Below are 144,179 nucleotides of genomic sequence, written 5' to 3' on the forward strand. Positions count from 1 at the left end.
CATTAGTATGTAGATTGCAACTTTTATCCTCAATTGCATCATTTGAAGATACGGTGTCCCCATTTCCATCGTTACAGACAATGGGCTTCCCTTCAAAAATAAGATGTTTGTGAGATTTGTGACCAATTCCATATCCATCATCGCTTTTCTACTCCATATTATCCCCAAGGTAATGGTCAACCTAGGACATCAAACAAAACTATTCTCAGAATCCTTAAAAATATAGTCCATGACGTTGGTCGTAATTGGCAAATTCAACTTAAACTTGCACTTGGGACTATTGCACAAGTGTTATCACACCTATTAGAGATACTCCTTGTTCACTTTTCTAGATATAGCTTTTCAGATAATCCTATTAAAAAAATATTAAAAAATTTTTAAAAAAAGAAGGAAAAATCATCACTTTGGCGAAAACCTGGGAAACAGGTGCCTTGTGACAAAAAATAAAACAATTGAAAAAAGTAAGGAGAAATAAACTTGTCCAATAGTGAAAACCACTTTGGTGGTGCCTTGGGCGAGTACCATGGTGAAAATCGGGTTACCAACGCCACGCATAAGGACTTTTGCTCCTCCCTTCTTCAGGACTCAACATCATCCCTTCACTTTGCACACACTCATATCCTATTGTTCCATAATAAACTTGTCCATCCCCATCTCGGCTTGTTATTTTCCCACCTAAGATTGGTTAGCGCTCTATAATAAATTCTCTTTGCTTTTCTCTTCACCCACAATAAATCAGGTCATATCTATAACTGGGGGCATATCCTAGACCTAGTGATGGAAGTGGATCCTTGGCATTACACGTTGTGAGGAGCATTGCCTTTTCATTCCTTCTTTCCATGCACAATTCACAATAAAATATCACTTGCATCGTCAATCCACAATAAATTTTTCACTCTTCTCTACAGTAAAATATCAATTTCAAATGAGACATAAGAAGCAATGGGCTTTCAAAAAATCAAATTTTTGGTAGAATTTGACTATAAAAAGTTTCTTCAATGCTATCTATCCTTTATCAGGATGACAACATTATGATTGGATCAAAATATGTTAACATGTGGTAAGTGTTATGCCCTGCATACCTAACCCCATTAGTTTTCTTGTTTTGAAAACATGGGTCCCTCTTTTGCTTTCTGTAGCTTTGTTTTTTTTTAGTTTTTGCCTGGACACCTCGGAACCCTGGAGTGCCGAGAGGTCCTTTGTTTGTTTTTGTTGGTCCTACCCCGGAGTCCTGAAGTAGGTGTTTGTTTGTTTGTTCACAACTTCGGAACCCTGGTTCCCCGGAGTCCCGAATTCATGCCTTGTCCTTTTTCGTTGAAGCCTTGAAACTTCGAAGTCTCGAAGTCCCGAGTTCTTCATGTTTTGTTGTTAACAACCTCAGAACCTCGAAGTCCTGAAGTTGTTTTGTACCTTCAACCCCAGAGTCCTGAGGTTGTTTTGTCCCTTTCACCTTGGAACCCTGGAGTCCCGAGGTCTTTTGCTTGTTTTTCTTGTTTTGCAATTCGCCCTGGAACCTCGGAGTCTCGAGGTGAATTTTGTTGTCTTTTTGTTTGTCACCTTGGAAGTCCAAAACCCTGGACTCTTGAGGTTTTGTTTAAGGCAATCGTACATATGAAGTTAGGGGGGGTATAAATAAGAGGAATGAACTTTTCTAAGTTCATTTGTGCACTCAAGTTTCTCAGAGCTTCTAGTTGTGACCTCCCGACTTCATGCCCCTATGTTGTCGAGTGTTTTGCATGTTTTTTCTCACCAAGTTGGTAGATTTTTTCTCCCTCCTTGTGTTTTCGTGTTTAGATCTTTTTGTTTCTTTTATTTTTTAGTTTATATTTTCCCGCGTGCCCTAGTTTTCTTCACCCCAAGACCCCGGACCCTCAAAGTTCCGAGCTAGGTCATTTGCTAACCTCGGAACCCCAGTTCCTTTGGTCATGCCTTTACCTCGGAACCCCATAATTTTGGATCATCTTGTAATTTTCAAATTGAACTACCCCAGACCTCGGAACCCCAAAACCCCGGAGTCCCAAGGTCCTTTCTTATTTGGCCACTGCTTTAACCCCGGAACCCCAAATCCCCAGAGTTCTAAAACATTTTTTTTTTTTATGCCATATTGATCTACCCCGGAACCCCGAGGTCTTGAAGTCAACCTTTCCTATCCACCCCGAAACCCTGGAGTTCCGAACTCTATTCAAGTTATCTACCTCGGAACCCCAAAGTTCAAGAGTTTGTTTTTCAAACCCATGCTAACCCCGAAACCCTGGAGTTCCGAGGTCAGTTGTCTTAAAAGGAAGTTATCCACCCCAGAGTCCCGAGGTGGATGATGTTATTGATATTTTTATGTATGCAATGGATTAATTCTTGATTCTTTCTTGCAGATCAGAGTGTTTAGATGGACCCAACTTCCAGCAAGAGAGGCAAAGAGTTAGAAAAACTTCTCGTAACCATGAAATATCAATATCAAGGATAGGTTCATGTTTCAAAGATGGATGACTAGATTAAATGGGTGACAGACATAGAGGTGGGACACATCAAGTTGGAGGATATCAAGGCACAATTAGACCAACCAAGGCTAGATGCCCCATTGAGAAGGATTAAGAGATTAGGCCTAGTAGAGGCATCCATTTTCCCACAATCAGTCCAAGCTCCTGAATTCATCATGAGGGTTGCATAGTTCTATAATGTAGATACAAGAAAGTGCACAGATGGTTAGGGTAGAACGATAATTGACTTGTTAGCAGATATGTTGGGATTTGTGTTCGGCATCCTGCGAGGGATGAAGTACTCCTAACGACTGAAGAAGAAGCCCTTGGACTATGAAATAACAATATTGCCTCAAACAAGAGGCACATGAATGAGAACTAGTTGGGGGAGGAGAGAAAGACAACGCTAAAAGCCACAAATGTTTTGAGGGCAAACTTTAAGGAGCTACAGCGACATTTGATCATCATGCTAAGTAAGGCCTTTGGCAAGCCAGATTGTCAACACTTCCATCCTTGGATGTTCCATTTCATGACAACTATCCTTATAGGGAAGCAATAATTTGACTGGGCTGAAATCCTCTCCGATAACATCCATAAGTAGATGAAGGAAGTACATCAAATGAAGAGATTATTTTTCACTTCCTATGTTATCTAGGTGGCTGCGCGAGCAGGTAAATACCTGGGACTACAGGTAGAGGGCCAACTGGGAGATGAGGAAGGGAAAAAAAAAGGTGTGGGAGTATTACTCACAACTCCCTCTAAACAATGCAAAGGCACACTTTAAAAGAATCACCAATGCCTTCCTCTTCCCTGTTATAATCAAACTCACAGGTGATATAGGTTATAGGATAAGCCTTGAAACAATGGCAATCATCAGAGAATGGGCATGCTGGTTCATTCAGAACCAGTGCTCTACATATATCAGGGTCAGTGGATTCACAGGGAACCCTATTCTATTGCTGCAATATTGCAATGATCGCATCATTTTGTTAGAATATGTTAGGCAAATGCTCGACCTCCTATCCCTTTTGTCCTTGAAACACAGGGTGGGAATAGATTTCTCAGTTTCCATTGGTTATTTCTCTTGTTCAAAAATTCAGGTAGCAAAGATGACAGAGCAAGAGCTCTAGGATCTAAATCTTAAGGAATTTAATTATGCAAGGGAGTATTATGATCCCTGTGGAAAGCTCAAACAAACCATGCCAAAAACATAAGAGGGGCACAAGCCTAAATTGGAGGACTTTTGGAAAAACCTCCAAGACAGTTTTGAGGTTAGAGAAAAGAATTATTATAGGCTGTCAGTACCTCAGATTAGGAGTTTTGGAATATAAACCAATCTCCCCAAAGAGTAGAGGGATGATGGAGAATTATTAGATTCTGTATATAAAGAACAAGAAATTGACAAGAAGCCTCTCTCTCCCATAAGGTGGTATGCACATGAAGGTATAGATATAGACCGAATAACTCAAACAATTATAAATAGAACTAGACAGTGGCTCAGTTTGAGGGTTAGGCCAAGCACTTCAAAAGGGAAGCATAAGGAATCTACCTCGGGTGTGCCCCAATCAAGGGGTTATAAGAAGTATGCCCGTAAAATGAGGTCTAGTTCCCGAAAGAACATGTCCACTGACCCAGATGAAGCTGCTGAGCCTGAAGAGAGTACTGAGGAATTGATGAAGAAGGTTAAGGAACAAATGAGAAAATTTGAACTCTTGAAAAAGGCTGCAGACTTTGGAGTGAGAGAAGGGCTGGGTGTTGTGCCACTAGAAGAGGTACTTCTTGTGAGGACAACAATTGGACAAACTCTAGGAGAAGGCACTCAGGAGGAAGAAGAACAAATGAAAGCGCACAACCTCCTCTTGATACGACAAGTGCACCCACTCAATCTCCATCTACCGCCACAACACAAGCTCTATTTACTACTCCCCCTATGCCACCACTAGCTGATACAACAATAGTGCCTCCTAGGACACAGGCATTTAGACCTACCACAAAAACTATAAGTGTCCATAATATTGAAATAGACTCTGACCAAGACGAGGAACAACCTATGGGATAGCAACCACATGGAGGAGAGAAAGAATGAAATGAGGTTGAAGATTTGTTGAACAAAAGATTGATCTTAACCCCACAGGACCAAGAAGATCTTCTGAAAGAGATAGCTACTGGGCAAGGTATGGGAGAAGTGGATAAGGATGGCAGGATATTTGGGGAAGAGGTCAGTGATAGGCTAGGAGAGTTGCACAAGCAACAACAGTTGAACGTTGATATTGCTCTCCAAACTAGTTTGGCCCGCCAAATTGCTTCACCTCAAGGCCCTGAGCACATAGAGGAAGAAGAGAAAGATGAAGCAGAGGAACAATTAGATGTGCACATTGTGACTATCGACATCGTACCTCACAAAGGTGATAAAGATAAGGATGTGCCACAATGGTTAGAATTCACCTCTGACAAAAAGAAAAGGAAATTAGTGTTACCAAAAGTTACACTACAACAAGTAATCATCGAGGAACCAAGGAAAGTTAAGAAAGCCAAGACTGTGCATCATTTGTCAAGAACAGGTTCTGGTGAGGTGGTTGCGGATGTAGTAGTTTCTCTATAAGTAGAAGGTCAAAGCTCCCCAAAGTGCCAAGTGTCTCAGGTAAAACTAGGTAAGCAAACGAAGTGGTGGGAATTGGATACCTTGGAACTGGATACCAGTGTTGTCAGGGGGTGAATGGAGAAGGAATACACTTCCCATGTAGAGGTCAAAGCACAGCTGGAGCAGTAGAAGCAGCTGTTGCAAGAAATGGGCAGGCCTTTAGATACTTGTAAAAATGATAATTTACCTTCAACCTCATCACTCCTAGAGGGAGATGTAAAGGCATTGCTTGAGGTAAGACAAGTGGTCGCCACAACAAAATCATGGGCACAAATAAATGCATCCAAAATTAGATTATTTTTACAGAATACCATGAGGGAATACAAGGAGGCGATGTAGGTAGGAGGAGCATTAGCTTCTTGCTCTCAGCAATGGGAGCAGAAGCTCAACATGTTTAGCAAGCAGTTTCAGGTATTGAATAAGGTTTTGCGCTTAGGAGAAGAAGTAATCATAGAGGAGGACCTCCTAGGTGGAGACAGTTGTAAGAATTTGCAATCTTACACATACATTTTGGAGTTGAAGATGAAAATGCTTCAGCAATATTTGAAGGATGTAACAGACATTCAAGTTTTCCTCCTCGAGATGGTAGAAAAGTATGAAGATTTTGTAAGACAGTTACTCAGAGTTTTTGGGCTAGGGATAACCAATGCGAGAGCTATGGACGAAAAGAAGATACTCAGCCAGTGGGATGCATACGAGGTCTAGCTTTTAGGACCTCCGGCTCAGTTTACTGTTACATTGATGGACAAATATACATATTTGATAACACGATGTCAACAAGCTGCAGAGACAGTAGGGGAGTTAGAGGAGGAAAGAGATAATGCAGAGGAAGTTTTGAAAAAGTATAAATTCATAATCAAGCATGTTGTTGATTCTCTTGTCAAGGTAGTTGCATGTATCATCAACATTTATAAGCCCTATAAAAAGAAGTAGAAGATAAATGTATAGTTACTAAATATAGCATGACTTTTGAGAGGAGTATTTGCATGACTTACCCACTAGTACTCCAACTACATCTCCAACTCATGTTCCAGTTTTGAGCAAAATTTTGCATCACTACGAAAGCTTGGCTCATATAGCATGGTCTTCGTAGTGCTCACATAACCTCCATTTCGTAGTAGTAAACTGGAGTATAGAAGCAGAAACTTAAAAGTTAACTGCGACTCCTAGCTTTTGAGTTCTTAATTTAGATTAGGTTTATTTCCTAGAAAGTAGGGCAGAAAACTCTACAAATTGAGGAGTTTGATTCATTTGTAGGGGTCCACAAATTAATGATTTGAGGCCCACTTAAAAATTTTAGATTATTTTTTGCAGATTGTTATGAACTTGAGTTATTTTTGTTACCCATTCTTTGAAATTAATACAAGAACCAGCTTATAGATTGCATGATCTATGCATATGTTCTACGAGTTTGTTCTTTGTAATCCGATAATGTCTATTGTTTGAAATCATAAACGTGTTCTGATCTTTTGTTTATTGCTTTATGACTCATGCTACGTGCGTAAGTGGTGTATGAGGAATACTGGGATAGACAATATTGTGGTGATATTCTTTAGATGAGTCTGTAAGGTTGTTGATTTTGCAGGTTTACTGGAGGTTCGTTATTGAATGCTGATTTGGATAATATTTGATGATTTTTGGATTGCAGGGTACTAATTAAGTAGTTCATTAAGTTGTCATTGAATTGGTTTCACCGTTATTTTCTTTTTCCCTTGTCTCTTACAATTTATTTCTAGAAGAATTTTAAATCATAAAAAATACAAAAAAAAGGAAGTTAAATTATTAACGATTATTGGGATTTAGTTTTAACTAGCAGGCCCCTTAACAGGTACAACCACATCAACCATTGGGTTGCCCATCACCGTCGAGACCCGACTATAGAGACCTTGGAGTGATTAGTTTCCCAAAACTTATTGCTTTTCAGGAGAGGTGGTGAGTGTTCACATTGGCTACCTAACTGTTGGCAAGTGTGTCAAAACAATCGTCAATAGTAAGATACACTTATAACTTGAGGATTTAAGGATCTGTTGGTGTCAAGTCTTTTGAATTTCTTTTTGATTTGATTTTTTATGGTGTCATATTTTATATGCTTCTCAAAGATGTCTATGGACTAGAGTGGTCAGGATGGGCATGATTATCTATTTTACTATTTGTGGATTGTCTTCTAGTAATACTATGACTTGTCCAAGGATATGAGGGCACTATGGGTCTAGTGTAAACATCTCCATGCAAATGATACAATGACTATCTAGGTTGAACCTATATTTGGATGGTCACAAGACATTTGCCATAATAAAATCAATGATGATAAACACACAAGAAGCTCATTTCACCTCCATATCTTCTACATTTTGTTGTCTGATTTCTTCATCTCCCTTTGTTTCGTGCAGTCACACATCATTTGAATGAGTATAATGACACACCAAAAATAAAGTCATGCATTCTTCTTGCATCACCGCATAGTTAGTCCTGCATATCATAATAATATTATTGTTACGTGCATACATCTTGCATCTGTTACATAAGTATGTAAGCATCATAAATGCACACATCCATCGCATAATAATGTCATAGCATCATCATTATTTAAGACATACATCATAATCATGCTAGGGGCATATAAATCATCATATCATAAGTAAATGCATTACATAAACATCATCACATGGTTCATAATTACATCATGCATCTATAAGCATACATCATAGTTGCATCATAGAAATCATAGCAAGTACATGCAACACGATCATTTAAAAAGCATATAAACATCATATAGAATCATAACATGCATAGCATAAACATCACAATTAAACATTTTAATCATCATACATTATCATATAAGCATATAGTTGCTAGGAATGAGTCTCATCTCATATATATAGATCAAAAAATAATTAGTGTCATGATACAAGGTGTCATATCTCAAAATGGCTACAAAATCACCTGTAGGTGTCAGCATCATCATACAAAATTCGGTATTGGGACGAAAAATGGATTTGGAAAGGGGATATGATGAATTACCACCCTCTGACCTTGATGGTTTGTGTGGCCTTTGAGCTCCTAAAGGACTTGCCGCAACTGAACTTGCAATTGTCCCTGCTTTAGGAGGTCTCGTCACCCCTACACTATCTAATCTCTATTTTCATCCTCAACTCCTAGCCTCAGACATCATCACAAAATTGTTGTATATTGCTTCTGCTAGGATATGTTGTTGTCATTGATGTCAAAATATTCTCGTCTCTTGGTATTGCAAAGAATTGGTTTCAGTGATTTGGAAGTCTTCTTGACCATATCACTTGATCTGGTGATTGCATTTGAGGTTTTGGTCTTTCTGTTCAGTGGTTGGCAGAATCTAGTTTTTGATCTAGTGAGCTCCAGTATGATTATATCCCATGTTGTGGATTTGGGAGAATATTTTTGATGTTCATGTGTATCTTCATTTCAAGTGGTTCATGATTTGGTGCTCTAAAATCTATCTTTCTTATCCGAGTTGCTGCTATTGAGTGTTCTTGAATGTTAGTGTGTTGATCGATGGAGATTTGCATAAGTGGTGTTGGTGCAGCTATTGCAGATGGTTCTAATATACTTGTTGGTGTTTCTTAATCATGTCCCATTTGTCTTGGTGTTTTGTGTTGATTATTGTGCGAGTTTTTGATGATTTTCATGATTCGGTGACATTATTTGTGTTATACGGTATTTTGATGGTGTAACGTGTTGCGGTTGGTCTTGGTGAGATTTCCAGTGGTGACGAGCATTTGGAGTTTTTATTTAGGTCCATGTTATGCTATCTATGTCATTATATTAGTCTGGTGGTTGATTTATGTATCATGTGTTGTAATTTTGTAATTAGGTGTTATGGGTTTGGCCGACCTTGTAGTCAAGGTTGATGATCTATATAAATGGGTGTAATATTCATGTAATTTGGGTTATGGTGCGAAGTCTGCATTATCAGAGAGTGGTGTATGTGCGAACAAGTGAATTCATCTTTCGGTGTGGTGTGTAGAGAAAATATTGGTGAAGAGAAGACATTTGACCTTAACCGGAACTGTCATCAGGCATTAGCAAATGCTATTTTTGCAGTTCACTCTTTCTGGATTGTAGTCCAAATTATTTTGTAAGGTAGTGAACATTCCCTAAGGTTTGGAGCCTTCAGGGTCATTGTAATTTTAGCAGTGAGCTCTAGGCAGTGTGCCTGAATGCATGTGCATTCCCCATTATAATATTTACACATACTACCGTAGAGTATTACCTCTTTGTGGGTAGGTTCCCACCATGTTTTTTTCCCTTAATCGGATTTTTCACATAAAAAATATTGGTGTTATGTGTGTTGCCATTATTGTTGTTATATTTCTTTTTGCTGCAGTTGATCAAATCTGAGATTGTGCCTAATTGTTTTAATCTGGTGAAAACTAATTCACCCCCCTCTCAAATTTCCTTCTTGTTGTTGCCAACAAGTGGTGTCAGAGCTAGATTCTCTGGAAGAAGCTTAAACGCTTGAGGAGATCCGAGATGGAAACCTATGTGTTTAAGAAGGAGAGTCCTAGATTTGATGGAAGTAATTATACTATTTGGAAGGACCGGATGGAAGTTCATCTGAAGTGTCTTGGTGAAGATTATTGGAAGATTACAAAGAATGGTTACAATGTTCCTAAGAATAGACCGATTACTGCTGATGAGATCAAGGAAGTTGAACATAACATAAGGGCTAAGGAAGCGTTGTTGAGTGCTTTGACTAATTTAGAGATGACTAATGTGATGGAACTTTAGACTGCACATGAGATATGGAAGAAGCTTGAGGTCTTGTATGAAGGAGATGCACAAGTTAAAGTTGCTAAGTTCCATAGTTTGAAGGGAAAATATGAAACACTATAAATGGGAGAAGATGATAACATAAATTCCTTTATGGCTAAGGTGAATGAGCTTGTTATGAACATCAGATGTGCTGGTGGAACTTTTGAGGAAGATGAGATTGTTGATAAGGTATTGAGATCTTTGTCTTCTGCTTATAAAGCTAAGGTTGCTGCTATTGATGAGATCTGAAGTGTGATTAATTTGACAAGAGATATGTTGGTTGGTAAGATTGTTGCATTTGAGTTAAGCGAATTTGGAGAATCACATGATAAATTTGAGACTGCATTTAAAGTCTATGTATCCAAGAAGTAGCTGTATGATTTGGGAGAAAGTTCTTCTAGGGTTTCAAGATATGAAAGAGTGATAAGAGAGATGGAAGAGCAGGAGAGAGAGTTGGATGAGCTTGAAGCACTAAATGCTCGGAGATTGCCTAAGGGAGCCAGTAAGTATGATGGAAAGTTACCTTTGAAATGTTTTTCTTGTAATAAGATAGGACATTTTGCCTCTAGGTGTCCAAAAAGAATGTCTAGGTATGATAAGCATGAAAGACATGAGATTTGACAAGCATGATAGATATGAGAAGCATGATAAGCCCTACAAGTCCTACCAGAAGCACATAAATCAAAAGAGATGTTATTATGTTGTTGATGAAGGTGTGACAAATGAAGAATCAGACAATGGGAATTCAGGAGATGAGTTTGTGTTTGTTGCTATCAAAGAAGATGATCTAGTACTAGTGAATCCTACAAACTACATCATTGAGGAGAAATCTTTGGCTGCTAAGATTGAAGAGAAAGATGAATGGGTAATTGACAATGGTTGTTCACATCATATGATAGGTGATAAAAGTAAATTTCTAAGTATGGAAAGGTATGATGGTGGTATAGTGAGATTTGGAGATGATAAAGCTTGTGTGATTCGTGGTAGAGGTTCTATATCTTTTGATAATAAGAATAACATTGATGATGTCTTATATGTTGAAGGATTAAAGCGTAATATTCTGAGTGTTGGACATATGGTTGACAAGGGATATGATTTGCAATTTAAGCTCAGTAAATGCAAGATTTTGAATGACTCCGGTGTAGAGATTGCAACAAGGACCAAGACTAAAGGTAATATTTTTCACTTGAATGTTGGTGAGAAAAGTTGTTTGATTGCTCAGATAGATGAAAGTTGGTTGTGGCATAGGAGGATGTGTCATGTTAACTTTGACTGCATGATAAGGATAAGCTCTACTCAAGCTATTAGAGATTTGCCTAAGATTGTGAAGCCCTCTAATCTGATATGTAAAGAATGTTAGTTAGGGAAGCAAATAAGAACATCATTTAAAAGAAAACTGTATACATCAAATGGACTGTTAGATCTTGTGCATATTGACTTGTGTGGTCCTACTAAAGTGAGAATCATGTTGGGTGATAGGTATTTCATGTTGCTAATTGATTATTATTCTAGAATGATGTGGGTGACTTTTCTGAGGGAGAAATCAAAAGCATTGGAGAAATTCAAGATATTTAAAGAAAAGGTGGAGACTGAGACAGGATTGAAGTTGAAGTGTCTGAGATTTGACAGAGGAGGAGATTTCATGTCTGGTGAGTTTGATACATTCTGTGAGAAGAATAGAATTAGAAGACAATTATCTACTCCTAGAACCCCTCAACAAAATGGAGTTGTTGAAAGGAAGAATAAAACAATCTTGGATGCTGCTATAATGATGCTGATTGAAGGAAATGTTGCACAAACCTTTTGGAAGGAAGTTGTTAGTATTGTTGTTTACACATTCAACTGGGTGCATATAAAAGGTGATTCTAGTAAGACTTTTTATGAGCTATGGTTTGGTCATGTTCCTACTATTAGATATTTAAGAGTTTTTGGAAGCAAATGTTATATAAAAAGAGATGAGGATATAAGAAACTTTGATGCAAGATGTGATGAAGGAATCTTCTTGGGATATTCTACTAAGAGAAAGGCCTACCAGTGTTACAATAAGAGGTTGAAAAAGATAGTAGAAAGTGCAAATGAAAAAGTTGATGAATGTTTCGGTAAGCATATTAGAGCATGTGGATATGATATTGATGAACGAGGTATTGTCTCTAAGCTTGCACATAATGAAATCCTAAAGTAGATTAATCTGGTAGAGACAATTGATCCAGATATTGTTGCTGCTAGTGAAGGACTTCAAGAGCTTGAGAATCAGAATAATCTGAAGACTTCGAGGTATGTGAAATTGAATCACTCTGAGAATCAAAATATTAGTGGTAAGAACAAGGGTGTGATGAATAGGAGAAGACTTGTTGCTGAAAAGATATGTTTGATTTCTAAAATTGAACCTAAAGATGTTGTTGAAGCATGTAAGGATGAGAATTGGATAAAATTCATGGAGGAGGAGCTGAATCAGATTGAAAATAATAATACTTGGTGTAAAAAGGAAAATTGGGAACCTTAGCCAATTCTCGACATAGAGGAAAATGGGAAACTTAACTAAGGGAGATGAATCTACTAGATCCAATTCCAAACGATGCAAGGATTGAATACTAAGTAGATTGGAAGGGATTTAACCCTCTTTTGTAAGTTGATTGATTGAATTAAGACAAAGTGTTGAAAATGGAGACAAAGTATGCAAAAACAATGATCTATAGATTCGAGATTCAGCCGTGCACCTGGATCTGAGAAGTTTGAGATGATTCGGAGCTGCTCTGCGAAATCTAGCAAAAGTTGCAGGGACCGTGTGTCTGGATAGGGGCGCCCTCCTATTGGTCCTTCAAACTCTGCGCACGTCGAAAAGGGTTTTTCCATCTCTGCGAATAAATCTTAATTCCAGAAGTATAGTTGCGCACATTTTTCTTGCACACATAAAGAAAGGGAAATGTGTTACAAATAGGGGTTTGTCTTCAAATCAAACCCTGATTTTAGAGTTAACCAACTGGTTGAAATAATGTGAATGAAATGACTGAAAGTAGAAATTCACCTTTTTGAGTGGATGTTGAATTGAATAAAATTGAAGTGCTTATACCTCCTTGTGAAGTTTTGGTTGCCTCCACATGAAATTAGGGTTTTGTGAAGTAGAATGTTGATCTCCTCTTCAATGCTTGAAATCTGGTCTCTATTGTTGCTCCAAAGCTTGAAGGAAGACTAAAAATGCTCAATTGCTCTTGAATGCTTGATCTCTTGAATGCTCAAATGCTGGATTGAATTTTGTTAGATGTCAAATGAGAGGGGGAATCCCTCTTATATACTTGCCAGTGGATTAAATTGACTTATTTTTTGACTTAGGCCGACATAGGGGGGATTTCCCCGCTTTGATTTGAGATTACCACAAAGGAGGGGCCTCAAAATAGGTCCCAAATAGGGGATCCCAGGGTGCCATGCCCTGGTCCTACCCTATTTTGGGGGTAGGATTAAGGTGTAGGCAGAGTGCAGGGTTGAATTGCAATGTGTTTTTGATGTGCATGAGCATATTCAGGTCTCTGATCAGGCCGAGGGGCGCAAACACTAAGGCGAAGACCCAAATGTTATCAAAAATTGCAAGGGGTGCAATTTTAGGATATTACACTTGGGAGCTTGTTCCGAGATCTAAGGACAAAAATGTGATTGGGACTGGTGTTTCAGAATAAATTGAATGAAGCCGGTGAAGTGGTGAGAAACAAAGCAAGATTGGTATGTAAGGGATGCTATCAGATGGAAGGTATTGATTATAAAGAAACTTTTGCTCCTGTAGCTAGAATTAAAGTTGTTAGATTGCTTCTTATAAAAATTTAAAGGTTTAACAGATGAATGTCAAGTGAGCCTTTTTGAATGGTGATCTTGAGGATGAAGTCTACATTAAGCAACCAGAAGGATTTTCTTTATCAAATGAAGGAGGCATGATATGCAGATTGAAGAAAGAACTGTATGGATTGAAGCAAGACCCTAGAGCCTGGTATGCAAGATTAGATAAGTATTTGATGAAGTTAGGATTTTGTAAAGGTACTGCTGACAGTAACTTATACTTTGAGGTTGAGAACGATAACATTTTGATTGTTGAAGTATTTGTGGATGACATTATTTTTGGAGGAGATGATGATTTGAGTATGAAGTTTGCTGATGATATGCAAAAGGAATTTGAGATGTCTATGATAGGTGAGATGAAATTCTTCTTAGGATTGCAAATTACTTAGACCGGTAAAGGTATTTTCATTTCTCAATCTAAGTATGTGAAGGAACTATTAAATAAATTTGTGTTAGATGATTCTAAACCTTTTGGAACTCCTATGGTGATTTGATGCAAATTATCTAAGAATGATGAATCTAAGAAAGTGAATCAAACCTTCTATAGATCTATGGTTGGTGGATTGTTGTACCTAACTCATACTAGACCAAATATTATGCATGTTGCGTGTCTTTGTACCAGATTTCAAGTTGATCCTAAAGAAATTCGTGTTACCACTATTAAAAGAATTTTTAGATACTTGAAGGGAACTGCTGACTATGGGCTATGGTATCCAAAGAATCATGATTTTATGCTTTGTGCCTATACTGATGTTGATTGGGTAGGTGATGTAGATGACTAGAAGAGCACTATCGATGGAGCTTTCTTTTTGGGGAAGAAGTTGGTTTCATGGGTGAGCTTAAAACAAGATGGAATATCTCTATCTACTACTGAAGCTGAATACATTGTTGCTACTACAAATTGCACTTAGGTAGTTTGGATGAAACAGATGCTGAGAGATATTAGTGTTGTGTATGATGAACCTACTGTTATTTACTGTGACAATTCAAGTGCTATTAATATTTCCAAGAATCTGATACTGCGTTCTAAAACTAAGCATATATCAATTAAGTATCATTTCTTGAGGAGAAAGTTAGTGATGAAGAAGTAAAACTGGAGTATGTATCTACAAAAGATCAGATTGTAGATATTTTCACTAAGCCTTTGACTGAAGATACATTTGTGCATTTGAGAGACAAGTTAGGGGTCTCTGCCCCTCCCGATGAAAACTAGGTGCATTGAGATGGATGAATCTGGTGGATTTTAAAGTGTTATTTTTTTGTCCGGGTTGATGAGTTGATGTTGCTACTTTGTTGGAGTAGTTAGTGAGTTGTTTCAAAGTTGTGACTATGTTGTTTGGAGGAGAGAAGCTTAATCAATTTTTTTCTTTGGCATTGTTGTCAAAGGGGGAGAGAAGCATGTGAAAAACCATTTTATATTCGAAGCTTTGTGTGCATGATCTTAGGGGGAGCCTGTTGAATTTTGGTGATGTTGATTCATTCATTTGCATTGATTGTTTTTCACATTCATATGTTGCCATCAATGCCAAAGGGGGAGATTGTTGGATATTTTTGTTGCTAGGATATGTTGTTGTCATTGATGCCAACATATTCCCGTGTCTTGGTATTGCAGAGAATTGGTTTCAATGATCTGAAAGTCTTCTTGATCATATCACTTGATTCGGTGATTGCATTTGAGGTTTTGGTCTTTCTGTTCAGTGGCTGGCAAAGTTTGGTTTTTGATCCGGTGAGCTCCAATATGATTATATCCTATGTTGTGGATTTGGGAGAATATTTTTGATGTTCATATGTATCTTCATTTCAAGTGGTTCGTGATTTGGTGCTCCAAAAGCTATCTTTCTTATTCGAGTTGATGTTGTTGAGTGTTCTTGAACATTAGCATGTTGATCGATGGAGATTTGCATAAGTGGTGCTGGTGCAGCTATTGCAGATGGTTCTAATGTGCTTGTTGGTGTTTCCTAATCATGTCCTATTTGTCTTGGTGTTTTGCATTGATTATTGTGCAAGTTTTTGATGATTTTCATGATCTGGTGACATTCTTCGTGTTATGCAATATTTTGGTGGTGTAACGTGTTGCGGTTGGTTTCGGCGAGATTTTTGATGGTGATGAGCATTTGGAGATTTGATTTAGGTTCATGTTATGCTATCTATGTCATTATATTGGTCTGGTGGTTGATTTATGTATCGTTTGATGTAATTTTGTAATTAGGTGTTATGGGTTTGGCCGACCTTGTAGTCAAGGTTGATGATCTATATAAATGGGTGTCATATTCATATAATTTGGGTTATGGTGCTAAGTTTGCATTATCAGAGAGTGGTGTATGTGCGAACAAGTGAATTCATCTTTCGGTGTGGTGTGTAGAGTAGAGATTGGTGAAGAGCAAACATTTGAGATTAACTAGAACTGTCATTAGGCATTAGCAGATGCTATTTTTGAATTTCACTCTTTCCGGATTGTAGTCCAAATCATTTTGTAAGGTAGTGAACATTCCACGAGGTTTGGAGCCTTCTGGGTCATTGTAATTTTAGCAGTGATCTCTAGGCAGTGTGCCTGAATGCATGTGCCCCATTATAATATTTACACATACTACTGCAAAGTATTATTTCATTGTGGGTAGGTTCCCACTATGGTTTTTCTCTTAACCGACTTTTCCGCATAAAAAATATTGGTGTTATGTGTGTTGTTGTTATTGCTGTTATCTTTCTTTTTGCTGCAGTTGATCAGATATGAGAATGTGCTTAATTGTTTTAATCCAGTGAAAACTAATTCACCCCCCTCTCAGTTTTCCTTCTTGTTGTTGCCAACAAAAACTACTTGTCCTCTAGCTTGATGGCACGACATAATCATATAGGTTCTGCTAGTATGCTATCTCTTGTGTGGATTGAAAGATGCAATCCATACCAGAGGCAATATCGCCTCAACCAATAACTTGAGCACTCTCTATAGCAATCTTTTCTCTCTTGTATCTCTCTATAGCTACGTCTCTCTCAACTGTCACCATCTGAACCTGCTCCCAAAGTGATGCAATCTTCCCTGCTTAGAATTGTAATTGGTCCTCCAAAATCCACAACTGGGATCTCATGGCTCCAAAATGAGCTGGCTCATCCCAACCACCTCCTCCTTCAGGTTGCTCATATCTACCCTCCCACTCCCATCCCTCTCCTCCTACCTATCCTCCCTTTCCCTCAACTTAGAGAGGGACATCCTATCCCTATGGTTGTATAGGTGGCATTTGTATCCCAAGAATCTGTATCTTGCCCCCTCTCCCCTGTGGTGGCCAGGTGGTCATCCACCCCTCCCTCCATCTCCTTCATCATCTCCCTCTAAGCCATTGCCTTTCCATCTCCTCCTCTGTTGGTGGGCTGGTCTCTCTCCATCTATATCATCCTTGATCCTAAGCATCGACTCGCCAATACCTGTCAACTGTGGGAAGGGATTCACTTAGAAGTAGGCCTCATAATCTAGTGTCATCTGAACATCCACAACATCTAACCTCAGGTGCCATGCCACAAGAGTCAATGTCTGAAACTTGGCCACAACAACCTCATAGGATAAACACGATCCCCATTGAGGAATCTCCCATCTAGTATGCTCAAACTCTGTAGATCCAATAGGCCGATCTTGTACCCAACCAAACTGTCAAGACACCCTGTCTAGTAGATGGCTCTTAATGATATATGTTGTTCTGCCAATAAGAGACTTGGTTTGAAAATGGTACGGGAGCTCTGTATTGTCCTCTTCCCAAGGTTCACAATCCAAATAAGGCCACTAAATGATTGTGTCAATATCACCTATCACCCACCTCCAGTAGTCCATCTTCCCACGTCAAGGCTAGGATATGATCATGCTATACATATGTACATAGGGTTGGCTAGGCCCACGTCCTCTGTAACTTATTGGCATAGTCATTGCAATATGCTTTTAAGCCCATTTCTAAAGTAATGTCACACCTATAGATATCCCACAACCACCCAAGTGGACAAACTGGTGGAAATCATTATACAAATGAGCCAACATGCATGGTCCCCAATCAAATTGAGTCTCATGAGAGAGCATCATGTCCATCGCCCGACCCCAACCAATAGACATCCTGTGCGTCATGCAGTTTGGATAGATGTAACTGAGCTAATCACCCTATCGACAACTGCTGCCCAAGATAACCTAACCAATCCCACCTCATACATCTTATCCTTGCTAATATAACTGTCGCAGACCTCCATATCCTAATAGTCAAACACACAATGCATAGCCTTCATATCTCCTTCTTCTTGGTCGTAGACCACTATCTCCTCCTAGATGAGAATGTGTAGAATGTAGTAGACATCCTCTAGTGTCATAGACATCTCCCCGATAGGCAAGCGAAAAGTGCAGTGCTCACTATACCACCGGCCAACCAGCACAAATAGCAAACTGAGATTCTTCGAAATCTCGGGCATAAAGGTAGCATGCCACAATCCTAGTACTCTCAGCGTCGCATGGTCACTCTCAGCATCACATGGTCACTCTCAGCATCACATGGTCACGCTCATCTAGTTGTAGCCTCAGTCAATATGTCTGCGAAAACCTCTCTTGCGAATCTAGAGGGGCTAAGTCAACGTGCAATCACAAGTGCATCTGTGTTAGCGTCAAAATCTTGTTAGTTTTTCTTGAGCTTTATCAACTTCATCAGCCGCTTTGCAACCTACCTTGCTAGGTCACTCACTGGATTTCATAAATTCGATGACTTATCCTATTGGTTGTTCCTATTTATCACAGTGACAATGTATTTTGCCTTTATCGGGACCACAAATGCGCTTATGTTTATCATAGATGTGCTAATAATCCCTATACATAGTTTTACAGTGTAAAAACACACTTCTACCCTATAAGCGCTTATGTTTGTCACAGATATGCTAAGAAATCACAGATGCATTTATAACTGCCATATACACACTTTGACCATATATGCGCTATTGTTCATCATAGACACGCCGACATTGACTCTAAACACTTTTATCACAAATGCACTTTTGCAAACCATAGATGCAGTTTCTTGGACCATGGACATGCTAATACCCTATACGCACTAAGATGCAACCTAGACGTGCTAATATGCAACGTATACACGATTTTGAAAATTTCCTAACTACCACGTTTTTGGCACATGCAATCTAGCCCTATTAATGATGCTTTAAAAGATGAAATTAAAAGTATGATAGGGTATATTGACTCGTCATACTCCTCACGCCACTTGTGTTGTCGAACGTGCTTGAATCTGTGGAATCTCTCTATCATAGTTTCTTTACTGTGCTCTTAAGCTCTCCTTTGCTCTGCGAGCTGTCAATAATGAAAGTGATGGATGCAAATGAGGTGATCCCTCTTCCTAACTTCTATTTATAGGGACTGTGCTAGTCCTAGTTGCTCGTGGTGACTCTTTGTGGTTGCCTTGATCTCTCGAGACCCCATTTTCACCTGTCTTTAGCCCTTTTAACCTTCATTTTCATCCAATCTCTCAAGGGGGCATGCCATCTTGCTTATCGGGGGTAACTTATTCTACCAATGCTTTTTTTTTTCTTTGAAACAACATGATAAATTGCACTGTCTCAAAGAGGGGTAAAATGTAGACACCTAAAATTGTCCTAACCTAATTAAATAAATATTTTATTTATTTAATTATTTATCTTAATCCTTTTATTAATTAAATAGATATTTATTTATTTAATTAATTCACCAACCCTCTTCTTATCTTTCCCAATTTAAATCAATATATTTTTTATTTAAATTATCCTTTCCTTAAATTAAATAAATATTTTATTTATTTAATTGGCCCCACCTCTTCTATTAATTAAATAATTTTTTATCTATTTATTTTTTTGTTAGCTTTTTCCCTCCACGACACTTGTCATTCATATCTTAATTTACCTCTAACCACCTCTCTAATATTTTCTTATTTCCTATACCTATCCTCTAATTTGAGCCGACTATTTATCCTTTCACCTCTTAATCTCAATCCTTCATTTTTAGGGTGCTCTCTATAAAAGAGGATCCTTTTTCCTTATCCATCTCTAATGAATGAATTAATGAAATAGAATTCAATCAATGAATCAAGCGTCTACACAACCACAATCTATTCTTTATTGAGCTCTTGTGCACACATAAAATATGAGAGCAACCATAATATCAAGCATGGTCAATGGAGATAGGAAATGATGAAGATCGAACCTTAATGAGCACGTGAATGGTATACTCTTTCATATTTGTTGGTTTGCATGTTCTTAGGTTATTCATTAGTGTATGGTGTATTTCATTGTAGAACTAGGGTTATACGTGGTTGAATCTTATTTGGTTTTACAATATTTGAAATCCCAATTCCATTGTATACACATCCTACCACATAATATTTTACTTAGGTTTTGTCGAATTTCACTGAATCTCAAGGATCATTTATCATTACGAAGGAGACCAAAAATTTATTGTCGTTTTGGATGGTTGTAAATAATATTGGCTATTTAACTAAGGCAAATACATTTTTTGCAATGATTGTTTGTAGAATAGACCAATAAGAAAAGAGATACATAATATTATTCAAATTGTAAAGAAATATACCAAAATTGGAACTATAGAAGTGTAAACAAATATTTTAAAATTTAGTTTCATATGATTGGCTAGCTTGAAAAATAGAATGCATCAAATGAATGCATTAGTAATCCTCTATCGACAGGAACTAAAAATATAGAAGAAAGCAACAAGAAGATAATAAAATTCACAAATTACACAATAGAATTACAAAGGAGGAAGCCATAAAAATCAAAATAATAAATATGAATTTAAGAAAAATATTGGAATCCAACTTTTGAATTTAAAATGATTAGAAATGTATAATGTAAAATTAAGGTTGTGTTAGGGTTTGGGTTGTAGATGGAGATAGAATTACAATTAGGGTTAGGGTTTGGGTTAAGGTTAGAGTTTAGATTAGGAATAGGATTATAATTAGAGTTAGGGTTGGGGGTATGGTCAGGGTTAGGATTAGGATTATGATTAGGGTTAGGGTTATACATAGAGATAGGGCTAGGGTTATGTTTAGGGTTAGCAATAGGGTTATGGTTATGGTTAGAGTTAGGGATGGTGTAAGGGCTTGACTTATGATTATTGATAATATTAGGGCTAGGTTCAAGGTGAGAGTCAAGGTTAAAATCAGAGTTAGGGTTAGAAATATGATTAGGATTGGGATTACGAGTAGGATTAGGATTAGGATTATGGTTAGGGGTAGAGATAGAAATAGTGCTAAGGTTAGGGTTAAGGTTAGAATTAAAGTTAGCGTTGGGTAAACGTTAAGGTTAAGGTTAAGATTAAGATTAAGGTTAGGGCTAGGGTTAGAGATTGAATATGGGTTAGAGTTATAGTTAAAAATAGGATTACAACTAGGTTAGTGATAAAATTAGAGTTATGGTTAAGGTTACAAATAGAGTTAGGGTTGGGGATAAGGTTAGGGTTAGAGATAAGATTAGGGTTCGATTATAATTAGAGATAGAATAGGGGTTAGGATTATAATTAGAGTTAGAGTTGGAGATAAGGTTAGGATTAAGGTTAGGGTTAGAGTTAGAGTAAGTGTTAGGCTTAGAATTAGAGATATAATTAAGGTTAGGAGTAGGGTTAGGATTACAATTAGGATTAGGGTTAAGGCTAGGGTAGATTAGGTTAATAGTTAGGATTAGATCTATATAAATAGGATTAGGCTTAGGAATACAATTAGAGATAGAATTGGGGTTAGGGTAAGTGTTAATATTAAGGCTAGTATTAGTAATAGGGTTAGAGATATAATTAAGGTTAGGATTAGAGTTAGAGATATAATTAGGGTTAAGGTTAGTTTTAGTGCTAGTGGAAATTAGGGTATAATTATTGTTATGCTATAATTATGGTTAGGGTAGGGTTATGATTCAATCATGGTTTAATTGAGATTTTGATTCAAATTAAGATAAATGTTATGGTTATGGTTAGGGTTAGGATTCAATTAGGAATATGGCTAGCATTAGGGTTACGTTAAGGTTAAGGTTTAATTAGGGTTAGGGTTCAATTATTATAAAGGTTGGGGTTAATATTAGCATTAGAGGTGTTGTTAGAATTAAATTACAGTTAGATTACAATTAGGCTTAGGGTTAGAGTTCAGTTAGGGTTTGTGACTAGTATTAGGGTTTGAATTAGTATTAAGGATTGGTTAAGGTTCAATTAGGGTTAGGGTTAGGATTAGCATTAGAGTTAGGTTATTATTGAGGTTATTAGGGTTATGGTTTAAGTAGGATTAAGATTATAACCAAAATTAGTATTAGAGTTAAGGTTTAGATTCCGTTAAGATTACATTTCAATTAAAGTAATGATTATGATTCAATTAAGATAATGATTATGGTTAATTAAGATTATAATTAATATGAGGATTCTCAAAGATAAAGTTTTATGATAAATTAGATTTTAATTAGATTTATATGGTTAGTGCTATTTTAAGAAGAGCACAAGCCATTTTAATTTATATTTTTTTTAATTCCATAAGATTCGTAAATTTGAAGCCTTACATAATGATAAGGTGACCTTTTACAATGCTCTATCTTTCTTTGGGAAGGATTCTGTTTAGAATCTTTAGATATTCTTTCACAGTTTGGGAGGTATTCTGTTTAGAATCTTTAGATATTCTGTTTAGAATCTTTAGATATTCTTTCACAATTTGGGAGGTATTCTGTTTAGAATCTTTAGATATTATTCTGTTTAGAATATCTGGAATATCTACTTGTACTGAATAATTTTGAATATCTACCTGTAACTTCCAAGGTTCTCCATTAAATATTTTTGAATTTTCGATGATAGAAATCAGATTATGTCGTTCTCTCTGAGGCCATGAAAAAATTCGTGAAAATAATGGAGGATGTTGCCCAGGGTTTATAGAAAAAGAAAATTTTGTGGTCTCGTTAGAGAACGGAATTTTGGGCTCTGTTGCTGTTTTTAAAGATTTTTATCAGAAAATTGAAGAATTGTTTACCAAACAGTATCAGCAAGGGCAGACCATAATTAGTCTGCAATTTGTCAGGAACGAAGAAACAAGCTAAGCACCTTCTTTTAACATTTTGCTTTCCATTCCTATTAGTAGCTTAAACTCTTCTCTGTGAAAAGTAGTCGCTCTAAGGCAATGCCGGGTGCTGCTCAGGAAATTGTGGAGCTATTTGTAGACAAACAGTGAATCCCAGGCAATGAAAATCTTTAATCCCTAAAATTGAAGTTTTTAGGATGATATACATATATAGGGGTGCTGCAAATTTTTAGGCAGACCCCTTGGCATTTTGTGTAGGGCATTTATGCCGTCTGTGTTTCATATTCTGAAACTTTTCATTGGATTACTCCCCAGGATAAATAGAAAATGTAGCTCCCTTCATGGGGTTTGATTTATTAAAAGGACTCTTAAATTTACAGTTACAATTTTTTTCTGTTTTATGCGCAACTTGAGTGGGAGCAGTAGCCGACTCCATGGAACCCATTTTCAATGAAGAGACCTCAAATGCGATTTTTCTGTTGTCCTTACAATTAAGTTACTACTAATTTCTAATTTATCTCACTGGGCGCTATAATCCTTCAGCCCCACTCTTAAAAGCTTGGATGCAGGATTTTAATCTTTTATGGAGCACCTGCACATTAAAATAGGAGCAGCAGCCTCCTGAATGAGACTGCATCTTATCTCTAATATAATACTTTATTATATGGCTACATTCACAAGATTTGCCGTCAGGTCGTTGCCTCTGGTACTTTATCTTTTTATAGGTATTCTTCTATTTTGCGAGGCCGTTGTTTTGGGTTTAAAAACTTGCGAACATGGCTACAAATCATACTTTTCAAACTTGGCGACTTCTCGCCAAACTCACGAACCTGGCTAGTAACTCATGAGCCAATTCCTGCAGAGAAACTCGCGAATTTCTTGGCGAGACTTGCTTGAAACTCACGAGATTTCTCTGCAGACTTGTCTACCAAGACAGTTTGCTCACTATTGATAAAAACACTGACTTTTTTGTCATTTTAGGGTCTCAGCCGCATGAGTTGATTGCCGAGTGATTGAAAGGAATTATTAATGGTTAGTTAAAAGCAAATTAGAGAAAACGTCATATTTGATGAAATTAAAGATAATAAATTTTTATAGTTCATGTTATTGAATTTCATAACTTCTGGATTTGACCACACGAACAATTTTTTATCAATGTTTTGGATAGATTCTATGATCCATCATCAAAATAATCTGAATTAGAGAAGAGAATGAATTATGAAAATTCGTATGGCTTTGAAGACCAAAATTTGAAGTTGGTCGCAGGGGCTTCACCCTTGGACCCTGCCCTATATTGTGACAGGATACACATTTCTGGTACTTCCCCTGGTACCTGTCCCTTGACAGTGCAGGGGGCTGCCACCCCATATCTCCACTCCACTTTTTAAAAGTAAAACATAGATATTGTTTTAGGCTGCACCAAATGTATTCAAATAACATAAACAGTGTTTTTCCCCCCTATTTTTATGAAATTTTCAGTGGTTTTCTGAGAGTAAATTAATTATGGTCAAATAGATTTATGTAAATTCTAAATAGGAAATCTGTTCTTTATGCATCATTTGCATTATTTAAGTTTAGTTTGTGTATTTATTTTGCTGAGTCCCGAATCTAAGTCCAAATGTTAGGCTGCCAACTTTTTACCGAGTCTGAGTTTTTGAACTATGTTACAAATAAAAGGCAGTGGCATAAGATTTTCTATAAGGAAGTTGCTTTTGGCTTCTCTTGTTTTGAATAGATTATTTCAATTTTATGACTATTATTTCATAAGGCAAGGTTGTTGCCTTGGTTTCTGCTGTATGTAAAATCACCACCAGCTGGATTGAAGTTAAGAGCTGTTGCTCTGCATTTCTTAACGAATTTCTTACTCTGTAATTTGAAATACTAAAAGGAAAAGGCCAGTTTTTGGTCATGGCCAAGCCAATCTCCATATGGGAATTGAAAGCCCCAATCCCCTTGTGGGGCTTTCAATTCCTTATATTGTTCGAATTTGACACTTCAGGCTTTCGATCTCAAGAACATGCTCAAAAGTAAATAAACATTACCAATCCATCTAACAATATATGGCTGGAAGCTAAGCAACAAAGCCTATATTTTCTGCGCTGTAAACTGCTTCAGTCTATAAAGAACTCGAACAGAGATACAAACCTCATTAGATGCGTCGTGCTTAGTAGAAAATTTCTTGCCTAGTAGATGCTATGTGAATTCAGTTGTAGCCTATTTTGCAAAGATGAATTGTTCGGTAATTATACACTTATATAGCTTGTTTTAATATTATCGGAAGTAAATTTTTTGTGTGATAGTCCCTATCAATTTATTTTAAGGATAGTTGATCTTTAATCTAGCAAGTTCATAGGATGACTATTCGATAATACATACTTTTGCTTTCCAATCGGCATCTCCATCCAGTTTATATGTATGGGGAATCATGATATGCTAATGGTAAAGTGAAATCGAGTGAGTTGTGTGTTGGTAACTAAGATCTCTATAGTTTCTCTTACTTGTGAATGCCATAGTCTGTTCCAATTTCTTCCAGATAGTATGAAAAAGTTATAATGAATGTTCTTGACACCTGTCTAGGGCGTTAGTTTTTTAGATGAAACACAACCTAAATGATTGAGAAAGTATCTTGATTTGTGTTATAGTTTGCGAAGACTTATTGCTGGAAATAGATGCTAATTTTGGAACAATCAAAATGTTTCAATTGTTTATGCATTAGAAGTGTAGACTGGATTTAATTGTACATATTTCACCTTATATTTTCACATTCTTTTGTGAGTCTTAGTTCATTAGAAAGGGGGATCATACATCTGCATTTGTGGCCTAAAGAGCCATTTTATGAGTGATGTTTGTAATAACAAATTCTGACATATTTTCAACAATAATTCTGTAGACAACCATGTACACAAATTGGTGTTCGAGATTCAAACAGGATTGGTTAGATGCACCTTGTAACTCGATTTATGGCTGTTTGAATCTTAGGCCTTATTAATTGACTTTAGCTTTTCTGCTTGTCGTGATGCAATTAGGGGCTTTAGAAATGGTGGCAGACAAAAGAAAAGTTATGAAATTTGTCATGCTAGTAAGGCCTCACAAATTTAAACCCTAAATTCTTACCAATTGACTTGTCTAAACTTGATTCCAATGAAAAGGAAACCTTTCTGAGATTTTTTGTTTACCTCACGATTTTAAATGAAAAGAAAACATTTGTCTTAGTCTCAAAGAGTGCCTTAACAAGCTTAGCTGCTTTTTCAGCTGCATTACATGTTGAAATGAGACTTTCCATATAGATTTTAAAAATTGTTAAAAACAGTTGAATTTACATCAGTATTCTAGACACATGAAGATATATTTTTGTTTGATGTAGGTTTGGAGCGGTGGATGCTATCATGATAGAGTATGGACAACTTGCTTTTTAAGCTAAGATAGTGTTTAGACTGGATGCACTTTCCATTGTGGAGGAGATCAGCAGCTGCAGCAATGAGAGTGCTCTTACGGAATGCTACTGCATTCCTGATGGCACCACCTTTTCTTCCTACAGCAACACTCAAGCAGATTTTACCCTCTCATTCTCCTATCAGCAGGGTCAGATGGGGAAGCAGAGGAACAGCTACAACTTCTGAGAAAACAGGTTGTGCACCCTTTCTGGAATGGAATAGTCCTGATATGTGAGTCCACAGCTTCCTCCTGTCTTGCATGCAAACAGTAGCTAACTGTATTTACCTTTATTGTCCCCTTCTTATGTAGACAAGGGTTTGGTACCATATTTTTTTCTGAGCTTGAAATATTAACTCTCTTTCTATATACAGACACATACATATACTGATATACATACACACACATACATAGATATGTATATTTGTATATACATAGACATATATATATGCATTCATGCATACATATAACATTAGAAGGCAACAGTTTTTTAAGGTTAGAGTGTAGACCACAGGGAACTTTACAGCCCTTTTAAACAATTTTGTATCCCTTAAATTTTTATCGCCTAAGAGCCTTTTCAACCCATCTACACCCTCAAGCTGATTTACCAACATCCTCAAGATAGATGGATTGGATTTGGTGTGGTTTGATAAGGATGGATGTGAACAAGAAGATAGCGGATGAAGGAAAAAGCTATGGTGCCTCTTTAAAAGCATTCCAATACTCCATTCCAATGGTGTATTAGGTATGGATAAATTCAACCCTTTTATCTCAGGTTTTGGAATTAGGGATCCATGCAGTAGCATCCTCCCCCTCTCATTTCGCTACCATGTCTTTTGATTCATCTTTTGCCTATGGTTGTTATCTATGTGATGTCTGTTAATTTTGCTATTTTTCTGAGTTTCCAGGATGGGTGGATGTGGGGATGCGTTATATGAAACAATCTGAATTGCTCTGGGTGTAGATTGTTTCAATTAATAATTTGGATACACAATACAAATGACAACAGTCTAAATTGATTTGGGTGGGGATAATTTCAAATTTCAATTAATAATTTGGATATAACAATACAAATGACAGCAATTCTAAATTGCTTGAACTCGAATGGCAACAATATAACAATTCTAAGTTGTAACAACCTAAATTGCTCCGGTTATATTCAATCACTTATGTCAGGATTTATATCCAATGAAGGAGCTGTATTCTTGGGCAGGTCAATCCACTAGGAATTTAGGTTAAGGGATTTTTTTCCTATATTTACACTTCCATTCACCTGGCTTTATGGTGAAAGTCAGAGATCGTGTGTTTTGTGTTTGTAGGAATAATATTATGTTCTGTCAACATTGGATCCTCAATACTTTTATGGACAAATTTGTGTCTAGTGACTGTTGTATTTGGTTAGTGTTTTCTCATATGACCTTTAGTGTATGGATACCTTGCAAGCTTACATGTGCCCGTAGTTCTTCTAATTTACAAGGAGATAATGCCACATGTTACCCCTTCACTTTATTGAAGATCTAATGGAAACGTGAAGGTCAAAAACTCTTTAAATATTGCTATAAACATAAATTGCCAAAAATGTTTTGATATCATCTTATGAACTCAAAACGCAAATAGATTGAAAAACAACATAGATCTGATAATACCTTAGCCCATAGAAAAAATATACAAGCACGATAGAAGAATAGAAGATAATTGTCAAGTGATCTACTATGAGAGATGAAAGGTGAAATAGTAATGTCACCCTTGGGTAAGGTTTCACCATTCAACCATCTTTGAGGGATTAACTCCATGATTACCATTAGGGAAATACAAGCGCTCCACAAAATGATTATGTATGACATGAGACCCTCAGAAATAGTTCTATCCTAGTAAGACTTTGCTAGAGCAAGCCTCTTACAAACATACCAAAAATGTAACTCAATTGACCCAGTTAAGTTAGTGTTATGTGCACAAAGTTTCTAATGTTCTATGGTTTAAGATATAATAACATGAATAATGGATAGGAAGTACAACAAGAGACTTTCCCTACCAATCAATAAGTAATATTGTCCCTTACAATGAACCACACTAAGATTGAATGCAAAATATGACATTGTGATATGATGAATGTAGACAGAAGTAGCATGGCAACTTCCTCTAGTAAGAAGTGGTTTATTAAATATTTCATTGTACCAAATGCTGGTTGCAGCATCGTGTTCTTGAAAAGAAGGCTCCCAATATTGAACTGGTTGTTCCAAAACCCCAAAAGATATCGTTGAAGCATTGAGTGGGAGGCAAAGCAAAAGCAATTTGAAATGAGCTAGTAGACGGTGCTTGTACATCTATTTCCCATGAAACTAATGAAGTAAAACATAGTGGTTAAACTGCAACAGTAATAGTAGTTGTGATGGCCACCAAGAAAATTTGATGTTGGTAAGAATTTTGAAATTAATGTTGGAAAATTAGTTTGTGAACCCAAATGTCTACCTACATTTCTAATAGACTTAAAAATTAAAAAAGTGTTTGCATTAGAGTAGAAGCAGATATATAATTGGAAAATGTGATCCTGATCCTAGGAGATATTCAACTGGAAACAATCTAAATTGCTTGAACTCAGAAGTTATATATGGAGAAGCAAAATCTATATGAGAAACCAGAAATTAAAGCAACTGCTAAAAGTGATGCATAGGAAAAACAGAATTGTAAATATGTTTTGTTTCTTGCGGTCCTCTCTCAAAAGAGGTGAATAACTGTCTATCCTTCTCTATCTTCATCTATCTCTTGATATGTAACAGCTTACATATGTACACACATTCATACAACGTTGCAAAAAGGAAAGAACTGCTATAGAAGACAAAATGCTTGCTCACCACTAATGACTTTTCACCTTCTGTAGATTATTGGTGAACAGCTTTGAAATGGAAAGGTTGATTCTACTCCGCAGGTCATATAGGGGCTCTGCCCCATAATGAACAGGAACATGGATGTTGTTGGTGCTTAGTGGTATTACGTATGGAGAATTAAAATATAGGTGAGATCATGGCAAATCCAAGGATGTGCCACATGAGATTTGATGCACTCTCAATAAAGTGCAGTGAAGTAAAGCTTCCAAGATTCTTTTGTGCACTAGGAACTGTTGGGTTGCTATCAAGTGAAGGTAGAATATTGATCTTGGTGGCACCAAAAAACATTGATATGGTGTTTTCTGAGGCTACCAAGAACCTTTGGCATTGGTATGCATTATGTCATGTTCCCTTTTGTAAATGCCCTAGTTTATGGCCTAAAATCGCAATCCCAAGTAAGAAATAGAATAGAGATATCATTTACCAATTAGATCCTGATTGAGACCCCTTAAGATACGAAAACTTGAAATGATAATCTTCTTCACATGCAATGTTAAAGGATCGCAAATGGTTATCATTGATAGGACATAAGAATATTAACAGTAACACTTGAGATGAATTGAACACACATCCAAAACATTTCTCTATTGCTTTCTTGCTTGAATAGTACTATTTGAATCCTTCGTACAATGCATTGCGAAAAAGTGGAACCCCTTTGATTGGATTTCAATGAGGTATATTTTGTGACCTAATCACACATCACCCCATCCCAGATAGGGACCCCCTACCTTTTAGGCTCTTTTTGGTTATTTGGTCTTTGTTTTTGTGGGTTTTGGTGGCAATCTCGTTAGTCTCTCCACTTTGCAAGTGTTCGAGGGTCATTTTTATTTAGTCTACTTTTCGTTTGAGCGAATTTGGTAAAGTCTAGGGCCTGTTTTGTCAATTTTAGGGTTTCTGCCCTTAATCCTAGATTTTAGGGGTTTCTATTAGAGCTTTGAAGAAACTAAACATACAATTGGACCCTTCAAGGAACCTCCCGGTAAAATTTGAGCCAAAACGGAGCAACTTTCTATTTTTTAGGGATTTTACTGAGTCCCGGAATGTCATCATTTTGCCAAAAATTAAACTTACTATTTTTAGTAATTTCTATTTTTAGTAAGTTTCTATTTATAGTAAGTCATTCCCGTGTCCTGTCTAGGGATCTAACGCTGACATTTTAAAGGTTTCTATTTTTGGAAAGTTTGTTCTGACAGGACCATTCGGGCAAGGTGACAAAGATCAAGCATTTGCGACTACTTCTAATTTCGGAAAGTCAGAAAGCAGACAGGGGAGTCAGAAAATTGTTAAGTGCTGGAAGCCATTCCTGAAATGGAAAGCTTGAGAAATTTGTCTAAGTCTGGGAAATTGCCCCAAGTTCTTATATGGTGGCCCGATCCGAAAGAGGCTCAAAATCCATCCAAGCCCGGAAGAAGCATGAAAAGATGGATTCCTCCTTCACAGTAAAAATCCACCCCAGGCCAAGGACAGGTGCCAAAATGAAGCATGCAGGGAGAGGTTGAAAATTGCAAGAATCCATGGAAGTGAAGAAATAGTACCATGAAATGGGAACTGGGTGCTAAAGTTGATATGCCCTGGAATTCACAAAGAACTCATAAATTTTTCCTCTAAGGCAAAATTCCGCCCAAACATTCAGCAGGGCGCCAAAATGGAGGGGTCATGGAGGATTCAACATTCAATGAAATTCCTCCACAAGCAAGAATTCCACCCAAACACTCTGTAGGGCACCAAAATGGAGGGGTCATGAAGGATTCAACATTCAATGAAATTTCTCCACAAGCAAGAATTCCGCCCAAACACTCAACAGGGCGCCAAAATGGAGGGGTCATGGAAAGATCAAAATGCATTGAATTCCAAGCCTAAGTCAAAATTCCGCCCTAGAAAGTAATAGGGTGCCAAAACCACCCTGCTATGGAATTCATGAAAAGTCAAGAAATCCTTGCCTTGGTCAAAATAGTGCCCAAGAAAGTCATTGGGCGCTAAAGTTGATGTGTCACGGAACGATCAAAAACTCATAAATTCCTCCTCCAAGGCAAAATCCCGCCCTACTCCTCAGGAAGGCGCCAAAAGTGAAGTATCATGGAAAGTGGACAAAGTTGTGAATTCCGCCCAAGGCATGGTAAAGGTGCCAAACCTAGGGAGTGATGGAAGATTCCAAACAAAGTGAGAATTCCTCTGCACATGGAAATAGCGCCCTAGTCTAATGGAAAGCGCCAAATTGAGGGGTGCTTCGAGAATTTAAATTGTTTTGTGAATTTTTTGCCTTAGGTAAAATAGCGCGTAAGGCATGAAGAAGGCGCCAGACTGAGGTAGTCATGGAAAATATGAAAAGCATAAAATTTCCTTCCCAAGTGGAATCCACGCCCATGCCCAAAGATGTGCTCCTAAATGATTAAGGCGTGAAAAATGATCAAATTCCAGGACATAGTGAATTCCATGCTTAATCCTGAAAATCGAAAATTTGTCTAAGGCATGAAAGTCTAGGGGTCAAGGAGGAATGAAAAGTAAAAATCCCCTTGGGAAAATTTTTGAATTTTCGATTTACACTGAATCTTATCAGAATGTGGACAAATTTATAGATTTGGCATTGTGGGGAATTTCTCTATCAAATGAACCTGGCTCCTAAATTTTAGGAGGATCCCTAAAAATTAGGGGATGTTGAAAAGGGCGTGAAAATTCCTTCAGAAGCAGAAGACAACAAGTTAGAATGAAAATCAAGCAAATCTTAAAGAATCTTTCAATTTCCCTCCGAAATTTGAAAGAGTGGAAGTTAATGAGTTGGCAAAGAGAATCTTCCAAGTATGACGCATAACAGTGCATTTAATGAAACTTCTAAATTCGAACTCACTCACAAGGGAAGTTTCTTTTGCATGGTGTAGTGATTGGGAAAGTATGACACATCATAAATTCAATTGCTAAATTGATGCCTCCTAACTTAGCAGTACGATTTGAAGGATTCTATATAAGCATGGAGAGGCATTTCATTTCTCACGTGCAGGATTCAGGAAAGAGGAATTGGAGAAGTGAAGAGAGGTCATACCTAGTCTTTGTTTTCATCATTTCCAAGGTGCTTTTCAGGATGGCAGAATCAAGCAAGGCAGCTACCCTTTCCAGGCAGGCATTGATCAAGCCAGAGATGAAAGGTTTCCTTCCTCGTTCCTAGATGAATTCCAGATGGGAGGAAATCAACGATACCAATTTGGGCACATTCAATCTGGCTGCATTCAAGATCAGAATGTTCGGGACAACAGGGCATAGTCCATCACCAACAGCTGTCAAAATTGTCAAGAGCGGAATTGTCGCGGCAGCTAGTTTTCCTCCTGCTATTTAGTGTTCGGACTTGATTCTGGAGTGTGTAGAGCATTATAATCTGGAGCGGAAGACAATTTCAACGTCAGATGGTAAGTTGTTGGCAACATTGACCCTGGAGTCAATTGGTGAGGCTTTTGGAATTCCTTCACACTATTCCATGACATACAGGACCAGCAGCGGAGCTAAGGTAGTATATGAAGCAGGTCTTGCCAGGTGTGCTGATTTGATTAATAAACAGTGGTTGCTGAAGCCTAGGATGCATGCCTTCAAGACGCCAAAGACTCTCACTATCTTTGAGTTCAAGCAGGAGTATGTGGATTTGATAAAGATGCTGAGCAGAGTAATGGGGTGTTCACATTCGTTGAACTTTGAAACATGGATGTTCTTCTACATAGGCAAGATCATGAATGCAAATGGACTAGTTGACTGGGCCAGATTGATTAGTCATTACTTGCACGAATAGCTGAAAAGCTTAAAAGAAAGAAAGTCTCAGTCCTTCTTCATGAGCTCCTACCTAATCTATATGCTTGTGCGAAGGGGAGAATTTGATGGTCTGCCAGCAAGTGGAATCATGGGTTGCGGACTAGCACAGCTGAAAGTGCATGAGTGTTATCCCCAGCCACATCTTCACAATGTTAGTTCTTACACGTTGGCGAATGACACCTTCACCATGTCCTTGACACGGCTTATGCAGAAGAAGTTGCACGTAAGGGTGTTGCCGCAAGCAAGTGCCTTGGTCCAGAAGTATGGAGCCACTTTCTTACAATTTTCGAAATTCACCTACATCAGGACGCAAGGATTTTCATTCCAGTCATACAAGTTGCCGAGGTATCCATCAGACAAGCTCATATTGCTGGAGCTCATGAGAGAGTTAACAACTTATGGTCAATTACAGAAGAAGAAGAAGAAGCAATCAATTGAATTCCCAGTTGTCCTAGGTGACTTCATGGAAATATGCCCAGGCTTGGAGGTCGCTGAGAGTGCAGCAGGGGAATTGGCATTCTATCGGCTGCCATTTTATTTATCTAGAGCCTAGTATAATCCTTACCGCCAAATTAGGAAGGTTGCTGGTGTAAAATTCATACACAACTTTCACTTAGAAGATTATTGGGCAGGTGCCGAGGATGACCTTGAGGTCCGGAAGAAAATGCATTCCAGATTGCCCCTTGACACCATCAGGATAAGTGAAATTTACCAGGTGCCGAATCAGGTGAAGGAGGATTCAGATTTGGTGCAACCTGAATTTGAGAAAGAAAAAGATCAACCCATTCAGTTGCCAGATTGGTCAGAGCCCGAAATTGATGATTTGAATGTTCTGGCCAGACCAGTGTTGAAATTCACCAGGCACTGGGTTGAGTGGTAGATAAGGAAGTTGGCGGAAGGAAATGTTCTTTTGACATATCAGCTAATGGGAAGTCTAGATTCCCACAGTGAAGCAACCAAAGGCTCTTCACAAGCCTAGGTAGGAGGGGAAGTACGGATTGATAAAGGGAAAAATGCTCCGAAAAGACCATGGACGACAAGAGAGAAGGATATTCAGCAGGAAGTTCCACAGGAGGTTCAACAAGAAGTCCAACAGGAAGAACCTCCACAAAAGAGAGCAAGGATAGAGAGGGAGCATTCACCGGCGAGTTCCTCGAGTGTACAAGAGGTAGAGATGTTTGCACATCTAGCAGGTCCACCTCCAGAAAACACTCCGACACCAGATATACTCAGCATCAATGCTTCACCTGGACCCAATCAGTCAAAAAGTCAAAGACAAGAAAGTCCCCCACACTAGGAAGAGACTTGTCAGGATAGCTTCATGGAAGTCATCCTTGGCGAAATGGAAGAAGAATCACAGGAGCAGGAACACGTGGAAGTTCATAGTCACTCCATTCCCACTCTAGGTTGGTTGATAGGACGGCTGAGAAAGGAACCAGAAAAGGAAATTGATCCAGCCTGGGAGTTAGAAGAATTGTTGAAAAAGATGGATCAACCAGCAGAAAGGAAGGCTCCCCAGAAATTTTCTTAGGTTGTAAGGGATGAGTTTGGATCCTGGACCCTGCACATTGCTGAACCTGCAGTGGATAAAGACAGGAACGAAATCAGGCAGGAAGGTTATGTTATTAGACAAATTGATCTTGGCCATGCTTCCATAGGTCAAGTAATGGGAGACTTTGAAGAATCTTCCTTAGCCATGAAGGAAAAGATGCTGAAATCAAAGTTGAAGTGTAAGAGGCTAAGGGAAGAAAATAGAGCCCTATGCGAGTACATCAGAAGTTTCAAAAGGCCACTTAGGGAGGCAGGTCCTTCATTCATTCCGCCTTCCCTTTCTAAGGAAGTTGTTGATGATGCGGAAGTAATTAGAGCAATGGCACAAAATTCCAGGGAATGGATAGAAGATGTTCACACTGAAGCGGGAAAATTCATCGAAGACCTGGCTCAACTTCATTCAAAGTTCGTGGCCCTCTTAAGCAGATTGGAGACAGCGGAAGGGTTGTGGGAAGATGTGCATGTATACCAGGACTTAACCATTCCGCGGCTCAGGGCTTTGACAAAGATTCCAAGGCAAATTCTAATTGATGGGAAAGTAATATAAGAGAATGAAGCTTATGACTTTCCTCGATGGTTCTACCCCGTTTGCTCAAGAAAGAACACCTTTGATAAATTCAGTGTAGAGTCCTTAACTTTGAAAGATTCCATCAGAGGGGTGCAGGAGGAAATCATCAGTGCAATTGAGGCATTGTTTGTAAGGAAACTCAATGATGGTGGAATAACAGTGAACTCCCAGAAATCTCAGTTGCACGAGTTCTTCTTCGTAGGTTCATTCCCTAAGGAACATTTTGCAAATGTTTCTTCATTTTCCAGTATAATGAAGAAGACACAGGAAATCATGATGGAATGGGAGTGCTTCTTTTCCAAGAGCGAGGAAGAAATTGCCTTGATGGAATTCGATATTGAAAATGTGCCAAGTGTCTCCATCGGAGAGATGGAAGCAGTCGTCAATATATTAATTGCCTACGCCATAAATGAATGGGATAATGGTCGTCCATCTTGGACGAGAATCTTTTAGTTGAATAGTGGTGGCATATTTACTGCTAGGGGTATTTTGACTAAGTGGTGGTCCGGTCAATGCATGTCGCTGTTGCATGAGGAATCTTCTTGCATGCAACCGCCTTATTTATGATTCTATGACAGATTCTTCGTGCATGTCGCTGTCGCATGAAGAATGATGGGCATTTATTTCTTGCATGGGGATGTTTATTGTATTTTGGGCATGATCGGTATAGAGGGGTGCATTTAATGCACTAGTGGGCGCCATTTTGGGCTCATGGAATAATTGTATATGGGCTTTATGGGGTATTTATTGCTGATTCCCACCTTGTTGCATCTTGAGTGGGGAATCTTCTAGGGTGAAACCCTAATTAGGGTTTGCATGGCCTGAGGCCTATATAAAGGGGTGACCCCCCTCATTTGTAAAAGGGAGGAGAGATTATTATCTGAGATTGTTGCATCAGGATTGTTGAAGTAGCCAACTTAATACATTGTTCGATTTTGATGGTGTATTCTTGTTCTATTTAGCAATCTGCATGGTCTTGCTCTCTTCAGTTAGATTAGATTTGCTTACATGATGTTAGGAGAACCGGATTTGATAGGATTACTTGTTGCAGAGTTTGAGCTCATACTTTTGGTGTGCAGCTGATTGTTGCATACTGTGCAAAGTTAGCCTGAGCCCTTTTGTTATGTGTGTATGCTTAACTTCGATCATCAGTGAAGATCATAGAAACGAGATTCGGACTCGACGCAGACTCGGCAAGGCTGACTTGACTCGGGACTCGGCAAAAAATCGACAAGACTCGGTAGAACTCGGCAAAAAAACCAATTTCTAGTGATTTTTGCCTAGAGCGAGTCTAGGAGAATCATGAGTCCTTGAGACTCGGCTAGGGTCACTCGGCTCGAGACTCGCCAGGACTCGGCGAGTCCTAGCGAGTCTTGGAGATTGTTCGATTCGATGGTCCACATTGGTGATATGAAAAACCTCTACACACCATTTGAAGATTGCACCGCCTTCGCGTAGTTGTGCTCTGCTAGCGAAGCGAAGTGTGGTTTGATTCTATACGAGTGATCCCGTCTCCTGTTCTTAGGATTAGATTAGCTTTAGCATAGTTCTCTCTACCCTACTCTCATTTACTTTCTGCATAATTCGAAAATAAAAAAAATCCAAAATTAGGCCTTTCATTGCAAATCATCCATATAGAAATCCTTGAGCTTGCATGAGTTTATTATCTTCTTCAATTGAACATACGTAAGGCCCCTTGGGTTAACAACAGACCCATCAATCAACTGAGTCATGTCCATGCACAGGAGGACCCTTGGAATTAGCCGTTTGAACTTTTGTGCAATCTTAGCATACAAACTAATTTTGATCAAGAGAGGGTAAGGTGTCTGTTGGTAACTTTATTATGTGTTCGACGCTGGAAAAAAAACATGTCAACAGTATATATAGGTGAGGTTAGTAACCACCTAAGGTAACTACCTTAACCACCTTTATAACTACATGGAATAGCTAACTAACTTTAAGTGTAACAACTTGAAATAACTAACTCATTTTGAAATAATAGTTACTTAAAGTAACTACTTGAGTTGAGCACTTAAAATAACTACCTCATAAGAAAGAGTTAGGATAAACCTAACTTTATAATAAAAGAGATGAAGATAAGACTCAAATAAGAAAACTTGACTATGAAACTTGTTTACAAAGCAAAGCCAAAAACATGATTCGAGTTACACACACAACAAAAATGAGAACTATAGAATATGCATCATTGCATTTATTCTTATGCCTGCCAAGGGTGCCATTGATAGAGTTGTTGATTCTGGAAACTGATTCTGCCGATTGGATTCTTTGTCCTTGAACATTCCTGGAAAGTTTGATGGTTGGAGTAACAAACTTCCCTTTAGGAATTAGGATATTAGCTATCCTCATCTTCTAGGTCTTCAGGTTCTTGTAGATGCTGCTCAACTCTAACATCATACTTGGTATTTGAGAAATAGAAATCTTCAAGGAAGTGTAGGTATCAATCAATTTGTCCATTGTATTTTCATTGGAGACTTCTCTGTTAAAGAGTTGTTGATCAACCATGTTCTGAAAACCATTTTGTAACACTTGCGAGTCTTCCGTTAATGATGTACTTGGCAAGATGGCGGTGAGCTGATTTTGAAGTTTTGCACACACTTGACCACAAGCAAGTATAAGATTTTCTTGCTCTATTGAAACTTGGTTGATGATTACCAGCTTCCAACCTATACTTTCTATCCAGATCTCTAAGTAATTCTCCTCTGTATTAGGTAGGATTTTCTCTGCTATAAGGGTGTATTAGGTAGGATTTTCTCTGCTACAAGGGTGTTGACATTAATCTCCATCATTTTCCTGAAATCATTCATGATCTCTTCCCAAGCTGCTTCTTCTTTCCTAACATTTTTCAGGTCCTTCTCAATTGTCTCTTTCTTGACTAAACCTTCATCATGCACAACCTTTGCCTTAACAAAGAAATCAGATGCAATGATTTTGACTTTCTCCACCCAACTTTCAGTCTCTTTCCCATAAACTTGATATTTTTGGAGACTATCAATAACACCTTTTCACTTCTCCTTCTAGGCCCAAGACAACTGGTTGGTGAGCAACATTGAGTGGCATGGTAGAAGTGTCAACTATGGACTTCAAGTAGGAGGACAAATTCTGCACTTGTTGTTTCAGTTGATCCTTTGACTGCTTTTCTTTCTCAGTTCTCTCCACTAGCCTTGCAGCTACTGCATTGAAATTTTGAATGTCAGCTTCATGAGTAGATGAACCCATATCAATTTTTGTCATAACAAAATCTGCAGGGGTGGCTTCGTTTACATCTTTTTCAGAGATGGGCCAATCTATAGGCACATATTTCTTGAATTCAAATCAGTCTTTATTCTTGATGTCACTCTGATTTTCTTTCGCTTCTCAAGTCTCCTGAAAATATCAGATATTGTGTTGAATTCAGGAACCACTAATTCCTCCAATTTTCTCTTTTTCAATAGGCTTTGTTCCAACCATGGGAGGGAAAGACTTTCTGAGGGCTCTTGTACATTACTTTGTTGAAGACTTTGTTGCTCAGGTACTAGTGAAGTTGCTTCCTCTCTAAGTTCTTCTATTTGATCAACTGGATTTCTTGGGAAAGAAGGCTCCATAATTGAAGTAGGATGTGGTACTTCATGATGAGGAGCTCCAATGAGGATTGAAGGTGACGTAGTTGGTATAGCTTCATCAAGCCTTGAATCATCCAAGACTTCTACTGGGTCTTGATCTTTCTCTTCTCTTGAAGTAGAATTTTCTTCTTTGTCTTTTGATCTAGATTTCTTCTTCTTTTGTCTAGGCTCATCTCCGCATGTGTTTTGGAGATTATCTATTCTTGGAGGATCTTCATCTCCACCGCTTCCTTGAGTATTTTGATGAGAAAGAGTGTCCATAGCTGGTGTATTAGAAGGAACTGATGAAGTAGAATTGTCTTGATAGCTACTTTTCCTTCTTGGTGTTTCCTTTCTACTTGGTCGCTTTGTAGCAGTCATTGTGCTATATTCTTTCTGATCCAAGCTTCTGACTTCTTGATCACAAAACTAGTTCTTTCTCTGACATCTCTAACCTTTGAATCCGCCCAATTCAAAACGGGAAGTGGTTTGAGATTGAATCTCTTCAAAATAGATGGGATCAATCAGGTCCGATTCATGATCTTCAATACCTTCAATAACCCAATCCATATTGAAATCATAGATTTGTTTCAAGGAGAATCTCGTCCAATTTCTTTTTTTGACTTCAAACTCATCTGCACAATCTTCCCAAAAGTCTTCAATATTACGGAAATGATGATATCCTGGACCGAGTTTCAGATTATTCTTGACAGTCTTTTCTATCAAAGGGAAATATCATCTGGTAAGCATGCAAATTGATCTTAGCTAGAGCCTTTTCCACATTGTCTTCTCTTGAGTGAGGCTCGCATCTATAATAACCAAGAGAAATAGGGAAGTCTACTCCTTTGTTCTTCTTATCTCTGCATTTCTTTTGGATCGATACCAGTTGTCTACAAAGCTCAATCAAGAAGAGCTTATCGTCCACGTATCTTGGCAACTTATAGGGATAACCATCGAATCCCCCTACTCGAAGGTAGGTGAATTTAGGAAACTGAATGAAGTAACTTCCGTATTTCGTTATCAATGTTGCCGCTTCTTTTGATATTCTAATGGCTGTATTTCCCTGAAGTAGCCTCACTGCTAGCATGGTAAATGCATCATTCACTCATCTGTAATGCACAAAACTCTCCTCTAACTGCAGCTGCTTGTAGTAGTTGTAGATCCGTGTTTCCTAATTCAGAACACCAGTTGTACTCAAACTTGGCCATGACCTTAAATTAGCGATTGCAAATATCAAATAGGAAGACATGTGAAAGTGTCGACTCGTCTTGACATGGATTAACTGATTATGTATGCAATCACTAATAAGACGGCCCCAATCAATGAATTATTTTTCAGCTGATATGACTGTGATGAAAAGGTACAACCACATTTCGAATTTAGTAGAATCAGGGCTGCCTGTTACTCTGTGGAGTAGGACTATCAGATGAAAGATCTCTTTAATAAAAAGAGAGCGGTGAAGCGTTTTGGGAAGTTGAGATTGCCCTCCTCGAGATGTCACCATCCATTCTTTGGCTAAGTTATTCAAGCATTTACTTCTGTTATCACTGAAATACTTGTAAGCCTTTTGCTTATCAATGTAAGTGAATTTCTCCTTGTATGGCAATCGAAGAATGATGGCGATGGAAATTCAATCTAGCTTTTAGCCATCAGGCGCCCATCAACAGTCCTTATTTCTTTGGCATCAGGGTTATATCCTCTTGCACATTCTACCACCAATTCTTGACATTGCACTGCTATGGGAAAACAAGCTGCATCAACCAACCCACTGTTAGCTACCCTGCGGGACAATTTCGATCTATCTCCTTTTGTCAATGAGTTTTGGATATCTTGCAGGTTAATGTGCCCTATTTTGGTGTCAAGAACCTAAGGAAGCATAGTGTCGATCATTGGAGCAATTCATAGTCCTGCACTTTATATTTCATGATGACGCTTTTGCAAGTTCCACACTGAAATCTTCTTTACAATTCAAGTGTACAGTATGATTTACAGCCTAGAAGTTAACTTTATATCTACTAATCACACTTGCTTCGAAGGTCTCTGAAACCGCCTTAATATTCATCCATTTAATGTGGACCTGTATACTTCGAAAGGCGACACTTCCTTACGATAGTCTGATAAACTTTCACGTGATTTATCTATGATTCCTCATGATATATATATCTACCACAGGCAACTGTAACTTGAACATCTGACAAACCCCTTTACCCGTAATGGTCCGCTCCATGCTTCACATTCTGCATACATCTCAGCTGGAATTTCTGCAACAACATCTGAAAATGATTGCCGAGTATAATGTTCTGATGACTGTCAATATGCCATTATGAATCTCCCATTTCTTAACTTCTGAGTTGGTTTGCTAACCGAGTCATGTGGATGAAGTTTTAAAACGGTTCGAGAAGTAGTTATAATAACCAACTCTTTGATGAAGCCTCGATGCCTAAGTTGGTGATAAGAATAGAAAAGCCACGTGTATCGGCCTCTTTGTTAACTTGATAATGACTTTGTCACCACTCACTTACCTCACTTCATGGCGTTTTCAAATTGTGTAAGTTTGTTTTTAAAACCATCTGACTTGGCCATCACTATACCCATCAACATATCGAAGTTGTATTGAAATTATACCGATGACTTTTGAAAGTAGCACAAGCTATCGATAAGTTTTCTTCAAATGTTTTTCGGTGCCTTTGGTACACACCACAACTTGCCGAAATTTTGAATAGTGGGCCAAAAGCAATTTCCACTCTATTGGCAACTTTTGAAAACGCCACAAGTCACCAATATTAACATTATAATGCCATTTTAATGTGATTAACATTGGAATACATTTATATATGTAAAGAGGTTGCTTAAGTCATTTTGGCAATTACTTTGAAAGGCCGAAATAAGCATTATTATTTCTGTTATTGTCACCTTTAGCCATCTTTGCAAACCATAGGATCCGACTTTTGATTTTTGAAATGGATGTAAAACACCTTTGCCAACGACATTGGATTATAAATCTGTCAATTTGCAAGTAACTATCAAAGTGATTACCAATTATTGTGAGACTTTGACGTGAGTGATCAGAGTAAGTGTTAACATTGATAGTAATGAATATCAATACTTGTGACCAAATGAGAATGCCATAAAATCCTCTTTATCAATACTTCCAAGTCATTTGAGTTGCCTCTTGAATGGAAAATGAATATCATTCATTAACTTTGCTTGCCAACATTTCATCTACAAACCTAAATTTTGATAACTCTGAGGACTTCGAATAAACTAAAACAACCATGACCAATTAAAGATGCAAGAAAACCATGGTAAACGCATGCGGGTATCTTTTGACAACTTGTGAAAATTTTCAGTGGTTAACAATATTTAAACTTTTATCACCAAAAGTTTAAACTTTTGCTATTTCACAAATGGAGCAAACAACTGGCTTTGACTGGGGACAAGGAACCAAGGGATGTAGGATGAACCCAGAAGTTTAACCGGCGAAGATCAGTGCATGATCTATTGGGAAATAGAGTCAAAATAAACAATGCACAACTCCACAAATGACGGGGAGAGAAGTCGAAAACCAAAATGGGGAAGAACAACACACACACCAACTGTAGGAAAACAACTCCAAAATCCTAGGTAACCTATATATAAGGTGAAGGGCAATCTACCTCACTGATTATACAATTTCAAGTGTTTCCCACTATAAGGAAGGGGCAGGCGTGTACCATCTAAGTAGGTAAGGTAGAATGAATTTTCACCACAGGCTTCTTTGATTTGAAATGGTCACTTCCATAGTGAGTCGAACTTTCCATGCACACCCTTCGGCTCTCTTCGTTTATCCCATAGCAAGACAAGATCACCAACTTGAAATGATCTTTCTCTTGCTTTCTCGTCGAGATATACTTTCACTCGCATTTGTTGTTCTTTGATTCTATCCACCACTGCTTCCCTTCGTTCTTCCATTTTGGTCAAGTACAATATGCGCATTTCTAATGCATCCTCGAATTCAAGAATTTCCAAAACATCTTGCAGCTTGAGAGAAGACAACTCCAAAGGAATAGGCAACCTAGCTTCAGTACCAAAAACTAATTCAAAGGAGACATTCCTGTAGCCCTTTTCTTTGTTGTACGGTCAGCCCACAAAGCTTCATACAAATGCTTATGCCATGTTCTCTGGTTTTCATCAACCAACTTACGGAGAATGGTGATAATGTTTTTATTGTTGGCTTTGGCTTAACCATTTACTTGAGGGTAGTAATCAGATGCATGTGAGAGTATAATTCCATACTTGTAACAGAAAGTCGATATTTCATACGAGGTGAAATTGGTAGCATTATCAATGACAATTTTGTGCGGCACCCCATATCTCACCAAAATGTGTTGTTTGATAAAGTCAAAAACCACTTTTGATGTTGTTTGCTTCACCAGAGCAGCCTCAACCCACTTGGTGAAATAGTCTATAGCTACCAAGATGTGAGTGATTTGCAATGGAATGGGGATGAATAGGACCAATAAAATCCAAGCCCCATTGCTGGAACGACTCTTCGATGATTACTGGCTTCAATGGTAGAGCAGCAAGTTGTACTTTCCGTTTGAATTGCTGGCATGTATTGCATTTCTTTACCCACTCATCGGCATCCTTGAACATTCCAGGCCAATAGTAGCAATTTCTCAATATCTTGAGCACTGTCATTGAAGAAGAGAAATGTCCACCACATGCTTCATTATGGAAGAATTGAAGAAGCTTCTCTCTCTGTTCTTTATCCACACACCTTAGAAAAGTGCCATCAATTCCCTTTTTGTATAGGACATCACCCTAGATAATATATTTGGCCATCTTCAACTTTATGGTCCTTTTCTCCTTAGGGGTGAGGTGAGTTGGGCACTCTCCATAAGTGAGGAAGTATGCTATGTTAGAGAACCAATCATCTGTGGTACTGACGAACAAGACTAACGGCAATTCGGACTCTTGAGTAACCTCTCCTCCTGAAGTGTTTTCGGCCATCAACTTGCTTAATCCCCGCCCTCGGACAAGCTTCGTAGGTTTGATGTCAATATCATACTCCGGAACCTTCATGATCCAAGAAGCTCTTTTGCTCATTCGAATTTCTTGTTGGGTGAGGATCGCCTTCACGGCAGTATCTGGAACATATACATTAGAGTGAAAATTCAAAACATAGAAACGAAACTGTTTGGTAGCCTTCACCACTGCATAGGCTTGCTTTTCAACTAGAGAATATTTCAGCTCGTGCTTCTTCAAAGGAATGCTCATGAAAGCAATGGGCACTTCGGCATTATCATTATGATGTTGAGTCAAGATTGCGGACAATGTAGAATCCGAAGCATAACAATAAATATTAAAATCTTTGTTGAAATCCGGATGCACCAACGTAGGCGCATCTGCTATGGCTAATTTGATTTGGTTAAATTCTCTCTTTCCTTCATCTGACCATTTGAATACAACATCACCTTTCATCATCTTGACAATAGATTTTGTAATCTCAGAAAAATCTGGGAGGAACTTTCTTAAGAAATTGACTTGGCCAAAGAACGAGCGAACTCTAGGCTTGCTAGAAGGTAACAACAACTGTTGAATAGCTTTGACTCACTTAGGGTCAATGTGAATGCCTTCCTTCGAAACAATGTGACCCAACAATTTTCCTTCGGTCACTCCAAAAATTGATTTCTTCGGATTCAAGGAAATTCCTTGTTGCCTACAACGTTGCAACACACACTCCAGATGATTAGCGTGCTCATCCCGTTTCTTGGAAAAGACAGTCAAGTCATCCAAGTAGACAACAATAATTTTGTTTCTTAAGTCACCAAAAGAGAGATTCATCGCACGCTGAAAAGTGGCACCCGCATTTATCAAGCCAAAAGGCATTCGGTTGTAAGCAAAAGTCCTCCATGGAGTGGTGAAGGCGGTCTTATGTTGATCTTCTTCATCTACACCGATTTGGTTGTAGCTGGAAAATCTATCAAGCATTGACATCATCTCAGATCCATAAACAGTTTGAAGGAGATGGTCCATAACGGGTAGAGGATAATTATCCTTGAGAGATGCTTGATTTAGGTTGCGAAAATCAACGCATATTCTAATCTCACCATTTTTCTTCCTGACAGGCACTATGTTTGCAACCCACATGGATTGATGGATTGGGTAAATGATTTTAGCCTTCAACATTTTATCCACCTCTGCAAAAATTGCATCCACTATCTTTGGATTGAACTGCCTTTGCTTTTGCCTGAATGGAGGTGAATCAGGCTTGAGAGAAATATGATGTTTGAATTCACCATTCATAAACACTTCGAGATCATCATAGCACCAAGCAAAGACATCAATGTATTTTGTCAATAAATCATTGAATATCTTCCTCTCCTTGCGGGTAAGGCATTTTCCAGTCAAAACAGCTTTAGGATCATTTTCTAAACCTATGTTCACCTTCTCAACATCTGAAGATCCCAAGGACTTTTGTTCATCTTTCTTCTTTACAACTTGATCATGCTTATCAAACAAAATTTCAAGAGAAACCAAGCCTTTAGGAATGGTATTGTCTTTAAGTTGCAGAATCTCAGGTTCTTTTTCCTCCTCATTACCAGTATGCTGACTTGTCAAAGATTGATTCCCAGCGAAAGACAAATTTGAAAAAGCTCCGCTTCCTTCCAAGAATGAGATGATATGCTGATCTTCATCAAACCCTTGCCAATTTTGGTTGTTGTCCCAAACACTGTATCGATAAATCATTTCCACTATATAGACGTCTTTTTCAAATTCATGATGAGGTAGCAATAATGAAGCTGAGACAGCAAGAGAATCTGCCTTGGTATTCTGTTCTCGCGGGATTGCTTGTATAGAAAAAGCATCCAAACATTCAATCTCATCCCACACTTTGTTCCGGTATGATTTCAGCCTATCATTCTTGGTTTGGTATTGATTTCTCACGTGATTGACCACTAGCTCAGCATCACCCATAACCTGAAGCTTCTTAATTCCTTTTGTCTTTAGCAAATTCCAGCCCTAGGAGAAGAGCTTCATATTCTGTAGCGTTGTTTGTAGTGTTGAACACGAGCTTGTAAGCCTTTGGAAACTTCTCTCCTTGAGGAGATATCAATACAACTCCTACCCCTGAACCGGAAGATGATGAGCTTCCATCGAATTGCATTAGCCAAAGTTTTGAGGATATGTCCGGAGCCAAAATTTCAGGAATATTTGCCTTCTTTGATGACATCATCTATGTACTTGGGCCGGTCTCAACATACAATATTTCAGCTCTTGGATCATCAGACTTGAGAACCGTATTCTTTGCTTTGGGCTCTGGGTCTAATTGAACCTTCTTGTTGCCAAGTGGTATCAAAGCGTGGGACCAATCCAATTGGAGTTCACCACCAAGATCTTTACAATAACTTTGGCTTAATAGCATACCATAGCTTGCTGGTATATCAGCAACTAAAATATTGAGTTTCAACTTCTTTTGAGGGTGAGCGGCCAAGGCAACTTGGGCATCCTTTATCTGTCTGATGAGAGGTACTTGTTTTGGTTCCATTGAAAACACCTTACTGTTGGTTTGTTCAAAGATAACCCTAATGCATGAGCAACTTTAGAAGGCATCACATTATCAGATTCGCCAAAATCAATGATGCAGTTGCTTAATTTGCAGCCTGCTATATACCAAGATATGTAAAAAGGATCCGGCTTGTCTGAAAATGAAGTTGCAATAAGAGAAGGGTCCTTCAATATGAACTCCTCTTGATCATCAGCATCAAAAGGTTCACTTGATTCCTGGTGAACGTCAGAAGGAGGTTGCTTGAGATCCTTCTTGATGCAGTGTACTAACTTGTCTAACTGCTGCAGGTTCTTTTTAAGGTACTCAAATTGTGAAATTTGTACCTTAGTCCTTTTGCAATGCTCTATGAAGTCAAAAGAGTCTTGAAGAGAAGACTCACCAAGATCAACAGTTATTTCCATTTTATTAAATGGCCCTGGTTCTTCTTTACTTTGCTTCCTTGAAAGGATTCGCTTAGGGACATCATCCGCTTCTTTGTCCTTTGCATTAGATTTGGCATTTTCTTCTAGCTTTTGACTCCAATTTTTGTGAAGACATTACATGAATGATTGTTTATGTCACGTGTTTTCTCGTCCTCATCACTTGATTCATACTCCAAGAAGTTCACTGTAGGTGGACGAACTTGTTGATCAACTTTATCCTCAGTTACAATGTATTCTTCGATCTTTTCACTAGTTTGATTCATTTGCATGAACCTAGTCATCTAAGGACATGAAGCTCTATCATTGTCTGTTGTGAGATGAAAATCACACAATGCAGCAGTTTGGCGATTAGTTATGGATGGATGTTCAATAGCCAACCTTGGTGTTGGAGCAGGAAGCTTCGGTTGCCGATTTTGTTGGTACGGAATATAACTCCTCCTGGGAATATCTTGATACAAAGGTGGTGGATTTTGCGGCAATTGTTTGTTTAACTGGAGCAAATCATTGGCTAACTTTTGAACCATTGGGTTTGTGGTTGCAGGGTTGGCTTGTTTCGTTTTTCCTTTTTGCAATACTTTATTCCATTTTCTTGCGCTCAATAAGACATCTTCAACTTCAATAGCTAACCTTTGCCCTGCTGCAAGATCAGCAACTCGTCCTCTCCTTATTTGAAAACTTATGTCAAGAGGTTGTGCGTTGATGAAGAAACACTTTTGATTCTCTTCTGTGGGCTTTTTATCAGCTACAAGTCTATTGACAAGTTTATTGAATCGTGCCACAAATTCTCTCATATGTTCATGCACTTCTATTTTCATCTGAATCAGTTGGGCAAGAAGCAAATGCCCATCATCAACAGTCTTGAACCTGTCTTCAAATTTCTGTATCAGAGTCGCCCAATTATTAATAGAATCGGCTAGCAGATGGTTAAACCATTTAGCTGCGGCATCGATTAGTGTCTCAACAAAAAGTCCAAGATAAGCAGAGTTTGGTGAGCTTCTTAGGAGGGTACGTCCTGGGCAAGAGTTGATCGTCTTTGAAAGAATTGTTGTAATTCCAAGGCGTAATACGCAAAACATTCAACACGTTCAAGATCAACAGGAGCAAGATAATTAATAAGCACGCTGGCATGCAAGAGATACACTAGAGGTGATAGAAGTAAGGGTATCATTGATCCCGATTTTGCTCAACTAGACAAGGTCAATTTTTCCACACCTTTCACAACTCATAAAAAGAAAGTGAAGTCCACAAGTAGATCTTCTTCGCCAAAGAAAGCAAGTACCTATTCCCCATCTTTTCAAGCTTTAACCTTACTTCCTCCTCTTGTTATTAACTTTGCACAACCAATCATGCAACAAAATCCTCCGCTAGTCCCATTGGGCGCAGCCATAGGTCCTTTAGCTTTGGGAAATCAATTGATGACTTGCCAACGGGTTCAAGGAAGCATATTCCTAAGTTTTCAGGAGATGGAAAGGTTGTCGCAAAAGATCATATTAGTGCTTTCTTTACTGCATGTGCGATCCTCGAAGTTCAGTACGAGGATGTTTCTGTTCGACTTTTTGTTAAGACTCTAATCGATGCTGCAGCTGAATGGTTTAATCAGCTGCCAGCCGGTTCTATTAATAATTGGGCAACTCTGATACAAAAATTTGAAGACAGGTTCAAGACTTTTTATGATGGGCATTTGCTTCTTGCCCAACTAATTCAGATGAAAAAAGAAGTGCATGAACCTATGAGAGAATTTGTGGCACGATTCAATAAACTTGTCAATAGACTTGCAGCTGATAAAAAGCCCACAGAAGAGAATCAAAAGTGTTTCTTCATCAACGCACAACCTCTTGACACAAGTTTTCAAATAAGGAGAGGACGAGTTGCTGATCTTGCAACAGGGCAAGGGTTAGCTACTGAAGTTGAAGATGTCTTATTGAGCGCAGGAAAATGGAATAAAGTATTGCAAAAAGGAAAAACGAAACAAGCCAACCCTACAACCACAGACCCAATGGTTCAAAAGTTAGCCAATGATTTGCTCCAGTTAAACAAACAGTTGCCGCAAAATCCACCACCTTTGTATCAAGATATTCCCAGGAGGAGTTATATTCCGTACCAACAAAATCGGCAACCGAACTTCCTGCTCCAACACCAAGGTTGGCTATTGAACATCCATCCATAAGTAATCGCCAAACTGTTGCAATGTGTGATTTTCATGTCACAATAGACCATGATGGAGCTTCATGTCCTGAGATGACTACGTTCATGCAAATGAACCAAACTAGTGAAAAGATCGAAGAATACATTGTAACTGAAGATGAAGTTGATCAACAAGTTGGTCCACCTACAGTGAACTTCTTGGAGTATGAATCAGGTGATGAGGACGATAAAACACATGACATAAACAATCATTCATGTAATGTCTTCACAAAGAATTGACATCAAAAGCTAGAAGAAAAAGCCAAATCTAACGCAAAGGACAAAGAGGCGGATGATGTCTCTAAGCGAATCCATTCAAGGAAGCAAAGTAAAGAACTAGGGCCATCTAATAAAACGGAAATACGTGCTGATCTTGGTGAGTCTTCTCTTCAAGATTCTTTTGACTTCATAGAGCATTGCAAAAGGACTAAGGTACAAATTTCACAATTTGAGTACCTTAAAAAGAACCCACAACAGTTAGACAAGTTAGTACACTGCATCAAGAAGGATCTCAAGCAACCTCCTTCTGACGTTCACCAGGAATCAAGTGAACCTTTTGATGCTGATGATCAAGAGGAGTTCATATTGAAGGACCCTTCTCTTATTGCAACTTCATTTTCAGACAAGCTGGATCCTTTTTACATATCTTTGTATATGGCAGGCTGCAAATTAAGCAACTGTATCATTGATTGCGGCGCATCTGATAATGTGATGCATTCTAAAGTTGCTCATGCATTAGGGTTATCTTTGAATAAACCGACGGGTAAAGTGTTTTCAATGGAATCAAAACAAGTACCTCTCATCGGACAGATAAAGGATGCCCAAGTTGCCTTGGCTGCTCACCCTCAGAAGAAGTTGAAACTCAATATTTTAGTTGCTGATATACCAGCAAGCTATGGTATGCTATTAAGCCGAAGTTTTTGTAAAGATCTTGGTGGTGAAATCAAATTGGATTGGTCCCACGCTTTGATACCACTTGGCAACAAGAAGGTTTGATTAGACCTCGAGCCCAAAGCAAACTATACGGTTCTCAAGTCTGATGATCCAAGAGCTTAAATATTGTATGTTGAGACCGGCCCAGGTACATATATGATTTCATCAAAGAAGGAAAATATTCTTGAAATTTTGGCTCCGGACATATCCTCAAAACTTTGGGTAATGCGATTCGATGGAAGCTCATCATCTTTCGGTTCAGGGCAGGAGTTGTATTGATATCTCCTCAAGGAGAGAAGTTTCCAAAGGCTTACAAGCTTGCGTTCGATACTACAAACAACACTGCAGAATATGAAGCTCTTCTCCTAGGGATGGAATTTGCTAAAGAGAAAGGAATTAAGAAGCTTTAGGTTATGGGTGATGCTGAGCTAGTGGTCAATCAAGTGAGAAATCAATACCAGAGCAAGAACAAGAGGCTGAAATCATACCAGAACAAAGTATGGGATGAGATTGAATGTTTGGATGCTTTTTCTGTACAGGCAATCCCACAAGAACAAAATACCAAGGCAGATTCTCTTGCTGTCTCAACTTCTTTATTGCTACCTCATCTTGAATTTGAAAAAGATGTCTATATAGTGGAAATGATCTATCGACCTAGTGTTTCAGACAACAACCAAAATTGGCAAGATTTTGATGATGATCAGCATATCATCTCATTCTTGGAAGGAAGCGGACCTTTTTCAAATTTGTTTTTCGCTGGGAATCAATCTTTGACAAGTCAACATACTGGTAATGAGGAGGAAAAAGAACCTGAGATTATGCAACTTAAGGGCAATACCATTCGTAAAGGCTTGGTTTCTCTTGAAAGTCTGTTTGATAAGCATGATCAAGTTGTAAAGAAGAAAGATGAACAAAAGTCCTCGGGATCTTCAGATGTTGAGAAGGTGAACATGGGTTTTGAAGATGATCCTAAAGTTGTTTTGATTGGAAAATGCCTTACTCGCAAGGAGAGGAAGATATTCATTGATTTATTGACAAAATACATTGATGTCTTTGCCTGGTGCTATGATGATCTCAAAGTGTTTATGAATGGTGAATTCAAACATCATATTTCTCTCAAGCCTGATTCACCTCCATTTAGGCAAAAGCAAAGGCAGTTTAATCCAAAGAAAGCGGATGCAATTTTTGCAGAGGTGGATAAAATGTTGAAGGCTAAAATGATTTACCCAATCCATCATTCCACGTGGGTTGCAAACATAGTGCCCATCGGGAAGAAAAATGGTGAGATTAGAATATGCGTTGATTTTCGCAACCTAAATCAAGCATCTGTTAAGGATAATTATCCTCTACTCGTTATGGACCATCTCCTTCAAACTGTTTCTGGATCTGAGATGATGTCAATGCTTGATGGATTTTCCGGCTACAACCAAATCGGTGTAGATGAAGAAGATCAACATAAGACCACCTTCACCACTTCGTGGAGGACTTTTGCGTACAACCTAATTCCTTTTGGCTTGATAAATGCGGGTGCCACTTTTCAGCGTGTGATGGATCTCTCTTTTGGTGACTTCAGAAACAAAATTATTGTTGTCTACTAGGATGACTTGACTGTCTTTTCCAAGAAACGGGAGGAGCACGCTTATCATCTGGACTGTGTGTTGCAGTGTTGTAGGCAACAAGGAATTTCCTTGAATTTGAAGAAATCAATTTTTGGAGTGACCGAAGGAAAATTGTTGGGTCACATTGTTTCGAAGGAAGGCATTCACATTGACCTTGAGTGAGTCAAAGCTATTCAACAGTTGTCGTTACCTTCTAGCAAGCTTGGAGTTCGCTCGTTCTTTGGCCAAGTCAATTTCATAAGAAAGTTCGTCCTAGATTATTCTGAGATTACAAGATCTATTATCGAGATGATGGAAGGTGATATGGTATTCGAATGGTCAGATGAAGGAAATAGAGCATTCAACCAAATCAAGTCAGCTATACCAGATGCGCCTACGTTGGTGTATCCGGATTTCAACAAAGATTTTAATATTTATTGTTATGCTTCGGATTCTACATTGTCCGCAATCTTTACTCAACATCATAATTATAATGTCGATGCACCGATTGCTTTCATGAGCATTTCTTTGAAGAAGCAGGAGCTGAAATATTCTTTGGTTGAAAAGCAAGCCTATGCAGTGGTGAAGGCTATGAAGTAGTTTCGTTTCTATGTTTTGAATTCTTAGTCTAATGTATATGTTCCAGATTCTACCGTGAAGACGATCCTCACCCAACAAGAAATTGGAATGAGCAAGAGACCTTCTTGGATCGCTAAGGTTCAAGAGTATGATATTGACATCAAACCTACTAAGCTTGTCCGAGGGCGGGGATTATCCATGTTGATGGCCGAAAACACTTCAGGAGGAGAGGTTACTCAAGAGTCCGAATTGTCGTTAGTCTTGTTCGTCAATATCACAGATGATTGGTTCTCTAACATAGCATACTTCCTCACTTATGGAGAGTGCCCAACTCACCTCACCCCTAAGGGGAAAAGGACCATAAAGTTGAAGGCGGCCAAATATATTAGCTGGGGTGATGTCCTATACAAAAAGGGAATTGATGGCACTTTTCTAAGGTGTGTGGATAAAGAACAGAGAGAGAAGCTTCTTCAGTTCTTCCATAATGAAGCATGTGGTGGACATTTCTCTTCTTCAGTGACAGTGCTCAAGATATTGAGAAATTGCTACCATTGGCCTGGGATGTTCAAGGATGCCGATGAGTGGGTAAAGAAATGCAATACATGCCAGCAATTCAAACGGAAAGTACAACTTGCTGCTCTACCATTGAAGCCAGTGATCATCGAAGAGCCGTTCCAGCAATGGGGCTTGGATTTTATTGGTCCTATTCATCCCCATTCCATTGCAAATCACTCACATCTTGGTAGCTATAGACTATTTCACCAAGTGGGTTGAGGCTGCTCCGGTGAAGCAAACAACATCAAAAGTGGTTTTTGACTTTATCAAACAACACATTTTGGTGAGATATGGGGTGCCACACAAAATTGTCATAGATAATGCTACCAATTTCACCTCGTATGAAATATCGGCTTTCTATTATAAGTATGGAATTATACTCTCACATGCATCTGATTACTACCCTCAAGTAAATGGTTAAGCCGAAGCCAACAATAAAAACATTATCACCATTCTCCGTAAGTTGGTTGATGAAAACTAGAGAACATGGCATAAGCATTTGTATGAAGCTTTGTGGGCTGACCGTACAACAAAGAAAAGGGCTACAGGAATGTCTCCTTTTGAATTAGTTTTTGGTATTGAAGCTAGGTTGCCTATTCCTTTAGAGTTGTCTTCTCTCAAGCTGCAAGATGTTTTGGAAATTCTTGAATTCAAGGATGCATTAGAAATGCGCATATTGTACTTGACCAAAATGGAAGAACAAAGGGAAGCAGTGGTGGATAGAATCAAAGAACAACAGATGCGAGTGAAAGTATATCTCGACAAGAAAGCAAGAGAAAGATCATTTCAAGTTGGTGATCTTGTCTTGCTATGGGATAAACGAAGAGAGCCGAAGGGTGTGCATGGAAAGTTCGACTCACTATGGAAGTGACCATTTCAAATCAAAGAAGCCTGTGGTGAAAATTCATTCTACCTTACTGTTGACGTGTATTTTGTACACCATCATACACAGAATAAAATACCTAAAGGCATCTTATCCTCTCTTGAGAAAATAGTCTCTAACTGCTGAAGATTCGCGTAAAGGATCAGTTAGGTAGACTCCAAGGTTCTTTGATGTAGGGTCTCTACGTGTGGACAAGCTCCAGTGGTATGATGTGATTTGCTGGGATCACAAGGGGACTTACATGTGATGATTGAACTTCCGATCTGCTTTGCTGGACACAGGCTCTTACTGACTTAGATTTGAAAAAATGAAAAAGGATAAGGGCGAAGAGAGGATCTAATCCTAATACTAAGAATGTAGGAGCAATGACTTGATTTTTGATGAAACTCTAACTAGATCTTGTTTTGACATCAATGGAACATCTACAGAAGGCTAGTGCGATCTTCTAAGGGGAGCTTTATGATGTTCAAATTATCACCGCAGGCATAGACACCATCCAAGTTGATGCATATCAATGAAGAGGCAACAAATTGAAATTGAGCTTAGGCTGAATGATTCCAGTTGACTACGCAAGGCAAGTCTGCAATCAACAAACTGCTAGTAGTATGGATATACGAATTCCACCATCAATCAATCACATTTCCTCCATTCATCTAATCATCTACCATCTAAGATTGAAGACTCAACAAGAAACCATGCAAATTGCAAGAAAACGACATATTTCACCATTACTTCAATGAAAATGGAGTTTGTTTACAATCAATGGCAACAATTTCTTGCCTTGTCCTCCTATTCTACTCTCTATCTACTAACTACTTTCAACTATTTACAACTCTCTCTCTAATTATTGCTAATTAGCCTTTACAAATGAAATGCCTGGGCTTATATAGTGCCCACAATACAATTTGATGGCTTAGATCAATTCAAGATCAATGGCCAAGATTCAACAATGAAAACCCTAATTAGGGTTTGTTACAACCATTACATAACATTTAATGCTTGACCAATGACAAAATTGTATTGCTTGGACACATGTCCCTTCTAGAAAAATCGACCAATGGATAGCCGGGGTAGGTACATCGGAGTTTGTGCCACCTTCCATGAGTTAAGTACATTGAATCTGGACATGCTGAGATGGACCTCACTGATTGGAGACGTGATGACTAGGACGCCACCTCATTTGACACTTGTAACTTGGTAGATATTCAACTTGATGTTGTTGAGAAGCCTGCTTTAATTAATTCATCTGGATCTATTTTGCTTCTTCAACGAGCCCTTGTTCTAACTCCTTGCGTCCTTGATGTGCAGGAAGATGATGTACCTCGCCTTGGAACGCTGGATTGAAAGAGGTCGCCCTTGATGACGTTAGTCCAAAGAAGGTCGTCCTTGCCAAGACTGTCCTTGATCTGGCTTGATTTTTCTTGAAGAGATCTTCATTCGATGCCTACACAACATTTCAAAATCAGTAACATGATTTTGCAATACATAACATAAATTAGAGAGCAAATTTTAGGAAACTTAATGATAAGTCCTTTATTAATCATTTCCTAAAAAACACTGAGCTAAGGAAAAACAAAATTTCAAAATTAAGGCAATGACAATCAAAATTCGAAATTAAAACAAGAGATCTTGCCATACCTTACTTGAGAGCTTAACTCTAAAATGCAAAATGAATAAAATCGCCTAAGCAAAATTGAAATTCGATAGTCTTGATGTGATCTTCAAAAGAACGTTCCTCATATCAACTTCGCCACCCTTCAAGTCTTGGACGTGATCTCTAATGTCTTGGCAAATTCGCTCAAATAGATCTTCAAGTATCGCACCACCCTTTGATAGACTAGCGCCACCTTGGATGGAATTCGCACCACACATGAAATACTTCGCACTATCTTTGCTTCTCCTCAAGATCGCATGTAGAGGGTTAAAAATGATTATGTGAAAATGATTGTTTTTCACCCTCCATATATAGCGCTTGCATTGCATTCATCCCTTAGGCCGACTTGAGGATATAAAACAATTTTTTAAATGATTTTTAAATGATTTAGCAAGGCCGACCTCCAAGTATAGCGCTTCAATTCGATTTTTTCTATTAATTAATTAATTAATTAAATGCCTTTCGTTTTTTAATTTGTAAATTTCGATTTTTAAAGGCAAAAATAATTAATAAAAGATCAACGCCATATTAAATGCCAAATTAAATAAGATTTTCAATTTTTTATCGATTTAGCATTTAAGGAAATTTAAATTGTTTATTTTGGCGCCAAAATTGGAAAACAAAGGGACATACCTCATCGCTCTGGTCCCTTGGAGAGGGACAGGAGCGATTCACCATTTTTGTCTTGATTTTTGCATTTTTTACGTCCAACTCCTTCATCTCCACGTTGAAAATTGATCATTTTGATGGTCCTTCGAATTTGATTGCCTTGCATGCGTTCATGGGTCCCTTTTGGATGTTCATCGCCCTGGTCCCTTGGAGAGGGACAGGAGCGATCTTCTAATTTCCACGTTCAATATGCATCTTCTATCTTCGATCTTCATTGTAATGACTTCTAAACGTCGTCCCTTGCCTTGCTTATCCTTGCCTTGCCTCGTTTTGAAGGAACATGAGTGCCTTTGATGAGATCGCCTTGGTCCTTGTCCAAAGGACAGGAGCGATGTGAGTCCTTTAGCCTGACTAGCAACGTTTGGACGTTCAAAACTCTTGCATATTATCTTCAAAGAACGCCTTGGACCTTGTATAACCTTGTGAAGTCTTAACTTAGTTTGAACTTGAAGCAAAATAAAGAGTCCAAAGCAAATCGCCCTGGTCCCTTGGAGAGGGACAGGAGCGATATGGTCCATATGTTCAACTTGGTGATTATTTTACGTTTGAAATCTTCATATACCATCTTCAAAAGGCACCATGGACCTTTTAAGACCCTGCAAAATCTTGTCCTTACGTAAAACTTGCATGAAGTGGCCAATATATCCAACATCGCCCTGGTCCCTTCCTGAGGGACAGGAGCGATCTAGGTCTTAGAGTGCAAATCTCTCCATTATAACGACCTTCGAGTGCCTGTGCTTGATGAAGACGCCGTGAAATGTCCTTTGCCACCTTGTCTTGACTTGGATCGGCTTCAAACTTGAGTGAAAAGCAATATATTCACTATATCGCCCTGGTCCCTTGGAGAGGGACAGGAGCGATCCTCCTTTTGTGGCTCTTATTTCACTTTGTCAGGTTCTAAATTTATATTCAACGGACTCGTCATACTCCACTCCATTCGTCCATGCCTTGACATTGCTTGTAACCTAGCCAGAAAATCATTTATACCAAAAATCGCTCTGGTCCCTTCCTGAGGGACAGGAGCGAATTTGACCCTCTAGGCAAAAACTTCATCATTTCATTGTTTTTGATCAAGTCTGGATGCTCTATCATGCTCATTTCGTCCTTCACCATGCCCTTGATGTCTCGATTCGTCCAAACAAGGTCAGGAATGGCTCAACTAAGCATTTTCGCTCTGGACCCTTGGTGAGGGATGCGAGCGATTCGCCTTGGTCCCTTGGAGAGGGACAGGAGCGCTTTTCGCTCTGGACCCTTGGAGAAGGACACGAGCGAAATTTGACTTTTCGCACTCTCGATCAGGACAATTTTAATGGAATATAACATTTAAGTATAAGAAAGAAGAAACACTTATACTTTAAGTTATATTCCATATATACTTTCAGGATGTTTGAGAGTGGTTTCAGACCTCCAGGAGTTATATTGCAAAATCTAGTTTTTGGAGGTTTTTTCAGTTTCCAGACTTAGTCAAATTTCAGGGTCAGGACATTCCAGACTTAGCCAAATTTCAGGATCAGGACCTCACTCAAGCCGGACTTGCTTATCCATGTGATCTCCCCGACAACACTTCAAGTTATATTCATTTGATAAAATGTACCTCTTTGGACCTTTTCACATCGTCAAGACGTTAAAATCCTGCAAGGACAAAGCAATATTTGATTTTAAGCTCCGGTCCTTCACTGAGGGACAGGAGCGATTTTGCTCCTGGAGGCATTTCTGTGCTCATGAAAATCTTCAATTTATATTCAATGGAAAGATCTCGCCTTTCTCCATCACTTCCAATTCGTAATTCATCTTGACCCTGCAGGAATAGTAAAATATTTGAAAACGATCTCCCGTCCTTCACTAAGGGACAGGAGCGATTTTGCTCCTACAGGCCAAAATATCATGATTTTACACATTTTAACACTTCACAAGGCGAAAACAAATCATTTGAGATGCCTAGGATCAAAAATCAAAAATGTCAAAATTTGGTCAAAAATATTCAATTGGACAAAAATTCACATTTCATCTTCAACACTTAGACAAATTTAAGCTCTGCATCAACATTCCAATTGAAAATTAGACCATTCTGGCGAATTCATTTCATTCAAAATTTGCATTCTAGAAAAGGAAACTCAAAAAGCTCTCAAAACTGACTGGATTTTGGTCCGAAAAGACGGTAATTAAAACCCTAAGGCTTGACCCTAAATCCAGACAACTAACAAACTAACAAAACCCTAAAAAAGCAAAGCGAAAACGAACAAAACGAGCAAAAAACATGGGTCCCCATTTGCAATGGGGCGATGTGTGAAAACGTCACAACACTTACCTACTTAGATGGTACACGCCTGTCTCTTCCTTATAGTGGGCAACACTTGAAATTGTATAATCAGTGAGGTAGATTACCCTTCACCTTGTATATAGGCTAGCTAGGATTTTGGAGTTGTTTTCCTACAGTTGGTGTGTGTTGTTCTTCCCCATTTTGGTTTTCGGCTTGTCTCCCTGTCATTTGTGGAGTTGTGCATTGTTTATTTTGACTCTATTGCCCAATAGATCATGCATTGATCTTTGCCGGTTAAGCTTCTGGGTTCATCCTGCATCCCTTGCGCTCCTTTTCCCCAGTCAAAGCCAGCTTCTGCTCCATTTGTGAAATAGCGAAAGTTTAAACTTTTGGTGACAAAAGTTTAAATATTGTTAACCACTGAAAATTTTCACAAGTTGTCAAAAGATACTCGCATGCATTTCGCATGTGGTTTTCATGCATCTTTAAATGGTCATGGTTGTTTTAGTTTATTACTCGCATGCGTTTCGCATGTGGTTTTGATGTATCTTTAAATGGTCATTGTTGTTTTAGTTTATTGTAAGTCCTCAGAGTGATCAAAATTTAGGTTTATAGATGAAATGTTGGCAAGCAAAGGTAATGAATGATATTCATTTTCCATTCAAGAGGCGACTCAAATGACTTGGAAGTATTGATAAAGAGGATTTTATGGCATTCTCATGTGGTCACAAGCATTGATATTCATTACTATCAATGTTAACACTTACTCTGATCACTCACGTCAAAGTCTCAAAATAATTGGTGCTCACTTTGATAGTTACTTGCAAATTGAAAGATTTAAAATCCAATGTCGTTGGCAAAGGTGTTTTACATCCATTTCAAAAATCAAAAGTCAGATCCTATGGTTTGGAAAGATGGCTAAAGGTGACAATAACAAAAATAATAATGCTTATTTCGGCCTTTCAAAGTAATTTCCAAAGTGACTTAAGCAACCTCTTTACATATATAAATGTATTGCAATGTTAATCACATTAAAATGGCATTATAATGTTAATATTGGTGACTTGTGGCGTTTTAAAAAGTTGCCAATAGAGTGGAAATTGCTTTTGGCCAACTATTCAAAATTTTGGCAAGTTGTGGTGTGTACTTGTTGGCGTCTGTTTTATCATCTACCAAACATTAGGATAGGATACGCGAAGGTATTCTATCCTCTCCTGAAAAATCACTATTGATTCCAAGGTCTATATGTGCCAACAAGCGACTTTAGTGGAATAGCTTCTTGGGTAGTGTATGTGGAAATTTCAAGGGGGACTTACGTTTGACAAGTATCTTGAACTGCTGGACTTAGATGGATTTAGCAATTTCAGGCTCTTCTTTTTTTTGGGGAATTTTCTGGGATTTAGACTTTCAAAAGAAAGGGGAAAAAGAGATAGGGTTCAGGAAGGCTAACCTAATCCTATGAATTTCGGAGACGGTATCAATTGGGTGCTCTCGAGAAACCAAACCTTGCTTCACCACACTAGGGACAACTACACAAGGCCGGTGCAATCTTCGATGGGTTGTGCTTATGATCGAGATGTTGGGATGCATAGGGGATGGGCTCAGACTAACTTTGCACGGTAGAATGGAAATCATCCATTTACCAAAAGTATGAGCGGAGATACACCATCAATTGATACTTATCAAATCCTTCATTCAAATTAACAACAATGAAAGCAAATCTAGATTAATTTTAACTAAGTGTTGAGGCAATTGAAACCATGCAAATCATTCAAATAATAGAGATTACAAAGCAGCGCACATGCAATATATTATCTGGAAATGACCTTAAGCAACAATACATCAAAAACCTCACACCCTCCAAATGAGAGGAGGCAACCTTATATAGTTTTTCAAAATGAAAGAATGGCCGAGATCAAACAGCGATCAAGGGCCCAGATTGAAAGCTATAAACCCTAATTAGGGTTTCCCAAAACTAACTACCCTCGACCAATTACATTTGGGACACTTGTCCTTCCTGCTAAATATGAACCATCAATGAAAATAGAAGGTTGTTGCATTGTGAAGTGTGCCCTTCTAGAAGCTTCTGGATAAGTCAAGTTCATCGAACCTGGACATGCTGACTTGGAGCTATCTGATTGGTTAGAAAATGATGAGGCACCACCTCAACGTGTTGGGTGTCTTTCTTGAATTCTCCAATTTATGTCAAGAAATCGTCTAAGTATGGAAATTTGATTCCTTCTTGTCGCCATTTGATTTTGCTTGGGAGCTTGTCTTTTTTTTAATTCCTTCAGGAGATGAAATTCTTCAAGAAGTTGGAAGTTTATTTAACTTTTCCATATTTTTACCAAGTTTGAGAACTTTTCTTTCTTGATGCCTTGAGATTCTTTCAAGTGCCTCAAATTTGGAGAAGAAATCCCCTCGTGAAGTTTTTCTCTTACTTTGCCAAATTTTGGCCCTCTCTATACTTGGACGAACCTTGCTCGTGGTCCAGTCTTCAATTCTGAATTTGGCTCAAAACTCCATTTGTGTTTTCTGTGATGATCCCGCCTTCAGTTGCCAATTTATGTTGCGTGGGAGGAGGGTAAAAGCTCTAGATAACCCCTTGCAAATATGAAATGATGGGATCAAGTTGTTTAGGCATTCGCTGTGATCATGTCCTTCTTGATACCTGACATGCCTTCATCATAATTGAGGAAATTGGAATTTTCGTTGTGAAACATTTCCCATACTTAGCCAAATTTTGGCTATCTTCATGCCCGGATGAACCTTGCCTGTGAACTTGCCCTCAATCTTTCGTTTGGCTTGAAACTCCAACTGGGATCTCTATGATGATCCCGCTTCTATTTCCTCTTGCGACCTGTAAAACCAAAGGAAAATAAGTTAGAAATCTATCTTGGATTAAAGAAAATCGAGGCTAAAATTTCACTTCATTTTCATACTTAGCCATGAGAATGGGATTTGCACATGTAAATTCTCCAACCTTCAAGATAACTGTGATCACAATCTAACACCAAGTGTTATAACTCCGAAAATTTCTTATACTTAGCCAAAAAAATGATTTTCCTCCCTTAGAAATTCGAACAAATTCACTAAAAATCATTTCTCAAACTCTGGAAAAACTCAGAAAATACATAAATCTGCATCATGAATTTAATTTCACCTTCAAAAATACTCAAAAATTCAGGAGAGATTCAATAATTCGTCCTTATACTGGTTGTCTTTCTCCAAAAATCTGTGAAACTTTTGTCAAAAAAGTTTATCCAACTTCCAGCAATATCCAAAACTTTCTCCAGATGAACTCCAAACTGAAAGTATTTTACTATGCTCTCCTTAATATTTTCGAACTTCTTGGTGTAGAAATGAAGTTTACAACGAAGTATTTGTAAATAAAGTTAAATCCTCAATCAGAAACCCTTAAATCTTCCAAATCATGTTTCCAATTTTAACTTCATTCTTTTGGAAAGTGTTGTCATGTTTCCAAATTCGAAGAAAATATCTTCCAAAAGTTTCCAATTTGGCTATAAGTTCGAAATATTTATTAATCTTCCAATATTCTCTTTAAAAAAACTTTCCATTTTGGATTTAAGTTCGAAATCCTTATCAATCTTCCAATATTCTCCTTTTGAAAACTTTCTATTTTGGATTTAAGTTCGAAATCTTGAAGGATTTTCATGACATCACTTTGTATTTTCGTTGATTCTGTTTGACTTTTATGTGTAGGCGGACTTTTGGAGGCTTACCTTCATCTTCCTCAAACTTGGGTGGACTTTCCTTACCTCTCCAAGGCATGGCGGAGTTTGAGAAGGCTCTTCAACATCATACTTAGCATCTACTTCCTTGGGCGGAGTTTTGAAGGGTCCCTTCAACATGGAGGGCGGACTTTGAGCAAAGCTCAATCAAGGCGAATTTTTTGGCTAAGGCATAGGGCGGACTTTGGAACACACCCCCTAGGCGGACTTCTAAGACATCTCCAACATGGGTGGACTTCTAGACCTTTGCATCATTTTTCTAGGGTAGGGCAGAGTTTTGATGGGTCTCCAACATAGGGCGGACTTTGGACTTCACCCCTTGGGCACCCCACACACATGGCGGATTTTAGAGTGTTGGCCATCATGGCCTCTTCCAAAACATGGCGAACTTTGAAGGGTTGGCCACCAACATGGTAGGATAGGGCGGAGTTTCAAGTGTTGGCCACCAAGGTGCTAGGATAGGGCGGAGTTTCAAGACCATTCACTCAGCAGCACCTTGGGCGGAGTTTTGCATGACCAGCACCATGGGCGGAGTTTTGGTGAGTCTCCTTACCTTAGGCGGACTTTGGACTTGGTTCCCACATGGCGGAGTTTAGAGAGTCCTAAGACATGGCGGACTTTGGAGGCCTCTCCTCATGGCTCTCCCTAACATGTGTGGCGGACTTTAGGCTAGGCTCCCACCACTTTGAAGACCTTGGGCGGACTTTGGAGGTTGCTCTTCAAAAATCTTCCCAACCTATGGCGGACTTTGGAGGTTGCTCCTCATAGGCGGACTTCTAGACCTCTCCATCATGTTGCTAGGGTAGGGTGGACTTCTAAGGACTCTCAATGCTTGGAGGGCGGAGTTTGGACAAAGCTCCCACATCTTCTTTTCTCACTCCACAAGGCATAGGGTAGAGTTTAAGAGGCATGACCACCAATTGACATGCTTGGGCGGAGTTTTGATGTCCTTACCATCTTCACCAACAAGTTTGGGCGGACTTTGGAGAGTCCACAAGACATGGCGGAGTTTTGAAGCCTCTCAAGGTGGACTTTAGGAAGGTCTCCTTGAGGGCGGAGTTCTATGCTCCCCCTTCATAGCATCTCCAACATGCATGGCGGACTTTAGACACCTCTCAACATGGCGGACTTTTGGTCTACCTCCCAACATGGCGGACTTCTAGACCTTTGCTCTTCAAGGCGGACTTTTGGAGGCTCTCAAGAGGGCGGACTATATATGAAATATAACATTTAAGTATAAGAAAGAGAATTCTTATACTTTAAGTTATATTTCATATATATTGTCAGGATGTTTGAGAGTGGTTTCAGGTCTCTAGGACTTATAATGCAAAATCTAGTTTTTGGAGGATTCTTATACTTTAAGTTATAATTCAGGATCAGGATGACATTCCAGACTAAGCCAAATTTCTTAGAAAAAATTCAAAATTTCACAGCATAATCAAATTTAACCGGATTAACTTGAAATTTGAAATCCATGCCTAGGTGGATCATTTGAGGCATCACGCTTCCTAAAATCTAGGGATTTGGCTTTTTAGGTCAAAACTTGGAATTTTTGAGTTCCGGTCGAAGCTGGTCAGTGGTATCAGTGCAAACCCTAGGTTCCCATTCCGAAAAAGCAAAAAGCCTAAAATCTAGGGATTTAGCTTTTTAGGTCAAAACTTGGAATTTTTGAGTCCCGATCCAAGCTGGTTAGTGGTGCAAGTGTAAACCCTAGGTTTGCATCCTGAAAAAGCAAAAAAGCAGACATCCCTAAAAAATAGGGAAAATTTCTAAAAAAAGTTATACCGGGGATCGGGCTAAAAATGCCAAAAACGAAACTTCCTAAAAAATAGGAAAAAGCAAAGAAGCAAACTTTCTAAAAATAGAAAGTTGTCCAAATTCGTCCAAATCAATTGCGATCTTCGTCCTTTGGCCTCTCTAAGTACTCTAGTGGCGTTCACATTTCGAAATCACATAACTTGCCAAAATTAACTTTCAATTGTTAGGGCCTGGAATGCTTTGAACCGGACAAGGCTTGGTGAAATTGCAGCAAAAGGTCACAGGGCACTAACAAAACCCTAGAAAGCAGGAAAAGAGAGGGTCCCCATTTGCAATGGGACAATGTGTGAAAAAGGTCACAACAGTACTGAAGGCACCGAAAAAAATTTGAAGAAAACTTATCGATAGCTTGTGCTACTTTCAAAAGTCATTGGTATAATTTCAAAACAACTTCGATATGTTGATGGGTATAGTGATGGCCAAGTCAGATGGTTTTAAAAACAAACTTACACAATTTGAAAACGCCACGAAGTGAGGTAAGTGGGTGGTGACAAAGTCATTATCAAGTTAACAAAGAGGCCGATACATGTGGCTTTTATATTCTTATCACCAACTTAGGCATCGAGGCTTCTTCGAAGAGTTGGTTATTATAACTACTTCTCTGGCCGTTTTAAAACTTCATCCACGACTCGGTTAGCAAACCAACTCAGTAGATAAGAAATGGGAGATTCATAATGGCGTATTGACAGTCATCAGAAAATTATACTTGGCAATCATTTTCAGATGTTGTTGCAGAAATTCCAGCTGAGATGCATGCAGAATGTGAAGCATGGAGCAGACCATTACGGGTAAAGGGGTTTGTCAGATGTTCAAGTTACAGTTGCCTATGGTAGATACATAAATCATGAGGAATCACAGATAAATCACATGAAAGTTTATCAGACTATCTTAAGGAAGTGTCGCCATTCGAAGTATAAAGGTCCACAGGAAATGGATGAGTATAAAGGTGGTTTCAGAGACCTTCGAAGCAAGTGTGATTAGCAGATATAAAGTTAACTTCTAGGCTGTAAATCATACTGCACACTTGAATTGTAAAGAAGATTTCAGTGTGGAACTTATGAAAGCGTCATCATTAAATATAAAGTGCAGGACTATGAATATGCTCCAATGATCGACACTATGCTTTTCGAGGTTCTTGACACCAAAATAGGGCACATTAACGTACAAGATATCCAAAAATCATTGACAGAAGGAGAGTTCAAAATTCTCCCGCAAGGTAGCTGACAGTTGGTTGGTTGATGCAGCTTGTTTTCCCATAGCGGTGCAATGTCTAGAATTGGTGGTAGAATGTGCAAGAGGATATAACCCTGATGCCAGAGAAATAAGGACTGTTGATGGGCGCCTGATGGCTAAGCTAGATGGAGTTTCCATCGCCATCATTCTCCGATTGCCATACAAGGAGAAATTCACTTACATTGATAAGCAAAAGGCTTACAAGTATTTCAGTGATAACAGAAGTAAATGCTTGAATAACTTAGCCAAAGAATGGATGCTGACATCTCGAGGAGGACAATCTCAGCTTCCCAAAACGCTTCACTGCTCTCTTTTTATTAAAGAGATCTTTCATCTGATAGTCCTACTCCACAGAATAACAGGCAGCCCTGATTCTACTGAATTCGAAATGTGGATGCACCTTTTCATCATAGTCATATTAGTCGGAAAACAATTCATTGATTGGGGCCGTCTTATTAGTGATTGCATACATAATCAGTTGATCCATTTCATGACGAGTCAACATTTTCACATGTATTCCTATTTGATATATTCAATCGCTAATTTAAGGTCATGGCTAGGTTTGAGTACAACTGGTGTTTTGAATCAGGAAACACAGATCTACAACTACTACAAGCAGCTGCAGTTAGAGGAGAGTTTCGTGCATTTCAGACGAGTGAATGATGCCTTTACCATGCTAGCAGTGAGGCTACTTCAGGTAAATACAACCATTAGAATATCAAAAGAAGCGGCAACATTGATAAAGAAATATAGAAGTTACTTCATTCAATTTCCTAAATTCACCTACCTTTGAGTAGGGGGATTCGATGGTTATCCTTATAAGTTGCCAAGATACGTGGATGAAAAGCTCTTCTTGATTGAGCTTTGTAGACAACTGGTATCGGTGCAAATGAAATGCAGAGATTAGAAGAACAAAGGAGTAGACTTCCCTATTTCCCTTGGTTATTATTGATGCGAGCCTCGCTCAAGAGCAGATAATGTGGAAAAGGCTCTAGCTAAGATCAATTTGTATGCTTACCATATGAGATTTCCTTTGATAGCAAAGACTATTTCAAGAATAATCTGAAACTCGGTCCTGGATATCATCATTTCCCTAATATTGAAGACTTTTGGGAAGATTGTGAAGATGAATTTGAAGTGAAAAAAAGAAATTGGACGAGATTCACCTTGAAACAAATCTATGATTTCAAGATGGATTGGGTTATTGAAGGTATTGAAGATGATGAATTGGACCTGATTGATCCCATCTATTTTGAAGAGATTCAGTCTCAACCTCTTCCTGTTGTGAATTGGGTGGATTCAGAGGTTAGAGATGTCAGAGAAAGAACTAGTTTTGTGATCAAGAAGTCAAAAGCTTGGATCAGAAAGAAGATAGCACAAATGATTGCTACAAAGCCAACAAGTAGAAAGGAAACACCAAGAAGGAAAAATAGCTATCAAGATAGTTCTACTTCATCAGTTCCTTCTCATACACCAGCTATGGACGCTCTTTCTCATCAGAATACTCAAGGAAGCGGTGGAGATGAAGATCCTCCAAGAAGAAATAATCTCCAAAACACATGCTGAGATGAGCCTAGACAAAAGAAGAAGAAATCAAGATCAAAAGACAAAGAAGAAAATTCTAATTCAAGAGAAGAGAAAGATCAAGACCCAGTAGAAGTCTTGGATGATTCAAGGCTTGATGAATGTTTACCAACTATGTCACCTTCAATCCTCATTGAATTTCCTCATCATGAAGTACCACATCCTACTTCAATTATGGAGCCTTCTTTCCCAAGAAATCCAATTGATCAAATAGAAGAACTTAGAGAGGAAGCAACTTCAGTAGTACTTGAGCAACAAAGTAATGTACAAGAGCCCTCAAAAAGTCTTTTCCTCCCATGGTTGGAACAAAGCCTATTGAAAAAGAGAAAATTGGAGGAATTAGTGGTTCTTGAATTCAACACAATATCTGATCTTTTCAGGAGACCTGAGAAGTAAAGGAAAATCAAAGTGACTTGAAGAATAAAAGACTGATTTGAATTCAAGAAATATGTGCCTAGAGATAGCTCAGACCATTTCTGAAAAAGATGTAAACGAAGCCACCCCTGCAGATTTTGTTATGACAAAAAATGATATGGGTTCATCTTCTCATGACGCTGATATACAAAATTTCAGTGTGGTAGCTGCAAGGCTAGTGGAGAGAACTGAGAAAGAAAAGTAGTCAAAGGACCAACTAAAACAACAAGTGCAGAATTTATCCTCCTACTTGAAGTCCATAGTTGACACTTCTACCATGCCACTCAATGTTGCTCACCAACCAATTGTCTTGGGCCCAGAAGGAAAAGTTGAAAAAGGTGTTATTGATAGTCTCCAAAAATATCAAGTTTATGGGAAAGTGACTAAAAGTTGGGTGGAGAAAGTCAAAATCATTGTATCTGATTTCTTTGTTAAGGCAAAGGCTGTGTATGATGAAGGTTTAGTCAAGAAAGAGACCATTGAGAAGGACCTGAAAAATGTTAGGAAAGAAGAAGCAGCTTGGAAAGAGATCATGAATGATTTCAGGAAGATGATGGAGATTAATTGTGTGCAAAACTTCAAAATCAGCTCACCGCCATCCTCCCAAGTACATCATTAATTGAAGACTCACAAGTGTTACAAAATGGTTTTCAGAACATGGTTGATCAACAACTCTTTAACAGAGAAGTCTTCAATGAAAATACAATTTGACAAATTGATTGATACTTGCACTTCCTTGAAGATTTATTTCTGAATTACCGAGTATGATGTTAGAGTTGAGCAACATCTACAAGAACCTGAAGACCTGGAAGATGAGGATAGCTAACATCCTAATTCCTAAAGGGAAGTCTTTTACTCCAACCATCAAACTTTTCAGAATGTTCAAGGACAAAGAATCCAGTCGGCAAAATCAATTTCCAGAATCAGCAACTCCATTAATGGCACCCTTGGCAGGCATAGAATAAATGCAGTGATGCATATTGTATAGTTCTCATTTTTGTTGTGTGTGTGTGTAACGCAAATCATGTTTTTATCTTTGCTTTGTAAACATGTTTCATGATTGAGTTTTCTTATTCGAGTCTTATCTTCATCTCTTTTATTATAAAGTTAGGTTTGTCCTAACTGTTTCTTATGAGGTAGTTATATTAAGTGCTCAACTCAGGTAGTTACTTTAAGTAACTATTATTTTAAAATGAGTTAGTTATTTCAAGTTGTTACACTTAAAGTGAGTTAGCTATTCTAGGTAGTTATAAAGGTGGTTAAGGTAGTTACCTTAGGTGGTTACTAACCTCACCTATATATACCTTATTGAAATTCAATCAAAGGGGTTCCACTTTTTCGCAAAGCATTGTATGGAGGACTCGAATATCACTATTCAAGCAAGAAAGCAATAGAGATTTTTTTTTTATGTGTGTTCAATTCATCTCAAGTGTTATTGTTAATATTCTTATGTCCTATCAATGATAACCATTTGCTACTCTTTAACATTGCATGTGAAGAAGATTATCATTTCAAGTTTTGGTATCTTAACTTGGATGTGTGGAATTTAAAAATTGATAAGTTTATATCTTATTTCTCTATCAGTTTTGATTATACATGTTCTTTAAATCTTAGAAAATCCAAAAAACCCCCATCATAAGAGGGAGCTGCCCCTCTCAAATGCAGAGGAAGATTGCGGCCTCACCACAATCTCTCCAACTGTTGGAACTGCTGTCATTGCTTTTTGGGTGAACAGGGTCAATTTGGAAGATAAATTCACAGTGACAAATCTGTTTAGCAACACATTTGTAATTTCCCTTTTGTAAATGCCCTAGTTTTTGCCTTGAATTTTCAATCCCAATTAAGAAATGGAATAGAGATATCATTTACCAATTAGATCCTGATTGAGACCCCTCACTTATGTTAGATATAAAATCGATCTTTCCTACTAGGGTTAGGAACATTATCTTAATCATCATTGTAAATTACATAACATGCATGTGGATTCCCTTAAGGCTTTACCCAACAAACCATCCACATTATGGAGCACCATGAAAGATCATACAAGGTGCCTTGAGCCGTCCATCAAGCCCAGGAGCACAAAATGACACCCGCCATTTGGCCTCCTAGCCCCACTTGGGGTGTCTCTACCTGAATGGATCCCTAGCTACTTGCATCCCTCATATGTACCTTCTCCCCTCCATAAAGGGATGGCAGATTAGATGAAAGCTTTAAAGGAACCTTATCATAATTAACTATGTACATATACAGATATATTAACAATAATAGTGTTACCCTTCCTTAATTTTCAATTCTTAGGATTGAATAATTCTTGGCAATGTTCTTTAAAGTGGAGCCTTGTGTAAAGTTTAGTTATTATGTTGGGTCATAATTCTTTGAACTTGAACCTTTCTGTTGAACTCGTCCAAGGTACAAAGTTCAGGTTCAAGCGGTCTTGTCGCTCTGTGGTCATGTCTTTATTAAAGCTTTGTTGAGTGCGTTTTTGAACTTGAACCTTTGAACCTCCGTTTTCGCAAGTTCAAGGTTCAAGGTTCAATATGTGTAGGAGTGAATTTTGGTCCAAAGTCTTGTCTTTAGCAAGGTCCGTTGTATATTCTTATGTGGGTCCGTTGGTAGATTTTGTTTTGTTTCTTTGAACTTGAACCCGTGAACCACCGTTGAAGGAGTTCATAGTTCAAGGTTCAATGTTGGATAAATGCAGCTTCAAGTGGAAAAGGAAAGCATCATATTGGCGGGTGTTTAAAAAAAAAGAATATTCCAAATTTAAAAAGAACCCGAGATAATAAGCCGTGAGGTGTACTTTATTGCATGGTAATCATAAAGAGGAAGGAATAAGCTGGATAAGGATGAGATGTCAGGAAAGGGTCTTTTTAGAGTAAGAAGACACAGATAAGTAGTCAATTAATTCTGAATAAATTGTGTGAGCAATTATTTCGCCCTTACTTGAGTTTTCTTGTTTGTTTTAAAATCATTTCTCGTAGTTGCCCATTTCGCAATTAAGCAAGTGTTGGACGCTACGCATGGTGACTTGACCTCTGTTTTGCAATCTAGAATCCTCTTTCAAGGTGAGTTTTGTTCTTTTTCCTTCATCTTTGTTATTCCATGCATTCAAGGAGATCTGTTAATTTATTTTCTTGCAAAGTTTCTTGTTTACCTGTAATATCCCGGATATTCTTTTTTTGTTTTTTAAGACCAATAAGGATCATCAACCAACATATACCCATTAAGGTTAGAAAGCATAAACTCAAAGCTTGTTGAAAAAGCAACCCTTCCACTTTTTGATCACCAAGTGCCCAATGTGGGAAGGTGAGAGCATACGATGAAGAGGGGATCGTTAGATCACAAATCTGCTGAAATGATAAAGTAAATACAATACTGGGTGGCAAGCCAGCCCTTTCCGCTTATCCAATGGGAAAGCTAGAGACTTGGCGGTGAGCCAACCAAGAGAACCATACAGAAACACAAATCATTCAACCACAGTATTTCAGCGGGAGGACTGAATTACAAATACTCAACTCGGCCGCTTATGCAGCGGGAGGACCATTACAACCAATCATCACTTGACCGCTTATGCAGCGGGAGGACTGAATTACAATTTAACTGATGTAGGCGGCAAGCCAGCCTCTTCCACTTTTCAGCGGGATGAGAGATTACAAGCCAGAAAGGGTTAGTAGCACTACTACTTAACCTTACAATAACAGAGAGAGTGAGAGTAGAAGAACAATGCTGAACATAAAAGATAATAAGCATAAAACTCTGCTAACATCAAAACTGCAGGCTGGAATGCATAACCAGTAGCCTATAAACCCACTAAATCACTCATATCTCTCTCAATACTCACCCAATTCACCTAAAATCAGTCCCAAACCAACACTAGACCAGCAGCGATGAAAACAAACCAAAGGTAAGCTATCAAAACCCCCCACATTATTTGGCACGCATCCCAATGCACCTTCAAAACCCCACGCCTAGCTAAGGAATTTCGATTTGCTCTAATAAATTCAATGCTCAATAAAAGGTGCCACAAACTTACAGTGTGAATCACTAGCAACAGGAAGGATGAATGAGTCGGTACCCAGAATGATCAGACACTCAGGCAGAGAGGTGTGATAAAAAATGTGCTTAAGCCACAGATAAACCAGCAACTCCAAAATCGCTTTAAAGACCAAAAAGACTAATATACGCACTAAAAGTAGGGTAGATTACAACACATAGCTAGGTACTATATTTCAAGTACAAAACTGGAAAGCATTAGGGAGCCGCACTCCGAAGCCTCAAAAATCTGACGCCGATTTGGCAACATAACCATGCAAATTTTCAAGATGTCCAGAATGAGAGCCCAAGGCTCATATTTATAACTCCACGCCTTCCCAAATGCAAATGCAAATGGCTCCAACTTCACTCATTCAATTTCATTTCACCTTATGTCTCCCCACTAACTTGGCGCCCACTTACCTTTCCTAGGTAAGTTCGAACTTCCTCATGGCGGCGTCATTTTTGCAAAATAAACATTAGACCATAGATGTTATTAATCCTCTAAATGGCCACCACAAATTCGCCCTCTGACTTAGGAGATAATCAAATGAATATTACTTAATTAATTTTCCTAAGTCATCTCCACAATTAATCAGTAATTGCAAATATTTAAATATTAAACCTTTGACAAGGATATCATATTCAATTAAATTACTTATGACTCCCATACTGATCATTAACAGAAACCAAGATGAAGCGGAGTGAAGAAGACCAAAGAACTGCTACAAGACCAGGACCCTGTCCACTGCCAAAAATAGAAATACTCCATACTGCCACTTACTAAAAATAGTAAGTCAAGAACTATTGCTCCGAGAAGCATGATCTTCGCACCCAGTGACAGAGCATGGAAAGCTCAGTAGGACAGTATCATCAAAACAACTAACCCCTGACTTATTAAAAATAGTAAGTTCTTGCCTCATCAATGTTTGAAACCCTAATTCTTCATTCCACATAGCCTATGGGTCTCAGGAATAGGCCACTGGACCACTGAAAGTACATCATCGAGAAGGGGACATTACATTACCTCTGAATCCTGTGTAGAAACCCAAGATGAGACCAACATTACCTAAAATTGACCAAAATTCTAGGCTAGTTTGTTCACACCCAGATTTAGGTGATACCTTCCTCCCATCAGTAGATTTAAAAGAATTTCATGAGAGTGCAGAATTTTGCAAATTCTCGTCTCATGCAGAAAATAATTGATAGTGGGTTAATAGAAGCGGCAACTTTTCCACTAGTCGTTCTCTTTCCAGAATTAGTCCAAGAATGTATGAACCACTATGACCCTCTTCAGAGGAGCATCCAAACCACAAATGGTGAAGTTTTGCTGAAAGTGAATCGGGAAACCATTGCTGCAGTCATGAAGATTCCTGAGAAGGAACGGTATGAGGACTGGATAGTGTCTAAGTCGCAGGGGTTGTTTTCCGAAAAGAAGACAATATATCAAAGTGTTATTGCTCGGAACTGGTTATTGAAGCTTCAGAAGGGTGGCTCTTGTTTACCTAGACCGTTAACCAGAGGACATTTGATTAGGGAGGTATGGGATATTGTCATTTTGCTTCATAGGATTAGAGGGAATCAAGTGGCCTTCTTTTGGGAAGATTGGATGTACTTCTTTGTTCAGGTTATTTTAGATGATGGGAGATACATAGATTGGGCGGAGTTGATTGCTGAAAGGATGCATGAGGGTTTAAGTTGTTTTGGTATCAAAATTTTCTATATGTCATCTTTCCTCATATACTGTTTAGCTTGCACTTGCCAATGGGTTGGCTTATAACATGAAAATTGGCGAAATGATATGAAGATATATGATTACCATCCGCATTTGCAACAGAACAAAGCCACTGAGAACTATCACAGGCTCCATGATGTTTTCCTTGGGAGACTAGTGTTTGAGTTGAAAGGGGATATTCATAAAAGATTGACTGAGGAAGCCATGTAGTTTGTAAGCACATACGGGAGCTTCTATATTCAGTTTTCCAGGTTTACTTATTTGAGGGTTGGTGGTTTTGCAGGTGAACCATATAAGTTGTCGAGATATGCCTTTGACATGCAAGTTTTAATTGAAGTATGCAGTCAACTTGCTCATATTGACAAAGAATACAGGGCGAAGCACCAGACAAGAGTTTCTTTTCCCATTGAGTTGACCTATTACACCTGTAATAGTGTCTCAGATGCCTTGAATTTAGAGTTAGAGTTCAAGAAGCTCAACTTTCAATTGTATACTCCTTGAATTGATTTTGATGCTAAGGGGTTTGCAGCGGCTCACCTTACACTCAAAAAATATTTTCAACATATACCGAACCTAGAAGATTTTTAGGCGGATTGCATAGATGAATATGAGGTTCAGAGAAGAGTTCACTTAAGGCTTTCAGTGCAACGGATAAGGAATTATGGTCTGAAGATGAATATTGCAAATATTGTTGATGATGAAAGTGATATGCTTGATTCCCAGTTTGTTGATGATAGACAGAAGGGATTAATTCCAAAAATAGATTGGGGGAAGAATGAAGAAGAACAAACCAGGACATTCTCGGTTATCCGAAGGATAGAAAAGTGGCTCAGAGAGCAGAAGTTCAAGGAAAAGTTCAACCGCAACCACTAAAACCCTGGTTTCTAATCCCCTTGTTCCATCTTGTGCAGGTCCTTCCAGGAAAAAGGAGAAGAGTGAGTAGGTAATACAAAGGGTACAGAGCAAAGAAGATTTACCAACAGGAAGAATCACTCGTTCTAGAACTAAGAGCAAAAGAAAGTCTTCCCCTGCTGATATAGTAATTGACCTTGAGACCGTACTTGAGATGGATATTTCTTTTCCAAATCCAAATGTGGAAGTGCAGGATTTAGATGATGAGGGTGGCAGCCAATAGGTAGATGAAGCCCTGAATGTGGACACTACTTTAGCAGTGAGAGGTCGAAAGGAGGTAGAAATTGGTTCAGACAAATGTCTTGCAACCCTAGGGCCAACATGGTTGGAAAACACATTAACCAGTAAGAAGAGGAACATTGTTCCAGTATCTATCCCCGTCGAGGATATGGTCAGTAAATGCCTGGGTAAGGTTTCTAAAGCCAAAAGGTTGAAGACTGTATCCAAAATTGATTTGATGAAGATACAGGTAACTGGACTGTGGAGATTGCCCGCCCAAACACTGATGAAATTATAGCTGATTCGACAAGTAAAGATTTCACGGTGGAAAAAGTGAACTTAGGGGCAGAAACTCGCACAACAGATGCATTACATTTGGAAGTTTCAACCAAGAAGATGCTGAAAAGATCCAGGAAAGATGAAAAGGATAAGTTTGAAATGAAAGGGATAATGAAGAGCATGGCATAAAACATTGAGGCAATCAATAGTCCTAATCTGCAACCCATTTCTCAGACTCCTACATCTGTTGACCCGAAGTCTCCTGTCAATCAGAACAATCGAGCAAATCCAAAAATGCAAATTTAATGACAGACGTTGTTATGGATTAGCTAGGCGAAATCCAGAAAGCGGGAGGGAAATATTTGGTGGATCTGAGTAAGGTTCATGATGATGCAAACATGGTGACAAAGGAATTGGAGAATGAAATTGTCAAATGGAAGAAGGAAGAAGCTGAAGGGGTGAAAAGAGCATCTTAGATGAGAGAAGTACAGAAATATGGTGTAATGAAGTTCTTGTCAGAGAAGTCAGTTCCAGCCCTGGATGATAATGTCTCGTACGTGTGCCAACGAAATTTAGAATGGAAAAATGCGTCGGTGAGACAAGCATATGAAGAGTCTGCTAAATTGGTGAAGCAACTTGCAGAATTGATATCTTCCATGCACATTGAGCTTCGTTGCGTTGGTTTGAAGTGCTTAAAAGATGATGAAAAAACTCTAGAAACAGTTGAGGTCATAACAGGGTCATTAGAAGAGAAAATCAATCACATCAAGGAAGCCAAGGGCTTGATCCCAAATGACTTGAGCCTCATGTCTAAAAGGGAGTCACTTCTTTTCTTGTACATTCAAAACCTAGGTGAACATTCAAATAAAGTAGCGCAAATATGCCGCAAAAAGGAAGTATGGAAGCAAAGAATGACACACGTGGGGCTACCGCATAGCACAATCATTCAACACTTTGATGTCGCTTACGCGGATTGGAAGAAGAAGGCAGTTATCAAAACTGCTTAGGAATGTTCTATGCTAGGATGTCTCTTTTTAGTTGTTAGTTGTGAAAACAGTTTTGTTTTCTTGTTATAAACGCTGGTTTCTCTGAATTTGCGGGGCAGAAATGGTTTTTTCCGTGTAAACCTGTTAGCCAGGTTGTGGCTATATAAACTGATTTGCTTGACTTTGATAAGGTCTGAGAAATTTTGGTGATTATATAGATTAATAGACTTAGTTTTCTTATGAAAGGTGTTTGTTGGTGTAAATAAATATTCATTTTGGATATTATTACACTTACTTAAGTTAACTTAGGATAATGCATCTCTTCGTAGTTTGGATTTGAGACACTTAGGGAAGTGTGCACATAGGGATAGAGCTTGTAGGAGAAATTCCACCTTTTGTGGTCTTATTTTGCTGTTACACTCCACATTCGGTGGGTCATCCACCTCTTGTGGAATATTATATTATTTCTCCTACCTACCCTTGTTTCTCATTGAGCCACATGTCATATTTGTGTGCTCATACATCCATATGGCCTTGCCTATATAAGCAGGCCAATATTCATTGTATTGGTTAATCCAGTTGATCATTTTGCATATTGATGAGAATACAGTTTGTTCTTGTCATTCTATTGTCTCTTTTATGCTTTTCATTGTGCCCTTGATCTTGGCAAAATCCTACATGGTATCAGAGCTATTGGGGCTTCATTGATTGGTTTTTGGAGACATCGTGGAAGGCTTCTATTTTCGGATTTGGGGATCTTCAATTTTTGGGGGTGTCATACAGCGATTTGGACATCACCTTTGAATCCGGGAGGCTGTTTCCATAAATTTCGACTATAAAGTCAACCTATTTTGGTGAGAAATTTTTTTTCCCTATTTTGGCTATTATCGTACGGATTTCAATTTTTTTTTTTAAAAAAAAAAAAAAAATGAAAAATCAAAAGTGATCAAAAAAATAAAAAAAAATAATTTTTTTTGCTGTGTTTGGGAGTCCGTAGACCCCCCCCGTACCTGCAGTCCGTGTGTTGCAGGTTGTACCGCACTGCAAACAGTACCGCAACGGGTACCACCCGCCGCCGCCGATCGAACAGGTTCCCACCGGCCGCCTCCTGCCTCCCGCCGGTCTTTGCACGCTGCCACCACCACCTCCAGCGTCCTCGGCTCCAGCCGCTCCCTCTTCTCCGGCGACCACTAAAACAGGCGGCCACTGGCCCGCGGGCAAAACCGTACACCTATGTCTGCCACATCAGAATCCGTACGCAGTCCAGTCCGTACGCCACGTCACCCGCGTACAGTCAGCATATCCGTATAGTACGGACGCCACGCAGGGGGTGACATTTTTGTGACGGCCAGACGGACGTCAAATTTAACACAGTAAACTGCTGATGTCAGCGCCACATCAACAACCTTTTGAAATTTTTTTGACCCCTCTCCATTGAGCTTTTCAGTTTTGCAGTCCAACTTTGAAAGGCCATATCTTGCTCATTTTTGCTCCTTTTTTGGTGCAATTTTTTTTGAAATGGGCTAAAATTTCGTGATCTTCGCAGTGGTGTGGTTATTTTCTGATTTTGGTGCACAAGTTTTTCGGAATTTTCGGATTCTCTTAGCTGTACCTGTCCAATCCTCAATTCTGCAACTTCAAAAGCCTCGTTTGAGCTCATACGACCTCCTTTTCAGGTGCCGTTTTTTTTGAAAGTGCATGTTTTTTCGTCTACCTTCATAATCTATGATCAGATTTCAGAGATTTTGAGTAGAAATTGTACTTTCAGATATTGGTCTTATTTGGCCTATTAGGTACTTGTAAATTGCTTGGATCTTAGTTAGATCTCTTGCATTATCAGTTTGAGTCTCTTTTGGCCTTATTGAGGCAATTGTAAAATTGTAAATCAGAAGTCCATTTTGCCATTTTTTGCAAGTGGCCCATTGTATACGCACTACTTATAAAGTGCCAAAATCATCACTTTTGGGGGGGTTCTTTGATTGAGTGAAATTGGGGGGGTGTCTTGTGTGATTGTGCCTCTCTTTGTGCTCTTTCCATTTTTGTTGCAATGAGTCCTAATAAATTTCCACCTTTAACTCCACATAATTATGCATCATGGAAAATTAAAGTATGGAGTAAATTAATGGAAAAAGGTCTCACACATTACATAGATGGAACAATAACAACACCACCTGATCCTAAGGTTGATCCAAATACTCAATTAGAATGGCTCACAAAGAATTGCATGGCTCTTGGAACCTTGCGCAAGTATGTATCAGATGACCTCATTTTTCACATTGAGAAGTGTAAAACAATCAAAGAGGCTTGGGATATGTTTCAGAAATTGTATGGTCAAGTTGATGAAATCAGAGGCTATCAGATTGACAATGAGCTCACCAACTTAGATCCCAAGAGTTTTGATACAATCCAAGATTATGTCACCAAAGCAAATGAGCTAAGAGCAAAGCTTAAGGATTGTGGAATTGACAAAAAGGATGCTCAGTTGATATTCAACTTGTTGGACAAGCTTGCACCAGAATATGCAGCATTTGTGTCTAGCTTCCAAACTCATCGTTTGATAGTGGGGAGTTCTTATGTTATGCCTTCATTTGATGCTTTCACAGAAATGTTGATATTGGAACAATCTAAGTTGTTGAACATGGGGTTTCTCAAGTCTTCAAAGTCCAAGGCTTTGGTGGCTAATCAAGGGAATCAAGGAAGTCAAGGTAAAGATTCCAACAAGAAGAAGAAGCACTCTAAGTCTAAGCCACACCAGGAAAAAGGACAATCATCCTCTCCATCCCAAGGCGATTTTTCATCCTCTTCCAAGGGGACACCACCAAAGAAGGATAAACCAACTTGTGCATATTGCAAGAAGTATGGTCATGATGAGCATCGATGCCATGCAAAGCAAGTTGATGAATTAACTAATCTTCTTAAGAAAAACAACATCAACTTGCCATCCGCCTACACAAAGAAGGATTCATCTCCTTCCTCTTCCTCACAGTCTAAGGGAAAAGGGCAAGCATTTGTGGCTACAACAGGTTCTTCACAGCAATGGATACTTGACTCGGGTGCCTCATATCACATGGGTTCTACAAAGGAGCAGTTTTCTTCATTGGAGCCATCTAAGGTACCTCACATTTACATAGGTGATGATACACAAGTAGAGGTTGAAGGGAAAGGTTCAGTTGACATGGATGATGGAACATTTGAGAATGTTCTCTACGTTCCTAACTTGTCTACCAACCTTCTCTCCATCTACCAAATCACTCACTATGGGAATGGGAAAAAGGTTGAGTTTACACCAGATTCAGTTGTGGTAAAGGAACTTGATGATGATGCCTTGGTAGCAGTGGGACAAGTCAATGACAACTCAAGGCTTTATTCATTCTCCCACTTTGTGCCAAGTTCACCTTCTAGGGCCTTGCTTACTCATTCAAATTTAGAAAGTAAGCTATGGCATGAGCGGTTTGGTCACCTCAACTACCGCTATCTTCAGCAGCTAAGCACTAAAGACATGGTCACAGGTCTACCTCGAATCAGTTTTTCAGAGGGTGTATGTTCAGGTTGTTCCATGGGCAAGCATCCCGAAGAGAAGTTTGATAAAGGGAAAACTTGGAGAGCTTTGGAAGTTCATCAACTTGTTCACAGCGATGTAGCAGGTCCATTTCCAACACCTTCATTTAGTAAGGCCCGCTATGTTCTTACCTTCATTGATGACTACTCCCGCTTCACTTGGGTCTACTTTCTCATTCATAAGAGTGAAGTATTTGACAGATTTCAGGACTTCAAGACTCGTGTGGAGAAGCAATCAGGGAAAGTGGTCAAGATTCTTCGCACAGATAATGGAAGGGAATATGTGAACAAAAGACTTGAGGATTTTTGTACATTTGAGGGGATTGATCTTCAGCATTCTGTAGCATACACTCCACAGCAGAACGGGGTTGCAGAACGCAAGAATAGAACTCTCAAAGAAATGGCTAGCTGTATGATACATGCACGTTCTCTTGATCCCGCCTTTTGGGCAGAGGCTATCAGTTGTGCCACACACATCCAAAATTGGGTTCCTCACAAAGCTTTGCAAGGTATTACTCCTTTTGAAGCTTGGGTTGGTAGGAAACCAATTGTGAGACATTTTAGAGTCTTTGGGTGTCCAGCATGGGCTCGCATACCTCCGCAGAAACGCAAGGCATTGGAACCACAGAGTCGACCTTGCATATTTGTTGGATATCCTGAGGGTGTTAAGGCATACAGATTGATGGATCCAGAGACACGAGGTATTCATTGAGAGGAGTGTTCACTTTGAGGAAAGCTCTCCTAGCTTAGCCTCTCTACCTCCTCCACCTTCCTCCATTGTGGATAGTGATGTTAGTGATTCAGATGATGAGACTCCTTCAACTCTGACTCGCAGGGTTACACCTCCGCAGGGTCCACTTGAAGTTGAGGAGCCTTGTTCTCCACCTCCACCTAGACCTCGTTGGGCTCGACAGACACTTGAGTCCGCGAGTTCTCTTGTTGGGGATCCTTCAGATACACGGAGAACTCGATCACAACATCAGGATCTTCCACATGCATTCATTGCTACCGCTTCCGATCCACAGACATTTAGGGAAGCATCAGGGGTTCCTGAGTGGGACCAAGCTATGGAGGAAGAGTATAGTTCCTTGATGAGGAACAACACATGGGATCTAGTCCATCTCCCTAAGGGGAGAAAGATGGTTCGATGTAAGTGGATCTATCGGACCAAGTTTGCAGCGGATGGTAGTGTGGATAAGTATAAGGCTCGGCTTGTTGCGAAAGGTTTCTCTCAGGTTGTATGTGTTGACTATACTGAGACCTTTGCACCCGTAGCCAAGATGAACTCCATTCGTTTGACACTTGCTATTGCTGCAGCTCATAATTGGGCTGTACATCAGATGGATGTGAAGAGTGCTTTTCTTCATGGTGATCTTGATGAGGATATTTATATGGAGCAGCCATAGGGTTTCATCCAGGATACTTCCTTGGTTTGTAGACTAAGGAAATCTCTCTATGGCCTTAAGCAGGCCCCTAGGGCTTGGTACACCAAGATGGATTCCTTTCTTCTCTCCGCAGGTTTCACCAGGTGTCAGTCCGATCCGAATGTCTACATTTTGCGACAGGATGACTCTCACTTAATACTTGTGCTCTATGTTGATGACTTGATCATTACAGGGAGTACTTCATCCATCATTAGCAGGGTCAAATCTACTTTGCATGACAGATTTGCTATGACTGACTTGGGTCTTTTGCACTACTTTCTCGGGATAGAGATTTCACAGTCACCTTCCGGGATTACACTATCACAGCCCAAGTATGTTCTTGATCTACTTGCACGTTTTCATATGGCTGATTGTAAGCCTGCCCCGACTCCCTTTCTTTCAGGAGTCAAGCTTGAGGCTCAGTGTTCTTCTCCACCAGTTGATGCCACTTTGTATCGTCAGCTTGTGGGTAGTCTCATCTACTTGACTCATACACGGCTTGATATTTCATTTGCAGTTGGCATGGTTTCCCGCTTCATGCAGGAACCACATGAGCTTCATTGGAAAGCCGCCAAACGCATCCTTCATTACATCCAGGGTACACATCATTATGGGATTCACTATGCAGCAGGCACAGGACTTCGCTTGGTTGGTTACACAGACTCCGATTGGGCTGGCAATCTTGATGATCGTAAGTCTACCTCTGGTTAAAGTTTTCACCTTGGTTCGGGCCCCATTTGTTGGCAGAGCAAGAAGCAACATGCTATTGCTCTCTCTTCGACTGAGGCTGAGTATTGAGGCGCTGTTAATGCAGCAACTGAGACCATTTGGCTCCAGTAGATTCTCACAGAGTTTGGATTCACCACTCCACGGCCGACAGTTCTACATTGCGACAATTAGAGTGCTATTGCAATCTCGAAGAACCCGGTATAGCACCAGCGGACCAAACACATCGAGATCCATATGCACTATATCCGAGAGCTCATCTAGGAGCAGGTCATTGATTTGCAGTATTGTCCTACAGCAGAGCAGGTTGCTGACATATTCACCAAACCTTTCACCGAGAGTAAATTCTAGCAGTTGCGAGCTCTCTTGGGGGTGTGGGATGTGTCATTAGGGGGGGTCAGTTGACTTCTCCTTCCTCTCTTATGGGGGGGACTTTTTCTTCTTTGAGAGTCTTTTGTACATTCATCTCTCTTTTGGGGGGGAGTTTTTTCCCACTGGGTTTTCTCCCTTTCTCCGTTTGTGAGAGATTGCATTGCATAGTTTTGCTTGCATTTGCATATTGTACATGGGTACCTATCATGGCTTAGTAGCCGGGACCCATCTTGCATTGTTGACTTGAGTCTTCATTCCCCTAAGTTGCACTTAAGGGGGGGTGTTGGTGTAAATAAATATTCATTTTGGATATTATTACACTTACTTAAGTTAACTTAGGATAATGCATCTCTTCGTAGTTTGGATTTGAGACACTCAGGGAAGTGTGCATATAGGGATAGAGCTTGTAGGAGAAATTCCACCTTTTGTGGTCTTATTTTGCTGTTACACTCCACATTCGGTGGGTCATCCACCTCTTGTGGAATATTATATTATTTCTCCTACCTACCCTTAGTATTTCTTACCTACCCTTGTTTCTCATTGAGCCACATGTCATATTTGTGTGCTCATACATCCATATGGCCTTGCCTATATAAGCAGGCCTATATTCATTGTATTGGTTAATCCAGTTGATCATTTTGCATATTGATGAGAATACAGTTTGTTCTTGTCATTCTATTGTCTCTTTTATGCTTTTCATTGTGCCCTTGATCTTGGCAAAATCCTACAGCGTTGAATTTTCAAGGAAGGCATTTTATCTATGAATAGAATGATACTTATTTTGTAGCTTTAAAATCTGTGCATTTGAATGTGAATTGAAAATCTCTGTTGAGATATATATATTCATTTATGCAGCATTTGTTGCTTCTTTGATTATTTCACTTTCATAAGTCTGTGGATTAATTTAATGAGTAAGTCTTTTGTTGATTTTGCACGGATGTTCTAATCCCCCTTGTCCTGTGAGACACGAGAGAGACTCGATCAGATCTGTGTTGAGAGAAAATTTTCTAAAAAGTGAAGCTAATTTAGTTGTAAGCCAGTGAGTTTGCATACATAATTTTGATCTTTATTGCATTCATGTGGTGTTGACTTATGAATGTGAATGCCTTTACTCACTTTTTGGTTAAATGTGAAGTTAGAATTTGAAATAAAAAATCATTGAATATTATACGGGAAGCTGCACCCTTATGCAGAGGGTAAATTCTTCATAAATTTACACAACTCTTGGTCCAATTTGTCTTTCAAGAAATAAGGGTAACACGAGTCAATCAACATAGAATTAAGACAAGACAAATCTGTTCGCCAACAAATAGTAAGAATGATAATCTTATAAGTGATATAATTTTTTACTTATAAATTCAAGCATTATTATATGATGAGTGAATCAACATGATAAAGATTATGTAACATCATATCCAGCACTTTGTGATTAACAAAGTCTGCTGACTATTCTTGATGTCTCTGCTATTAGATCTGTCTTTTTATCTGATTTGTTTTTCCACTCGTTTTTGTTTGATGCTCTCTTCTCTCTTGTAGATCGATTTTATATAGCCTCTAAGAGGAGACGTAGAGTCATCCCCCTTTGTAAGGGATGTCTAGCTTCATGAGGACATGTCTCTTCCTCGTGTCTGATTTACTATCCATTTGTTTAAGATTATGATTACGTTTGCTTCTAACTAATGGTTGTTAGGATGATCACCTCTTAGTAAAAACTTTTCATCGATTAATAACAACATCCCTTAATGTGCATACAAGCTTCTATAATTTCATCAAACCCCTATTATTCTGAATGTGGATTGCTTACCATATGGTGGATGAACTTGCTGCCAGCATCATTATCTTGCCAGAAAATTGTGAAGTCTATTAAAAAGACAATTTTCTCTTGTGAGCATTTATTGTCAAGGCGGGGGCATGACACGTTAAGAGATGGACATTGGACGATCATATGCTATTCAAATCTCTGCTTCCATTCTCAAGAAAGTTGACATGAGTGATTGCCTTGGAATAGCAGCACGAGTATTGTTGCAAATATTCATATTGGACACACTTGCCAAGAAAGTTTTATGTTTGGGTGCATACAATAAATATTTGGAGAGTATGTGACTGAAATGTCTACTTGCAAATAAGTGTTTGCATTGTAGTAGAAGCACACATGTAATGTTCCGAATTGGCATTTTTTGAATTTTGCAATTTTATAATGGACAATGCATGAGCCTTACCACTTTTGAGCACTAAGGTCTTGATGTGAGCAAGGTGAGAGCATATGATGAAGGGGGGCAGATATATGTTATAATAAAATGCTTGTTGGCGGCAAGCCACACAACTCAATATTGTAATCTTTTACAAAATCTGAAAGTAACTTATTCTCACTCTAGCAGCACACCTTCTAGATGAAATACAAATTGAAGCTAGAAAGGAATGGAATTGGGTTCTGTTAGCAAGCCATCTAGAACAATTAAAAATACGGAATTTGGTGGAGAATTGGATATATTATTGTTACAATTAATAATGCCAGAAAAGATAATGATTTTTTATGCTGTGGCAACATAGCCATCCGGGCTTGCAATAGAAAAATCACCAACATTTCTTCTATTGTTTCTAGTGGTAAACTGCATAGAAAATTACAGATAAAATTTATTTCAACGATTTGAAATACTAAATTGCAACTGTAGAAATATCAGTGAAATAATTACTAGAAATTAGCAGTATCTTGTAAGAACTGAGATATTAAACCATGCATGAAAGTTGCAGCCTTCCCTAAATGGGATAACTACCTTAGAGGTGGTACAGTAGGCTTTAAAATATTATTTTAGCAGCTTTAATGCTACAAACACCACCTTCCTAGTAGATAATTCTCTTTTTATCATTGCAACGTAATATCAACTTCACACAAGATGAATCACTGCCTGCCTTGACAAATATGGCAGCCTATGATCATATGAATATTATGCGGCCAATATAATAAGCAGCTGCAACCCTTTTTATGGATTATGAAGGCTGCAGTCAGGCATAGCAATTCGTACAACTTCAAGTCATACTCAATAGTAATCACTACTCCTAAAAAGAGTATGACAACCAGCAATGGGGCAATTCAATCCTTCTAACAGGTGCGGCTAGTACCGAAGGTATGGTAGCATCAAAAAATATTATAACTAGTAGAAAATGAATTTTGAATGTACAACCAACAATATAATATATTTAAAAAGGTTTTGGACGAAAAAGTGGAGAAGCTGAAAGCTCAGATCAGTAAGTTGGAGGAAGGAAAGACAGCCATGAAGAACTTCCTGATTATGATTCTGGATATCCTCAACTCTGTGACCAGGAATATGGAGGAAATTGCCAAATACCTTGATGGCTCCAGTACTTCCAAACCTGTTGTGGACCTTGATATTGACGATGATGCTATTGAGGCTGGGAACGTGGATAGTGCTCTTGGAGGTGCGGCCAAAAGGACTAGGGTGAGTATGAAAAAAGCTGCCTTGGCCTCTTCCAAGGAAATCCCAATGCTCAGGGATAATATCAAAGAAATGCAAGGGATTAGCGGAAAATTGGCTAATGCCCTTAAAAACATTTAAGTAATTTGTCTTTTTTCTGTTTTGGCTGGATGTTGCTGGTTTTGTTGGGCTTTTGCCCAGAACTTTGCTGGCTTTTTTGCAGAATGTCTTGTCTTGTTTCTTAATGCTCTTATCTTTTAAGGTTCTATTGTAAAGGGTTTCCGGGGCCCTTCAAAACCTGTTTTTCCCATAATAAAAAACAATATAATATATTTTCAAATCATAAATCTGAAACCGCACACACACATACAAACAAATTGTGGAAAATGGCCAAACTGAAACAAATATATTGAAAATCCCACACAACCAAATAATTGGAATCGGAATAATTCTACATCTGTTTAGCACAATGATAGTTCCTAGATGGAATTAATCAAATGAATAGGAGGCTTTTATCTCGAACTCATTCTTTACCAAAGCTTTTTTGTCTTCGGGTTGGAAAGATGAACAATGTTCAATCTTAACAGAAATGAATTTGAAAATATAAATTGGTAACTCTTTGGACCATTCCTCAACTCCTTATATAAGTTTTTCAAGAAAAAATAATGTTATTTTATTTTTTTCTTTTGTTCCCTTCAAAATTTAGTTTTGAACAGTGACTAGAAGAACTTTTATAAAATACGTTACTTTTTGAATCCCATTCCTAGCATCACTTTTGGTCCCTATTTTAAAACAATCTTTTTAAGTGTTCCATGGGGACACCCACCCCTGCCCCCCCCCGCCCCACTCACCCCGAAATCTTGGCATTTTTAGGATGCAGGGACTTGGGGACAATGTCCTCCCACTGCACTGCCACCTCTGTTAGGACGCCATAGGGATTCCAAGGATGTTTGGGGGACTCCCAAGAGTCTCTTGACTATCCCAAGGACGTCTAGGTATCTCCCACAACCCCTGATCAAAAACTCAATGTGAAAATGAAAAAAAGATGAAAACATTGTGAAAATGACATTCGTCATTAGGTTTGTGAGGTTTTGGAGGTTTTGGAGGCCTTATTTGTGCTTGCACACTCCCTCCCGATTCTGTGAGGGGGGCTGCTGACCTCATTGGGGGCTCTACCCCTAGACCCCCACAAGGAGCATTGCCCATTGACTCCGTTGGGGGCTCTGCCCTCAGATCCCTGTAGGGGTGCTGCCCCTTGATCACATTGTGGGCTCTACCCCCAAAGCCGCACAAAGGCAACTGCCCCTTGAACCAAAACTTTGTCCCACCATTGTTATTGTTCAATGCAATCGTTGCCATGTTTTTTATGCTTATTAGTTTAAACTATACATAGGATGCCAGTGGCATGATTATGATAAGAGAACCCATGGGATGTATAGATTTCTTGGATATTGCTAAATTTTGATTATGTTAGTTAAGCATTGCTTGATTGCAGTTGAGGATATATTATATTTAACTAGAATATTCATATGTAACCATAAGCCAGCTGCTGTGGATACTTCTTTTAACTGATTACAACTTTTATTGGAGAGAACAATGATCAGATTGATGGAATTGATAAATTGGCTACCTTTCATGTGGCTAGTCTTTTCATCAACTTGTCAATGGAATGAACATGGCTTCAAATGATTGTAGTTGAGGCCATGTGCTGCGAAGCTATGGTCAGATGATTGGAGTTGTGTTTGTCAACACTTACCAATATAACCTGCAATAACTGGAATGTTTATGATAGGATTCTTGAGGGGAATTTACCATCCTGACCAAATAATTGAATTTTTTTTAATGTTCAGGTTAAGAGTACTACCTTAAACAGAGGCACTGATGTTTTCGGCTTATGAAATTTTATCATTGAATATTTTACTAGAACTTTTACTGCTTAGTTATGCCATTCTTCAGTTTGAAATCTGTTTCTCAACAACTATCTCAATCTGTTGCCTTGAAGTATGGTAAATTAATTGACTCTCTGTATCATGTTATCTCAGTCTGTTGACTTGAAGTTTGGTAAATTAATTTTCTCACCTACGCTTTGTATCACATTAATGAAAACAATTTGTTATTGGAATTTTTGTTTTCTTCCTTTGCCTTACCATTTTGTATGGCATTGTTAACGGAAGTTTCTAGATTTTATTTGGAATTTTCAGTAACCGTGGAGTCGATCGCAACAGTGATTGATGGAAGAGCGGCTGCTCAAGAAATAATGGGTGAAGTCGCAGCTGAAGTATCCAAAATGAGAAACACACTTGGCAAGGTCCCTAGTTTAGCTGTAGTGCTAGTTGGAGCAAGAAGAGATTCAGAGATTTATGTTCGCTGCAAGAAAAAAGCTTGTGAAGAGACAGGAATCATATCACTAGGCATTCACTTGCCTGAACATTCCAGTGAAGATGAAATTCTAAGGGCTGTTAAGAGTTTTAATAATGATCCATCTGTCCATGGTGTTTTGGTTCAACTTCCTCTGCCACAGGTAGTTTCATAGAGCTTATAAACTAATTTAGTAAATTGATAGTTAAAGGTTGAATTTATTCACTCCTTGTTGATTATGTGCATAATCCATTTAGTACGAATTCTTATTATCTACTTTCTCTGCTTAGGATTCCATTAAAGGAGAAGTCCGATATTGGTGATGGTTCATTTGTACACAACTTACCTGTGTAGCAATTCTACTTTGAATATCAATATACCATAAACACAAAACAAATGGCGATTCATTTTGGGTTCTTATTAGATTCAATTATTGCACTTGCATTTCAGATTCTGCATTGACTTTGCTTTGAGGCACCTGAATTATCTATCAATTTGGTAGTGCTACTCACGTTGCAGAGAACAGATTTTGTATAATTTGCTTCAGCTCTTGCAATCTTTTGCTATAATATGTTTCCTAGTGAAATCTGATGGTCTTAGTGGCCATAACTTATGATTGTTCAAGTATTGTCCGTAAACATATAAATTTATCGTCAAAGATGACAAAATAGAAACTTACTGGGATTCATAGATTACATATATTTTAAACTTGGTAAAGGATTGCCTAAGCATTTAAATTGTAGTGAGAAAATGGGAAGAACAGAAAAGGTAGATGTATAGATAAGGTCTTAAAAGTATCACCACACCAATTTGAAAAGATATGCAATGCCTTTTTTTCTATAACTGTTGCAAAGTTTTTTGTTTTGTCAATTTAATGATTTTTGGCCGATTTCCCATCCTTTAAATTTGTCTGTTATCATGGATTTACTCATGATGTATAATAGTGAACAGCATGTCAACGAGGAGAAGATTTTAAATGCTGTTAGCATAGAGAAGGATGTTGATGGCTTCCATCCTTTAAATATTGGATGCCTAGCAATGCAAGGGAGAGAGCCTCTATTTGTACCTTGCACACCAAAAGGATGCATAGAATTGCTGCTTCGATCCAGAATAGATATGATGGGGAAAAATGCAGTTGTGATAGGCTGTTCCAATATTGTTGGAATGCCTGCTGCTATTCTTTTGCAAGTAATTCCCTCAGACATCATGCTATTGATACAACTTTACAGTCCTTTGTCTTTCCACCCAATTGTTATTTTGATTAGTTTCTAATGAGCCTATTGTGGCTTTCTTCATCTATGTATGGAATGGCCTCACATGGAGAATCCTCATTGTGGGTTGTTTGTATTTTGGCAGAGACACAATGCAACTGTTACTATTGTTCATTCTTACACCAAAAATCCTGCAGATATTACACGCAAAGCAGATATTGTTATTTCTGCAGCAGGCATGCCAAATTTGGTTCGCGGCAATTGGCTGAAACCTGGTGCAGTGGTAATTGATGTTGGCATAAATGCAGTGGAGGTATGGCAAGTTTTGGCCATCTGTTTTCCGTCATGAATTTATTTTCAAAAGATGTTTTTGATAGAGGAAGTTGAAAAAAATTGGATGGCATTTTTCCAGGATCGTAATGATGAGAGAGGATACCGATTAGTTGGTGATGTTTGCTACAAAGAGGCTTCAAGAATAGCTTCAGCAATAACTCCTGTACCTGGTGGTGTTGGTCCAATGACTATTGCCATGCTTATGTCTAATACTCTAGAGGCAGCAAAACGGACATTTGGTTTGATTTGAAAATTTGCCCTTTGGTAGCCATTTGCAATGGACTTCAGGTTTGTTATGATGACAACTCTTAAAATCGTTTAATACATTATTGAAGTTGTTATTTTTGTTGTTACTGTGTTCATTCTTGTTTTCAATCTCCTCCAGGTCATGAAGTGTGTTTGTTTACGAAGTGGCATCCTTGAGATTATTGTTGTAACAAAAATATTCATTCTGATCCATCTACAAAAATAAGATAATATACATCATAAACATAAGAATTAGAATAAATGTTCTTTTCAAACTATCAATTTTTTATTTATTGTGGTGGAAATGAAGGTTCCAGAGCTTATGGAGATAAGTTTTTAAGGGAGTGGTAGGTTACAAAGGAAATGGTCTTTGTCCTCATTTCAATTGGTGGCACAAATTTTACATATTATGCATCTCATGGGACTTCTAAGCTAGTCGAATAGCCAATTTCAATATGGAAGTTACCAACATTAATTTCTCTTTTAAATTGTGAGAATGATGGAAAATTGATTTTTGATTCATCAAACTATAGTTTATGTGATATATGACTAAGTGCAAGCTAATGGGTTCACTTTTAGTGGAGGTTTGAAAAAATTCTCAATAGGAATGGGTATCCATTTAGGATCGGGGTTCTGAACTTAATTTTAGACTCATATGAAATGGGTACTTGTTTTGATTATTAAAATGGTAAAATAAGTACATGTTTTTAAGTGAAATGGATACCTGTTTTAGTTTACATTATATTCCCCCTCCTTAAAGTGAGTACATATTTCATAAAATTTTAAAATTAGGAACCTATGGTTTTGCTTTTGTTTTAACTTTGGAAACTCAACCCTTAGTCTTGGACATGCAAGTACAATGTCATAAAACAAGCAGCGAAAAATTAACTTTAGCAATACTCTTATTATTTTTTAGATTTTTTTAACAAAATAAAAATCTATTATAGATGACGATGCTTAATTTTCAAATATATCATTTTTTAATGATTGGATCTATATATTAATTAATTTATGAGGAAATCAATCCATAGAATTGAAATATTAGGGATACTTTTTTTTAATAACTTTAAATTTTTTTAATTATATGTAATCAATCTAAACATCATTCTATATACAATGAAAAAAAATAATCATTTTATGTTTAGTTTAGCTCAAATTTTGTTTGTCGCAAATAAGGGGTTTTCAAAAACAATATTAATGACTAATACAAAATTAATCAAAAATATATATTTGATTTTTTTTTATATTTTTCATCAAAATTCACTATAATACACATCTTTCCCCAAAAGGAATTGAAAAGATATGTAATGCCCCGTTAAGGAACTCAAGGACATAAGCCAAGAAACCTAGAATATATAGAATATATATATTCATTCTAGATATTGTTAACAACTTCAACATCAAAGATATGACACAACTTGTCACATTTGAATGACAACAATTAAGCCCTCTCTAATTCATCAACAAGGAGGCACTATCGAAAGACTAAGCAAAAAAGAGACAAATCACTGCTCTCAATATGAGAGAGAAGACAATACCTCAATAACAATAGGGTACCAACCCACACTCATGTTCTCTCACAATTACACACTAGAATGGGATGAGGGGATCATCACCCTCAAATCTGCATCAAACCAAGCTCAACTATGTTGGACAACTTATTAGCTTACACAACTCACATACAACATCCTATTGCAATGCACAAGCGAAAGACTTAGATCCAAAAATGCCAATCAACCATAGAGGAAGGCTCGTGACACCTCAGGGATGATCAACAAGGGGTTTTGACCCTTGCAAGACTTTGCAAGTCTTTATAAGACATCAGAAGGCGATCCTTAGTTCTAGGTGTGGCAATCGACTTTCTACAAACAAGAGTACACAAACTAATGCAATTGACACCACAAGTACTCATTGACAACACCAAAAGACCACCTTAAAGGTTCCTTAGACTCTCTAGGACCTAACGAGCAACTTCCTTGAACAAGGTCTGTCCATCTGGGGCCCCAAAAAGCTCGTCGACGAAGATTTGAGGACACTGGCATCCTAGGTGGACTAGGGCAGCCAACTGGGACACTAGCACGCTAGAAAGAAACTAGAGTGCAATGGTGGTGTCCACTATTGGCTTTGGAGTCCTTGAAACATTCTAGTGTCCTCTTTGAGCATTGGTGTGTTAGGGTTTTAAGGCAAATTGGAGCAATAAACAATATTAAATTAAATGTAGAACAAAAGAGGCAAAAATAACAAAACACAATAACACAGATTTAACGTGGTTCACCCAATGTGGGCTACATCCACTAGAGTAACAATCATCAACTTTTTTTCTAGTGCCCAATGAAGCTCAAATTATGATATGATATCCAACCATAATACAATGCCCGCATAAAATAGGGTTGCCTTCTAGGGCAAACAAAAGTGCATAAAATATCTACTGTTAGATATATGGCCTAAAGATAAATGGTCAAGGTTTACAATGACAAATTATAAACGAAATTTTGTTTTAGGGCTGTTGCCCTTGAAAACCCCTATTGGGGTGCTCTGCTCCCTAGACCCTTAGTTAAGCAGGCTTGCAAGGGGGATAACCCCCCGCACTCACATATCAACACTAACTGATATAAGGGGCAAACATGCTTGAAAGTCACCAAAAATTTAAGCCCAACAACATGATCAGTCGCCACATACCAACATAGTGTCCCTAAGATAGCCTCTCATGTTGTAGTCCCTTCCAACGTGCAAACATATTGGCTAGTGAGCAATCCAAAGGTAGGGATTGATCCCCCAGACACCATGAATGAAGCGGGCTAGGCTAGAGGTTCCCATGAAGCTCTAGGGACAAGGAAATGTTAGAGAGATTTGGGGAAGAAGGAAGAAGAATGATTGCCCCAAACACTAGATGCCATTGACACACAAGAGGAGAGGATTGTTGAACACCCAACAAAACTAAGAGGGGGGTGGGGGGTGAATCAATCCGAAACTTAAAAAATACTTATTAATTGACTTATTTAACAATAGCACTTTAATCATCTATACATCAAGCATACACATGAACACTAGATTTACATGGAAAACACAAATATGGAAAAACCACAGTGAGAATCTGATTCACAATATGAATTAGAATGTTTACAATGTTTTAGGCATGCAACCAAGGAGCACCAACACCTGAAGGACTTGCAAAAATAAGATGCACTACCTTAGGCAAGATACAAGAGAACATATACAACTGAAGGACACATCTTCAAGACAAGATACAAATTGTTGTTGAAGGACTCCCTGTTAATCAACAACAAATGAAATAGTTGAACTAAAATTGAGAAGGATTCTCTTGATCATGAAATTGTCCTTGAACAATTGAATCAAGCGACCAACATCATGGCAAATATCTCTGATAATCTTTGTTGACACAATACACTGTCTTGCAGAATATATTACCTTCAAAGCTCTTCTCAAATTGACTTTTGCATCACCACAAACTCAAATATGCTTGCAAATCATTCACATACACTTCTCACACAATTCACTTCTCATTCACCACACAACTCATCCATCCAAAGATCTTAAATATGAGATACAACATTGAAAACCTAAGCGAGGGTCGACCAAAATAGAATAAGCAATATTACACAAGATAAGCCACTTGAACCTAAAATACTTAGATTAGTCCACTCTACGAGAAAGAGAGAACCAAATCATATCATAATGCATCATTCCATGAATGATCTGACAATCCGCACATGCTAACACATACTCCACAAGACGTTACAAAGCATAACATGAAGACATAATCAACTAGTTTGTCACATAACCACTTCCAATGCAAAATACTCCATGCGGATATCCACACGCCAAGGTGAGACCCAAATAAACATCTCAACGCATCTTCCAACACATATCCGGACCAAAAGAACATGATCCACTAAACCACAATGCAATTAACAACATATCCAAAGGGCACCAAAAGCATTTCGAACCACCTTGAATACAGGATGACACAACCAACACCAAAAGAGTATTTGAACCAACATCCATCCAGATAACCAAGGTCTGACGAAGCATATATGGACTAACATCCATCTAGATAACTAGATTTAAAATCAATGACAAACATACAAGCTTGTGCTATCAACAATCTCCAACAATATTCCCCTTTGTCATTGATGGCAACACCAAAAAACAACAATAATGAAACAAATCTCTCTCCACAACAATAATCTCACAACAACTCTATTTCCAAATCATACACCAATTCTCTCTCCCATCTAATACTCTCTCCCACTTTGACAACAATGACAAAGAGAGTTGAAAAAACAAACAAACATATTGACCAACTCACACCATTGCTCCCCTTGAGAGTAGCATCAACATAATAGGTGCAAGAATTGTACTTGGAAATTCTAGGAGTGTCGACAATGACGAGCAAGTTTTGCTTTCGACGACGAAAAATGTGGAGGACTAGAGCAGAGCTATGCTACCTGGTCTCGAAAAATCAAGCCAAAATTTTGGGAACAAGTTCTAAATCTATTCTTTTGCCCATATTTCAATTTGTGGCTCTATGGAACATCTATAGCATTCTATATTCATTTATTTACCTCAATTATCCCTCATTTTCCCTTAATTTCACAACTACATTCCAATTCAACTTAGGAAAGAGAGGGAAAACACCCTAACTAGTGAATCTAATGAAAATTTAGCCCTTTCCTTATTTGGATTATGCCTAGATCGATTGGATTCACCCCTCTTTCAATGTAGTGGTAAATTTGGGCTTGTTAGTGGTTTTATTATCTTAATTGAGATCCCAATTCCAAATTTCATCTAATACATACATACACATATTCATAGATACATATACAAATATAAGAATGAGATTCATAATAAATAAATTTTTATTTATTTTACAACTAATATTAATAAATAATTTTAAAATTTTAATATATTATAATATTAATAAAAATATATATTTATAATTAAAAAATAATTAATATAAAAAATAGTTAATTTAATTATTAACAAGTTTAAAATAAATTCATAAATATTTGTTATATAATTATCAAAAGCAAAAGACTAGTAATAAGGATTAATGTTTGTAAAGAAATATATAAATAGAATATATTAAGTGGCACTGCCACCTTTTTTCAAAAATAATACTAATAATAAGGATTAATGCGCTCACATGAGGATGATATAGAAAACACATTAATATTAATATCTAGTTATTAAGATATTTAAAAAATATAACATTTAAAAATGATAATAAACAAATAAAACCCTTCAAGAGAGGGTCATTATTAACCATAATCCCATAATAATAAAGACACTTGTGATGAGATGATTCTTTAGATTGTGGTCAAAGATTGGCAAGGGATATCCAAAACTTGTGAACAAGTGTTTGAGGTCAATTAGTAATGATTTTGTAGTTAGAAAAAAGGATAAGTTTGAGTAGAAGGTAGAGAGGAAAATATAACCATTCAACAACTTAAAGAGGAATTGTTGGGGGTGCTTATTCATGGAGACTAAGTGCTAACTAAGGTGGGAAGACCAACACGAGATTTGAACAAGGAAATTCCCTATACAACTCAACCTTTTCCCCTTTTTTATATGTATAGGCCTATATATTTATGATTATGACTATGACAATGGTACATTTAGACAAAGTGGATTATAACATAGATCATTAAACTTTGAATCCCACAAACCCTAAGGAAACTATTACCTATGCTTGTTCCTCTTGTTTTCCCTAGATTTCAATGATAAGTGTACAGACCTATTCTAACTTTGTTCCCAATCATGATTCTCATCTACATAGCACTAGGACACTAGAACCTACCACTAGAATTTTGCCCAGTCAACTTTAGATTTTAATACCAAGTTCTTCTTTATATATCTTTCCCAGATCTACCTTTTGCTTCTATCTTTCTTGTTCTATGTAATTAGCATTCTATTAAACTTGTTCAATATGGTCATCCTTAGCATAGTTCATTGCATACACTCAACAAATCCTCAATCACAATAAAAAAAGAGAATTAAATTTAGGTATCTTGGCTCTTGTTTGAGGACAATAGCTAAGCCTATTCACATTCCTACAATGTTGTATGGGAGAAGGTTTGATCTAGTTTAATGCATTCATTAGTCTAAGATCTCTTTTCCCACATTACACATCCAATGCAGACTCTTAAGTCCGAATATTGTAAAGGATGCTATATAAAGTATAAAATTATATAAATCTATGTCTAAATTTGATAACTCAATGATGAACAGATAGTAATAACCCGATACTGAGAGGGGGGGGGGTGTGAATCAGTACAGACAAAAATACAGTCCTAAACCAGTTTGACAGCAGACACTTCAAATGACTGGCAAACAGTGACACCGGTTTGACAGCAGACACTTCAAATGACTGGCAAACAGTGACACCGGTTTGAAACATAGTGCAACCGATAAAGCTAAGAATGACTGAGACAAGCATTAACCGGTTACTCACTTAGCTTTTCACTCAACTAAAGACTACACTACCATTTCACCCTTATGCATAAACAGGTAATCTATCATCAGATCATAATAACAGCTAGTTCAAAATTTTAATTGATAGGCATAAAACACAGAACCATCATATGCTTGACAGACAATAGGAAAGCATCAAAAGATAAAAGCATCACACATGACACATATATTTTTCTCGTGGAAACCCAATAGGGAAAAACCACGGTGGGGATGAATACCCACAAGCTATTTTTGAACTCTTTAGAATTCCGCTCTGTTAGGAGCCTTGTCCGGTTAGAGACATTACAATAGGTTCTGCTAGGAACCGATCCTGTTAGGGATCACCCGGTTAAGGGATGGCTAGAATACCCTATTAAAGGTTACCTTGTTAGAGGATTTCAAGAACTCAATAGCTAAAGGATTAAGAACTCAATAGATTTGAATTACCCTGTTAAAGGATTTACAGTAAGCCGGTTAAGGCTACCTTGTTAAGGGATTTTCAGCAAGCCGGTTAAGGCTACCTTGTTAAGGGATTTTCCAACTGTTGAGGTGGTTAGAGATCAATAGGTATTACAATGATCTGGTAATAGCATTCAATGCCAATGCAGATCCGCTCAAGCTCCTCTTCACCTTCTGCACTTACACTGTGCAGGTATCACTTCCCTCCTTTGGGTTTGGCAAGAATCACGTATCCCTTCTCTTGGATACACACACACAACTTTTGCCAACAACCTCAGAAAGAGACACAACATCGTCCTTATAGGAAAACAGATAGGTCGGTAGCATAAACCCTAAACCCTAAACCTGTTAGGTTAAGGAATTCAAATGGTTCAATCCTAACCGTTGAGCACACTGCATTAAATGCAGTAGTTCTTGATCCAATCTCAAGACATTCTCCATCGTCCATTTCCACCGATTTTATGGCGGCTGATAACCCATCACATGTTATCACCGTTTTACAAACTTCTCACATTCCCGAGGTAGATAGGAACAATATCCTTCATGCAAGATCCTTCACGCGCACAAGGCTTACGTGGCAACATGATTTGTTCTTTGTTACCATGCTAACTCATCACACAAAGTCACCGGTTGAGCCACACAAGCTTGAAGTACTTAAACCGGAAACCCTAAAGCTGAGACTACCAACTGGTAGTCATACAATACTTCTATGAGCCGGTTCACATAACTATATGTCGGTTCATCATGAACAAACACACCGCTTCACTTTGGCACAAATGTCGGTTCACAGTGTTCTACCGGTTCTTTCATATGCCGGTTCTCACTTCTTCAGCATATTGACATCAATGACAATATACAATGTCATTATGTCCTCATATCGGTTCACATAATGCCAACAATCTCCCCCTTTGACATTGATGGCAATAAACAAAGATATCTTCTCCGCTTCACATCTTCTCTCCCTTTGACAACAATGCCAAAGTGGAGGCACAAGCTTCCCTGTTCCATTATGTTGCTCCCCCTAAGGAGTAGCATCCTTCAACACATCAATCCTGAAGAAAAAATTGACTATGCAATACCTGACTGATGTGGAGCATATACCTTTAGTTTACCTCCTTAAGGGGCAACACCCCTAATTCACCTCTTAAGTACATAAATGTAGCCTTTGGGAGAGGCTTGGTGAATATGTCTGCTAACTACTCCTGACTGGAAACATGTTCTAGTGCAATCTCTTTGTTCTGAACCTTTTCCCTCAAGAAATGATACTTAAGCTCAAAGTGCTTGGTTCTAGAATGTAAAACTAGATTCTTGGAGATATTAATTGCACTATTATTGTCACAAAATATACTTACCAGTTCAGATACAAGAACTTTGAAGCCATTTAATACATGCTTCATCCAAATTGTCTGAGTACAGTTCATGAAAGCTGCAACATACTCTGCTTCCGCTGTAGACTGGGAGATACAACTCTGCTTCTTACTCATCCATGAGACCAGTCTACCACCGAGAAAGAATGCACCACCTGTTGTGCTTTTTCGGTCATCTATATTGATTGCCCAATCAGCATCTGTGTATACTTTCAAGTTGAAATCCTTGCTATAAGGATACCATAATCCATAGTCAACAGTTCCCTTCAGATACCTAAGAATCCGCTTGATTGCAACCAAGTGAGATTCTCTTGGGCTTTTCTGGAATTTTGTAGTAATGCCAACTGCATGTGCAATATCCGGTCTGCTATGCACTACATAATGCAACTTACCAATCATTGATTGGTATTCCTTCTCATCAACCAATTCTGAGTCATCTTCTTTAGATAGTTTACAACTGGTCACCATCAGAGTACCAACCGGTTTGCTATCTTCCATGCCAAAGGTCTTCAACACCTCTTTGACATACTTGGACTGAGTGATAAAGATTCCATTCTTCATCTGCTAGATCTGCAGTCCAATGAAGAATTTAATCTCCCCTATGAGTGACATTTCAAATTCTTTCTTCATCTCATCTGCAAACTCGTGACTCATCTTGTCATCTCCACCAAAGATAATGTCATCAACAAATACCTCACAGATCAGGATCTGATCTCCTTCAGACTTCAAGTAGATATTACTATCTTCACTTGTTCTCTCAAATCCAATCTTCACAAGATGGGAATGCAGACATTCATACCATGCTCTAGGTGCCTGATTTAGTCCATATAAGGCTTTATGTAGCCTACATACCATGTTACTGTCTTCAAATAGGGCAAACCCATCTAGTTGCTCAATATACACCTCCTCTTCAAGTACACCATTTAGGAATGTAGATTTTACATCCATTTGATATACTTTGAAACCTTTAAAAGATGCATATGCAAGAAGCATACAAACTCCTTCCAATCTGGCTACAAGAGAAAAGCTTTCACCATAGTCTTCTCCTTCTTGACCATATCCTTTGCATACTAATCTGGCTTTGTTCCTAATCACTATGCCATCCTCATTCAGCTTATTTCTGAAAACCCATTTAGTACCAATGACATTTTTGTGCTCCGGTCTGGGTACCAAAGACCATGTACCATTTTTCTCTATCTGGTCAAGTTCCTCTTCCATTGCCTTGATCCAGTCTTCATCCTTATGTGCCTCTTTGAATGATTTAGGCTCAAATTCAGATATCATACATGAGTTTTCTCTGACCTTTCTTCTTGTAAGGATTCTTGCATCCTTATCTCCAATGATCTGCTTAGGATCGTGATTCAACTTGACATACCGAGGAATGGTCTTGATAGATTCCTCTTGCTTTTCTTCTTCATCCTCATCTCCATTAGTATCAGCATCTACATTTGCCGATGTAGGAACATTGTTACTGGTACTTGGTTGGTTGTCAACCGGTTCATTTACCGCTTGCTCACTGCCAGTTTCCTCAGTTTTCTCAGAGGTTTCATCAACTCTTACATTTATGCTTTCCATAATTCTCTAAGTCCTATTGTTGAAACACTTGAGAGCTTTGCTCTTGGTGGAATATCCTAGGAATATTCCCTCATCACATTTCACATCAAATTTGCTCTGGTGTTCATTCCTCTTGATGTAACATTTTCTACCAAACACTCTAAAGTAACTAACCACAGGTGTCTTACTAGTCCAATATTCATATATGGAGTTTTATCCTTACCTTTCTTGATGAGTACCCAGTTCATTGTGTAGACTACAGTGCTCACCGCTTCTCTCCAAAAGGTGTGAGCTACCTTTCCTTGAATCAACATGGTTCTAGCTGCTTCAACCATAGTCCAATTATTCCTCTCTGCTAGGCCATTCTATTGTGGAGTCCGGGGGGCAGACACTTGCCTCTTGATGCCATGTTCTTCATAGTACTTGTTGAATTCACCGGAAGTGAATTCCCCTCCTTGATCAGTTCTCAGGCACTTGATCCTTTTACCGCTTTCCTTCTTCGCTAATGCTCTAAAAGCTTTGAACTTTACAAAGGCTTCAAACTTGTCTTTCAAGAATGTGACCCACATCATTCTTGAGTAGTCATCAGTGAGAATCATGAAGTACCTATCACCCTGCACACTTCTAGTTTTCATAGGACCACACAAATCAATATGCACAAGGTCAAGCAAGTTGTCAGTAGTGAAAGATTTACCTTTAAAGGTTGAGGAAGACGTTTTCCCCAATTGACACTCTCTGCACAAGGTATTATCCGGTTTGCTTAGCACCGGCAACCCTCTAATTGCCTTGATCTTACTAGCCTTCACAATGTTATCAAAGTTTACATGGCAGAGTCTCCTATGCCATATCCAGCTATCATCAAATTTAGCCATAAGACATGTAATTACATTTGCATTCAGCTGAAATAGGTTACCTTTGGTCTGCATGTTGGTGGCCACCAATTCACCATTCTTTCCTTTGATTTTGCAAACTCCATTCTTGAATTCCAGAGTGAGGCCACTGTCATTTAGAGTGGTCTCAGAAGGTTGTGTCTGAGACCATCAACCCAATACACATTGTCAGCACTACTCTTTCCATTAAGAGAGATGGACCCTCTGCCTTTGACCATGCATGGTGCATCATTGCCAAAGCGAACCACACCACCATCATACTCCTCCAAGGATAGAAACTTGCTCCGGTCACCAGTCATATGGTGAGAACAGCCACTGTCAATGATCCACTCATTAGAATTATCAAACCGGGAGACAAGAGCCTTCTTGTCTGACACATCTTCCTTGACAACAACAAACAAAATATCTTCATTTTCTTCATCCTCCGACTCTTCATCTGTGACACCTTCATCAACTGCCACAAAACAGTTTCTTCAGTTTCCTCCTTTGAATTTCTTGAACCTTTCCGGTTTGTCCTTGTTGTCGCCATTAGGACAGTTTACAACAATATGTCCTATCTAGTTACAAGAAAAGCATTTCAAAGGTAGCTTACCTCTGTATTTGCTGGTTCCTTTAGGAAGTTTCCTAGAAAGGAGAGCTTCAAATGCCATTAGAATCTCCTCATCATCCATTTCTCTGCCCTGTCTTGGTTCACCACTACTGCTAGCTTCTTTTCCTTTTCTGGATGGTACTGCAGAAGCTTTAAAAGCTAATTCAGTCTTTTGAACATTGCCATTGAAACAATTTAGCTCATAGGCTGTCAACTTTGCAATGATGGAGTCTAGGGATACCTTAGTCTTGTCTATTGATCTTAGCTCTTGAATAGCAACAACCCTTATTGCATAGACCGACAATAGGGATCTCAGGACTTTGCTTACCATAGTGGAATATTCTATTTTACCACCTGTACTCTTGATATCTCCAACAACTGTTTTGATTCTTATTCCATACTGTTGAATGGTCTCACCTTCAACCATCCACATATCTTCAAACTTCCCTCTAAGGCTTTCTTCCTTAGCCTGTTTTACATGCTCATCACCGCCATAGATATTTTCAAGAGTATCCCATACCTCTTTGGGATTTACCTTATCTTGAACATCAATAAACTCAATGTTAGTTAAACTACTACTTAGGGCTTCCATGACTTGCCCATTCTCCTGCATCTCTCTCTTTTGGTCGTCGATAAGGGTACCGGTAGGAGCAACATAGGCAGTCTCAACATAGCTCCAGTGTTGAGCACCCATGCTTCTAATGTATATCTTCATTCTGTCTTTCCATATACTGAAATTTTCTCTGTTAAACTTTGGACCTTCCCTCTTCATCATTAGATTGGGATCTTTACCTCAAGCGGTTAAGCTTATAGCACAAAGGACCTGGAGGATACTCTGATACCAATTGATAAATCAATGATGAACAAATAGTACTAGCCCGGTACTGAGAGGGGGGGGTGAATTAGTACAGACAAAAATATAGTCCTAAACCGGTTTGACAGCAGACACTTCAAATGACTAGCAAACAGTGACACTGGTTTGAAACAGAGTGCAATTAGTAAAGCTAAGAATGACTGAGACAAGCATTAACCGGTTACTCACTTAGCTTTTCACTCAACTCAAGACTACACTACCATTTCACCCTTATGCATAAACAGGTAATCTATCATCAGATCATAATAATAGCTAGTTCAACATGTTTTATTGATAGGCATAAAACACAGAACCATCATATGCTTGACAGACAATAGGAAAGCATCACAAGATAAAAGCATCAAACATGACACATATATTTTTCACGTGGAAACCCAATTGGGAAAAACCATGGTGGGGATGAATACCCACAAGCTGTTTTTGAACTCTTTAGAAGTCCACTTTGTTAGGAGCCTTGTTCGATTAGAGACATTACAATAGGTTCTGCTAGGAACCGATCCTGTTAGGGATCACCCGGTAAGGGATGGCTAGAATACCCGGTTAAGGGTTACGCCCTATTAAAGGTTACCTTGTTAGAGGATTTCAAAAACTCAATAGCTAAAGGATTTTGAACTCAATAGCTTTGAATTACCCTGTTAAAGGATTTACAGTAAGCCGGTTAATGCTACCCTATTAAGGGATTTTCTGCAAGCTAGTTAAGGCTACCCTGTTAAGGGATTTTCCAACTGTTGAGGTGGTTAGAGATCAATAGGTATTACAATGATCTGGTAACAGCACTCAATGCCAATGCAGATCCGCTCAAGCTCCTCTTCACCTTCTGCACTTACACTGTGCAGGTATCACTTCTCTCCTTTGGGTCTGGCAAGAATCACGTATCCCTCTCTTGGATACACACACACAACATTTGCCAACAACCTCAGAAAGAGACACAATATCGACCTTATAGGAAAATAGATAGGTCGATAGCATAAACCCTAAACCCTAAACCTGTTAGGTTAAGAAATTCAAATGGTTCAATCCTGACCGTTGAGCACACTGCATTAAATGCAGCAGTTCTTGATCCAATCTCAAGACATTCTCCATCGTCCATTTCCACCGATTTTATGGCAGCTGATAACCCATCAAACGTTATCACCGTTTTATAGACTTCTCACATTCCCGAGGTAGATAGGAACAATCTCCTTCATGCAAGATTCTTCATGCGCACAAGGCTTACGTGGCAACATGATCTGTTCTTTGTTACCATTCTAACTCATCACACAAAGTCACCGGTTGAGTCACACAGGCTTGAAGTACTTAAACCGGAAACCCTGAAGTTGAGACTACCAACTGGTAGTCATACAATACTTCCATGAGTCGGTTGACATAACTATATGTCGGTTCATCATGAACAAACACACCACTTCACTTTGGCACAAATGTCGGTTCACAATGTTCTACTGGTTCTCTCATATGTCAGTTCTCACTTCTTCAGAATATTGACATCAATGACAACATACAATGTCATTATGTCCTCATACCGGTTCACATAATGCCAACAAAATTTTGAATTGGTGTGGAGTTACCTTTGTCATTTTATCTTTTGTGATGTTTGAGAATTGACTTAGTAATCAAAGTTCTAGGGATTTTCCTTTGACATCAGAATCCCAACCTTCATTTGGATATCATTGCTTGCATTAGTTAAATTTTTTGAGTTTGTGGTGTAGTAAGACTTTTGCTTGTGTTGTCACACTTAATTCATTGGTAATCATGTCAAGTGTGTCATCATACTACCACATGATTATCTGTACACGTAAATGTATAATATGACACAGTTAGTGTCACATTTGCCTCATAAAAAAATATTTATCAAGTATTTGTCTATTAATGTCTTAGGAAAAAACTAGGGGCACTATAATGTTTATCACAAGCCATCCCAACCATATAAATTTTTTTACATAGAACCTAAGTGGCAATAGGAATTGAATAATAAACCCAACAACAAAGGGAAGGTCTTTCAATAGGATCATTGGAGACATAAATATTAATAACTCCAAATGAAATGATTAGTAATGTTTAAAAGAGCTCATGATATTCTACTGGTGGGGTCATATCCATTATCAACTAAATGCAACTACCACTTAGGAATGAGAAAGGCACAAACTCCTCCACAACCCATATGATCTTTACTACAAAAAAAATGACTTGCTAGCCAAAAAACATGGCAATTAGCAAAAATAAAAAGGGCAATAATTTATACCTTACAAATAAAGAATGTCCAAACCTAGAAATCAATGTTAGGAATTACTAATAGAATACTTCTTAAGGAGGTTTGTCAATTCTTGAACATTCTAGGAGATAAAATTCACTGAATAAAACTTGAGAGTGATATATTTTCTATCTAACTCATCAATATTGAGAACTAAATATTTATTCTATAGAATTCCTATCTTGGGAAGTTGCTTGATTGAAAATTTGGGGAATTATGTCGTCGTTTGTCTAGAATAAGTTCTCCCTCTTCTAGTTGCCTAGATGGACTGCAAGAATGTCATCATGGTGTTAGGGGAGATAAGGATGGACTAATGGTATGATGAAAGAATAAGTATTTGGTAGAATACTGAGAGGGAGGGGGGGTGAATCAATGTATTGAAAAACTGACACAAAGTTTCCAAACTCAAACTCAGCCACACAAAGTAAACATATTTGAGTCAAGATCAATATTCATAAGAATTCTTGACATCAATCGGTATAACTTCTATGAAAACTTAATAGTAAACATCAACAATGCTTAATCATAACTCAACATATTCATCTCTCAATGCTTCTATTTATCATGCCTTATCGGAAGTTAATCAAATCAACAAATAAGATCATAACCACAAAAACATTCACCACTTGACACAAATGTTTATAAGTGGAAAACCCAAATAGGTAAAAACCACGGTGAGATGAGACTCATAAGGATAGCTATCTGAACTCTTCTGAAGTTCGCCCTGTTAGGAGCCAAGCCTGTTAAAGCTTTACAATAAGTCCTGTTAAGAACTAATTCTGGTTAGGAATCACCTGGTTAAGGGATTTACAAATATGCCTTGATGAAAAGCACAATACCCTGTTAGGAGTAACCTCGTTGGAGGATTTAAGAATCCAAGCTAATGGACCACCTTGTTAGAGGATTTAATGAGTAACCAAGCTTGTTAGAGCTTACCTGGTTAAGGTATTTCACTTTTGATGTAATTGTTAGAAAACAATAGGTTTTCTTGATCTGTCTGAGTAGCACTACATTTTCTTGATCAGATCCTTTTAAGCTTCAATCTGCCTTCACTCAAAGTGCAGATCCATTCACTGGTTAGGCAACAACACTCTCAATAGGTTTCTATCAATCTTGCCAACAACCTTTACAAACAACTTCATCAACCTTAAATACAAATCAATTAGGTCGGTAACACAACATAAACCTAATTCTCATCATCAAGATTACAAAACAAGTCGGTACAATCTTGACTGTTAGAAATCATGACAATATCTTCACATTCTTCAAGAAAATTCCAACCGCTCCATGATCACCGCTTCATCGGACTTTGTAACTCATCACATGTTGTGCATTAGATGAAATCCACTTTGCTCCTTCCCTAGACAAAAACAAACACGCCAAAATAATTTGAACTTATCCTCATACAATGATCACACGTGTCTCCATCATTATTGCTTATCAGATAATAAACCAACAAACTTGATCGGTTAGGGTTTAATAGCTGATAGGGTTTACCGATTACATTGCATAGAAAGGTTTAACCCTTTACACCGGTTCACCGGTTCAACTCACAAACTTTACATATCGGTTTACAACATCTTCCACAAAGCTCTTCTTACCGGTTACTAGCCAATATCAAAAACAACAATATCAACAATAATCATGAATACCATTACTGGTTCAATTGACAACAATGACAACATATCATTAATGAAATCTCTATACAAAATGCCAACAAACTCAAAATGCCAACATGGACAATGAACATATAATTGAGAAGAGTTCATTGAAGTTGGAAGTGGAATTCTAGTTTATTAAGTTTATTCACCTCCTTTGATGACTCCCCATTAGAGGGATTCACCTCATTTCTCTTGTCTAAATATTTTTAATTAGCACCCTTTGGTTGTTTGGTGGGTTAGCCACCATTGTTGATTGAATTCTAAGTTAGAGGAGCACCAATCCAAGGGTTGTTGGTATTTTATGACTCCCAACAAGCATCCAACCATCTTACTTTTTAGAAATAAAAGCCTTAATAGAAAGCCAAAGGGAGGACTTTCTATGAGGGGTGTTGAACATGCCATAAGATTGGGAGGGGGGGTGGTGAACAGTCTTGAGAAAATTAACTTTTTCAATCAAAAACACTTATTAGTTATCTTTAACTAACAAAACAATAATGAAAGATGAAACAACAAACACCAAACACATGAACACTAGATTTTTATGTGAAAAAACCATTATGGGATAAACCATGGTGAGAATCACACTCACTGAATTAATAACTAAATACAATGGTTTAGCTAAGAGGCCAAGGAATCTCGTTGCGTACAACCTTAGGGCAAGATACAATGGACTTGCAAGTTGAGACACATGATCCCAAGGCAAGACACAAATATGCACAAGTTGCCAAAAGGATTCACCATCTTTCGGTAGGCACAAAGGAATGATGAATTGAAATGAATAAGATCTCCTAATCATGAAACTATCCTTGAACTTTTGATTCAAGCGACCAATATCATGGTAAACATAACTCACACATTCGTTGCCTCAAAACTTTGTCACACTGAAAGATATGATCATCAAAGCTCGTCGCAATTTGATATTTACACTTTTGCTGCCCACATATGCTTACACAACACTCTCAATCAATCCATTCCCCGATTCACACATCCACACATCTATTTATATCACCTTATTCAACAAAAACTCTCAAATAGGTCAAACACAAATAAAATAAATATAATTTACCCAAAGTCAACCATAATGACCAACTACACTAAATGTGGTCCACTCCATTACATGTCTTTGTAAACCGATTCTAATGAACCATGCACAACACATCCTCCAAAGTCGGCATTAAGTGAAACATGTAGATAAACATTAAAGCATGTTAACCAGTTGACTCAAAAACATTATCCAATGCAAATTATTTAATGTGGATCTTCACACGCCATGGTAAGACCCATAACAACACCTTAACTCAACCTCCAATGCATATTCATACCAAAAGAGTGTGATCCAAATAAGATGAACCAACTAAGTCTGTTGCAAACCAACACAAATGATAACATCGAACAACTAAACAACATAACTTCACATGCTGAGAAAACCAACACTTTAATTCTGAATTGGAACATTGCATGAACAATGTGAACATATCCTCCAAGCTACAACACTTGAATCAACTCAACATAGCAATGCAGAGCATTCTTCGAACCAATCCTGATAGACAACCTCATTGTCAGCAAACTGCAATAATTAAATTCAACACCAAAACTGCTAAGGACCCGAAAACATAATAGTGAAACATCTATAGAACATATACATTAAATGCAAGACTACAAGCCGTCATCTTCAAAAACAAGGTTTGCATTTTCCCATAAAGACTTTAAATACTATTTCCTGCATATTTTAGCTTCCACTAGTGTCACCTTCTGGAAACACCACATACTCATTCAATATCACTACTAGACACCATAACAACATTGTAAACATTCATTTTTGGACCTCTACATGTCAAGCAAAAATCCACAAATATCAAGTTGGCATCAATGACAACACTAAACACACATTGCTAACAAGTGGTAATGAAGGGACAATCTTTGATATTTTAATTAAAAAATTAGGACCTAAAACAAGTATTTAGCATATTAAGGTAAAGAAAATTCTAAGTATGATACATTTGGCCAATTTAAATGGAAATAGTTTTCTTCAAGTCCCTGGAGAAATTAATTTCAATACTAAATCATTTTTAAGCATAAGCTAAGAAGAACTTATCTAGTTCATCACAAGTAACAATGCCAAGTGAGCTTTCAATTTGAGGCAAAAGGTTCTAGCATGGCAAATGTAATCCTAAAAAATCTACCCAAACATGCACATAGAGAGCCCTTTCTTCGAAGACTACAAAGTTTTAAATCCACATTTAGAAGACTATAAGTGATGGACAAACAAACCAAACGGTCATTTTATATCAAGTCTTTCATATGGATATTGTGAGCAAAGAGAAATCAGTGAATTTTTAGATAGAATCAAGGTAGAACTCATGTAACACTCCATATTTATTAGTCTAGTCACTTAGCATGCTTTCAAGTCGAACACTCCAAATAAAATAGTCTATTAAAGTAAAATTTCAACCTATTTATAGGCACTATCAGACTTCAATATTGGGAGAACCGCACCCAAAGGTGATTCAAAATGCATACCTCATCAAATGACTTGTGAACAAAAAATTTAGATTGCTTATTTGATGGAGCTACCCTCTCAGACCATCAAACCTTCAACACCAATAGCATATGTCAAATTGATGAAGTTTGAGGCCATTAAATAGATATAAAAAAATTTAAGCAAGCATAGTGTAATAGGGTGAAAAATGATGAGGGGAGATCAAGTGGAAAGCTTTACTCCCCTCAAAAGAGGAATGAAAGTTTCACAAAGTATTCCCTTCAATTTTTCACACATTACATTCAAAAGAGGGATTGAATTCACTAGATCCCATCCCTAATGGTAAGAGATTGAATACTAAGTGAATTGTAGTAAATTTGGGAAGTATTAGGAAAGTAAATTAACTCTCTTTTGTAAAAGACTATTTGAATTAAGCAAATTGAGACTAAGTGCAGAAATGGCAGAGAAACGATTATATCTTGAGATAGAGATGCGAGATGAAGCTATGCACATAGAATTAGAAGTAGAATGTCGAGACGAAGCTCCCCTACAAATCTGAGCAAAAGTTGCAGGGACCGTGCGTAAGTTATGCACGATCTTTAGAAAAATCTATGCATTGAAAAGGGTTTTTTTGTTTCTAAAAATGAAGCCTAAACCTGCAATTACAGCTGTGCACCTGCAACCTACACACAAAAAAGAGAGGGAAATGTTGTTGGGATTGGAGGTTTTCCTTCAGGTCAAACCACGTTTTGGAATTAACCAAGTAGTTGTAAAATGCTGCAAGTAAATGAAAGAAAATGTCTAAAGTAAAATCCACCTCAAGAAGGGTATGTAATTGAAATGTTGATACCTTTGTAGATGAATTTTATTGAATGGATATGTGAAATAGGATGTCTTGAATGTTTATAGAAATCTCCTCTTCAATGGTTGAGTCCTTTCCTTGAATGCAACACCTAGCCTTGAAATGAGACTTGAAATGCTCAATTCTTGAATGAATGCTTGAATGCTTGATGCTTGATGATAATGTCACCTTGTAATTTCACCTTATGATCCACTTATCTTCGCTTATTTTCACTTATGAAAATAGGAGGGGAAGTTCTCCTTATATACTTGCCAATTATGGGTGTTTAGATAATTTCCCGTCTTATGCCAACATAGGAAAACCTTTCCCACTCAACAATTGAAAAGCCCAATGCAAGGGGGAATCAAAGGGGGCCCAAAATAGGGCTAGGACAAGGGTGTCACGCCCCTATCCTGAGAGGAAAAGGATGCTAGGCCCCTGTCCTAGGGGGAAAAGGGCGCCATGCCCCTGTCCTGCCCTAATTTAGGATAGGCAACAACAAAAAAGGCAGTAAAAAATGATGAAAAATGCAAGTTATTGATGTCTTGAGCATGTTTCGGGTCTCCAATCAAGCTTAGGGATTTGCCCGCTAATGCAAAGACCCAAATGCGGTCGAAAATTGCAAGGGTCGCAATTTTATGACGCTACATTTAGCCCCCACTTTAGCGGGAGTATAAGCGTACGCCAATACTACCGGTAAAGTACAAGGAGACAAGATTGAAAGACTTTTACCACATCAAGGAGGCAAGATGGACCAAGCCCCCAGTGGACTAAGGATCTTATGATTTTGATTGACAAACTAAAAGGGAAGATCAGGAGGGAGAACCATGACTGCAAGTATTAAAGTTCCCCTCACTATAAGTCATGAAAATAAAGGATACCAAAAATTACAAAGCAAAACCAAGTTCACTAAGTAACTTTAAGTATCAAGAAAGGAAATATGAGCGGAGTGTATGCCCCCACGTTAAAGGGATTGCGCACACCTTATCGTGAGCAATTGCTTGCAGGTAGGATACACCTAAGAGAGAGAAAGAGAGGGAGCACGTTATTGCAAGGATGTTTCCCCCAATCGAGGAATAAACCGAAGGATAATGAACACAAAAAACAAAGCACGAGGTAGATTCACTTTCCTCGGGGTTAGTATGTTGTATGATAACTCATGTATATCATGTATATATATGCATAGAATAGTCCTCATTCCCCAAAGAAAGGAAACCACCTTAGAAGAAAGGGAACACATGTGTCTTTTGAGTCAACATGAAAGAGACCAAAAGAGATCTCAATGTTTTGCATCGTCCTCAAGTAGACATCACTAGGGACAACAAATAGAAGAATAGGGACACACATAGAATAATGGTCACAAAAGAGAAAGAAAGGAGAGAGGTAGAGGATCTACAGTACTAATGCATCTAGTCTAGCACGACATCCACCTCTCGATCTTGATGTTCATTATTTTAGGAAGGCGGGAAACACGCCAGAGGAGAAACATTGAGCACAATAGAAGGAGCTATCACAAGGTCCAAACAAGGACTATGCTCATGTGCTAAGTCACTTTGTTCATTTCTAGGAGCTAGGATTAAGGCTTTTGAAAATTCTACAGATAAATGATTGTCAACATCAACATATTCATATTCACTATCAGAAGCATTAGGAGTTGCATTGTCATCATGAATAACATTTTCACCTATTTCTTCATCACGATTTATAAAAAGAGGAGCTCTAACATGAATAGAAGTAAAACCATCACATGTTTTCTGCAACTTATGATTTCAAGATTTAGGTTCAACATCTTGCTTAGGAGAAAATGGAATCATTTCAACTATTGGTGTTTTGGGAGATTGAATAGTTTGAGAAACAACTTCACGAGCTCTAGCACGACGTTTTCGTCGATGTTCTCTTGTACAACGATTATGTCTAGTCTTAGTGAAAGGCTGAGGAGACTGAGGTATATTTGTTGAAGGAGGAATGTTCTCATCTTTGGTAGTTGGATGTTTAGGTTGAGGTTTTTTATGTTGGATAAGAGGAGAGGCGGGTCTCTTCTCTCTATAAGAGGAAGGAGGTGGAACTGCACCATATAAAGGAGGAATGTTTGGTTTAGGAAGGAGACCAGGTCCATCATAAGGAGAAGGTATAGGTATAACCTTAGGAGGAATATTATTGTTTTTCTTAGGAGAAGGCATAGTCTCATCCATAGGAATAGGTTGGGAATCTTCCTTAGGAGGAAGATTAGTTCTATCTGTTAGGGGAAGAACTTCATCTTCAAGAATGATGGGAATATCAAGTGTTAGAGTTCTAGGTTGGCTTAAGGATAAAATCATATCTTTATTTCATTTTTGATAAGATTTAAAGAGAGCATCACTTCTTGGTGGAAGAGATTTAAATTATTGAGGTCAAAAGTAATCAATAGGAATACCTGGGCTTCTTTCGATTGGTCGAAATAAGCTATGGTTAACAGTTATGATTTCTCCATTGTGGGGAAATTTCAAACACTTGTGGATTGGAGAAGAAATAGCCTTCATGGAAGATAGCCAAGGGTAGCCTAACTTCACATGGAATTGTTCAGATGAAGGAATGATAACAAAGTTGGCATCTATAGATTTAGTATGAACCTCAATAGGAAGTGTGATAGAACCAATAGCGGGACAATAAAATCCATCAAATAAATTAACAACCACCTTAGTATCATCATAGATTGGTTGATGCAAATGTAAAGTATAAATATATTCTCCAGTGATGATATTAACCATGCAAGAGGGATCAATAAGCACACCATGACAAGGTTTGCCTTAGATCTTCACAACTATGTATAAAGGGCCATCAGATGCCCTAATGGTCTCACTAGGATAAAATGTGATACATGGATCCTTAAGTGTTTCTTGTTTCTCTACCAAATTAACCACATTTTGCGTTGTAAAAGTGAAATTAGTGGGAGAGAAAGAAGTGTGTTCAGTCTCAATCACGTTACAGGTATGAGAGGGTAAAGGATCAGTGAAAATATTAAGATTTTGATTAGGAGGAGCTACTGATTTGTTTCCTTTATCATTCACACCTGCCACAGATATAGTGTTATTATCAATCAAGTCTTGAATCTTACATTTTAATGCAAAACATTTTTCAGTATCATGACCAAGTTGATGATGAAACTGACAAAAAGAGTTATTATCAAAGTTAGGAGAAGTTTCTTTAGAAGGATCAACTAGTTTTATTGGAGGAAGTTTGATAACATTTCTTTGTAACAACAAAGACATTATGCTATACAAAGATTCATTCAAAGGAGTAAATTCTTTCTCTCTTTTGAAAAATTTAGAAATAGGAGGCACACCTATTGTAGCATTCACATTGTTGTGGTTGATGGTGTCATTGAATTTGATAAAACCTTTCTTTGGTTTGAACTTCACAAATGGTTGTTCCACACTCTCACCCTTATCACTTGGAGCCATAGGAGTAGATTGCTCCATTTGACTCACAGTCAGTTAATAATTGTGAAGTGTTGCGCACAACTGCAGAAAGGAAGTAAACTTAGAAAAGGGAAGTGTTTCCGTAATGTCTTTTTGAAAATTAGAAATGAAAATTCTTTGAATATCATTATCAAGCACTGGAGAAGAGATTTGAGAACACAAATGCTTGTATCTACCAATGAAATCAGTCACTTTTTCTTTAACACATTGTTTACAATGCATTAAATCAGTCAAAGTGATTTTACGACCTATGTTGCTTTGAAATTGTTGAATAAAAGCATTTGCTAAGTTTTGAAAAGAAGCAATAGAATAAGAAGTCAAAGAACAATACCATTGTAAATCATTATCTCTTAATGTTCTAGTAAACAATTTGGCAAGCAATCTTTGATCATAAGCAAAGTCAGTACAAAAAGTTTGGAATATTTTTGTATGTGTTAAAGGATCACCATTTCCATTATAGAGTTACAATTGAGGGACATCAACATGTTTAGGAGGGACATCTCTAACAATATCAAGAGAAAGTGGGCCCGCAACATCAAATGTGGGCACACTAAACTTGGATTGACCCATTGAAGCAATTTGTTGTTGCAATGAAGACACAGTTTGAGCAAGGTTATTAATGGTTGCTTCGGTTGAAGAATTTATGTTAGACATGTTTGATTGAGAAGGTGGTGTGATGTTATTGAAAGAAGGCATTGATTGAGAATAAGGTGGTGGGAACTATGGTAATTAGGCATAGGTGATGATTGAGTAGGGAATGGGACACTAAAAAGAGGAGTAAAATGATTGAATGGATTGCTCCTTTGTGTCACATTGATTGGTTGAGAGACAATAGGAATACTCATTGAAGGCATAGATAAATATGGAGGATTGAATGAAGAAGAGGGATTGCCCCCATGACTAATGGTTGTAGGTATGACATCTTGAGTTGAAGTAGCCATGATGTTGAAGTGAAAGTAGGAATACTAGCCATAGAAGTGGTCAAAGGAATAGAATGATTGATTTGTGTAGGAGGTTGTGAACAACCTAGGTTCTCATCATAGCTCTTCATAGGCATAACATTAGAATCAACAATGTGAGCAATACCACGCAATATATCAATTCCATTCTTATCACTTTGAATCGTGTTCTTTAGACCTTCAATTAATGGAAGAGCTTCACTATTAGGATATTCTTGGGACACCCATTGTTGGAAATTGTCAAAATGATTGTCTAATTTTTAAAGTTGATCTATAGAAACTTTAGTTAAAGTTTCTTCTTCATCATGGGAATCATCAATTGGGTAGGTAGAGATATTATTAGGATGGAAAGAATTAGCAATATCCTCATTGTAGAAGTCACCCAAATTAGGCTCCATCTCTTCAAGAATTAAACCTTAGGAAGCCTTAATTATAATGCTTCGTCTAACGGGGATAGTATTGTTCGGTGTGGAGCCTGATCAGTCTCCAAGTGGGAGATTGTTGAAATGTGGCGACTGATCAGCAAAGTACTGTACACTCAACACGTATCCTCATTGGGGTCCGGGGCCAGGCTGGGCCCTGGGCAGGGGTTTGAGGGTGGCAGCCCCCAAGAAAAGCGGGGGTTCGGGGGCGGCAGCCCCCGAGAAATTTTTTTTTGCCGTTTTTCGTTGATGAAAACCAACATTGTAATAAAACCCTAAAAAGGCTGACTTTGTTTGTTGCCCTAAAAACGCATGTTATAAGCAGCTGGGATGCTTAAGGCATTGTAAGGTTGATGTACTATTTTTGCTGGATAATAAGAAAGATTGGACGACTGTGTATGGTGGACGTAACCCATTCTGGGTGAACCACGTTAAATCTTTGTGTTATTTGTGTCCTATTTTATTTCTTTATCTTTTGTATTTAAATCTGCATATAATTGTTAGTTCATATTTGCTTCGGATCTGCTTGAAACCCTAACAATTGGTATCAGAGCGAGGTTTTCTGTAAATTGGCAGGACTTTCAGATTTGAGTGGGAACAATGGAGGATTCCAAATTCAAGGTCGAAAAGTTTAACGGCCAGAATTATCAGTTATGGAAAATGCAGATGGAGGATTACTTGTATCAAAAGGATTTGTGGCGGCCATTGGAAGGAAAGGCAAAGAAACCAACCACAATATCAGATGAAGAGTGGGACATTTTAGATAGAAAGGCACTGGGATCCATTCAATTGTGCCTTGCGTCGTCTGTAGCATTCAATATAATAGAAGCAAAAATGATTGTAGATTTGATGGCAACATTGACTAAGTTGTATGAGAAACCCTCGGCTTCGAATAAAGTATTTCTTATGAAGCATTTGTTTAATTTGAAAATGAGTGAGGGAGGATCTATAGCGGAGCACTTAAATGAATTTAATACAATTACCAATCAATTGTCTTCGGTAAAAATTACCTTTGCAGAAGAGGTTAGGGCTCTCTTGATTTTATGTTCTTTGCCAGAAAGCTGGAATAGCTTGGTTATGGTTGTAAGTAACTCTGTCTCTGGTAAAAATACTTTGGTATTTGATGATATTGTTGGTGTTATCCTAAGCGAGGAAATGTGAAGGAAAAACACAGGTGACACTTCAACATCATCGGGTAGTGTTTTGAATGTGGAGAACAGAGGAAGATCAAAGGAAAGAGGAAAAGGCCCTGGGAATGAGAAGTCATGAGGGAAGTCAAAGAAAGGATGCTCTCAATCTAGAGGAAAGAAAGATTGTTGGTATTGCGGAAACCCTGGTCATCTAAAGAAAGACTGTTGGTCTCGGAAAAACAAATAAGGAGAAAAAAATGAAAATGATAGTAAGGAAGCTAATATTGCAAGTAATACTTTACAAAATGCTTTAATCTTATGTTTGGATAATGTTAATGATTCATGGGTAATAGATTCTGGGGCTTCATTTCATGCCACACCCCATAGAAAATATTTTCTAGATTATGTTCAAGGTGATTTTGGACAGATATATTTGGGTGATGATGAGCCCTGTCAAATTGTTGGAAAAGGAAAGATAAAGATCAAGTTGCAGAATGGTAATGACTGGTTTCTGCAGGAGGTAAGACATGTTCCTAATTTAAGAAGAAATTTAATTTCTGCAGGGCAACTAGGTAGTGAAGGTTGCATAGTTACCTTCTCAGATAGTATGTGGAAGGTCACTAAAGGATCATTAGTAGTAGCTAAAGGTGCGAAGGTAGGCACATTATATCTGTGTACTGGTAACACTTACTCTACCTTAGCTGCTACAGATAAAGTTACTGCAGGGACAACAACAATAAATGTTGCAAGAACAGATTCAATAATGTGGCACCATAGGCTTGGGCACATGAGTGAGAAAGGGATGAAAATCCTTCACTCCAAAAATCTATTGCCAGGACTAAGAATATTGATTTAGAGTTCTGTGAAAACTGTGTTTATGGTCAACAGAAAAGAGTCAGATTTCTCAAGGTTGGGAAAGAGAAGAAGAGTGAGAAGTTAGAGCTTGTACATTCAGATGTATGGGGACCGGCTCAGGTATCATCTCTTGGTGGCTCTTGTTATTATGTTATTTTTATTGATGACTCAACCAGAAAAACATGGGTATATTTCCTAAAACAAAAATCAGATGTTTTTGAAACTTTTAAGAAATGGAAAGCTTTGGTTGAGAATGAGACAGGAAAATAGTTGAAGTGTCTCAGATCGGATAATGGAGGTGAGTATTGCAGCAAAACATTTGAAGATTACTATTCCTTAAATGGGATTCGAAAGCAGAAGACAATTCCAGGAACTCCACAAGAAAATGGTGTGTCAGAGAGAATGAATAGGACTATCATGGAACGCGAGAGGAGCATGAGATTGCATGTTGGATTGCCCTTACATTTTTGGGCAGATGTTGTACATACTGCTGTCTATTTGATAAATAGAGGACCTTCAACCCCTTTGGATGGTGGTATTCCAAAGGAGGCATGGACTGGTAAAAAGGTAAATTATTCTTTTCTAAAAACTTTTGGTTGCGAAGCTTTTGTCTATGTTGATAAAGAAAACAGAACCAAGCTTGATGCTAAATCTCAGAAATGTACCTTCATTGGATATGGGATAGATGAATATGGCTATCGGTTATGGGATTTTGAAAATAAGAAAATAATTAGATGTAGAAATGTTATATTCAATGAGAAGGTTATGTATAAAGAACATATGCAGGAAAAGAAGCATGAACATGACAAACAAGAATATGTGGTGTTGGATGAGATTCCTGAAAATGAAATGCCACAGGTGCCTGATGCTTAGCAACAACAGATCGTCCCACAAACTCCTGTAAGTGTTAGACATTCTACGAGGACAAGTAGACCCCCTGAAATATTTTCTCATTCTTTGTATTCTATTTTATTAACGGATTTTGATGAACCAGAAGAATATGAAGAAGCAATGCAGGTAGATGCCAAACAACAGTGGGAGCTAGGCATGAAAGAGGAGATGGACTACTTGATGAAAAATAAGACTTGGGACTTAGTCCCTTTACCTGCAAAAAAAAGAGCCTTGCCTAACAAATGGGTTTATCGGCTAAAGGAGGAGGAAGGAGGTCAGAAAAGATATAAGGCCAGACTTGTGGTAAAAGGTTTTGCACAAAAAAAGGGTATAGATTATGATGAAATATTTTATCCAGTTGTAAAAATGACTTCAATTAGAACTATACTTAGTCTTGTGGCTGCAGATGATTTACATCTTGAACAATTAGATGTCAAAACAGCTTTTCTCCATGGAGATTTGGAGGAGGAAATTTACATGTTGCAACCACAGGGATATGAGGTCAAAGGTAAGGAGAACTTGGTGTGCAAGTTGAAGAAAATTTTGTATGGCCTAAAGCAAGCACCCCGACAATGGTATTTAAAATTTGATAGTTTCATGGCTGAACACGGTTATCATAGATGTCATTCTGATCATTGTGTATATTTTAAGAGATTTGATAATGACAGTTATATTATCCTGTTGCTTTATGTTGATGACATGCTTGTTGCTGGGTCTAACATGTAACATATAAATGATCTTAAACAGAAATCAGCCAGGTCATTTGCTATGAAGGATTTGGGTGCAGCTAAGCAAATTCTCGGTATGAGGATTACACGGGACAGGAAAAATAGAACCTTGAATTTGTCCCAAAGTGAGTATATAAAGAAGGTGTTGAAAAGATTTAACATGCAAGATGCAAAAGCAGTTAGTACACCTTTGGCTAGTCATTTCAAATTGACTAAGGAGATGTGCCCAAAGGCATAGGAAGAGGTTAATAAAATGTCTAACATCCTGTATTCATCAGCTGTTGGCAGTCTGATGTATGTAATGGTATGCACAAGGCCAGATATTGCACATGCAGTGGGAGTTGTGAGCAGGTTTATGAGTAATCCGGGTATGGAACACTGGAATGCTGTGAAATGGATTCTTCGGTATTTGAAAAGAACTACTACGAAGGCATTATGTTTCAAAGGATCTAATGCTGCTCTGAGTGGATTTGTTGACTCTGATCTGGCGGGTGATATTGATTCACGGAGGAGTACTACAGAGTATGTTTTTACTATAGGGGGAACTGCAGCAGTTGGATTTCTAGGCTGCAAAAGGTTGTTGCACTTTCAAACACTGAAGCTGAGTATGTTGCTGCTACAGAAGCCAGCAACGAGATGATTTGGTTACAATGTTTTCTGGAGGAATTGGGTCAGACACAGGAGGATCGCCCATTGTATACTGATAGCCAGAGTGCCATTCATCTTGCGAAGAACTCTGCTTTTCATTCAAGGACAAAGCACATCAGCTCAGGTACCACTTCATCCGGACTGTTTTAGAGGAGGGTCAGTTACGGCTTGAGAAGATTCATACAAGTGAGAATCCTGCCAATATGTTCACAAAGGCAGTTCCACAGGAGACGCTGATTTCTTCATCAGTTTCTGTTGGTCTTCTTGATTGATAATTGTGGAATTTATACCAGTCAAGTCCTAGTGTTTTATCCAGCAGATGTTGCATGTACAGTGGTGTCGTGTAGTATCAGTCTCCAAGTGGGAGATTGTTGAAATGTGGTGACTGATCAGCAAAGTACTATACACTTAGCACGTATCCTCGTCGGGGTCCGGGGCCAGGCTGGGCCCCGGGCAAGGGTTTGGGGGCGGTAGCCCCTGAGAAATTTTTTTTTGTCGTTTTTCGTTGATGAAAACCGACATTGTAATAAAACCCTAAAAAGGCCGACTTTGTTTGTTGCCCTAAAAACGCATGTTATAAGCGGCTGGGATGCTTAAGGCATTGGAAGGTTGATGTACTATTTTTGCTGGATAATAAGAAAGATTGGACAGTTGTGTATGGTGGACGTAACCCATTCTGGGTGAACCACGTTAAATGTTTGTGTTATCTGTGTCCTGTTTTATTTCTTTATCTTTTGTATTTAAATCTGCATATAATTGTTAGTTCATAAACCCTAACAAGTATAGGTAGGACTAATAGTTGTAAAACTCATGCATTAGAGGGAAAAATTTGAATTTTGAATTTTGGGAACAAAGTTTACAAAATTGAATAATGCAAAATTCAAGAAAATGATGATTATACAATTTTAACTTTGTGGAAAGAAGAAATGACACAATATCCAAGAAAGATTTATAATTAATAAAAAGAGATTGAAATTTATGTTAGGGTCAATGGGATAACACTTAATTTCAAATTTAAAATTGACACAATTAAGATCTTAAAATTAGGGCAGATTATAATTAACCACTTAATTTTAAATGTTTCCTTGAAATTTGCAATGTTGAAATTGGGAAGTGTTTACAATTTTAGAGGGATCAAAATTCGACAAAATCAGCCAATTTTCTAGACTTAAGCAATTAAATACACTCATAACAGTCTCCCGAAATTGACCGTGTGTAAGTTATGCACGGTCCTCCCAACTTTTTTGGAAATTTTTTGGGATGAAAGCTACGATGATTTGAGAGCTAACCCCCAAAAAATGATTGATTTTACGATCTCTAGATAGGTGAAATTAAGGTTTGAATGTTGAAATAGTACCCTATTAGGGTTTTGAAAAGGACAAGAAATTGAATTGCAATTTTGAAAAGGGTCAAACCTACTAGATAGGGCCAACTTAATATTTAGAAAACTGAAATTGTTTGAAATTTGCACAAAATCCAATTAAATTTGAAAATTAGGGTTTTAGGACCTAACCACTAAATTTTGAAATTTTGAATTTTGGGAAAAGGAGGAAAATTGAAATTTTGAATTTTAGGCAAGAAGACAAGTCTGAAAACAGTCACAAATCTGAAAATTAAATGTAAATCCAATTTTTTACAAGTTCAAGTTGATGTTTGAAAATTAGGGTTTTGACAACTAACCACTTAATTTTGTGAATTCGATTTGCAAATTAAACAAGACAATGAGAATTGAATTTGACAAGCAATTTAATTTTCAAATCTAATACAATAGCTAGCAATTTTTTGCAAAATACAAGTTCAATTTAAATTTTAGCAACTAGGGTTTTGAATGAATTAACCACTAAGTTTGTGTAAATTGCAAGAAAATTAAATTTGTAAATGAAAGTATGCAATAATTTTCAATGTAAATCATGTACGACGTCGGGTTCACCAAAATGTAATAGGGTGAAAAATGATGAGGGGAGATCAAGTGGAAAGCTTTACTCCCCTCAAAAGAGGAATGAAAGTTTCACAGAGGAATCCCTTCAATTTTTCACACATTACATTCAAAAGAGGGGTTGAATTCACTAGATCCAATCTCCAATGGTAAGAGACTGAATACTAAGTAAATTACAGTAAATTTGGGAAGTATTAGGAAAGTAAATTAACCCTCTTTTCTAATAGACTAGTTGAGTTAAGCAAATTGAGACTAAGTGCAGAAATGACAGAGAAACGATTATATCTTGAGATAGAGATGCGGGATGAAGTTGTGCACCTAGAATTAGCAGTAGAATGTTGAGAAGAAGCTCCCCTGCAAATATGAGCAAAATTTGCAGGGACCGTGCGTAAGTTATGTACAATCCTCCGAAAAATCCGCACACTAAAAAGGGTTTTTCCATCTCTAAAAATGAAGCCTAAACCTGCAATTACAGTCGCGCACCTGCAACCTACACACAAAAAAGAGAGGGAAATGTTGTTGGGATTGGGGGTTTGTCTTCAGGTCAAACCCCATTTTAGAATTAACCAAGTTATAAAATGTTGCAAGTAAATGAAAGAAAATGTCTGAAGTAAAATCCACCTCAAGAAGGGGATGTAATTGAAATTTTGATACCTTTGTAGATGAATTTGCTTGAATGGATATGCAGAATAGGATGTCTTGAATGTTGATAGAAATATCCTCTTCAATGGTTGAATCCTTGTCTTGAATGCAACACTTAGCCTTGAAAGGAGACTTGAAATGCTCAATGCTTGAATGAATGCTTAAATGCTTGACGCTTGATGATAATGTCACCTTGTAATTTCGCCTTATGATCCACTTGTCTTCACTTATTTTTGCTTATTTTCGCTTATGCAAATAGGAGAGGAAGTGCTCCTTATATAATTGCCAATTAGGGGTGTTTAGATAATTCCCCATCTTAGGCCGACATAGGAAAACCTTTCCCACTCAACAATTGACAAGCCCAATGCAAGGGGAAATCAAAGGGGGGCCAAAATAGGGCTAGGACAAGTGCGCCACGCCCCTGTCTTGAGAGGACAAGGGCGCCATGCCCATGTCTGGCCCTAATTTAGGACAGACAACAGCAAAAAAGGTAGTGCAGAATGATGAAAAATGCAAGTTATTGATATCTTGAGCATGTTTCGGGTCTCCGATCAGGCTTAGCGATTTGTCCCCTAATGCAAAGACCCAAATGCGGTCAAAAATTGCAAGGGTCACATTTTTATGATGCTAGACATAGCTCGCCAACAACCCCCATAATTATACATTAAAATAAAAAAAATCCTACTCAAAAATATTTTATGACATTATAAGAATATAAAGCAACGCTAACAAAACTAAAAATGAAACCCTAACAAAACTCTCCTCTTCAAAAATCCCTACAACTCAAAGTTTTACTTTTGTTATTATAAATATATTCTCATTTATTTATTTTCTTTTAATTTTTTAATGCATAATGATGCACTTATAACAACAATTTTTAATCACTACACACTTTACCTAAATAATTATATCCAATACCATACACAAATGATAAACTTCTTTAATCAACATATATAAAAAATACATGATTTTTATATTGTGATTTTTAAATAATATAAATAAATATAAAGACAAATTCCATGTGTGTGTATGTGTGTATATATGTATGTTTGTATGTAGACTTACAAAGATAGATGCATAGTTACATACATTCATATATCTACATATATACATACATGTATGCATGCATGCATACACATACACATACACATACACATACACATACACATACATATTGATAAACTTATAAGGCACTGAGAGGGGGGTGAATTAGTGCAAGAAAAAACAACAAAACAAATTTGATCACCACTTTTATCAATTTGAAACTTAACAACCATGCAAGGAAAATAACAACATAAGCTAACACCCAATAAAACATGCAACTCATAACACAATGTTTTTCACGTGGAAACGTAAATGGGAAAAACCACGGTGGGAATTGGTACCACAAGATCAACTATCTGTAGAATAGGGATTTGACTGGTTAAGGTCTTACAACTACTTTGTTAGGAGCACACCTGATTAAGAGTGTCTTAGCTCGGTTCAGAGCTATTACAATAAGGCCTGTTAGGACCAACCTTGTTAGGAGCTACCCAGTTATAGGATTTACACAACACAAGTTAATGTGTGACCCTGTTAAGGGATTTAACCTTCGGATTGTGAGGATCCTACCGCATCTTGTTAGGAGTGACCTTGTTACAGGATTTTATCTTGCTGCAATTGTTAGGGAACAACAAGTTTAACTGATCTGCATATAGCACCTCAGTGCCTGATTAGATCTGCTTCAGTTATGCTTCTAACACTAAGTAAACATCAATACAAAGCTTCTTCTTTCACCGCACAATCAAATTCACACTCTTGATTTCATGTCTAATACATCATCACACAATATAGTCCTTTTTATAAACAACTCTGCTAAGTCAGCTAAGAACCTTTAGAACAATTTCCTAGGTTCAATGTATCTAGTCAAGCTTGCTCATCATGCTTTCCTTCTGTCGGCCATATAATTCATAACATGAAAATAAAACATTTTGTCTACCAGTTTACCGATCTAAGTAACTTATGCTTGTACCAGTTAAATGTTCTTCTTGATTGACTGCTCAGAACAACATAACTTGCTCATTCCATCGAATCTGTTGATGCGGTTTCGGTCATAGACTCCTATCAATGGCATGAACATACATTCCAAACCACAACACTTAACTCTTCACCGATCTTCCGTACCGGTCGCCTAAACATAACTCTGTATACTATTTACTGGTTTTCTGTTTAACTGCTTCCACTACCAGTTGGGCTTTACCGATTGGACTAAATGACTTAGATGACTAACAAAACATTGTTGCCATCAATCACAACACAATACAAGTCATCAATCAACCTATTACATCAATATCATCATCATCAAACCAACACATATACATATACAGATATGGATGTGACTAATCTCCGCACAAAACAACATTTCGTACAGTTTCTAAAATCTACAAAACACAATGGATTTCTGCAAAAAAAAAAATAGTAGCTAAATCTTCACGATCTGCATCCTATTGCTGAAAACCCACAAAAAATTGACCATTTTGTATAAAGAATGACCGCTGACTACAAATATACACATACATATATAAGAATGAAATTCATAATAAATAAGAAAAACATTATTTATTTTACAAATAATCTTAATAAAAATAAAAGACTAATAATAAGGATTAATGTGCTCACATAAGGATGATATGGAAAACACACTACTCTTAATATTTAGTTATTAAGATATCTACAAAATCTAATGCTTAATATTTACAAAATCTAATATTTAAAAATAATAATAAACAAATAAACCCTTCAAAAGAGGGCCATCATTAATAATAATCCCAAAAGACTAAAGCTTGATAGAAACTTGTGATGAAATGATTGTTAAAGTTGTGGTCAAAGATAGATATTGAAAACCCTCGTGTTGGGGGTCAATTACTAATCATTTCATATCTTAGTCAGATAAGTTTGACTGGAAGATCCAAAGGAACATGGAAATAATTATAAGCATTCAAGAACATAAAGAGAGGGAGGCGGGAGGGTACTCATTGATGGAGACTAAGTGCTAAATACCAATCAATTGTATTTTAGGGACAAAATCTTTTCTTTTTAAAAGAGATCAACTCACTTGAAATGACATTAAACTTTAGCTTTTCATTTAATTGATTTTAATGGGTGCATGTGATTTTGGTACATTGTAACAATTAATTTGGATTTGAATAATATATGGTACAAAAGGATAAAAGAATATAATTTGTATTGTTAGTCATAGATTAATGTTTTCATTGCACTTTTTTTTCAATTAATTTGCATTGGAAGTTGTGTTATGAATCATAAAAATTGAATAATTATAGTTTACAATTTTTTTATTTTTTTATTATATTTATTTAATTCTATTTTCTTTTTTTCTGATTTTTAACATTTGAATTGAAAATAAAGCCAATTTATTTTGACCAATCAGTATACACAGATAGAATTAATTTTTTATATTTTTTTAATGTTTTGAGTTCACCACGGTTAACTGCAATCAAAATTTTTCGGAGGGTGAAAGAACGATCGTCTACACAAATGCATTCATTAGGTAGTAAAAATACTTAAAACTTTTATTATTATTTTTATAATATATTTTTAAATAATAAAAATAATATATAAATAGTTAATAATTATATATTAGAGTCCAAGGGGTTGAGTTTAACTGGTTAAAACACTGGGTTCTCATGGTGGAGACCCAAGTTCAACTCCCAATAGGGACATCTAAAGAGTAATTCTAAGTTGTCACTCTTGCCTTCCATAGGATGGGGAAGGTATTGGGGTCAATCTAATCAAACACAATAATAATAATAATAATAATAATAATAATAATAATAATGATGATTCAAAGATATGTAATGGGGATGGGGCCCCCTACTGTGGCCCCACTGGTTCATAGCTCCAATCAAAAGCTATTCAAGCTTCGGCCAATTACCTATCAAAATAATAATAATTATTATTATATATTAGCATTTAAAGAAATATATATTTTAAATCAATAATTTATTTGTTTAAATTATTTATTTTATTTTAATCATTATTATATAAATAAAATTGATATATATAGAGAGTTTTCAATAAATAAATATTTTAAATTATTTAGTAATTTAAGAAATTTATTAATATTTATATTTTGATATATTTGAATTTTACATTTTTATTTTTATTTTAATCTTTACTTAGATTTGAAATTAATTTATATTATTTATCTTTTTTTATGAAATTACAAAAAATAATTAAATGTTTCTAGAATTAATTTAATTTATATTTATGTCTTATTAAAAAATATAACTATAATCTAATTTTTTGTTTAAAATTATATAACATCATTAATATTTCAATTTTAATAAATTAAAAAATAGTTTTATTTCTTCTTAATTATTTATTATATTAATAAGTTAATTTCTTATGTGGTCATGGAGGTGTTGATCATAGGGATGTCATACAAATTGAGTTGGGAGGGTGTAGGATTTCAATTACAATTAGTTAGAGTTACTTTTAAGCATGTGTTTATTTAATTAGGCAATCTTAAGAGAAACAATAACATTACCATCTATAATATAAAATCTTAAGATGAGTTCAAGGTGTGTGAAAACTAAGGATGGAGTAGTCATATTAATATGAATTTGAGTCATGATTAAATATTTTTTTATTCTTATTTTGCTATAGAAGAGTACCCAATAGTCATGCATCCTAAGTTTGCACCCCTCAAGCTCTTAAATGCTAAGTCAATCTTTTGCAAAAAATTAGTATGCCTATGAAAGTAAATCAATACCTTACAACTATTGTTTGAGGTTCTAGGCATCAATAATGTAGGTACATCAATTAAGCCTTTGTGATCTTTATTTGAAAAAGACCAAGAACGTTATACAAAAACATGTACATCAATGCATGCATTACTAATAATCTAAAATGTGTTACCATAAGATTAGTCATTTCATTCCAACAATCCAAGGATAACAAATCACCCTCCTTATCTCTATCTCTATATCTCTCTCTCACTCATAGCCACACACACGCTCTTAATTTCTCCTCTCTCTGTATTACCCTTTATCTATATATATCTCGCTCCCTCTCCCTCTCCCTCTCTAAATATGGAGTTACCTCTCTCTCCCTCTTCTTCTATCTTTCTCTATACCTATCTCTTTACCTCTCACCCCTCTTCTTCTCTCTTCCTCTCTACTTATCTCTTTCCCTCTCCCCCCTCTTCTCTCTTTCTCTCCCCTCTATTTACTCTCTCGGCCCTCTTTTCATTTTCCCTTGTATACCTATCACTCTCCCTTCCTCTCCCTCCCTCTCTCTATCTCTCCTCGTCTATTCCTCTCTTGCTCCCTTTCTTTACTCATATATCTATATCTCTCCCTTTCTCTTTGAGCCATTTATCTCTCTCTCTCTCTCTCTCTCTCTCTCTCTCTCTCTCTCTCTCTCTCTCTCTCTCTCTCTCTCTCTCTCTCTCTCTCTCTATATATATATATATATATATATATCTTTTCCTTTCTATCTCTATCTCCTTATATTTTTTCGTCCATCTCTCCCTCTCTCTACCTCTCAGCAAACAACACCATTTGCTAAATGACTGGCCAATTGATCTCATGTACTACACTTGAATGCATGCAAAAAAATAAACCAAAATTTTCCCTAATTGACCTAACATTAATTCTATGCAGTTTATTATTTTAAAATACAAGTCAAAGGTTAATGTAGTTGAAGCATTTTTTATCTTATTTCTAAGCTGTCATTTCAGCATAAGGGTTTGTTCTATCATTGTTTAGGTCATGCCGACGTGACAATTTTGAAACATAATATTAATTTAAAAATTTATTTTGACAAATGAAAAATGATGAAAGGTTGTTGATATCTGTCAATTTGTGCTTCCTTGTTCTTTGATAGAACCCCATATATTCTTTTTGAGCCATCAAGCTGCATTAGTTTAAGAAAACTCATCTAAAGCTTGATATTATTATAGTCCAACTAACTGAGAACTTGAATGCTCAAAGTGTTGAGAATCAAGACTTTCCCATGAATCCACTATGTACATTTTTTACCCTAACTTGTTGACCATGTGTCTATTGAGATGAGATAGATGAGATAACTGAGTCCCAATGACGTGCTTAGCAATTTTTTGATTTATGGAGCAATGTCAAGGACATCATTCCCCTCAACTATGATTGCATTAAGCAATAGCTACACAACCACAAGAATTTTAATGTAATACTATGTTGTTTGTGTTTCAAAAACTACAATTTCACATTTTATGCAAACTTATTTGGCTAGCATTCCTAGGTCACATTTTTCAACGCAACCACGAGACTTTTAATGCAATACTATGTTGCCTATGTTTCATAAATTGTAATTCACATTTTATTCAAACTTATTTGACTAGCATTCTTGGATCACAGTTATGAAAACACAATCTTTTTGAAACTTTGATGTTATTAAGCCCAAAAGAAAAATAATAAGAATCAAAAAATTTGTCTTACCTATTTTCATCCATCACTTTAATATTTTTTAAAACATGAAACGAATCTCCCATTTTTTTCAAAGCCTCCTATTTTTGCACAAGGTGGAGACTATATATCTGTAACACAACTCTTGTTTATTTTGGGGGTTTTATATTATTTTGTATAGTTGTTACGAAGTAGTTATTTAGTCATTTATCTCATCAAAAAAACATGTATAAAAAAGCGTATCGAAAGATGTGTCTTTTATATTTCTGGTTAAATATATGGATGCATGGCCAGTTCCTAGATGTTATAAGAGTGTAGTTTTGGTTTTAAATTTTATTTTTTATAATAATTATTAATATTTTATTAAAATTGTGGTTTTTTTACTGTATAATTAGATTTTTTTGGCAGGTACACTTATTTTCAATTTTTATTTTGGATTTTGGATTTGATATATATTTGATCACTTCAAACAAACTATAAGATGAAAATTCAAAGACCCTTGTTTGTTCTAGATATTGATAAATCATTTCCTTGGGATTTCTTTGATGGGGCATGTTAAGGTAATCCTACTTAATGTGAGGCTAATGACATGCTAATTTTTAACTTAAATCTTTTTATTAAATTTGGTGCTAGATTAGGGGAGGTGTGAATAACTTTGAACTTATGGCTTTGAAATTTTTGTTGATATTAGTAAAGGATAGTATATTGAACCAACTCCAAGTTTTTTGCGATCTAGAGTTATTATCAAAATGTTGAATGGGGTCGATAGAGTTGACAATGTGTTTTTCTCTCTTATAAAGATATGATCAAAAGGTTGAGACTAGTGTTCATCAATAATTCGTTTCCACATGTCTTTGAGGAGTTTGATACAAAAATTGGTACTCTCTCCAAAGTTAGTCTCTATTTGGCAACACACATATGGGATATCATTAACAACATGATAGAGTCTATTTATTTATTTTTGTCTATTTCATCGTTGTGACCAACAATTTTTAATTCTTGATCTCATCCTTTCTAACATGCCTCTCTTGTATTAAGATCTTTCTATACAAACCCAACTGGTAGTACTACTACGTCACCTTTGTGGTTGTATTATTTTCTTTTGTTGTGATTGTTATTGGTGGTCATATGTTTTTTGTACAATTCATTGACCTCTTTTTCAATTTATTCTCTCCTTTTATATGATTTGGTTCACACCTTGATATTGCATTGTGTTGGATTGCACTTTGTTCTTTTCCTTTTTCTTGGGCTGGTTTACTATCATTTCCATGGTCATTGTGACTATTAGTACATATTCTTATTACATTTTTTTCATTTGGAATTTTTGACGTTTGTTATTGAGGGCATGTATTTTCACCATCTTCATCTTGGGTTTTGTCTTTTTAATTTTTTACGGTTTTTATTCTTTATTGTATTGTTTATTATTTATTGATTTTTTGCCTTTTAAATATTATCATAAGCTTCTTCCTCTATAATTTCCTATTTCACTAATATGAAGTTGCATTTTTTTCTAAGCCTTTAAAACCTTCTCACTTTTAAGTAAGGTTAAATATTGTGCACTTTACACTTTATTCTATTATTTTATTAACTTTATATCTGTAACAAAACATAACTTAATTGTCTACTTTTGCATTATTTGGTAATTAGCCAATACAACGTTGAATGATATTTATCGAGTCTCCTCCACATGCACAACACTTGCATGCATACAAAAAACTTTGCATTAGTGTAGTGTCATAGTTGGGACCCACCTGATTGGTATTTACCATTTCTAATGCCTATCTCCTCATGCACACAACCCCTCAAACATGCAATGCACCTACATTCATGTAAAACCTTGCATGGGTACCTCAATCACACTAGGCCCACCTATCATAGCTTTCTCACAATTTATCATCCTAACTCTTATGTATGTCATAATTAGTCATAACTCAATATATCAATAAATATGTCATATTAATCTCACATGTCATTACGCGTGCCACCAAATTAGCTTCTAATGGGGTCCACCAAGTGGGATACCTACTTCCACAAAAGTATCTCCCATGTCATACACTCATATCCATGTAGGATGTCACCTCAATTAGTAGGAAACACATATTAGAATACAATAAATAATTAAATTCTAGGACTTGTTAAAGGTTGAGACACTCTAATCCCAACAGTTAATTAGCTTCCCTAATCAAAATTTGTGATCTCCAAAAATTGGGAATTGGAAACATAAGAATGTTTGTAAATGGTAAGAGAAAGACATCTTTGAAAGGGAATATGGACCAAAATGGAGCACCCAAGTTGGTGGGTAGATTATTATAAGCTTATGTAGGTGGAAGGACTTTTATTTTTACCCTATATAGACTCATCTTGGGATTTCGATGTAGGATTTTTAACTAGGGATTTGGATACCATATTTCTATTGGTCTGAGCTCATGGTTTTCTAATTAATATTTGATGATTTTATATATGGCTTCTCCTATTTATTAGGTACTTGAGATGGTGATCTATAGTGTAATTTTTGTAGGTACTATTATGATTTCATATTACTTCAAATCTCTTGTTATTGATCTACTATTGTAAAGTATTAGACTCTATAACTCTTTTGTAAGCATTGATTGCTAAATAATACATTGGATTACTTCAAAATGTGATATTTTTCTCCTAAAAGGGTTTTTCCCATGTAAATCACTATGCTACAATATATATATATATATATATATATATATATATATATATATATATATTGTAACTTAGAATTTTTAATTTATTTATACATGCCTCCTCTCATACATTAAATAGGAGCGCATTTTGCACCTCTTCTTCCTTTCACTCTATATTAGAGCTTGATCACCTCATCTTATAGGTGTCAGTGTTAGAGCATTCTATTCTTAGAGTCATGTTTTTTTAGCTTAAGTTCACTCAGTTAATACTTAGTTGAGCTTTATTTAGCTCCTTTATGTTTTTTAAAGTTATCCTAATATTAGATTAGGGCTTCTCTTGCTTTCTATAAAGCAAGTTATTATGCATTGTATTAATCATTATGTAATCTTTGATTTTGAGGAGTATAGCATATCTCTCTTGTTGCTCTCATTTGTGGAATATGTTCTTTGTTTGTTGTTTGATCTTGTAGGCTTGTGTTACAAAATTCAACATAGTACTAGAGTGTAAAATTAGCAAACTCCTTTTCAATCTTTGAGCGTTTCTTTTTCTCAAGAGTGTTGCAAGATCTCAAATCTAACCTTATTTGTGGATCTGCAAGAGGGCAATTTTTTTGTTCACTTTAAAGTAATATTGACCTCACCATTGTGTTCACAATGTCCCAAAATCTACATATCGGTTGTCATTTAATTAAAATCTAAGTTGTTGAGTTTTTCAGGTAATTTTTCTTGTGGGTACGTATTTCAAGGCAAAATCTAGGGGTCAATGAAAAAATTAGACATGCTCTTTAGAGTGAAATGGATGTTTCCATCATGCTTGGAGTGATCAAGAACCCTAACAAATTCAAATCCATGATCAACAAATTCAAGGCAATTTTTTGGGGGTTTGACCCACTATACGAATTTCGTATAGCTGTATGGATTCATACAATCATATAGAACAGATATAGGTGTATGTACTTTCCATGTAGGTAGCTAAAAAAAAATTGCAAGTTCTTAAAAAAAAAATCATAAATTTCTACATTTAAAAAAAAAAATAGCAATAAAAATAAAAATATTGGCAAGCGTACTTGCACTTTTTACCTATGTAGGCAGGTATAGTCAACCTACACATAGCTAACATAAGCAAATTTTTGGTGGTAGCTGCTGAAATTTTTTTGGCAATTTTTTTTAGGGTTTGACCCTATGTACGAATTCTAGGCGATGTCTATGCAGCCGACAGAACGACTATTTTATGCATTGGTAAAACACTTTTTTTTTTTGCAAGAGTAAATTTGTGGACTAATTATCCACCAATCGAATTATATATAGTAGTATGACACAAATGCAAGCATATGTACTTTCCATGCAAGCAATTGAATTTTTGTTGGTTCTTAAAAAAATTCATAAATTTCTATGAATTTTTACTTATTTTTAGAAAGAAAATCAAAATTTTGGTAGGCACTTCTTTTTCAAAATTTTGTTTGTAGAGCATCATTTTAATGCACTTCTTTGTTTGTAGATGAACTTTGTCATGTCATGCATCCTTGTCCAAGTGATTTCTAATTAGCTTTGAAGGGGTCCTCTGTCTTCAGGTCTTGAGCACTTTTCCATCTTCCTTCCCCATCATAAGCTTATAGTTGAACTTGAATCTGCTCACAAGAGAAGATATTGGGTTGATAGAGGTTTGCCTAGGTCAAATCTTGAGTTCAAAATTAACCCTGTAGTTGAATCAAAATTGGAATAGAAAGTGTGCCTTGATAGGGTAGAGAATAGATTTGAAATTGAAATGCTTGAACAGAAATGCTTGATTTAAATGATTATACCTTCAATTGATGATGTGATTATCTTAAGATAAGTCCTTCATTTGTTGATGCAATAATATGATAAATCATCATAAAATCCATCATGAAATCATAACTGAAACATAATTGAAGATGCCTTGATATATCTTGCTACTCCTTAGACTTAGATCAGCTCTTGAAGTGTTGCTCTTGAATTGAAATGATAAAATGACATGATGATAATGAGATATGATGAAATGAATTAGGAATGATGCCTTATATAGGGATCTCAAAGTAAAATTACATTTTGGCCAACTTAGAATTATCATATTTTTGTATCAAGGATAGTTTTGTAAAGGGTAAGATCGACATATTATACTCTCAAAATTTTAACCATAAAGTGTCAGACAATGATGCTCGGGCACCTATGTCCTGGACAAAGTTGCCCTTAGCACCTATGTCCTAACAAAATAGGCCCGAATTTTTAAGGTCAAAAGATAATAGGGCCCTAATACCAAAACCATGATTGATATAAAAATTTATGATATTTAGATGTGGGAAAAGGTGCATTAAAATTTGAAATGATATAGGATGGGCATATAAGCATGAAATGAAATAAGATAAAGGTCACACTTAAAATAAGGGCCCAAAAAATAAACTGTTGATGTATTAAAGTGAAATAGGACTCATAATATTAAATTAAACACTAATTTAATATGATAAATTATGTCCTATAATGTATAGAGGAATAATAAAATACTAAAATGAGTGATAGGAGAGCATAAAATTGGACTCCATAAGTAAGAGAGTACAATATATGACCTTAACATCCGCCATAGAAATAGAGGATCTACCAAAGAGGTACAACTTTACATGGGTCTCAATGGTAAGATACACCACCTGAATTGCCTTGAGCCCCAATACACTAACATTTACCTCTTACTCAAATTTGGGGTACCTTGTTAAGCATACCTGCCACATATAACTTGGTCTCATGAATGAATACAATGTTAGAAGAATGAGAATTAATCAACTCTCGAATATCCTTTTGTCTATGGATGCTATACACACCCCTTACATTCCATGAGAGAACGATCATCTTTGGGAGGGAGAAGAATAAGAGCCAATGATTTTCACTAACCCTAATTCCACCAAATTTTCCCTAGTTAGTTTCGTTTTCTCCTAGTATTTCTTATGCCCCACCTTAATGGGCTTCTCAATTACACCATTTTTAAGGGATTTTTGATGTAACCCTAAAGAGGGTGGGCTCCACTACCTTTTCTAGTATCTAAAACTTCATTCTCTAAATGAGGACTAGAGATAGATGAATTTCATCCATCTTTCAACTCTTGAATCTTCCTTGAACCCAACTCACCAATAACTAAAAGAGACTGATATGTTTCTATTTAAGTATCCTAAAGTGCAACCTAATCCATTTTTTATCCATCCATCTCTTTGATATCTGAGTGAAATACTACTAGGAGTCCGTACCAAAAATAAATTCTATTAGAATCCCATCGTCTTGAGTCAAATCATCCAAGACATCAAACTAATTGAAGATCACATCTCCCTATCTATCTTGAGACTTATATTTTCACCTCTACCCTTATCACTAGGCTTCATAGTTGAATAAATTCCTTCTTTTTTAAATTCCCTTCATACATAGGGGCTTTCTCTTTAACAACCTTAGGTGCAAGATGTGAAGGTATCCTTGTAGACTCAACTGCATGGTTGATTCTAAGGCACATTCTAAATTACAAATATCCATACTCATGGCATATTTAATACCGAAAAAGAAAAGTTTAGTAATCAGGCTGTTGAGTCCAAGAAGAGGACCTAAGATAGATTTATATAGAGTTTGGTAGTGGATTATTCAAATAAATTTTAACATAAAATTGAGTGTAAGGGATTACCTTTTTATTTAGCATTTGTTGTGAATGGCTCATTGGTTTCCCAAGAAAAAGAGATATCATACAAGTATGCCATTCCTCCAAGACTCCAACAAGATTCTTGGGAGATGAACCTAGATAGGTACCCTAAAGGAAACTCCTTTGCAAAATGAAATCCTTCAAGCCAAGGTTTGATAAAAAGGCCAACCTAATTGTAGAAGTAGGGCCCTCACTCGAAGGCCCTATTTCTATCTTCCATGCAAGATAAAATCATTATAAATAAGTCATTGGATGCTAGTATAACCTTTGTATCACCCTCAAGGTTCCAAGTTTGATGATCCCACAATTATAAAAATGGTAGAGAAGCCCAAAACGCCACGAAATTATAGATAAGAGTGTGATTGCATAGGTAATTAACATATTCCACAATAAAATTTGGTTGAATCACTAAGACTGGACGATCTTGACTTCTCTCTAGACACCCATTTGCTTTTGGGACTCTAGGCCCCCCATTTAAGAGAGAGATTTCATCATTTAAAGCCTTGTTCAATTGATCAACCACCTTAGCATGCATCAAAGAAGATGAATCCATCCTTGTTAGGGCTTCAAAAAAAGATATGTTTAAGGCATCACCAAGCTCCCCCGCCAAAAAACAAGATAGCAAAAAGGAGTCACCAAATGATCCTACCCTTAGAGGAGCCCCACCAAACACAAAATGAGCAAAATGCAACACTTCTCATGCAAAATTATAATAATTAGATAGGATATTGAAGGAAAGAGTTGAATATTCATAAGATATTATTAGCATATTAGGACCATCAATAATAAAAAAAAACTATTAATAGTCATTGAATGACATTAGATGATAATCAATATGAATATTGAATTAATAATTTAAAAAAATGTATAGTAATGCTAGTAATGGCATAGTGTGATGGTTTAATCATGGTATTGTGATTCTTGCCAAGAAGGCTCAAACTCTTACTAGGTGTTATTATTGTGGTCATGTTGGTGATGAGGTCCCTCATATGTGGCCTCATTGGTTCTTAGCTCTGCTCAAAAGCATTTACCCCTAAAAATATTAGAAAGAAGGAATGTTGATAATCAGTTATGTAAGCAAAGAAGAATCTCAATAATACTCAATGGTGTTTTAATAGTAATAATTACCTTGGTACCCTTCTTGGTTGGCTATAATTAAGTTGACCTAGTCAAAATGATCCTAGTTGAAGTGGCCATAATGATAATATGATTCTCTAATCATTGAACTATTAGTGTAATGATAATGACACCATTTTAATTCCTACTATAGATAATAGTATTTTAATTATTAAGTGTAATTTGGAAGTATCAAATTCGTTCTTCTTACAAAAATGTCTCAATACTTATCATAAACGATATAAAATTGAAACTAGAAAATATTTAAATAAATCAAACTTACTTTTATTCATACTTTCTAGACATTTGTTTATTTATAATTATATTTTAATTTACACTAAATTTAGAGTTAAAATTTGTTAAATTGTAGTGTCGTAAATTGCACCCATGTAATTATATGCTACATAAGCACCTCTGCTTTACACCGATTGACACGTAGACACTAGCGTGCCACAGAGATGTCCATGCGTCGCGCTAGCGTCTCGCAAATTTGATAGTCTAAAGGTGGTTGTTTGAGCATTACACCTACACCTAGAAGATGCCTGTAACACCTCTTGGTGATTACCAACATCTGTATTCGTCACAACCTGTTTATCTTCTTATTTTGGCCTCATTCTTCTCCTCCTTCTTCTTCTTCTTCTTCTTCTTCTTCTTCTTCTTCTTCTTCTTCTTCTTCTTTGTTGTTTGTGGAGGTGGAAACACCAAAGTGGGGGTTTGACTGTGTGCAAGTTGTCAAATGGATTTGGGGAGCTAACTGGAGACTTCAAGTGTGGATCGGCTATGAGATAATACTTATTCCTTCTTTCCTCTTCATTACTTAATAGATAGTCGTATTTACTTTCCACGTTGTTATTTCACTTAGTTTTTATTATCTGGGCATGTTTCTGTCATAGTCCATTCTCTATATAGACTTTGTGACTATGTCTGTATAGGACGCCAATGCGTCGCGCTATCATCTTAGATTCACACGTGCATCCTCAGACATAGTGTCACTAAGTTGCGTCAGAGAGCCCTATGAAACATTCAGTGTCATCTAAGGGGTACCTAACAGTCCTAGACTCTATACCACACCTAAAGTGGAGAGGTTAATTAGTGAGTCCCTAATAGGTGGTCACTCACCTATCAAAGTGGTTCACTTTTTCCCCTTTACATATATATAAAAAACATTAATTTTTAAATTTAATCTATTTTCTAATAAATTATATCATAGTCTTAATATTATCAAATATATAAATTATCAACTTTTCTAACTTATCTTATTTTTAATCATCTGATTATTGACATAAATAATAATTTTAATATCTAATTTTTTACATTATAATTTATTTATTAATATGATTTACATTTTCTTCTTATATGCAATTATTTCAAAAAGAATTAACTTGTCAATGGCACTTATTCTTTTCAACAAACTACATTATTTTAGAGTAGAAAATGTACCTATATAATTATAAACTATAGGAAAAAATAATATCTTGATATAGTTGTAACTCCGCGCCCTCTCAATACAAAACAATCTTCTATGAAAGGCTAGTTAGAAAACAATATGTAATTATATCATTTTCTCCATTCGTAGCAAGCATTATATTATTATCCATAAAAAAGGAAGACTATAGATTGTGATCATTCTTTTATTTGAAGCCAACTAATATTCATACATGTTATCATCATTTTTCACACTAAACTCTCACAAGTGATATTTAATTACATTATAGAATTGCAAAGGAAAATAAAGTTTAGTCTATGTTAACCTTGTATATTGAATTAAAATTAATCTAGATTAATGGATATAGTGAGTTAGGGTTAATAATATGATCGTTTTTAATAATTATTAAATGTGAAAATGTAAGTAAATATTATAGCATTTAGTTCTATGATTAAAGATTTAATAGTGATGTTTTAAAGTTTATAATATTTTGAGATTTGAATAGCTAATAAGATTTTGATATTTAGTTTAGAATTAGATTTTTTTTAGGGACAAGTTAAAGTTTGAGAATAAATCTTTAATCATATATTTATCTTGTATTTATGAATATGTAGTATGAGATCTACAATTTGTGTTCTTCATTTCTTCTAATACATCTTTATGTCTTTTGTATCTTTCAATATTTGAGAGCTAGAAATATTTTTTTTTAAAATTAGTAAGGTTGACACTGTATTACTAGAGGATATGTTCACTTAGATTAACACATAGAAAATGTGTACAAATGATTTTTTAAAATGACACTTTTCAATCATGCATATGTTCAGGAATGCTAAAATAGAACTAGAAACCTTTATTGTGTCAATTAAAGTGTGTAAAGCATGACAATTTAATAGTGCTTGATGATTACCTGATGTGTAAATACAAGGACATAGCAACACATCATATAAATATGTGTTTAGATCCCTAAGTGGACAATACTTGAAATTCAATCAATTTGAATTTAAATTTATAATTTGGGAAGGAAGATTCCACAAACAATAACTAGTCTTGAAATATGAAACAAGTCAAATCATAGTGGGTGATGTGTAAATGAAAACATGTGCATGCATAGGTGTGAGAAATAGATGAATAGAGCAACTCTTTAGGGATGTATAAATGTATAGATGGGACAAACAGTAACCACATAGAAATATGTGTAATGGGTGGGTAGGTGGAATAGGGCAAGGGTTCCAACTTTGCACGCTATTTGCCAATGTGCTTATGCATCAAGGCACTCTCCTCAAAATAAACACCAAACTAAATAAAAAATGGCATGGGTATGCATATATCATCATTTCATTTTTTCGATGCAGACACCTAAAAATGGACAAAGCATTTTCATCTCATCACTTCATCATGATCTCACCAATTCTTCTATCCATATTAATTGAATAATTTTTAGTTATTTAATTAAGCTAATATTTCCTGTTTTCATCTATAATAATTAAATAATTTTAATTGTTTGATTAATTCACTATTAATTAAACAATTTTATTACTTAAGTAATTCATCTTTTGATCCAGTAGAGTTAAATAAAAAAAATTTAAATATTTGATTAGCTAATACTTCCTTTCAAAATTAAATAAACTTAAAATTATTTATTTAATTCCCCACCTTAAATAAATAAGATGAATATTTATTCATTTCTTCTATGTATTACACCTCTCTTTATTCTTCCACATCATCAATCCATGTGCTAATTTTAAGTTCTACCCTCTCTCAAATTTTCTCATCCATTGATCTTTCTAATCAATCTCTACGATTGACCAAATGTTAAGTGAGACATACACATAAGACCTACACTCATTCACTTTTTCTCCCTATCACTTTCATGATCAATAACCTAGCACTTTTATTATCAAAATCTCCTAGACAGTCTATCATGCAAGCTAGCACCATCATTATCAAGCATCCATTGGTAGACTTTGTATTGTTTTTTATTACTTTGCATTGTGGAATGTACATGAAGAAACCAATATTGCAAATCTATCAAAGAATTTAGGTGATATTGATTAGACTGAATCCCTAGTAAATAAACTTTTCTTAAGAAATAAAATGTATACCCTCAAGATGAAGATGATTGTTTTATCGTGAAGCACCTCAATGTTTTCAACATTATTGCTACCTAGTTGCACTCTATTGGAGTGAATACAAAGATGAAGGATCATTGCATTGCTTTGTTGTATTATTTTCCAAGATTGTGGAATCACTTGGTCATAGCAATCAAGAGTATTGCCTCTAAACTCAAAATGGATAAGGTAATTGCATAATAATTTTAGATGAGATGCACGAGAAAAAAATTGAATTAACCAAGGAGGTCCTATTTGTTCATGGAAGATTGAAAATGAAAGGAAAGAAGATTAAAAATAAGCAAGACAAATCTATATTTCAATTTTATGGGAGATCCAAATATCCTAGTAAAACCAAGGATTTTTTTGAAATTATGGTTCAAACCTTGGCCCTTTCAAAAGAGACTACAATGAGAAGGAGAAGAAAAAGGGTTATTTTGGTGAAAGGTCTAAAAATATTTTTTAGGATGATGGTGATTTCTTTGTCATTTCCTTTGCTACACATGCATTGGATGGTGCATGGTTGGTAAAATTTGCTACCTCTTTCCACATGACCTAACATTAGGGTTAGTTCTCTAAATACGAAGAATATGATGGTGTGAAGTTGTATCTTATAGATGAATCTCATCTAAAGAGTTTTGGTCATGGAAGAATTTTTATTTAATTCCTTGATGGACAAGTGAAAGGGATCAGTGTTGTACTACTTATCCTTAGATTGACACAAAGCCTAGATCTTGTAACTAAACTAAATGATTTAGGTGTGCAATTTATTTTCTCAAGTGGGGGTCAAAGATGGTGAGAGGAGCTACAGTGCTTGTTATGGGTGCTCACATGCACTTTATTTTACTTGGATGCATGCAAGGTTGAGTATAATAGGTATTCTATATTTGTAATAAAAAGATCTATAGATTCTACACATTCATCGTTGGAGCCAATAGCAAAGTGGAGTGTTACAGCCACTTCTAATGGTCATTCTTTCTAGGTACTTAAGGGCACTCGTACTTTAGAGATTAATCTAGTAGGTGAGAAGACAATGTTATGGCACCACAATGATGGTCCACATAGCTGAGAGAGGTCTAAGAGTACCCAAAATCAAAAAACTTATTGAGGGGTTAAATGATTGTAATCTTGGATTTGATTTCTATAACCATTATATTTATGAAAAAAAAAGATCATAATTGGTTTTACTCTAGTATTCATAACCTATGTAGAGTGTTGGACTTAATCCATTATGAAAAATTCGGTCCTATTAATGTTCCTTTTATTTCTAATTTGTTTATATTATGTATAACTTATTGATGACTACAATAAAATGACATAAGTATCTTTCCTTAGAAACAAAATTGAAGTCTTTATTTGTTTTAAAGAGTTTAACTCTCTTGTAGAATATCAAATTGGTAAGAAAATCAAGGTTTTAAGCACTAACAATGGCTATGAGTTTTTTTTTAAAATAATTACTGATATATTCTATAAGGATTATAGGATGGAGAGACATAAGACAACTTTGTATTACTCTAAGTAGAATATAGTTACAAAAGAATGAACATGGCATTGGTGGAGAAAGGTAGGATTATTCTCAATAGATCAAACTTGGAAAAATAGTTTTAGGTAGAAGTGAATGCAACAGGTTTTTGCTTAGTTAATAGGTATACATATCACCTCTTATTGAGAAGACATCTATGGAGTTGTGGTTAGGTAAAAATCCTTCATTGATAAATATTTTATTTTTTATTTGTGTGGCATACACACATGTGCATAGGGAGATGTAGCCTAACTTTGAGAACATAGCTATGAAATGTATCGTTATTAGCTATGGTGACAATGTGAAAGGGTACAAGATTTAGGACTTTGTGGAAAAAGAAAAAATGGATAGTAAAAGTGGTATATTTAAAGAAGTTAAACCTTCTTCCATGGAATTGTGGCTGAAGGAATATTGAAAGAAAGAGATGGTCCAACCATCCCAAAATATAAAAAAAGGTTGAATTGGAAGCATGTGGAGGACCTAAAGAGGAGTAGGGATTTGATAGTTCAAATAGTTTTAGAGAGGAGATAGAACCTCCACAACAACTCTTAAGGGGTGGTCCACTTTGCATAGACAACAACTAGATATGTACTATTGGATCAATGTATTTTTACTTTAATTATTAACATGGACGAGCCTTAAACTTTGAAGGAGGCATTAGATATGGATGATTCTAATATTTTAAAGAGAGCTACTATATATGAGGAGATGGTTGCATTGAAAAAAATCACACATGAGACTTATTAGGTCTTTGATTGATGATTGGAAACCACTTGGTTTTCAATAGATGTTCAAAGGGAATAAATCAATTCTTATGATAAAATTGAGAAGTGTAAGATTAGAGTGGTGACAATTACCAAGTTGAGGGAATTAATTATGGCCTGATATTTTCTCTTGAGTTGGTAAATTGGTATCCTTTCCATTATTATTATCTATTGCAATAAATTTTGGTCTTAAGGTTGAGAAGGTGGATGTGAAGAAAAATTTCTTTCATGGTGATTGGCACAAATAAATTTACATGACACATTCATAGCACCATGCTGAAAAAGGTAAATAAAATTTGGTTTGTAAGTTGAAAAAGTATTATATAGTCTTAAATATTCTCATAGGATGTAGAACTAGAAGTTTGATTCCTTTGTGTTGATTTTGGTATTTCAAAGATCTATATCAAATTATTGCATCTATTATAAGATGGGTGATGATCAATTCATTGTTATTTTTTTATTCGTCGATAATACAATATTTTCAATAATAAAAAGGATGTGATTTGTGAATTAAAGCCTCAACTTTCAACACAAATTAAAATGGACTTAGGGGTTTCCAAATATATTTTAGGTATGGAGATCATAAGAGATAAAAGGGAATATTAAAGTTCTGGTTAGGCCAAATCAGCTATATGAACTTAGTGTTCAACAAATTCAACATTATAGTTTGCATACCATACTTATCTCAGGGGGAACCAAATCATATGTAGAGTAGTGTTTGAATTCACCCAATTGATGGAGGACATGGCTCAAGTATCTCATGCTAGTAATTTTGGGAGTTTAGCGTATGTTATGGTTTGTATTAAAATAGACATTGCCCAAGTAGTAGGATTTCTTAGTTATTTCATGGTTAATTTTGGCAAGTTCACTAGGATGTAGTTAAGAGGGTCTTTAAATATTTGTGGGATAGGGATACCTTTGAGTACTCTATTTGTTACTAGGGTGATTTTATAGGGAAATAACTCGAAGTGAATATCCATGGATATATTGATTCAAATTAGGTAAGTGATATCAATAACAAGAGATTAACAAGTGGTAACATTTTCTCCTTATTTGGTGGTTCTATCAATTAGATGAGTGACGTGATATGGTTAATTTTTCCACTATAGAAGTTGATTACATGGTATCTATTCATGCTTGTAAAAGATCCATTTTTCTTAAGAGACCGCATTTAGATCTAAGGTTGAGTTAGAGATTTGTTGTAGTTCTATGTGATAGAGTGTCATATGTCTAGCAAAGAGTTTGACCTTTCATGTGAGGATGAAGCATATTAATGTCCACCACCATTATGTTCATGACATGGTAGAGGATAGGATGGTGATTATGGATAAAGTTGACAATTCATAGAATGTTGCAAATGCATTAACAAAGCCAATGAGTACATATAATTTTAAGTGGTGTTTTGAGTCTATGAGCCTCTTGGGCCCTACCAGTTAGTTAATAGTGTTGGTACTCTCTTTTCTCTTTTATGGTGTTTAACACAAGGGAGGATGTTAGAAAGGTATTACAATCTTGCTTCTAATGTCAAGACTATAAAAATATAATTTTTGAGATATAAAACAGAAGAAAAAAAAAGTCAATATTTTGGCTATAGAGGTCATTTTTTGCCAAAACAAACATTTCAAGATGTTTGACATTAGTTCTTAGATTCCTAGGATGTGGAACTCTTTGAGCTCTACAATTTTTAAAAAGGGGCTCAATTGACCTTCCATATCAAAATTTATGGCATTTTTAATCACATGCAACACTTAAAAGAGTTATAAGAGGGAGTTACACTTGATCACTAACTTAAGATACATGCTATGATGCATCATAAAGAATATTATACTAAGATAATTGAGCCAAAATGGATTGCACAAGTTAGTGAGTGGGTGATAATGAGTTTATGACAAGTGAATGCAATATATTATTTCTAGCCTATGGCCTCATCTTGGGATTTGGGCGTTGGGATTTTCACTACAAATTTGGGTGCCACATTTTGAGTGGTTTAGCTCATGGTTTTATAAATACTATTTGATGGTTTCATGTATTTCTTGTCATATTTATTAGATGATTGAGATAAAAATTAATGTCTCCTAGCCCAACTTTTTGATGATCCACACACACTCATTAATAAGTGAGTGATGTCTCTCCAAGGAGCTTCCATAATTTAGTGTTAATTCTATGGGTATAAATATGAGATCAATCTTGTCTAAGATTGCCATTAGCTACAACACCTTCACATAGAGAAGTGATGGCTCATTGAGACACCACATATATAGATAGGTGGAAAGGGGTGATGATCCTTAGATCATGGAGGTAAGAGTTTCATAGGTTGATTCATTTATACCTCACCTTGAGATATACAAACAATTTGGATAAATATATGGTAAGTGTGATAGGATGATGAAGCCATTCTATTATGAGTGTATGCTCCTCTAGTTTAACCTACAATACATGATGCTTCTTGAGCTAGTCCTATATATGTGGCATCATAGATTAACCTTTCGATGGGGTGAGTGTGTGAGGGTCCCATCCATTAGGTATGTAGATATAAATGATAATGATGTAGGTCCTCTAATACTTATAACAAATGTTGATGATGCATGGGTCTCATCTGACTATGATATGTGGTGGGTGAGAGATGGACCACCTTGTTTCTATCCTCTTGATGTGCTAGCAATTGCACTTGTAATAAGAGCCAACTCACAAGGCACATTATATATCACCCACTACAATATGTACTAATTAATATTGGAAGGCTAGAGATCCATGTATTCTAGTTATTATCTTATATTTGAGATCATCTTTGTTTTGTTATCATTTATGGAGATGTTAATGAAGGGGTGATCATATAGGGAATGCAATTGATGGGTGACACTCATCTCTCTTACCAATGAGTAAGGTAAGTGCATATAAATGAGATCAAAAGTGACCACTTTTTTTTTTTAATAGCTTAATTAGCACAAACTAATCAATTTAATGAGTTGGGTAGGTTATTTGATAATTTACAATAACTAATAAATATGACAAATGTAAATAGAAGCATTTGCACTTAGCTTTACAATTAATAAAATATGATAATTAGTACTAGTTTAGTATTCATCTCATAATCATAAAAAAATGTTGGCTATGTGTAGGGAAAAGTCCAAGGATAAGGGTTAAAATTGCAACAACAAATCTATCTTGTACCTACAAACTTATATTGCAAGCTATAAATGTCTATTCTTCACTTCACCTAAGGTACCTCTATGTCTTCTAATATCCAAGGCTTGGTGCTATATATAAACAATTTGATAGGGTTATCATTGGGTCATTAGGGAACACATTCTCCTAGGTCAACCTATAGAAAATATGCACAAATGATGGAAAACAACACTCTTCAGTGATGCATATGATACTAAGAATGCTTGTGTAGGATTAGATTCCTTTTAGCACATGAATTAGAGAGTGTAAAGTGAATGGTAATTGAACAATAATCAATAGTTCCTTGATGTGTTTAAAATGAACGTATTCAATGTCTCTAAATATAAAAGACATAGTAAGAAATCATAAAAAATGTGTTAAGTTAACTCTAGTCCTCATATACAAAAGAAGCTAAATCATAACGAGTAATGTGTGTATAGGCTAATAAATAAATGGATGTGGCAAATACATAGAGCATTGTAAATATATAAATAGAATGAGTGTTCAATATATGTGTAATATACAAATCATATAGTACAAAAGGCTCAACTTCACATAAAATTATATTATTTGTCAATATATCTAAAAGCATAAAACCCTATAAAGAATAAAATACATGCAAATTCACCATTACAAGAGTACAATTATATAGAAACAATTTACAATAAAATAATTGCTTTAAAACAAATAAATCCCAAGCACTTTTAGGGGATGTGCCTGGTTTAGAGTCTAACAGTAATGAAGATGTGAATTTTGTATAATTCAAATGTCGGCCTTGCCGACAGAGGCTACATTGAAGTAATATGATTGAATGCAGGAACTTGTTTTAAATTCCATAATACGGACATGAAAAATGATGGGACAATGGATGATTGCTAAAAGACTAGGATGGGCACTTTGGAGAGAAGAGGACCACATAGCATGCTTGTGCAACATTATGGTCTTGTTTGCTAGCTTCAAAAGATGATACCAAATTGAATAATTCTGTGGTCTTCAATACTTATCTCATTGCCACTCATTAATATTTCCATGTGGCACAACCCAACTGATAAACCTAATCAAATGTAGTAAATAAAAACCAAAGAGGGGGTGTGAAAATGTGGTGTATTCATTGATTAATATTCCTCCTCCCAAAGGAGCAGGTGCAGGAATGAAAAGCATTCAAAGCCATCCATCATATAATTGCAGGGGGAGCGTGTAGTGGGGGGTGACAATAATCATGATTGCAAAGAAGAGCGAGAGTAAGAAAAGACTATTCTTTCCTTCACATTCGTATTCGTATTCGTATTCAGATTCATATGAACATATTCACCAATCCTGCCATTTCTTTCCTATTCATTCAATCATTGCGAATCTTTTCGTCCAACTCCTCCCATCATAACAGCCCATTCATATATTCTTCATTCACCTCTGCATTCATTCATTCATTCAACGCCATCGAATGCCATTTGCTAACTTCCACCGAAAAATACTAGTCATACTACTAATAATAACAGTAATGACGCCATACTCGTAAGCTGTGTTATATATACCATCGCTGGTTTCTGCACTCTCTGCACACCAACATTTTGCTTTGATTCATCCTTTTTTCATGGAGTTCTGAACAACAGGGGCGGTTTAGATATATATTTTTATATTGTTTTTACCTGTTACGAGATT

General features: G+C 37.0%; 2 protein-coding genes across 5 annotated transcripts in view; both read left to right on the top strand.

The window, feature by feature from the left end:
• The first annotated feature begins 22,326 nt into the window (after nucleotides 1-22,326).
• LOC131061290 (bifunctional protein FolD 2) lies at nucleotides 22,327-88,808 on the top strand. Of its 4 annotated transcripts, none has more exons than XM_057994891.2 (7): nucleotides 22,327-22,434; nucleotides 26,152-26,452; nucleotides 86,563-86,902; nucleotides 87,691-87,927; nucleotides 88,096-88,263; nucleotides 88,363-88,571; nucleotides 88,669-88,808. In XM_057994891.2, exons 2-6 carry the CDS (start codon nucleotides 26,226-26,228, stop codon nucleotides 88,531-88,533), a joined length of 1,143 nt encoding a protein of 380 aa, XP_057850874.2. In that variant the 5' UTR covers nucleotides 22,327-22,434; nucleotides 26,152-26,225; the 3' UTR covers nucleotides 88,534-88,571; nucleotides 88,669-88,808. The 4 variants fall into 4 exon arrangements, with proteins under 4 accessions (XP_057850874.2, XP_057850873.2, XP_057850872.2 ...); XM_057994890.2 differs by lacking the exon at nucleotides 22,327-22,434 and adding an exon at nucleotides 22,453-22,944; XM_057994889.2 differs by lacking the exon at nucleotides 22,327-22,434 and adding an exon at nucleotides 22,453-22,801.
• Nucleotides 88,809-143,572: 54,764 nt separating this feature from the next.
• LOC131061289 (uncharacterized) overlaps nucleotides 143,573-144,179 on the top strand; it is a 3,011-nt gene continuing 2,404 nt past the window's right edge. The window contains exon 1 of the mRNA XM_057994887.2: nucleotides 143,573-143,761. The gene's annotated coding sequence lies outside the window, so the exon portion shown is untranslated. The remainder of the gene's footprint in view (nucleotides 143,762-144,179) is intronic.

Source organism: Cryptomeria japonica, chromosome 11 (genome assembly GCF_030272615.1).
Source record: "Cryptomeria japonica chromosome 11, Sugi_1.0, whole genome shotgun sequence".
NCBI classification, from domain to species: Eukaryota; Viridiplantae; Streptophyta; class Pinopsida; order Cupressales; family Cupressaceae; genus Cryptomeria; species Cryptomeria japonica.

What these genes read in the sequence shown, in the direction of transcription:
- LOC131061290 (XM_057994891.2), top strand. Translation starts at nt 26,226, where the DNA reads ATGCACTTTCCATTGTGGAGGAGATCAGCAGCTGCAGCAATGAGAGTG. An exon ending in CTGCTGCTATTCTTTTGCAA is followed by an intron (nt 87,928 to 88,095) that starts GTAATTCCCTCA and finishes GTATTTTGGCAG; the next exon opens with AGACACAATGCAACTGTTAC. An exon ending in TTGGCATAAATGCAGTGGAG is followed by an intron (nt 88,264 to 88,362) that starts GTATGGCAAGTT and finishes GCATTTTTCCAG; the next exon opens with GATCGTAATGATGAGAGAGG.